The sequence below is a fragment of the Caretta caretta genome, chromosome 1 (assembly GCF_965140235.1).
Source record: "Caretta caretta isolate rCarCar2 chromosome 1, rCarCar1.hap1, whole genome shotgun sequence".
Lineage (NCBI taxonomy): Eukaryota > Metazoa > Chordata > Testudines > Cheloniidae > Caretta > Caretta caretta.
Genome location: NC_134206.1, coordinates 177,930,325 through 178,074,503, shown reverse-complemented (window position 1 = coordinate 178,074,503; position 144,179 = coordinate 177,930,325). Strand labels below are relative to the sequence as shown.

At 41.4% G+C, this 144,179-nt stretch overlaps 3 protein-coding genes across 5 annotated transcripts; 2 read left to right on the top strand and 1 right to left on the bottom strand.

The window, feature by feature from the left end:
• Nucleotides 1-24,601: 24,601 nt before the first annotated feature.
• On the bottom strand, nt 24,602-67,225 carry LIPI (lipase I). The gene is made up of 10 exons (XM_075124417.1): nt 67,030-67,225; nt 59,936-60,312; nt 57,878-57,986; nt 54,776-54,877; nt 51,494-51,583; nt 43,029-43,196; nt 41,298-41,393; nt 39,206-39,317; nt 37,246-37,419; nt 24,602-24,962 (listed from the first exon to the last, which is right to left on the bottom strand). The coding sequence occupies exons 1-10, from the start codon at nt 67,223-67,225 to the stop codon at nt 24,875-24,877; spliced, it is 1,512 nt and encodes a 503-aa protein (XP_074980518.1). The 3' UTR covers nt 24,602-24,874.
• On the top strand, nt 67,101-78,758 carry RBM11 (RNA binding motif protein 11). Of its 2 annotated transcripts, XM_048868622.2 has the most exons (6): nt 67,168-67,325; nt 69,117-69,485; nt 71,268-71,430; nt 73,841-73,919; nt 76,190-76,283; nt 78,174-78,758. In XM_048868622.2, the coding sequence occupies exons 2-6, from the start codon at nt 69,483-69,485 to the stop codon at nt 78,504-78,506; spliced, it is 672 nt and encodes a 223-aa protein (XP_048724579.1). In that variant the 5' UTR covers nt 67,168-67,325; nt 69,117-69,482; the 3' UTR covers nt 78,507-78,758. The 2 variants fall into 2 exon arrangements, with proteins under 2 accessions (XP_048724572.1, XP_048724579.1); XM_048868615.2 differs by lacking the exon at nt 69,117-69,485 and having other exon boundaries at nt 67,101-67,325.
• A 10,206-nt stretch (nt 78,759-88,964) lies between these two features.
• On the top strand, nt 88,965-143,817 carry LOC125644532 (multidrug resistance-associated protein 1). Of its 2 annotated transcripts, XM_048868595.2 has the most exons (28): nt 88,965-89,182; nt 93,104-93,165; nt 99,396-99,537; nt 101,193-101,350; nt 106,045-106,222; nt 107,635-107,889; nt 111,101-111,166; nt 112,529-112,666; nt 116,244-116,390; nt 117,849-117,933; nt 118,062-118,128; nt 118,884-119,010; nt 121,047-121,223; nt 122,406-122,573; nt 124,197-124,383; nt 127,242-127,314; nt 127,852-127,912; nt 129,104-129,323; nt 129,897-130,051; nt 132,617-132,772; nt 134,707-134,906; nt 135,543-135,669; nt 137,694-137,795; nt 139,275-139,418; nt 140,459-140,617; nt 141,451-141,617; nt 142,712-142,906; nt 143,410-143,817. In XM_048868595.2, exons 1-28 carry the CDS (start codon nt 89,117-89,119, stop codon nt 143,534-143,536), a joined length of 3,909 nt encoding a protein of 1,302 aa, XP_048724552.2. In that variant the 5' UTR covers nt 88,965-89,116; the 3' UTR covers nt 143,537-143,817. The 2 variants fall into 2 exon arrangements, with proteins under 2 accessions (XP_048724552.2, XP_048724560.2); XM_048868603.2 differs by lacking the exon at nt 112,529-112,666.
• The last annotated feature ends 362 nt before the right edge of the window (nt 143,818-144,179 follow it).

Genomic DNA, 144,179 nt, shown 5'->3' with positions numbered 1-144,179 from the left:
GCACATTCTCACAGAGATGTGCTAGGGTGTCTAAAATAAGAATGTTATATTGCCTCCCTTTTAGTATGCCAAGCCAGGCCAACACAAAAAATGGCTCAGCAGGATCTGCTGGGAACTTGGCAGAGAGCAACAGCTTCCTGTAAAGTGCAGGGTGGAGAGTCAAGTTTCCCACACTGCACCACAAACCAGGGCTAGAGCAGAAACAGCTGGGGAAGACACTAGGAACCTGCGATATGGCTTGACTCAGGTCTGAACACTGGAGTGTGGACACTGGAACCCTGCGTTGGGGCCCAGGTCCAGAAATTCTAAATCTAGGGTTGGTATGCAGTGTAGATGCTGAAGCTCTGGGCTTGTACACCCAGGGTCTGGAGACTTCATACCTACTAACCCTGGCCTTACATTGCAGTGCAGACATACCCTAAGTGAACAGGCTTTTCAGTGCCTGGTGTATGCTAAATGAATTTGTAGAGAAGTGGTGAAGAGTGATTCAAATGTGGAAAGCTTTAAAACAATTAGGTAAAATTTTAAATTTGTAGCAATGATTTTGAAATGGAGCTTGGCAAAAGTCAACTGATTTTAGTTTAGCAAAACCTATCCCAAGGGTGGTTTGAATTTGGGTTCCAATTTACCTAAACCACCAAAGTTCAGGGGTGCCTACAGTTGGATAAAATTGTTTTGATTTTGTCTATCAATGCATTGAAATGTATCAGTACATCTGCAGTGAGAAATTAGTATTCAATAAGTTACAAACCCAGTATGATCTAGTTTAGGGACTCCAATTTCAGCTCATTGGCAATATGTTGTATTTTAAGGTTTTTGCAGACTTTACTGCATTTTTTCTACTTTCATTTGATGTGTTTACACTTTTCATTACAATTCCAAATCTGCAGAGTATCAAACTTAGTTTATTATCCTTCAGGTACTGGGAAAAATAAATCGTATATTTGCAAAGATACACTTTCAAGCCAGCATTGAAAGTGCCTGCTTAAAATGACCTATGAATACATTTTTTGAAAAAATATCGGCAAGCCCTTGTCTCATAATTATTTGTGCTACATACTCATAAGAGGTGTATTTAACATGCACACCAGCATTTTTAGGATCTACAGTTTCATCCTGCTCTTAGTAACAGAGGCAGGTGCTATCATGCCCTTTATCTTGTACTATAAGTTGAGCAATGTGAGTCCAAACCCAGAAGCTCAATTTACAAGATATGTGTTGGTAGACAACCTTATGCCAGAGATCAAGAATGAATCTGTAAGGGTGAAAGGGTTATATCCCTTCTCAGTAAAATTTCCATTAATATCTATGGCAATTATGTAGACATCTGGAGAGGAAAACAGATTCACTGAAGAAATAACAGCCATGACAGTAATGAATTAATGTCATTGCTTATTAATACAGAGTTTATAACTACTTAATGGCACAATAGACTACAATAAATCCATTATAAGCAATTATGTCCATAATATACATGTTTACATGGCATTTTAAGAGATGCACAGAGCAACTATTATGAATTCATGTGCTGTAAAGGTGATTTTTATAAAGCAGAGCAGTCAGTCATTTCTATAAATCTGATAAATTTCAGGCAAATAAAGTCAGAAACACAGCAACAGACTTTTAAGTAGAACATTTATTAGGTAAATTAGTGGAATATTTTTGGTATATTGGAATTTGGTATAATAGTGATATTTGTCATAGTAAAAGTATTTTAATACTAGAGCTATGTGCACACTGATTAAGGCTAAGATTTAATCATGGGTATTTTTGGTAAAAGTCATGGACAGGTCACAGGCAATAAATAAAAATTCACAACCTGTGACCTGTCCATGACTTTTACCAAAAATACCCATGACTAAATCTCTCCTTCTGGACCCCCACTGCTCTAAGGGGGTCCTGCTCCAGTGCTGGGGATTGACTGTCAGAGCCACCCCAGAACCACTGCTTGGGCGCTCCCCAGAGCCAGCCGCACCGGATACTGCGGACGTCATGGAGGTCGCAGAAAGTCACGGAATCAGTGATTTCCATTACCTCCATGAGAGAATCACAGCCTTAACACTGATTAGTTGTTTTATCCATTAGTATTTTTTCAACAACTCCACATCAGAGTCAGCACTAAGTGATTTTGAGAGAGCCTGCAAAATAACTTTTTCTTGTCCTCTTCCCCCCTCTTCCTGTCTACCATGATTACATATTTTAGGATCTGGAGAAGGCTAGTAAGAGGATTATTTGGCATACACCTGAAACTTTAACTCACTTTACATAAAGTTGGGTAGTTGTGTGGGGGCCATTAAGTTTCTTCCGCTGCCCCCCTCAATGCACACAAACTTTGTGCTGCAGGAAAAGTGGATCCCTCTGCTTGTGGTTATTTGCAACATTTAGAAGAGTTTTGCAGGGAACAATTATTCAAATAACCCTCCTAGCAGCCCTGAAAACCCCAGTTGATATGTGCATTTGGTGAGTTTTAGGACTGTACACAGTTAATTGTCACAACAATCCTGTGAAGTAAATAAATATTACTAGCCCATTAACTGACTTGGAAACCGGAGCACAGAGATTTGGGGAAAACATTTCAGTTAAGTCATCTCTTAATAACAACAGCATAAATCTGCAGTTGCCCATTGACATCAGTGAAGTGCTCTACATTTATGCTGCTGTAACAGCTTGTGGAATTTGTCCCACTGACTTATTCCACAGACTGGGGAAAATGGCAACCTCTGTGCCTCAGTTTCCCTTTTGTAAAATGGCTCAGGCTCAGCAGATGTATGTCTGAGCCTTGAAGTTTGGATCCAGATTCAAACTCTGCAAGTGTCTGGAGGAATGCCAGTTTGGGCACAGCACAGTGATAAGCCTGAGACAGGAAGCCACATGTTGATTTACTCAAGGTTGGTCTGGTTCAGATATGAGATACCAATCTGGACCCTTCCCAAGTAATTATGGAAGTATGGGTCATTGCTCCGTAGTTAGAGTTGTGTTCCATTTTGCACCCAAACCAGGAAGCCAGACTCTGTTATGTATAAAAGAGATACAAAATATCTCCCTACTCTTCCCACCCCAAAAAGTTATACGAGATAATCCTTGAGCAGAGAATGAATTTTCTGAAAATTTACAAGTAAATCCATTAATTACTTTTTGAATACAGTTAAAAATGGTTCAATTAAGAAATTCACCATCTATCTCTTTCTTCTCTCTCCCAAATGATCATAGTAATAGAGACTCATCAAACTTCCCATATAATTAAAATTCATTAAAATTTTGTATATAGGCTACAGTTGAAGAAGTTATGTTGTAACTAAGCTAAGTTAGTAATGACTGATGTATCTAATTGTTACAAATATATAGGCTACAGACAGGGTCAAGTCAGCAGTACAGTGGATCCTAAATATGTATATTGTGGCATCAGAATTAACTTCATCAGTCACCACCCATCCTCTACAGTTAATTTGCATGTGACAATTCTATTTGTTGTAATGAGTCAGTTGTATGGGGGAGACTGGACATGTGTCAAAAGTTCTCACTTTTAGATTATTTGGTGCAACTATCTCTGCTTCTTAAAGGTATCATGGCTACATACTAGTTTGGGAATCAGTGATTGCAAGGCTCCCAATGGGGCTGATGCCTCAGATCCACTGCACATTGAGGCAGAAGCTGAGTGCAGAGATATTGGGAATCAGGCACTGAGCCTTGTTTTCACACAGCTGCAGTGTCTGTAACACAGCCTGCTAAAACAATACGTCAACTGCAAATTAACGGCCAGAGGGACAAATATGAAGAAAAAGTCTGTGTCTTTAAAAATTAGCTTAATCTAATCTGGAATTACAACCACTAAATTGCCTTACAAGATTTTCTCTCTCATCAACAGAAGTTGGTCCAATATGATATTACCTCACCCACCTTGTCTTTTTAATTATAATAGTTCAGAAAAAGGCAGGACTAAGATTTTTGGGGTTTCTTAATTACACATGTGCACACCGTAACATGTTTGTATACTTTTTAAATATAACCTTAACTCTGAATTTCCTAGTTCATAATGCTGACATTGTGAAAGCCAAGACTATAACAGGGTTCAAAAAAAAACTTGATACATTCATGGAGAACTGGTCCATCAATGGCTATTAGCCAGGATGGGCATGGATGGTGCCCCTAGACTCTGTTTGCCAGAAGCTGGGAATGAGCAACAGGGAATGGGTCACTTGATGATTAACTGTTCATTCCCTCTGGGGCACCTGGTATTGTCAGGTACGGAAGATAGGATACTGGGCAAGATGGACCTTTGGTCTGGCCCATTATGGCCATTCTTATGTTATTATGCTTGATTCTGGGGTAATTACAATATCCCTGTAATGTTGTTTACCTGTAAGTTACCAATATGTACTCTGAACCTTAACTCCATCTTAACACATTTTTGTTTTTGAATAATATTTATTTACATAACATACCCCAAAGAGAAAATCTGATATGAGAATTAATGTTTATCAAATATCCTGACATGAGAAGGTACTATGCAAATGAAAAGTATTGTCATTTTTCTATTTGTAGATACTTAACATTCACATGGTACTGGAAAGGACAGAAGAGCAATGTCGCACTACTATGAAAAGATTCATATTTTAGATCTTCTATTATGTTAATAGGAGAAACTGGGCTGCCCTTGATTGTAAAGCAGCATCTCTGATGTGACATCAATACTTTGAGTTCTTAATATACAAGATATTTTGATGGGCTGTGATATCTTTAATTCATAATTGTTTACTAAAATGCTTCAGTATTTAGGATGTCAAACTCATGCTAGTCATGCTACACATAGCCCTGATTCTGCTCCCATGAAGACAATAACTAAACTCCCATTGACTCCAGTGGTACAGGATCAGGCTTGATAACAGCAAAAGAAAAGCACACTCATATAGAAAAATTCAAAGACTGTTGTGTAATTTATTAAATATTGCTTAATGTTTCTTAAGGGAAACCATATTGGCTGGGTCCTTAGAAGTGCCGAACACCCACAACTCCGAATCAATGGGAATTCGGCCCTCAATACCTTTGAAGATCTGGGCCTCAGTACCTTGCAGCACTGGGCCATATGAACTCTGATACAAAGTCCAGGGAATATTCCATAGACTGCAACAAACTTTAGATAAGGTCTTCTGCAGCAGAAGCTGGAAAAGAACTTTAAGAAATCACAGCAAGGAGACTAACCTCGCTATTTTTTCTAGTAGTTGTGCTGTAACCAAGTTGAAAAGAAATTCACATATCCATCTGGATAAAATATATAATTCATTAACACCTTATCTAGTGGATGAAACTTGCAAATTTAAAACCTTTCTTCTTGTGACAAACTGGAATCATATTTTATTCGTAGTGTGAATTGATGTTTCCCATCCTTTGCACTAATTGGTGGGAAATGTATAATTTACACTTCAAAGAGTCACTACAAATTAGTAGTGTACTGTGTGAAAGTCTACGATTATATCATTAAAGTCTAAAAGACCCTTGCTCGTTAAAATGAGAGATTTCTAAGAATTTAAATTTAAAACACAAAAGCCACATTTATATTTGCGTACATCTGTGGAAAGTGTCAGGTTTCATTAGGATATTATTTTGCATAGCAGTTCAACATGTTTTTTGTTTTTCAGACTTATTTGTTCTGTGCTGAGCACCCATTAACAGAAGCTTAACATGAAATGATTTGAAAAATAATAATAATCTTAAGCAAAAAATAAGTCAATTATGAACCAGGCACAATGGCTCAGCTACAGCCCTTCACAGACAATCCCTTCCTGCCCTATATTTATATGTTATTATATGCAGTGATTTAAACATCTGGGTGCTGTCATACTTATCAAACAAAATCCTGTAGCCCTTGGTCATACAACATTCCTATTGACTTAATTGAGAACTTCCTTGCATCAGGACTGCACTACCAGAGCCATCAGAATATGAACCAAACATGTAATACATAATGGTTTAATCTACGTCTGAAACTCCAAATATTGTATGAAGCAATGGCACAGACATTGTTTTTTCTTTCCAGATACACATTTTACAGAGAAAAGAAAAAATCTTCCCTTGATGAATGTATTTGGAATGCTAACATGCTATAAAAATACTACCATTGATTGTTTGACTCTCAGCAGTTAAATCTTTGTCAGAACTCAAAGCCAGATTGTTGCTATATACTACACTTACGTCTTGTGATATACTAGCCTTGACATTAGTGCATTGATTCATTATGCTAGTAGATAAACATTTCTCACAGGCTATAGATGCCTTGAATTTAGAGAACTGTATATCACCTGGATAGCTACTATCTTTCTCTGCTTGGAAGTACTAAGAAAAAAGAGCTTTTAGAAGTTGCATGATCTACCAGCTACCTAGCAAGAAGAGGGAGGCTGAATATATCCTTGTGAAATTACCAGACAAAACTCACAAGTAAGGCTATTTGCTGGAAAATAAACAATGACATATATAGTGGGGAAACAAGTAGTGAGGCAATTTTGATCCTTGTTACATCAGTGTAACTTTATTGACTTAGCAATTTTATTTGGCTATTAAACCTATACTCTTCCTTTCTTATACTTATAAGCATTTTAATGATAGTCTTCTTGCTATTACAACAACATTTAACTACCTGAGATAGTCAATAAACAACTATCCTTCTAATCCAGTGCTGCTGAATTAATTGATATCACTTTCTTTTCTGATGTGGAAATACCCATGAGCCTGATGCCCCTCCCATTTACACGAGTGTAAATCAGAAATAACTCTGCTGAAGTCCATGGAGTTACATCACTGAAAGAAGAGAACTGAGCTCCAGGTTATTATTTCCACTACACAATTCATAAAATACAACTGCATATTAATTACATGAGTTAGTGATTACAAATCAGCTCATACTATAGCTGTAAGAACAAAGGTGGGGTGGGGGGGGCAGACTGTTGAGTTTGTCTGTCCTAGTAGTTCTCTTATAGCAAAGGCCTTTTATTCTGGAGGCAGCACTTTCTTACCTTTCCTCTGCCAGGTGCAACAAGATTGTGGGCTCTGGCCCCCCAATTCCAGCACGTGTCTTTCTGCTACCATGTGCGGTGCTTCCACACATGCACACGTTTCTCAAAAAGAGTCTTGCTCCAAAGCACTCTCCTCTGAAAACATTTATCTCCCCCACAAATACACTGTAAATGCCCCCTAGACCAGGGAGGATAATTTTTTCCCTTGCAGACTTCCTGTGTGAAATATCCTGGATGCCTGACGATCCCATGCAACATTACTCTGTCAGATATGCTCCCCCAAAACTTACAGCTTCCTACATTAGGCTTCCTCTCACTGAGAGCCAGCCATGTATTCTATACATAATAATTCCAAAAGCCAAACTCTTGTGTATTATAGCTCCTTTGTACCACTCATCTGGCATGAACAGGCTATTATCTGTCCACAAATTCCTAGTACAGAATTCCTGTGCTAGAAGTGAAGGCTCTGCCAGGCTTCATCTCTGGCCATCCTCATTTTCTGTATAGAGGGCATGTCAGGGGATAGAAGGGGCATGTTGGGTGGCAAGGCAGAGAAAATTTCCTCTGTACCAATCACCCAGTGATGCAGGGTCTGTTAAGGATCCTACAACAGTAATGGCAGCTCTAAGGAACAGGGAGCCATAACTACGTTTGTGAGTCCCTCTAACTCCCACTCTGCCACACCAAGTGGACCTCTGGCTCAGGAAAGAATCTATCAATTGCTAGTCAAGCTTGAATCCATTCTACTTTTTTGAAACTTCACTCATTTTCCATCAAGGATAAATTCTGTAGTTCTTACTTCATCAAAAGTCCCACTGAAGTCAATTCTTCCTATTCTGAGGAATTCTTCAAGGCAAATGCATGCAGCTATCTTTCCCACCTTCTCCAAAAAACAGTCCACACACCTCGCATAATTGATCCTCACCCTGGAGTTTGTTTCTGTTAACAAATGACCAGTAAAAGAGTGTTGTATGTAAGACACAGGGGTAATTTTCCTGCTCTACTAAGCACTAGTGAGGCCCCAGTTGGAGTACTGTGTCCAATTCTGGGCACCACACTTTAGGAAAGATGTGGACATATTGGAAAGAGTCCAGAGGAGAGATACAAAAATGATAAAAGGTTTATAAAACCTGACCTATGAGTAAAGGTTAAAAAAACTAGACATGTTTAGCCTTGAAAAAAGAAGACTTTATGGATCACAGTGTTGTTCTTAGAATTTTTTAGGTTCCTAACAAGTTAGGCACTCTTGATGCTGAGCATTGCAACACTTACATCCCTTTATGGGTCCAGGTCAGAGAGACTAATTGGCTTTCCCAAGGTCCCACAGGAAGCCTGTGACAAAATAGAGACTAGAGCCCAGATCTTCTCATTAGTAGGCCAGTGACCTACCCACTGGACCATCCATCCTCCTATGGAAGACTCCTTCCCTATTTATGTACTGTCATGAATGAAACTACAAACAACACAAAATAAACCCAAAGGTTAGGTTCAGCCACTTAGATACACATTGTGACCACTCCCTTTGCGTGCAGAGGGTATCTGGGACAGGGTCAGCCTTAGGGGTAGCCCACATAGGTAGCTGAATTTTCAGAGGTGGCTGTGCCCAACCACTCCCACCCCTATCCATACCCGATCTGGAAGCCGCAGCATTCCTTCCAGCCAGGGAACAGCAGCAGTTGTGAAGAATAGGGCTGCCTCACCAACATGATTTTGAGTTGGACTCACCCTCCCTACCAGCCAGGACAACCTTCAGGGAGGAGGCTTGGATCTATTTAAGACAGTAAATATCTAGCTGCAGCCCTGCTAAGGGGAGTCCCTCCTCTGCAGCACCATTTCCCCTCTCCTGTTGAAAGAATTCCTTGATGGCCCAGGTATCATGCAGTCTAGAGAACCAGAGCCTGAGGAGATGCACAAGGTCCACAGGAGAATACCCTGAAAATGAATAAAATTTTAAACTATATTAGCTTTTCCATGGCCTTCCTCTGTGCTGTGAAGCCAACTACCCCATTTGAGGAGGTTCAGGGGCAGCCACCAGCAAAGGAAATTCTGGCTGCCTGGTACCATCAGAGTTATCCAGGAGCCAGAGGGAGGGTGAGTGGCCTACATGTGGTGCAGAGATACAGGTCCTCTTCATGGATGGCCCTCGCCTCCTAGAGATTCTCTTGATTCTTCCCCTGTTTTGGGAGAAGAGAACAATTTGGGGGGAACTCCACATGGGGAACCTTGCTGAGTTTTCCTCTCTCCCAGCCCATTTGCAGCGTTTTCCAGAGGAAGAAGTGATCACTCCCATGGTTAGGTATTTTTCCTTTGCTCCCAAATTCTGAACTCTTCTTCAGCTCTGCAGCATTCTTGATCATCCATTTCCCTGGTCTCTGGCCTAAACAATCTTTGATTAAAACATGTGAATTCTACTAGCTGTAATAAGATCACATAAACTCAAAGAATCAAATGCATTATCGCTGCTTTGAACTTGCCTGGTTAAATTATTCTTGTTCATAAAATGTGCTGCTTATGAATTCTTAATGCAAGTGGCTGTAATCAGAGCTAACCACCACTTGCACTGATAATTTTACCACTTCAACTTCAGGAAACCTCATTATAATGATCAGTCTCTTGGAATTTGTTTTATATTTCCTAATCCTTTTGTTTTTTTTTTACATGGCACACACCTTTAGAAAGATAAAAAGGGCTCTCATTTCAAAGAATTTTTATTTCACTTCCCTCCCCGCCCCCCAAAAATTAAAATCCCCCTAATGCATCTCCGATAACTGAAGAATGAAAATTGTGAGCTTTATTTTAAAGTTAAAAAAAAATCTGCTGTGGAGAAATTCAGCTCAGGAAGGTTAAAAAATAAGAATGACTGTTAATACCTTTGTGTATTGATTTTTTCAAAAGAAATTGTATTCTACAGCAGTTAGATAAGACCCTTTTCTATGCTTCTTTATGGAGACAAAACTTCAGTTCATTTTAATGGAACTTTTCTCAGGGCAAAGTATGCTTCAGATGCTGAGATCTTTGGCCTACCCAGGCAAAAATACAGGATACTTGCCAGTTGGGCAGAGTCCGGTTGGGGATATGATGATTTGAGAGGATGCTGGCTGTGGAGGAGGAAATATATACTAGAGAGGAAGCAGGTCTGCTGTGGCCTGTGCTAGTAGCATAGCATCCTGGCCTGCAAGAAGAAGTCTGCACCCTGCACAGTGGGGAGGTAGAATAGCTAGCAAACTTTACAAATCACAAATATCTGCAAGATAAATCAAATGACATAATTCTCAGATCTTAGCTGGGGATGACTTACTGTTCCCATGGCAGCATCGCTCCCTTAAGAATCTAGTCATACTCTTCATGGGACTCATGCAGCTGTGCACTACCTCTCCTGTTGCAGGGCAAGGGACGTGGAAACCAGGGAGGAAAATTAATACTCTTTCCAGCAGCATGAATGCCAAAAGAGATTTTGCAATAGAAATACCCCCACATAGAACCACTGTGCTCTGGATTCCCACCGGCACATCCTTTCTGACCCATGAAGTTCCTGTAGTGGGTTTAGCAAGGCTCTATTTGTTATGGTTGCAAATGAAACAGTAAACAAGTGGATAAATGTAACTGATGAGTCCACAGAGAATCTGAGAGCTGTGAAGTGCCCCATTTACCTTAGTTAGGTACTAATCCAGATGCCCACTGTGATCGTTTCAATGTTAGCCCTGTAAATCTATTCATTTCTCATGTAGGGAAGGAAAGGGAGGGTCACAGACGTGCACAGTCTACACAACTGACATCTCGTTTTGGTGCCACAAGTGGGTGGCAGTGGGGAGATACCAACGCTTATTATTTTCCCCAATAAAGACACAGCCTAGCCCCAGCAGCCCAGCACAGACCATGGGTATGTTCAGCCCGCACTGCCACAACTCAAGGGGGAGAGCCACAACTCAAGGAACCAAGTGTCATGCTTCTTCCTGTGTTGAACATTTTGAACTGTGAGTGGCATTCATTCTGGCCTTACTGGAGCTTATATTGTGGGCAGAGCTTGGAAGAGCCTGTCAGCAGAGCTTGCCCCCTTTTTCCCCCCAAATCTGACCCCTGCCTAAAATAGACCGACAGATTATAGAATACAGTTTACTCAACTACGTCTAAATTATCTCTGAAGTACTGAAAACAGTAAATCCTTTTTTCATCAGTGAACTAAACAGATGAGACTTTGAAGACTTGCACGGAGCAGATCCTAACTGTCACAAGATGACTTGTTCAGTCCAATTTTTGTTACCTTAATACACTTTACAGATGAGGCACTCATGCTACAAATTTGCAAAGACGCTATTATGCTCATGATAGAACATTTCACAACATAAGCACATAATGTAGATAATTACTGGCTCACTTACTCTTTTTTGCTTCTCTACCATTTTAATTCCATTTTTTCAAAATTGCTACAGAAAAAAAGCTATGGAATAAAAGCTATAGAGAGAACAAAATGTAAGTGTCATCCTTAACAAGTTAAAAGATATTAACAGTACTTTTGAAAATATTCTCTGGAGTGATTACAATGTGAAAGCATACTGGAAAAATTAATAAAGAACTGTCGAATAAACACATAATAGGCATTAAAAACATAAGCTTTTCAATTATGCAAGCCTATAATTAGTAGAGAGCTAAATAATAAACACTAATGAAGCCAGAACATTCTGAGAGGAAATAACAAAATAAATATTAAAACAGGGAAACCAAATAAATACTCAGCCATCTGCATGCTGAAAAATATCATGAATTCAAAGAGTGATGTGCACAACTAGATACCTGAAAGATTACTTATCTCAGATTAGAAAAACTCTGAGTCCCTCTGACTGTGAAGAAATTCATTGTACAAACATTTCATGGTGAACAGGGCACTCCACAAAAGAAACAGCATCTGGGACAAATGTGGGCAAGAACATTCCATGCACACAGATAGCCAGTTGTTTAAAATTAAAAGTCTAGTTTAGCTCACTGCCTTGGTATAATCTGAACATTTTAAATAGCGAGTGTCTGTCTAAGACTACATCTACACTATGGACTTTACAGCGGCGTAGCTGTCCTGCCTCAGCTGCGCTGCTATAAGGTCTCCTCTGTAGCTGTTCTATGACAGTGGAAGAGATGTCTCCCGCTGGCATAATTAAACCACCCCCAATGAGTGGCGATAGATAGGTCAGCAGGAGAAGCTCTTCCATCGCTATAGCCAGAGGTGAAAGTAAGCCGGTACGCCCCGGTACGGCATATCGGTAAGAGCAGGTGCGCCATACCAGGACCAGCTTTCAGAGAGGGCAATTTAAAGCCCTGTGGTAGTGGTGGTGGGGCTCTGGTGGGGATTTAAAGGGCCCCGGAGCTCTAGCCGCTGCTACCCCCAACGGGGCCCTTTAAATCCCGGCCTGAGCCCTGCTGCCCGAGCCCCGGGGTAGCAGTGGTGGGGCTTAGGCGGGGATATAAAGGGCCCCAGAGCTCCAGCCCCCGCTACCCTCCTGGGGCCCTTTAAATCCCCGCCTGAGCCCTGCTGCCCAAGCCCTAGGGTAGCGGCGGCGGGGCTCCGGAGGGGATTTAAAGGGCCAAGGCGGTAGCGGCGGCTGGATCCCCGAGCCCTTTAAATCCCTGCCTGAGCCTTGCTGTCCGAGCCCTGGGGGAGATGTGTGGGGGCTCTGGTGGGGATTTAAAGAGCCCCGGAGCTCCAGCCACTGCTACTGCCCCGGCCCTTTAAATCCCTGCTGGAGCCCTTCTGCCAAAGCCCTGGGGTAGTGGTGGTGGGGCTCCAGCGGGCATTTAAAGGGCCGGGGCGGTAGCGGCGGCTGGAGCCCCAGGGCCCTTTAAATCCCCGATGGAGCCCAGCCACCGCTACCCCAGGGCTCAGGCAGCAGGGCTCAGGCGGGGAATTAAAAGGCTTGGAGCTCCGGCAGCCGCTACCACAGTGGAGCCCCAGGCCCTTTAAAGCTCTGCCAGAGCCCAGAGCCCTGGGGTAGCGGTGGCAGCTGGGAGCCCCCAGGGCTCCTCAGTGATTTAAAGGGCCCGGGGCTCCGCTGCGGTAGCAGCAGCTGGAGCCCTGGGCCCTTTAAATTGCCTCCAAACCCCGGGGCTCCCAGCAGCCTCTGCAGCTGGTAGCTCAGGGATGATTTAAAGGGCCCCGGGCTCCCAGCCGCCACTACCGCAGCTGGAGCCCTGGCCCTTTAAATCAAGATTTAAAGGGCCTGGGGTATAAGGTCCTGCCTCTTCCGGTTGAGGCCATGCCCCTGCCCAGGACTCCAGCATACCGATAAGTCCTCTAACTTACTTTCACCCCTGGCTATAGCGCTCTCCGCACTGGTACCTTTGTCGATGAAACTTATATCAGTCAAGAGGGTGTTATTTTCACACCCCTGGCCAACAAAAGTTTTGCCAACAAAAGTGCTAATGTAGGCAAAGCCAAAGAGAGGGATCTGCAACTTACATTTGTCTTAGACGCACTTTGTTGAGAGTCTTGTTCACCATGACATGCCTGTTTGCTAACACACATATACATGACAAATGTTTATCATGAACCTTTGATGAACCAATCTTCCACCCACTCATCTGTCATCCCCAGATTTTATTCTAACATTTCAAATCTCTGATTCAAACAACTATCATTTAAAAAATAAAAGTCACTTGTCACAGGAATGTTTCCTTCCTTTCCCTCAGATGTGGAATTCTCTTCTGCATTATTCCCACCAAGTTAAGGCCTCAGTCCTGCACCCAGTAAGGGAGATAGTTAAGGCAACTTTTTGCAATATATTTGGGAAACCATATTGTATTAAGCGCGTGAATGGTTTATGTACTAATGGGGGCCACTCCATAGGGTGGAGGATTATCACAGTTCTTCCAGGAAGTGAAAATAGTAAGAGATGATTAAGACAAATCATTCAGGTTATAACACCACCGGAGAGGTACTGCTTTCCGGGAAGGCATGCATATTCTGTTTCAAACTGGATTCTCCAGAGACCAACAGACAAAGAAAAGACTTTTGGATAAACAGCCCAAGCTTAAACTGACTCAAGACCTTTGTTCTGATTTGTGATGTAAAGACTGATATGAACTTGTAGCCGCAGAGAAAACCTAGTTGCAGGGTTTGAAGGATTGACGCCTAGCAGAGCCCTATGCTGGAGCTGGGAGTGAGCTCTGGTAAGCTTTTCCACACGTGTTGGTTCTTTTACTGATTTTATAGGATTTCTCTGTAATGTTTTACCTTAAGATTAAATGTGTTTGCTTAGCCACACCTGTGTAGTAATTTGTAACTGCTGGCAACACACTGTTCATAGCCTTTGGAGAGAAAGCAAAGCACAGGTGCTGGCCTTTTTGACAGATTGGTTTCCTGGCGATATGATATGATATCTCCTGGTGTAGATCAGGGAGCTCTGCAGCCTTAAAAACCCAGTCAGCAGGGAGTGAGACATAGATTCCTGCCCAGGAGAGGTGACAACTGGGAACCAGAAACCTGTAAGTGGGTGTCTTCAAGGGACCACAGAGAGGGGAATACAGGTGCAGTTACCCCCCATCTGTGACAGGTAATGTCTACACTATCATTGGGCAAATTAATGCAGCACAACTGCAGTGAAGCCATGGTAGGCTGGGCTAGGCTTGCCAGCCCAGGACCCCTGGTACGGACTAGCTCATGCCTCCACCTATGTTCCCTCAGCTTTGCTGCTTTTGTTGCTTGAGTTAGCTTTAATCTAACTAGTTGAGTGTAGACATGGCCTAAGTCAATGGCAAAACTTCCATTGTTTTTCACAGTGCAGGATCAGGCCCTAGAATGGGTAATACTCAGTCCTGGATCTGTCAGGTTTTAGATCCTGCACAGAAGACAGAAGTCTGACTTTTAAAAAGCACGTGGGGGGAAGAGTGAACTTCTGTATGTCTGATTATTTAGTAAAAAGTCCTTCACCAATTTCATCCAGTCCCAGCATGAGGGCCCTCAAGGGACTATTTTTGCTCTTGCAGAATTAGCTAGCCAAGCCACAGAGGGAATGCAAATTCACAAAACTGCAGTGATGGCATTAGCAATATTGACAACATGGAAGAAAACAAGGCAGAGGTAAACATGAACTTCTTTGGTTTTGAACACCAAATAAAAGGGGGCACTGAGAGCCCAGTCCTGAGAACTGCTGATCACCTTCTGGGTAGTGCTGTTGTGTGCCTTCACCTCCCACTGATATTAACAGTGGGAGCCAACAGAGCTCAGTTCCACCCAGCACCTTGCAGGATCATGCCCTAAATGCTTGTGTTACCATAAATGGAAAAGAAATATTCTTTTCAATTTCAAGCATCTACATGGAACACTATTAAAAGGTATTGGACAATGTCACCTTAAACATTGGAAACATTATGAAAAATTAGGGGTGCTTGGCATAAAAAGTTAGTCATTGTAAAGAGGAGTATATTGCTCCTTTATCTACATCAGCATGAAATACAGTAGTTTTAAAGGACTATTTGACTCGTCTCTCCCTTCTGAAAATAAAAAGGGTAGACAAATTATGATAAAAATGTAATCAACTGAGAGATCTAAACAAATCAATAATGTATTTTTAAACACTTTGCATGCTGATATTCAACCTCCAATGGGTGAGTGATCAATATCCTACTGTGTATTGTTTAAGGAAGCATAAATGAAATGTTTCTTTGTGTTTATAACTACTTCTTGAAAAGATGCAGATTTAATATCATTAATCATTATTTCTTTGCTATTAAAAAAATCTTCAGTATAGTTACAGAAAAAGGCAAATGTGATACTATACAATATTAATCAGTATAAATTATGCATAACTCACTTTGAATTACCTATATAAGTTATTATTGTCCTTTGCTTTTGGGAATAAAGGAATTATAACATTAGGAGCTATCATGCAAAGGTTAAAAACATACAATCAATCTACAGGAAACCAGAAAAGTTTAGGTTAATGAAATCTATGAGGAAAAGAGTCATATTAATTAGCAGGTTCACAGGATTCGTCACAGCTATATTTTAGAAATGCCAAGATTAATGCTGTAGGCAAAAACAGTCTTCATGTAAAGAATCACTCCAAGATTATCTTTTACAGTCTTGTATCCTTTTTCTAATAATATGTATGCTGTGAAGCACAGCTGCTTTCTGAAAATCTTTCATGAACCAGAAATTGCATATAATGTTTATGGTCTTGTAGATAAATGAGCTTTATTTTTATAATGGATTGAGTTTTCCAAATGTCATTAACTTTGCTGTCTGGGTTTGTAAGTGTTTATAGATTTTTTTTTTTTTTTCCCCCTCATTGGTTTTGGATTTGACTTTGATATTGACATAATCTTTCTTTCTGTGAATGTAGTAATGATCCAAAGCCACACGTAGTCAGTGGGAGTCTTTCCATTGATTTAAATGGGCTTTGGATCAAGCCCTTAGTGTTTGTGAATGGTACTGTATATAACAACTTTAGAATGAAATTCTCTGGCTCTCCACAGAACAAGTATAGTATGGGGATTGTCAGCATTAGCTTCCTCAGACCCCACACTACCAAAGTCCTTCAGTTCTGACCTGGAAGAAATATTTCAGTACATGGTGTAACATGTACAGTCTAGTTTCCATTCCCATTTGATCCTTGGCCTCTGGAAGGCTGCCAACAAGATTAGTACCTATTGGAATTTTTTTAATGGATACTTTTGACTGGGAACTTAAGTAATAAAGACCACCAGACTCTTTTCACATAGGCTACTGAATGGCTGTGTGATGCCCCGCAACTCTTAATCACTAGTAACGTAGTACAAATTTGATCCAGTGATATACTTGTTATCTCTCAATTTATTACATTTATTAAAACTAAAATGCAGTTTTCAAATGAAAAAGCATAACAGTGCCAGCAAGGAGCAATGGAGTCGGATTCAGAAGACCACAGGAAGGATATTTTTACAGTATTCGGGCCAGATCCCCAGCTGCTGTAAATTGGCATAGCTCTATAGTCTTTAATAGGACTATACAAAATTACACTGGCTGAAAATCTGGCCCTATGTGTTCATTATTATTTCTGTTCAAAATATGGTTCTAGTTTCACAAATGACTGTAAATATGCTATCTTTCTCACTCCTTGAGTGATTTCAAAGAAAGACCTAGGAATTTAGTGACTGAACAGTTTTCTGGCACTTTTTAATCATTCAAAAAGAAAGTTTAAAAAATGGGAGCAACTAGCACAGTTTTTATTTACTTGTGTGCATAAAGAATCAAGGCTAGCCTCAGTACCCCTTACAATAGGTAATTGTACCCAGCAGGAGACTGAAGCTTTTATTGGGTCAGTATGTCAATCTGAGTTTACTGCCTCCGGTACAACCTAGTTCAGATGTCTGGTAATGGAAGGAAAAGGAGACAGATCTCAGTCAGGAGGAGTCAAATTGTTTATGGAAAATATCCAGATTAGTTCGTATTTGTCTCTTCAGTGATGGAGACCTGCCAGTATCTCACATGTTTCTGCCAGTGAGAGCATTGGGAATGGATTCTCACAGAAACATTCAAAACATAACACCCTTTAAATACAATATCTATGTAAAATGCCACAGCCCCCCTAGAACCACAAGTACAAGTCTTGTACAAGGTTCACTCAGCTCTCTACACTTCTGAGGAAAATCATCTGGATAGTAAAAAATTTACTATCAAGAGATTCTTTTAGATAAGAACTTAAAAACTGAAGTCTCATCTGCTCTGCTTATACAATAAAGACCGCATGCCACATTTCATAAGGGTAAGTGTTTGCCCTTGTATCCCAGCTAAAGACACAGAATGCTCCCCACTGATGAGCCGTATGCCATGGTAAGGTTAGCTGTCAGCCTTTACCCAAGAGTTGCCTAAAGGAAGGAATCTAGAGACTAGATTCATACCTCTGACATAACTGAACTTGGCACAGGGACCAGTGTGAGGGAGGATTGGCAAAGCCTATATGCTTCTTCTGTATGCTGGGTTATTTGTTTCTCATCTGGAAACAACATGGGTTTGTGTAGCATGCTGAAGTCTGAGACACTAACTTTTGTGATGGTTTTGAGCATTAAGGTTCAAATTCTGCAAAAAAAACATGTGCTGTACTGATTTTGGGATGGATTATGCACATATTTAAGTACAGATACATGCTTAACCTTAAAATGTGTCTAAATTCTATGGACTTTAAATACACAAGTGTTTTCCTGCATCTGGACCTATAAACCCAGTTAAATGGAGATGGGCTTCATCAAACCACAGGTCTGGATCCAACTTTGAATCTTTTTAGGGATCAAAACCAAAATCTCAAATCTGAGAGTTATACTTCAGATCAACAGGCAAACTTTAGGAGAGTTTGGGGTGCTGAGATCAGGCATTCCAATGTAAGCCATTCTGAGATAAGTTTGCAGCCTCAAACCTAGATCTGAATGAACCTATGGCCTACTGTACCACAGGAATTTCCTTTGGTATAGCTACATGTCTTGGGGGGATGAAAAATCCAAGTGACATAGCTGTACCAAACTAAGCCCTGGTGTAGACCAGCACTAGGTTGACGGAAGAATTCTTCTGTTAACCATCTACCATCTCTTGGGGAGGTGGATTACTCCCGTTGGCATAGGTAGTGTCTACACTGAAGACCCACAGTGTTTTAAGTATAGACAAGCCCAAATCTGATGTCTCATACTTTCCTTGCTTACACTGGTTTTACATTAGTACAACTCCATTGTCTTCAGTGGAGTTATTCCTGATTTACACAGGTTTAACTGAAATAAGAAGACTCCTGTGTTTTGGTTCACATACATCTGTTAACTTTTTTTGGCTGCCTGATTCTCTGACTTTTTCCTTAGGATGCATAGGCAGCCAAACCCAGACATTCCCTCATGACTCAGACACACCTTCCCTAACTACACAACCCCATTATAAAAAATAATTCAACTGTCCCTATTACAAGGTCCTCCTAAGGCCACATGAAGCAGAAATTATGAACAGATGTATGGAATGTTTTCCTTCCAAAAAATTCAGTAATTCTGCAAGGTGAATTAGGGTACAGTATTAACAGACCCCCCATCCAGTTATATTACTGCTCTGTACAAAGTGAAAATATGTAAAATGGATTCATCCTAAACTAAATTCAATAAATTCACATTAATGGTATCAAAACCTAAATATGACAATGACTCGGTAACCAGTGCTATTCAACTCTAAAATCACTTCATCCTCAGTCCCAATTTCATAATGCTCCCTGAATCACTTCTACCAGGAATTACATAATATTTGGACTGCATTGTTTCAAAATCCTATAGAATCTAATTTACTAAAGATTTTGGGCTCTAAACAGAGTATATAGACTTAGTATATAGTCTTTAGTTACACCCTTCCTGGGATTTGGCTTTATTGGTAACCTAACTAATGACACCACAACATAAATTTCCACCTAAGTTTTCTTCAAGCTTTTTCCATCTATTTCCAAATCTTTTCCTGCAGGATCTTTTTGTCCAAGACTCTATTTCTCTCAGCTTCTGAGAGAGGTTCCAATTCCTCCATTTACGTACTGGTTGGAGTTAAATGAATCATCATCCATAACTCCACAATTACATCACACTACAGACCACTTTGGATCTCTTACAGGGGTGAGTCCATCTCAAAGAATTTAAGAACCTCAAACATTTTGGGCCAGTTCCTCAGCTGGTATAAACTGGTTCCACAGATGTCCAAGCAGCTATACAGATTTATATCAGCTGAGGATCTATCCCTTTGAGTTCAGTTAAACTCAAGTCTTGGGGAAAAGGTTTGGGTGATGAGCAGTTCTTACATCATAAGAATGAGCTTGCACTTCCCCAATACTGATAGCTGTTGATACAGCTGTGGATAAATATTGTGCCAGTGTTTACTTTTGATGGAAGATGCTTAGACATCACAGTGATGGGTGACATTATAAAAACACAAATAGATAGGCAGAGAGATGGGATCAACAAAAAAGATTTAGGTGTTACAAGGCTAAGCATCACAATGCCTAGCTTTTAGGTGCCTGGAAAAAATCATATGAACAATACTGTGATCCTCAAAGCATGAGTTAGGCACCTATGCTCTCTACACAATGCATGGGGAGAGATAGGCCTTAGAACACAATCAGCCAAAGCCAGCACACTAGGCAGACAGCCAGCTGCCTAACTTAGCCAATGGGAGATGCTCTCTTTATGGCTCAGTGACTGTTCCATTGTGAATAAATACTTTAATAGTCCTGGGAGGGAGGAGGTGGGGGAGAGAGAGAGAATGACTGTAGTCCAGTGGCTAGGTCAACCAGCCAGGTGGGAGATCATGGATCCAGTTCCCCTGCTCCCATCATTCTTTTATTATTTATCCACAGTGGAACAACTTTTGCAGGAGAGATTGAGGGAGCTCTACATTAGAATATCCCCATAGCCTCCTGTGCAAATATCCTCACACCCTCACAAAGAAGGGTGAATTGAACTTACATCTCCCACATCTCAGGAGTTTGCTCTAACACTGGGCTAAAAGTTATAATGTGGGCATCACCAACACCTTTTCTTCCAGCCAGATTTTGAATGGGATCCGATCCAGTAGGTGTGCTCAAAGGCCACCTACCAGATCAGGCCCCACACACAAGTGAGGTGGATAAGCACCTATCTTCCCCTAGTTTGTGAATTGCCCCAGGGCATAGGCAGAAAATGGGTACCTGGGCATCTAGAGGGAGGCAGCAGCATGCATGCCCCAGGGTCTAAACCTTAGGCATCTAGGGAACTTTTACAACAGAAAGTTAGTCACTGAGTTACGTCCATACAGTATGAGGTAGCAGCTAAGCAGGAGTATCTTGGATCACAGTGGCACAACACAAAGGGACTTAGGTGGCTACATTGTTTCATGGATTGCACCATGACTTGTTGAGGATCTCATTACTCACAAGTGGTGGAGCCATAAATACATTATATACAGGTCTTTCCAAACAAAAGGCAACAGCAACAAAAAAACTTTACAGCTGTCTGCAACAGATCTCATATGGTTTGTTTTCATCCTAATTTTAGTTTTCTTGTGCATTCTCCCCTTTGCAGTACATTGGTTACTATAGGAAAGATTATGGGATGGCTATGGGTGCAACTTACTTGTAGACATATGGTCAATTTATACTACAGTACTGATAGTTCACAAATCATGGTACACATTTGAGTTTAATATGACAGCTTTCATGGCTACATATTTTATATGGAATACATATGGAAACACTTTCGTCAGAGGAATCTATAAGAGGAATACAGCACTGTGTGCTTACTCCTCTGGTAATGCTTTTTTAGCTCTTAACTCAGCTGAAACTAACCTATAGGCTCTCTGCAACATTAAGCTTTTATTGTGAGAACATCTCCCATAAAGGTGATCACCATTTAAACAGAGCAAGTACACTTTACACTTAAGACCAAGACGTACTATCAGATTCTGAAAAACATCTTTGCCTTTCATTTGGGGGGGGGGGGCGGGAACTAACAGGTGAACTAAGGTATTTCCCTCACTCACCTTGTAGCCAATTTTAATCTTTTCTGTGTACAACAAAAAAAGTAAAAATGTTACAAAGCAAACAATTTCATCCACTGAAGATCAAGTAGTGCAAGAAATAATTAAGCTTGTTTAGTCAGTCTTGTATTTGATGTAGTTGCTTTTCCATGGTGATTTGTTAGTGGCACATGAAACCCCAATGAGAGAAATTATTTGAAGGCACGTTTTTCCTTGTTGTTTTGTTTACAATTTATGTGAAAAGGCTGCCCTCTTCTGACAACAGTTTTAATTCTTCTAAAATTTATTTTGTTAGTACTACCACAACCACTAACCTTTTCTCTTTCAACCTTTCTGTACAGCTTATTGGCAATATATGTACAGGCATTTTGCCTATGCACATATTCAAGACTTTACAAGAAACAGAGAAAAGATAAGGTAATTAAGCAAGAGTGTGGCTACGGTACTCTGAGTTGGAAATGAGAGAACAGTGAGTAATTTATATGTGACTATGCAGATCACAGAAACATAATTGGTCCAGTCAAATCATTAAACACAATATAATCACCAAGCCACCCCTCTGAGACATCACCTAAGTAGGCTCTGGAGAGTTGCCATTTGGGGGTCAGGCAGGATATTGGTCTATCTACATATTTCCATCATGGTACTGCTCCTCAAATGTACACTATTTTCTAGTTTTCAAAGATACACAGTACAAGCTAGACACCAGTTCCTGCAATTAATTCCTCATATTGAGTCCACCTGCATGGAAGTCATGGCCCGATAGGGTTCTAGGAGCTGAATTTGACCCTGAAACAGTTAATGCTTTCTCTTTAAAGCATAAAGTTGCAGTTACTGGTTCTCTTACATCATATGTAAGTTTATACGTTGGATCAAATCACACATTCCTTACTCACATGAGCAATCCCACTGCAATCATTGGGACTACTTCTTAGTGAAGAGAGCAGCTATTGGCACTATAATTTCTTTTCTCTTAAAGAAGTGTATCTCTATTTCAATATCTCCAGAATTGTGAGGGCAATTGGTGTTCCTCTAAACGAGCTGCCATTTTACATATACTTATCAGAAGGCAGTCCAATCTGATAATATAGCTTAAAACACAGGAAGTGTCTCATTTTTTTTAAATGCATGAGATAGGCAGTAGACTTTCAAAGTTGTAAGTTATACTGCAATTTTAAAAAATTGGTTATCAGTGGTTTAACTCATGCATTTAAATGCTCACCTGCTTTTCTTATGTCTGAACCTATGGCTATCAAAAAGAGGTCTTATGTGATTGTTAATTATTCTGTCATAATTAACACCCCTCCTAAAAGTAACCTATGACCCTATTCTTAAAATACCTAGGCTGCAAGAGAAGAGATGTTTCTAAATGGGCTTACTTTTCCTTGAAAATCAAACCCCCCTTCAGCCTTTTTTAACCTATCTAATTGCATTTGAATTTAGGCCCAATCCTACAAACACATATGCTTAAATTTTACTCAGGTGAGTAGTCCCATTGATAAGAACATAAGAATGGCCATAGTGGGTCAGACCAATGGTCCACCCAGCCCAGTATTCTGTCTTCTGACAGTGGCCAAAGTCAGGTGCTTCAGAGGCAATGAACAGAACAGGCAATTCTCAAGTGATCCATCGCCTGTCATCCACTCCCAGATTCTGTCAGTCAGAGGCTAGGGACACCTGGAGCATGGGGTTGCATCCCTGACCATCTTCGCTACTAGCCATTAATGGACCTGTCCTCCATGAACTTATCTAATTATTTTTTGAACTTGTTATATTTTTGGCCTTCACCACATCCCCTGGCAATGAGTGAGATAGTTCATGTGTGCAAAGTTACTCACATGTCTGTGTGAAAATTGTTCTTAAACTAGCATACTTCAAGACACTGTTAAATAATAGTGATATAACTATTAGAATATCTTCAGTATATTTAATCTTTCCTTTACTGACTCCATTCCCTAGTCAATTTAGAATGGGTTTCTCCCTATATTTTCATCATGATATTTTTTTGAAATGTTATAGTTAGGAGAAAACATGGATTCAGCTAAATCAGATTATATTTGGATTAATTTCATTGAAATTAATTGACATCAGAAATTGAGTTGCAATAAACTGTCATATTTATCAATTTTCTCCTCCTGTGAATTAGTAAGTGCTAAACATAAACACTGCATTAAACCTCCCAAACCACTTAGCATATGGCTAAAACACAATGTGAAGTACATACTACAAGTAAGTGCTAATTAGGTCCCTTTGGCATTACTGCAATATATTGCCTCATTAAAGATCCTAAATTCACTCTTGGAACAGATCTGTTTTCTGATGGTTAGACTCTTCCATTACTGTTAAAACATAACTATAAGCAAAATAGAAGTTATGTTTTAAGATCAAGTGAATAAAAATATTTCATTACAATATTTCTAAATTTAATCTAATGTCTTTCAAGCACTCTGCAAAACTGGAGCTACACAATAATAGAAAAGGCAGCAGTTATACATAGGCATTCAGTGAGCATTACGTGCATGGGTACAACAGATTTCTAGACAGACTGCTGTGTATGTGCAGAGTTCTATACCTATTTCATACCACCTAGCAGTAAAATCTGGTAATTGTAGACACCATTCCTAATGCCACACAATTTCTCTGTAAGTATATTCAAAGCTTCATAGATTCCAAGACTCTGTGATCATCCAGTCTGACTTTCTGTATAACACAAGCCATAAGCAGACATTCCAATGTCTTCAAACCTGCATGCCAATCTCTTGTCCATTCCCATTAATAGACAAACACTTAAAGATTTGTAATACTAGTCACCTACAGAAGACACTGGAGATCAGAGAATTGCTTTAAACAGCAAATTTACATATATTTGCACAAATATCAACTATTCTGGTTTCCAAAAATAGAAGCATCACATAACAAAATAAACACAAATTATTTATTCAGTGAATATAATAGTCCATAATTGCTGTATACTTGGTTTGTATATAATCAGTGTAGCATATTAAATTCAGAGATAATTATGTCTTAATATGAAAAATTATAAAAAAATTACATTTATATTACATGACAACTAATTTGCCATGATCAGCACAGATAGTTATATTTAATTCAGAGTACTCCTGGAGTATTCTTGCTACTTACAAACAATGGCTAATAGATCATTGTATGTGTTCTGCCATCATACATATGTTTTCAAAATTTGACTGAACTGGTTGTTGAACTTCACTCTACAATACCCAAAGGAAGCAATGAAGATTATCATTCCGACTTCAGAAACTGAGCCTGTTTCGACTCATTTCCCTCCTCACTGCAGGCCTTCGTCCTAAGAAAGAATTAAACGTGATATTGTCTACAGAAGAAAGCAAGTTAGCAGAGGCTCTCTTTACTTGTTCCTCTCTTGGCATGGAATAGGCTTGAAGGTTGTTTCGATGTTTTCCAGAAGTACAAAATCATATCTGCACATCTGCAGCCTGCATAAATAGACAAGGAGAGAGAACACGCTCTCAGTATAAAATAATTTTCTATTTTTAATTCACATTCAAAATACTGTAGTATATGAATGATTAAGTTGGTGGCATTTAGCACTTTTAAGAAAATATGCTCAGGACAAGGGGATAAGTCTTTTTGTCTCTGTTTAGTCCTTGTTCCTTGGGTAATAAGCTGGGTAGTGCTATAGGGAAGGAGTAAGAATGTCCTGCCAGTCTGACCAATAAAGATAGGCGTTGTCATTCAGCCTGGGGTGGATTTAGTCTTCGTTCAAACTATCCTCTTGGAATGACTGGCTCTGGTACAGAATAGCCAATTCCTAGGAAACAATTAGGGTTGAATATTTTGTTGTTCCCCTGCCCACAGAGGTACAAAGATATCTTTCTAGCTGGGGCTGGTTAGCAGATATGTGTGATGTAATCCTTCCTTACCATTCTCCTAAGGAAGGGATGTGGCTGTTATAAGTGAATGGAGCAATGCAAAACCAAGTCGTCCCATTTCCTCCTTTTTCTTGTTGCAATGGCTGCCTATTGGAGAAGGTTTTATGTAGATGGTGGTGGGTCAATTTGGCACATCAACATTAAGAAGTCAAAATTCTTACAATATTGTAGTACCAGATTCTGCCTTGCCCCAGCATGGGTGTGCAATACGGTAAGGAGGGCATAAGAACCCTCTCGCTATGTGAGACCCACATAAGAGCCATGGAGGAGCACACAGTGCCCCACAAAGGTCGGAAAGAGGCCATGGCCCTGCCCCTCATGCATGAGTAAGCAGAGCTGGATAGAAGGGACTGGATGTGTGTGGGGTAAAACTATCCCACAAAGGAGTGTTACAGCAGCATCTATATACTGGTGCTCCCTTTGGGGCAGTGTGGCTATGCACTGCCCTCTATGCCATTTAGGCAAAGCTGTGAATTAATCAATCCAGTCCCATAGTAGGATGGGTTTTAGGGGATGACATGGAGAAGAGGAAAAAAATGGGAAAAGATGTACAGCCTCTTTGGTTATTTCATTATTTATAAGTGGGGTTTTCAAGTCAGCTATAGCTCCACCTATCTGAGTAAAGGGACAGTGGTTTACCATATGTTGTACAGAACAGCAAGCTTGGGCCCTACTCAATCTTCCCTAGGGAAGACAAATGAATAGAGTTTATAGATATAGTGGTTCCCTCTGATTTTGCCTAACCTCCTATGAGCTGTGTTCTGCAGAATTTCACCCAGTAGTTTCTACATCAAAGCCATAACTTCTAGGTGAGCTAAAGCATATCTTTTTAATAATGCTTTAATTTTCTGTGGAACAGGAGAGAAGCAATTCCTGCATATTACTGCTGGAGCCTTGAGCATTTTTTCATCTAGAGCTCCTCACAAGAGACCTTCAAAGAACTCATGGAACAGCTTCCAGGCCAAGCTGCAACAACAAATCATTATGTACATCTATATCAAGGTTTACTTTGTACACCTCTACCCCGATATAACGTGGTCCTCTGGAGCCAAAAAATCTTACCGCATTATAGGTGGAACCACGTTATATCAAACTTGCTATGGAGGGCTGGGTAGCAAAGGCCATGCCTCCCCAAACAGCCTGGGCCCACCCCCATCCGACCCCCCACCTACTTCCTGCCCCCAACTGACCCCTCAGAACTCCCAACCCTCCCTGTCCCCTGACCACCCCACGAGATCCTCTGCCCCTTATCCAACCCCCAGCCCAGGCCCCTTACACCCCACTCAGAGCAGCGTGTCAGAGCCAGATATGCTGCCGCCATAGGCGCCAACTCCATGGGTGCTCCAGGGCTGGAGCACCCATGGAGAAAAATTGGTGGGTGCAGAGCACCCACCAGCAGCTCCCCGACCCAGCTCACCTCTGCTCCAGCTCTGCCTCCTCCCCCAAGTGTGCCATTGCCATTCTGCTTCTCCCTCTCCCTCCAAGGCTTGCCGCAAATCAGCTGTTTGGCATGGCAAGCCTGGGAGGGAGCGGGGAGAAGCAGAGCAGCGGTGCGCTTGGGGGAGGAGGCGGAGCTGAGCTGGTGAGCGGTTGCTTTGCCTTCCCCCCCCGCCCCCCGTTACTTGCTGCGGACCTCCCCCCACACCCCTCCCTGTCCCAGCTCACCACCGCTCCGCCTCCTCCCCTGAACTTGCTGCTGCTCCGCTTCTCCCTCCCAGGCTTGTGCAAGCCTGGGAGTGAGGGGGGAAGAGGGGAAATGCTTTACCACATTATCTCTGAATTTGCATTCTAGCGGATCGCATTATATTGGGGTAGATGTGTATATGCCTTGTAATCATATAGTGCTGTAATTTTAATGTACCTGAAGATAGTAGGTACCAGCACAGAGTAGTACAATACTGGACCAAATGCTGAATTAAGAGAAATGTGTGAATATAGGCATTTCTTCCAATGTGACCTGCCATTCCATCAGTGGAATTTTTACCTCCTAAAGATATTTCTTATCCATGGGAGAGAAAACAGTACACAGACAACACTGCAAGCTTCATTTTGGAGTTTGATCTCTTCACCAGAGAGATCAGGTGAAGAGTCCTGAAAATTGGGTGTGGCCCCAGGGGACACCCAGGTTCATACACCATCTGTGTGGATCAGTCCAGGTGACAACTGTCCCATCTATGATATATCCTGGACTACAACTGTCTGCTATTAGCATAGCACCATAGGTCTCCCCCTGCACCTGTGCCCTTTTCTTAATCTAATCTTTTGCTGTATGAACATTTCAGACCTTTCTGATTATGGCATATTTATGTAATTATAATTATGTCTAACTACATGAAGTGAATGTGTAGTCACTCTAATTAGAGGTATTTTCGGAATTACCATGAGCAATTATGTAATTACAGCAAATAAAGGCATCATAAAATCTGTATTAAAATTATTTTGAAATTTCAGACTCGGACTTTAAGGCCAGAACGGACCGTCGTGATCTTCTAGTCTGACCTGAACGTTGCAGAACACAGAACCTTGCCCATCCACTCCTGTAATAAACTCATAAACTCTAGCTGAGTTATTGAAATCCTCAAAGCATGATTTAAAGACTTCAAGTTACAGAGAATCCACCATTTACTCTAGTTTAATCCTGCAAGTGAACCTTGCCCCATGCTGCAGTGGAAGGCAAAACCCCCCCAGGGCCTCTGCCAATCTGACCCAGGGGAAAATTCCTTCCCAAGCCCAAATAGGACAATCAGTTAGACCCTGAGCATGTCAGCAAGACCCACCAGCCAGATAAGTCATTGGGAAAGAAGTCATTGCAGTAACTCAGAGCCCTCTCCATCCAGTGTCCCATCTCTGGCCATGGGACATTTGCTACAAGCAGTTGCAGATGGGCAACATGCCATTGTAGGCAGTCTTGTCATGCTATCTCCTCCATAAATGTATCAAACTCAGTATCAACACCAGTTAGATTTTTGCCCCCACTGCTCCCCTTGGAAGGCTGTTCCAGAACTTTACTGCTCTGATGGTTAAAATCCTTCATCCAATTTCAAGCCTAAACTTGTTGATGGCCACTTTATATCCATTTGTTCTTCTGTTCACATCGGCGCATAGCTTAAATAACTCCTCTCCCTCCCTGCTATTTATCCATCTCTATTTATAGAGAGCAATCATATCTCCTCTCAGTCTGTTTGGTTAGGCTAAAAAAGTCATGCTCCTTGAGTCTCCTCCCATAAAGTAGGTTTTCCATTCCTCTGATCATCCTCGTTGCCCTTCTCTGCATCTGTTCCAGTGTGAATTAATATTTCTTAAACATGGGAGACCAGAACTGCACACAGTATTCCAGATGAGGTCTCACCAGTTCCTTGTATAATGGTAATAACTTCCTTACCTCTACTGGACATACTTCACCTGATGCAGCATACGATTGAATTGGCTTTTTTTCATGGCCACATAGCACTGGCAGCTCATAGTCATCCTGTGATTGACCCAAACACCCAGGTCTTTCTCCTCGTCTGTGGCTTCCAACTGATACACCCCAGCTTATAGTGAAAATTCTTGTTGTTAGTCCCCAATTGCATGACCTTGCACTATTAAATTTCATCCCATTTCTATTACTCTAGTTTTCAATGTCATTCAGATCTTCTATGATATTCCATTCTTCCTCTGTATTGGCAATACCTCCAACTTTGTGCTATTCGCAAATTTTATTAGCACACTCCCAATTTTTGTGCCAAGGTCATGAACGAATAATAAGGTTGATTCCAAGATCAGTCCCTAAGGAATGTCCCTAGTAACCTTCCTCGGGCCTGACAGTTCACCTTTCAATATGACACAGTGTAGTCTCCCCTTTAACCAGTTCCTTATCCACCTTTCAATTCTCATATTAATCCCCATCTTCTCCAATTTAACTAATTTCCCCAGTGTGGAAGTTATTGAAATCCAAGTAAATAAGATCTACTGCATTTTCTTTGTCTTAAAAAAAATCAGTTGTCTTCTCAAAGAAAGAGCTCAGGTTGGCCTGGCAAGATCTACCTTCTGTAAAACCATGTTGTATTTTATCCCAGTTACCTCTATGTCCTTAACTAGTCTCACTTTCAAAATTTGTTCTAAGACCTTGCATACAACTGAGGTCAAACTAACTAGACTGTAGCTTCCTGGATCACTTTTTTTCCCCCTTTCTTAAAAATAGGTAGTATATTAGCAATTCTTCAATCATAGGTATGACCCCCAAGTTTATGGATTCATTAAAAATCTTTGCTATTGGCTTTGCAATATCATGTGCCAGTTGCTTTAATATTCTAGGATATAAATTATCTGGGGTCCTGCAGTTTGGTTCCATTGAGCTGTTTGAGTTTGACTTCCACCTTTTGATGTGGTAATTTCTACTTCCATACCCTCATTTCCATTAGCCACTCTGCTAAACTTCTGATTACCCTTATTAAAAACTGAGGCAAAATACTTGTTTAGGTGTTGGGCCATTCCTAGATTATCTTTAATCTCCATCCATCCTCAGTGCTTAGCAGTACCACTTCTTTCCTTGTTTTCTTTTTATTTATATGGCTAACGAACCTTTTACTGTTAGTTTTAATTTCCTATGCAAGGTCCAGCTCTGCTTGGTTTTTGACAGGTCTCACTTTTACCCTACACTTAGTGACCTCCAAAAGATCGCTTTCCTTGCTAATCCATCCGATGCTCCATTTCTTGTAGGCTTTCTGCTTTTTCTAAATAACCAGTCTGAGACGCTTGCTTATCTGGTTTGGTCTTCAACCCTTCCCTATGAATATTTTTCCCTTCCTTGGGATGTAGGCTTCAGATATGTTCAGTCACAGTTGCAGAAATTAATTCCAAGCATCCTTCATATTCAGATCCTTGGTTTCTTCAGTCTAGTCCACTTCCCTAACTAATTCCCTTATTTTTAAAAAAAAGTTTGCCCTTTTGAAATCAAGGACCCTCATTTCAGACCTATTTTTCTTTATCCTTCTATTTAGTTTAAATGGAATTAGCTCATGATCTCTCAAACTAACGTTCTCCTCTATAACCAGTTATTCAATGAGGTCTGGCTACTTACCAATCCTAAATCTAAAATGGCATCACCTCTTTTTGGTTCAGTGACTATTTGGTGAAGAAAGCTGTCAGCTATCACAGCCAGGCATACATGGGCCCTACCATTATTAGTAGAACTTATCCTCCAATCTATATCTGGGAAATTAAAGTCTCCCATAATCACACAATTCCCAGTAGTATTTATTTCATTAAAAATATTAAAGAGGTCTCTATCCATACCCAAATTGTATTCTGGGGGTCTGTAGCATACCCCAAGCACTATCCCAGTGGGACCTCTTTCTTCCCCAACGTGATTTTGACCCAAACAGACTGCATTTTATCCATTACATCACTTCTAATTTCTTTAGTCTACCTCATCATTAATATATAATGCTACTCCATCACCTTTACCTTTATTTCTGTCTTTCCTGACCTGCACATACCCTTCAATATCTGTGTTCCAGTCAAGACAACAATTCCATCATGTTTCTGTTATCTCTATAATACCTAGTTTCACATCCTGCACCAGTATTTCTAGTTCCTTCATTTTGTTACTCAGATACCTTGCATTGGTATACAAACATCTTAGTAGTTTCTGCTTGGTTTCACCCAGCTTCCTTGTCTGATTAGGTACAATAATTCTACTGCCAGTAATACCAATGACACTATCTTTCCTCTTGATGTCCATTCTCTTACCATCTGTCATTCCTTTCTCCATTGCTCTATCCTCTTACTTGATTTTTCCTCCTACTCAATATTAAAATCAGGCATTGAGATTACATGAATATCTCCTAACCATCTTCCCCAAATTCCTAGTTTAAAGCTCTTTGAATCATTTGTGCCAGCCTCCATCCCAGAATTCTATTTCCATCCCTACTCAGGTGGAATCCATCCCATGAGAACAGTCCTCTGTTTGTGAATGCCTCCCAGTGGTTGAACATCCCAAAGTCCTCCTTATAGCACCACTGCCTGCATCATCTGTTGATCATCATAATCTTGTCTCACCTCAGTTCTTCTCTTCTAGGGACAAGCAGAACCCCACTGACAATTATCTGAACCTTCATTTATTTTAAGCATCTTCCCCAACCTGGCACAGTCTCCCTTGATGCGTTCCAGCAAGAAGCTAGCAGTATCATTTTGTCCTTCATATGTGAACATCAGTGGATTCTTTCCTGCTCCCAATAGGATCCTCTCCAGCCTCAGGCCCACATGCTGTACCTTAACTCCTGGCAGACAGTACACTCTTCTGTTCTCTGGATCAGCTCTGGTGACAGGCCTGTCCATTTTTGGAAGAGAGTCCACAATCACATAGACCTGCTTCTTTCTTGTGATGGTGCAGTGCACCAGCCTTCCTCCTTCTGTTCTTTCTGTTTTTTGTTCTCACTTGCAATCTTATGCGCGTCATTCTCTATCCTTCTGGGTCTCCAAACTGGCTATCTCCACTGTCTCTTCCCCTCTTCCTGTATGACTAGCCCCTCTTCTCTTCTTCCTTACCCTCCTACTTCTGTTACTGCCTGCTGCACCCCTTCATTTCCCAATTCAGCAAACCTGTTCCTCTGCTCTATTTCACCTTCAGTAGCAGGTGTTCTCCTCTGCCTGGTTCTGATAGTCACATGCTTCCACTGACCACTTTCCTCATCCAGCAGTCTACCCCAACAGTTCTCCAGTCCATCTTACATCTATAAGTCTTGAGTTTTCCCTTCAGCCTTCTCTCTCCTTCCCTCTATCATGTGCTCAAATCACCTTCGAAGCTCAAACATAGTTTCTACCTGCATCTCCAAACCTCGACTCTTCTCTTCCGTCAACCCTATCAGGCAGCACTTCATACAAAGCACCTTTCAGGTGCTCACTCCAGGATAATGTACATCTCACAGGCTCCACATCCAGTCATTTTAATTGCCTCTTCCATTCCTTAGGTCACTACCACTGCTGCCTCTGTCACTGTGATAGCCATCACACCTAAGCCCCTGTCAAGGGGAAAAAACACTCCACAAATTAAGACAACCATACTCACTCCCACAAACTCCCCTTACAAACTCTCACCCAAACTCCTCTGTTTTCAGCTCTGTTTGCTGGCTATTGTGCTGCAGCTTCTGCACCGCTGACTGATTGCCTTAATAAGCCCAATAATCAGTGCTCCCCTGTGGGCTAAGGCTCTGCTTCTCTTACAGCACACTGCCTCCTGTCAGTCTCTGCAAACAGCAAACAAACCAGCAAGCAAACAAGCTCTCAAGAACTCACTCATGGCTTCTAAGGAACAGGGACTTGCTTCCCTTCCCTTCCAACAGTTCTCCCCTCAAACTCCTCTGTTTTCAACTCTGATTGCTGGTTCCTGTGTCCCCGGCTGGCTGCTTGGCTGCCATTATAGCCCACCTAATCACGGCTCTACTGTGATCCAAGACTCTGCTTCTCTCACAGCACGCTGCCCCCTACCAGCCTCTGCAACCTGAAAACAGAAAAGAAATCAGCAAAGAAGCCGCAAGCTATCTCTGAAGAACTCATTCACCCACTGTCCCTAAGGAACAGGGGCTTGCCTCCCTTCTCCTTCAACAGAGCTCAATTCAGACTCTCTTGTTTTCAGCTGTTTGCTGGCTCCTGTACTGCTCCTCCGTTTGGTTTGTTTTTTTGTTTTGTTTACATTGTACTTAAAAACACAACATATTTTTGGAGGGTGAGGAAGGAGATGATATAATTCTTTCACTGCCAAGCTATATGCATCTGAAAACAGGACAGTATTGAATCCTAACATTAAAATAATAGACCATGTGCAACTCATAGTAAAATTAATGGGAGTTCCAAGCATGAACAAGAACATAAGAATGACGATACTGGGTCAGACCAATCACCCATTTAGCTAGTATTCCTGTCTTCTGATAGTGGCCAGTTCAGGGACCAGAATGAATGGGAATGAAAGGAATGGGCAATTTGTCCAATGATCCCTCTCCTGTAGTCCAGCCCCAGCTTCTGGCAGTCCACAAATAAGAACACAAGGCAAGACTGAGATTGGGCAGTCTATTTATGGCCTGCCTACTCTACCAGATTAAGCAATAATTTAAAAAAAAACTTGGATGCTGATAAACCTTATGAAATGGTTCTCGTTTTATGATTGTTGGATAGAAAAGTATTTACAACATTAATTTAGGTCTTAGAGTCTCTCTCACTGTAAATGCTTTTAAGTAAAATCATTCTAGCTCAGGGGTGGGCAAACTACGGCCCGCGGGCCGGATCCGGCCCCTCGGGTCTTTGGATCTGGCCTGCTGGATTGCCATCCCCGTAGCGCCGCGGGCACTGCACTGTGCCGGGAAGCGGCCAGCACCTCGTTCCTGCAGCCCAGGGCGCAGGGGAGGCAGAAGGCTCTGCGGGCTGCTCTTTCCGAGTGGGTACCTCCCCCGAAGTTCCCATTGGCCAGGAACGGGGAACCACGGCCAATGGGAGCTTTGTGGGTGGTACCCACAGGCAAGAGCAGCCCACGGAGCCCTCTGCCTCCCCTCCCCTCAGGGGCCGCAGGGACGTGGTACTGGCCGCTTCCTGGAGCAGCGTGGGGCCGGGGCCAGGGCAGGCAGGCAGGAAGGGAGCCTGCTCTGGCCCTGGTGCATGCCGCTGCAACCCCGGAGCTGCTCCAGGTAAGCGGCACCGGACTGGAGCCCGCATCCCAAACCCTTCCATCACCCCAACCCCCTGCTGCACCCCACATCCTTCCTGCACCCCAACCCCCTGCTGCACCCCTCCTGTACCCCAACCCCCTGCGCTAAGCCCCCTGCTGCACCGCACCCCTCCTGCTCCCAAACCCCCTTCCCTGAGCCCCCTCAAACACCCCACACCACTCCTCTGCCCCAACCCCTTGCCCGGAACCCCTTCCTGCACCCCACACTCCCTCCCACAACCCAACCCCCTGCCCCAGCCCTACGTTCATGGCCCTGCAAGCAATTTCCCCACCCAGATGTGGCCCTTGGGCCAAAAAGTTTGCCCACCCCTATTCTAGCTCTATTGAGAGTAGAGTCCCTACATACGTCATCATACTAATTAGGGCTGGTCTACACAGTTTTTGTACGGATTTAATTATTTCAGTTAGAACTATTTTGGTAAAAAAAACCACCTATCAGTACAATCTCATGTGTGGATACAGTTAGTTATGCTGCTATAAGAGTGCCTCATACCTGTATAGTTTATCCCCTAAATTTATGGGAGTACGCTGTACCAGTATAAGCACCTTTCTACCAATATAACTATGTCCACTTTAGAGAGTTGTACACCTTTAGCTATACTGGTTTCAAACAGGTATAGCTGAAGTGGTACAAAAGCTTTGTAGACAGTTCTTTAGAAACAGAGCCACTGGAAATCCATAAAGAAATTAAGAATTATTTTGCCCATCCCCTCTCTCTCCTCCTCCTCAAAATCTCACTAAATGAAATCTTAATTGGAAATTTCATGGGACAGCCAGCACCTCAAAACATTTTTTCTTGTCTATTTCTTTGCTTACATGCTTCACATTTTGTCTTGCTACCTGTGCACAGGAAATGACTCTCATCTTCAATACCCATTATTCTTTTTATATGGTGCAAGATATTGTTTGACATATTTTATTTCCCCGAAGCTGCTGATGAAATAGAAAGTTGCGTTATTTGATATAGTCGTGGTACTAGTTTGTTGCAGGAGGCAGCATAGTTTAGTACTGAAAAAATTGTCTAGGAGTCGGAATTCTGAGTTCTAGGGTAAAATTTTCGAAAGTGCCTAGATGACTTAGGAGCCTAAGGGCTTGTCTACATTGCAAATTACTGAGTGGCGAGGCAAGGTATCAATCTATATTGCACCATTTTGCTGCATAGTAACATTCCATGTGGCCCCTGCTACAGTGCATTAAAAATCCCAGATTACATCTCATTTCTCAGTATACACTGTCCCTAGAAGAGCAGCGAGGGTATTCTGCTTTGGGTGGCTGGAGAGCTTTGGTGCACCCAGAGACAGCAAGCCCACTGACATACTCTTTTAAGGAGTGCAGCTTACAACTCCTCACACAGGCAGTCAGCTCTACTGGGGATAAAGAGTGGCTTGGCCCTCTGTGCATACCATGCATCTGCAGAATACTAGCAATTCTGGTCCCCACTAGAGCCTCCATATGCTGTTGTGATACCATACCAGGCTCCAAAAGCCCCAGAGCCAGCCATGGGAGAATTCCCCCAGTACGCTAATTGGGTTACGCTGCCACAAACTGCCCCACAAGATCCACTCTGTGGGCATGCTAGGGGCTGGAGAAGGGCCATAGTGCTGTGTCTTAGAGTGGTTCAGGACAGCCAGCGCTACCCGCAGGCAGCATAGGTATGCTGTTACACCCAGGGTTCAGCCCTCAGAGCAGCACAGAATTGGAAGGGTACAAAGGGGGCTTAAAGCTATCTTTGTCCCTACTTTTCGTGGGCTGCAAGGTTTGTTTTGTGCCTATAAGGGTATGTCTATGCTGCAATTAGACAACCATGCTGGCCCAGACCAGCTACTAGGGCTCATGGGACTCAAGCCAAGGTGTTGTTTAATTGCGGTGTATATGTATGGGGTTGGGCTGCAGCCCAAGCTTTGGAATCCTCCCACCTCCCAGGGTCCTAGAGCTTGGGCACACCACAATTAAACAGCCCCTTAGCCTGAGCTCCACGAGCCCAAATCAACTGGCACAGGCCAACCACAGATGTCTAATTGCAGTGTAGACATACCCTGTGAGGCACAGAACAAAAACAGCACAGCGTAATTTGCCATGGGATTCCAAGTAAATTAGCAAGGTTCTGACTTCTTAGCTGTATGTTATTTAGGACTGTTATTAATTCATAATAGTCTACTTTTGTCAGTGACTCATAATTCCAATGGTATATATTTTCCATTCAGTACTCATTCTGTTAGAGTCAGAACTCATATTAGATTTTGTTTGAAATTCTGCCTTTGCTGCACTTGGCATTTGTGTGCAGAATACATTAAAATGCAAAAATGTTGCTACATTAAATGCAGGATAAATTGTGAAGTAAAATTCTCCTACCAACATTGTAGTGAATGGTTTGTTCTCACAAGACGGAAAGGCAAAGTTTAAATGTTATGGTGTCTGTACAGTTATCTGTGGAGCTTTTAAGAATGGCTACTGGGATACTGTCAACTTTATGAACTGATTAATACATTAATAGTTAAAGGAGCTTAGGAAATGACATTTAAGCATTAAAACTGAAATCATACATACTTACCAGTGTCAGTAAGCATAGCATACATGTTTTGCTCTTGTACTGTAGAATCCTAACAGGGGCAAACCCTATTTGCTTACTCACACATGGAGATACATTGAAATCAACAGGTTTGTTCTGTACGTGCATGTGAGAAAATCTATATACAGAACTGCTGAGGATAGAAAAATGCTGAAATAATGTTTTAAAATGTCTGTTACAGAAGAGGGTTGAATCTTGCAAACTTTAGAAATGCAGGTCATACTCACTCACAGGAGTGGTCCCTCTGAACTAATTGTGCTGCTTGCATAAGGATGGCAGTATCCTGCCAAAGTAAGCAGCATGTACACAGAACTTGAATATACAATGGATGTATGCTTAACACATGGAGTGTGTACTTAATATTTATGCACAAATCAACTGTTTCACAGGATGAATTATGTCTTAGACAAGGATATAATTTGTTGTGACAACAATATGCTTGTATTTAGGACTATGCATTATACACAAATTTCCACAAGCAGCACAATAAATATTTTTCCAGAAACACCTCAAACAATCTAATCTTCAAGTATCCTTTTTATTAACCATCCACTTACCTTGCTGGATTTGTAATAGATCTTAGCCTCATTCGGAGAATCCTGAGCTTATATCTTGGGCCAATTAGAGTCCTTGTAGAATAAGTCAAGGAAATTCTTGATATTTTGTCAAAATCCTCATAAAATCCAACAAAGATACTGGCTTGTCTATACTGCTGAAATGTAGTAGCTTCACTAGAGAGAAAGTATAATACATTGTTGTCTGAGTCAGATCCACTGTTATTAAAAAAATAATCTTGGTAAGATGTCTTGACTTGTGGTTAAGTTCAGAACTGGGAGTCTGGAGATCTGAATCCAGATTCCCTGGTACATGTATCTACTTTACACCACATTACATGTGTAAACTGGCTCTTACCCTGCTGTAACTGACCAGGGACCACCACCCCAGTGTAAAGGAGGATTCTCCTGTGGGACAGAGCTAGCATAGGGATCAGAAAAAGAGGTATGGCCAGAGGAGATATGACCGAGATGTCACTGTCCCATGCTGATCCCTGGCTGAGTTATCAGTTATCAGTGAGTCAGTTTTCATTGGTGTACATTAGAGCATCCCTTAGGCTGCTTTAACCTAGTCCATGGTCATCAACCCTGCACAGAGGTGCAATAGGATCTTTAACCCACCTTTTAATATGCACACACCCTTAATACTCTATGCACTGTACAGAGCAGCCAAAGCCAGAATCTGGCCCCTAGATTTTATTCTGCCTCTGCCTCTGCTAAAGACTTCTGCAAGACATTTGGCAACTCTTTTAGGGACTAAATTTCAAAACCAGGTATGTGCAATTACACTTGCAATAAAACATATCCCATGGTGTACCTACTATGTATAGACAACTTCTACAGCTGAGCATACAAACTGTAAAATTACATACACAAAATGGCTAATTACATGTCTCACTTGCCATTAGGTGTACAATTATAAATTTATGTATGTTATCATGGCAATTGTGCACACAAATTAGGTACATATTAGTACATTTTTGTGTATGCTCTGTGATTCTGAACAGCAGGATCATAATTTCTGTGCTTCTGTTTCCTCCCCTTCAAAATGGAGAATATAATAATTATTTACCTACCTAGAGAGATTAAAGTAATTAATGTTTATAAAGTTCATTGCAATTTTTGGATGAGAAAACACTATATAAGTGTCAGACATAAGATATGTAAATATAAGTCACTTATATAGGACATAATTCTGAGCTCACACTAGCTTTTCCACTGAATGCATCCGATGAAGTGAGCTGTAGCTCACGAAAGCTTATGCTCAAATAAATTTGTTAGTCTCTAAGGTGCCACAAGTACTCCTTTTCTTTTTACTAGTTTTATGAGTGTCACTCCACTGACTTCAACAACGTTACTCCCAGTTTACACCTATGTAGATAGCAGGAGAAAAAAGCCTATATACACATATTACATGAAAATGTCTTCAGGTTCCAACAAATCTATGAAAGCCAAGACAAATCTGAGCTGCTGATACCTTAATTCAGCACTGTTGTTGCATGTATAATGGTAAATACTCTTTAAGAACATTTTTTACTTTCAATAATAAACAGCTTGCTATTGAACTGACTGCTACAAACAGTTTACTCAGTAACTTTTTAATGTAACTGGTAAGCAGTCACTGCCTCAATGTGTTAATTCACCATTCTGGGACTATTTTGACTCTATATGATAGTGGCATCCATTTTTATTTTAGATCTGTCAGTGAAAGGGACCATGATAAGTTTCTAGACATAGTATGGCTTTTCATTTTTATCTGAAAACAGAACAAACCTCAAATGATCCTCTACTACATAAGACTGTCCTATATTTACCCAACTCAGCACTTGCATTAACAGAACTTTTAATGGTTTTCTTCTTCTTCTTCTTCTTTTTTAAATCTATCCCAGTAGATTCTGCTGCAAGGTAAGGCAACTTTAGATAAATAAAAGATACAAAACCTGTTGAGTAAAATATGACTTACCTATTCATTTTTGATTCTGTTGTGTTTCCAGCATTGTCTGTTATTTTAATTCTAATGAAACCTCTCCTAATGCTTTTGTTCCAAGTAATAAAATCCACAAAGTAGTAATACACTGCAAAATAGAAACAGAAAATAATAATATTCAAAGATTGAACTTAACATCATGAATATAATTCCTGTTCTCTCCCTATTAAAAATACTCATTGGATGAGGATGATGACTCATTATCTCTCTCTGGGTTACTAGTTCAAATCAGAGCTAGAGGCTATTAATTAAAGTAGTTTCCATATGATGGCTATTCGGAGTTATGTGAATAGAGCCAGTGGCTTCCCTCAGTTCTTAGAAGGAAATGGTCCTGTCACTGGACTGGTCACCTCCTAAGCACCCCCTCGGGCCCAAAGGTTGTTTTCCATCTCTGTTTCTCTTTCCCCTCTTCTGAACCCCTTATGAACTTTACCCAGTCTTTTTTGTGGCTAATCCCACTCTCCTTTTGGGGCCTGTTTACTAACAAAAACATTCCAACAACAGTCTTCAGAACCCCACGAATAAAACCATTCACCACTACCCAAAAGTTCATACTCTGTTCTGGCTCTTTCACCATATTTGGAGCTCTTCCTCTATCTCAGTCTGTTTCCTCATCAGTCTGCCACTTGCAGTCTTTCCTACTAGGAGCTCAGCCTTCTAGCTTTGACTTCCTTCTCCTGCCAGCGTCTCTGCTGCAAGCGTCTGAGGGAGGTGGCAGCATATATACTGCTGTCCTACTGAGAGCTCCTCTGGGTCTGTGGTGAGACAGGGGCGCTCTGCCCCACTCTATACCACAGGGCTCCTGATTCCAGACCCTTAGTGTCCTGGGTTTTCCCCATCCAACTACTAACATCCTGGGACTCCTTCCTCTCTTCTGGCTTTGACCACAACCTGCTCCTTTTCTAGTTCCAGTGTCCCTGCAACAGGGTTTTCTGGCCTCCTCTAGGCCTAAAGGGCCAGGATACCTCATTACAGATGCACATCACAAAACAACCAGCACTACTGGTATTAAGAGTTTGATCCTGTATTCCATTGCTCAGCCAAAACTCTGTTCACTTCAATGGGAGCTCTGCCTGACAAAGGAATGAGAGGCCAGACTCTAACTGCCATCTTTGTTGGCAGCCTCCAGAGAGAGTGAATGAGAATGTTGTAAAGCAACCATGTCACCTCTGGAAGTAAAACTTCCAGAAAATAGTTGAGGTATATTGCCAGAATGTTGGAGGAAATTGGACTGCATTGTTGCTGCCAGTGCAGTACCTGTTGTGTGGATAATCAGAGGAAAAGAAACTATTTGGGGCTGTTATACTTTTTTTAAGCACTAAATTCAATTAAAACTGTTTTGTTTACTTTGTTTTTTTAATATTCTTTGCTCAAAAAACAAGTCTCACTTTATATAAATGTTTTAAGTTTGTTTTCCCTATGTGTGTCTTAAGTTTTTAGTTTGATTGATCTCTTTTGTTTATTTCGTAGTCTCTCTTGGTTATTTGTTTCCTCAGTAACCCGTTTCCTTTTCAAATTCCTAGGGATTACCATAGGCTTCACTCAGTAATTACTCTGCTCTCCTGACTGATTTATTGGTCTAATTTCTCTGTTGGTTCTTGCTTATTAGTACTTTACTGTGCCCAGTTATGTCAGGGCTTCTTGTTCCGCTACATGTGTTTTGCTTATTACTGTATATGTACAGTACAGCCATGTTTCCTTCCTTTCCCACCCAAGCAAGTTCTATCACCCAGCCTCTCCTCTCTAACTAACTAGCCTAGCTCTCTGGCTCCCCTTTCCCTCCTGACAGTCCATCTTTCCCCATTATCCAGTGCAGCCGCATTTCTTTCTCTTTCCTGTTCAGCTCACTCATTGTTTACTATTCTGGCCAGATCATCCCTCTCCTTTCCCCATTCTATATACTGACACTTAACTGATGGTTTAGATTCTTTTTATTATAGTATTTTACAAGTCATATAGTAACAATGTTCAAAAATTTAATCAAGAACATGTCATCTTTTCTGGATCAGTTAATAATCAGTGACAAGTTTGGTAAGTGTAAAAAAGTAATGCATGGTCAGTCACTTACTGCAGAACGGTTCTTGGCCTGAGGTATCAAAATAAGCCTTTGTCTCGAGAGGGTCTTTTTGGATTAAATAGTTTTTCCATTTATCAGCAAAATAACCTGAAATCCAAATTTTATAAATTCAACATTACATTATTAAGCAAAATAGCAACAAATACAAAAGAGAAAATTACTGAAGGTTATACATTTTATCTTAATTTTTCAGTGCATTAACTGGGAAAGAAAACTGATTTGGAAAACATAGAAATCATCCAACCAGTCCAACAGATAATATATATCCTTTCAGTCTTCGGTAGGCCACTTAACATACTTCTCCTGCTATACTAAGATCATAAGAATTGTCATTCTGGATTAAAGCAGGGGACCATCTTGCTAGTATCTTATTCCAAAAGTGGCCATTGCCAACTACTTCAGAGGAAGATGTAAGAAACCTCCTACTGAACAACTAAGGAAAAGTTCCATAGGTAAAGTTTCTTCCTATTCTTCCCATAAATGATCAATTAGCTTATCACTGAATTATAAGGGTTGATATGCTTCCTAAGAATGTTGGGGTTTTTATCCTGTGTAATGTATTTGTGGATATTTTATTTTATAAATGTTTAATCCACTCTGAATCCTACTAAACTCTTGGACTCAATGTAAAAAGTATTTCCATTTTACCCATTTTTTAATTTTTTGCCAGTTAGTCTCATTGATTGTCTCCTTATTCTTGTGCTATGAAAGAGGGTACATGGGCATTCCTGATTTAACTTCTTTACCATTCATTATTTTGCATATTTCCATCATGCCCCTCTTATTCATCTCCTCTCTAAATGAAACTGTCCCAATCTTTTCAATCTCTCCCTAACCTTAAATTTCTACATGATTCTAATTATTTTTGTTGCCTGCCTCTGTTTTGGACTAGAAAGCCCAGTGAAGACAGTTTATATGGATTTAACCCCTGCAATGAATTTAGAGGCCTTTAAAAAAGCAGTCATAGCATTAAAACTTTAGATTATTTTTAGATGCTAGGTAGTTCTGCAAGCAACCCTCTTCGAAAGATCCTAGCTCACGAAAGCTCATGCTCAAATAAAATATCATGCACATTGTAGGGAGAGTGGTCACTTTGGATGAGCTATTACCAGCAGGATAGTGAGTTTGTGTGTGTGTGTTTTTGGAGGGGGGTGATGGGGTGAGAGAACCTGGATTTGTGCAGGAAATGGCCCACCTTGATTATCACATTGTGTAGAGAGTTGTCACTTTGGATGGGCTATTACCAGCAGGAGAGTGAGTTTGTGTGTGGGGGGGTGGAGGGTGAGAAAACCTGGATTTGTGCTGGAAATGGCCCAACTTGATGATCACTTTAGATAAGCTATTACCAGCAGGACAGTGGGGTGGGAGGAGGTATTGTTTTATGATCTCTGTGTGTATATAAAGTCTGCTGCAGTTTCCACGGTATGCATCCGATGAAGTGAGCTGTAGCTCACGAAAGCTCATGCTCAAATAAATTGGTTAGTCTCTAAGGTGCCACAAGTACTCCTTTTCTTTTTGCGAATACAGACTAACACGGCTGTTACTCTGAAACAGATCCTTTCAATGTCTCCAGTAATATTTACAGCAGGCTGCAATATGGAGACAAAGTCTAAGATACCTGAGAAACAACTATTTTCAATTAAGAGACTGCTATGAAAAAGTCACCAATACATTATTTGGCCCTTCCAGCTGAAAAAACAGACACCACCATGTAACTCTTACCCAGTACTGGACAAGGCATTGGTTGAAAAGCTTCACAGTTGGCACATTTTCCATTCTTATAATCCAAGTATGAATCACAAGGGTATGTTGTTATGTTGCAACTCCCTCTCAGGGATGACAGGAACAATAAAACAGATCTCTGATGGTCACATTTAACAAACTGAGATCCTTTAATTAAAAAAGAAAAATTAAATATGCAAGGAATATACACTGAATTATCTATTCCTAAAGAGAAACAATATTAGACACACAACAAAATAATCCCATTTCAGTTCTTTCTAATGACTACATTATTCCCTACTGCTCAGGGTTTTGCCTTTTTTTAAACAGTCAGAGGGAGAAGATTGACTTATGGTTTATTTGGCTACTAGCTTTCAAAGGTGAGGAATGGATTTATACCTATCCAAAAATAAAAGATGAGGAATTAAGGAGGAGCGAGAGTATACAATTGCTGAACAAGGGGGCAATGTACATAGAAACATAGAAAAAGTATTGTAGAGAGCCCTCTTGCAAAATTTACAGAGTTATTTCCAAGTCAAATTGTCAGGGAGAAAGCTCAGGGAGAAAGACCTTCTGGGAGCATCTCCTCATCAAGATTTCCCCCATGCTGTTCTTCTGGGGGGCTGTAGGGAGCCAGGGTGGCTTCCCTCCGAAGCAGAGGGTAAAGAGCCACCCTCTCAGCCTGAGTGGGCGGGGCCAGACCAAGCTTACGCCAATCCCCGGAAGGGAAGGGGTGGGACAGAAGTACAAAGGGCGGGGCCCTTTGTCCAGTGAAGAGAGCACCAGGGAGGGAGACAGACACAGGCTGCTGGCTGCTCCCTCGCAATCCTGCTGCCGACCCAGGGGAGGCCCTGGGCCAGGAGGAACCTGACCGGGAGGAAGGCCTGTAGCGTCCAGGACTGCCAGCCGCTGAGTACCCGGAGGACCTGGAGGGACCAGGCTGTAACCCGGGCCAGTGTGAGACCGACACAGAGGGGGAGCTGGAGCTGCCAGCAGCTGAATACCTGGACGAGCTGGAGGGACCAGAGAGGCCCGATTGAGAGACCGGGTAGGAAGTAGTCCAGGGGCAGAACTGCACCAGGGGGTGGGTGTATTTGGTCAGCGGAGCGCGGATGGCCCCCCACTGACCCAGCGGCGGGACCTTCGCCTCCCGCCACTGTCAGGGCCCTGGGCTGGAACGCAGTGGAGTTGGGTGGGCCTGCGTTCCCCTACCCCGGCCAACTTGCCTTGGGTAGCAGAATCGCACGCTACAGACTCGTGCCAGCGCTCCCCTGCCTAAGGGGCATGCTGCAGGGCTTGAGGGGCGCGCTACGGACTCCGGCCAGCACACCTTTTCTGCTAATTCCCTAGCGCCCAAAAGGTGTGACTAAGGCCTGCCTGTGGGACCCTAGTTCTCCATCGCCCCCTAGCGTCTCGGAGGACCGATTGAAACTTGTCACAAGTGGTGGAGAATGCGGGCAGTGATCCCTATCCCTGCAGCAAGGGGTTAGCGCGAGGGGGCCTCTGAAGCTCCCCTACTGGAAAGATGGAGCTGGAAAGGCTTATCAAGTTCCTGGCTGAGAGCCAGCAACAGCAGCAGCACCAACTCGTACAGCAGCTGGGTGCCCACCAGCAGCAGTTACTTCAAACCCTGGGGGCCCAGCACCTGACCAATGGGCGACCCTCCTCGCCCATACCTGATGGGGCTGGCCCAGAAGGCTTACCGTGGGCTCCCAGATGATGAGGCCCGCATTTATGCTCGAGTGAAAACGGCTATCTCGGATGCCTTCAACATTACCCCTGAGACTTTTCGGCCCAGGTTTCGGGAAAAGGTCTACCCACCGGGCGCCAGACCCCAAGCCATGGCCCAGGAATTGAAGGACGCAGGTAGCCAATGGCTACAACCCGAGCGTCGAACAGCAGCTGAGGTGACTGAACAGGTCATCCTCAAACAATTTGTGTACATCCACCCGACTCAGGAGAGGGCTTGGGTGTTGCGGCACCGGCCACAAAGTCTGAGCACAGCCGTCGGGCTTATGGAGGACTTTCTCGAGGCAGAGGCCCTGATAGGACCGGCCGCCTGCCCCCCAAACCCTGAACCCAATGCACAGAAACTTGAAAGGAGGGGGGCCCACCTCCCAAACCAACGCACCCCACCATACCTGACGACCACATGGCGGCAGGACCGATTTTCCCCAACGCCCCGAGTCCTCACCGCGCTCCGCCCCTAGATGCTTAACCCGACCACCTGGCCCCAGCCAAGTCTGCAGCCCCACCGGTGCACCCACGCGGCCGGGGCGCCCAGAGGTAGGACCTTGCTTTCGATGTGGCAAGTACGGTCATCTGCAATGGGGCTGTCCTGCGATGGACTGCAACTTTGGCCTGGTGTGCACCGGGGAGCGACGGGCCCGTCCGCCCTCTGTGGCCAAACTGACAGCTCCCATGGAAGTCGCCGGGATCCACGTGGTTGGTCTAGTTGATTCGGGCTGTGGGCAGACCCTTGTCCACCAGGAGCTCTTCTCGGACACCGAGCGGACCATTGGGGAAGTACGGATTCAGTGCATCCACGGAGACGTAAAATCATACCCCACAGTTCAGGTCCCCATCACAGTGAATGGAGCAACTCAGTTAATGAACGTGGCAGTGGCATCATCCCTCGCCTATCCAGTGATTCTGGGCCACGACTGGCCAGACTTCATAGAGGTGCTCCAACCCCTACCCACCAAAGAGGTGTTCAAGGGAGCTCCGCCTGAGAGGAAGACAGGACCCGACTCGAGGTCCGACCCAGGAGCTGACCAAGGTCCCACCCCCGGGCAGGATGGCCTGGCAATGGCTGGTCCCCCTCCTGACCTGGTGGACTTTAGTCGAGATCAAAGGGAGGACCCTACGCTCCGGTTTGTCTATGAGCAGCTGGCCCGGGTGGATGGTGAGGTCGTGGAGGCGCGGCGCACCACCCAATGGCCTAGGCTTGAACTCAACCACGAGCGGCTCTACCACCTTGACCGAGACCCCCAGACCCAAGAGGTCCGGACCCAACTCGTGGTCCCCCGCATTCATTGTTGGGCTGTCCTGAAGCTTGCACATGACATCCTGGCTGCAGGCCATTTAGGGCAGGAAAAAACTGTGGCCAGGGTCCTGGCCAGGTTCTTCTGGCCCGGCGTCCACCGTGAGGTGAAGGATTACTGTGTGTCGTGCCTGGACTGCCAACATGCAGCCCCAGCAGGGGTACAGAAGGACCCCCTGGTCCCTTTACCAGTCGTAGGTGTACCATTTGAGCGGGTAGCAATGGACCTGGTCGGGCCTTTTCCAAAATGTAAGGCAGGCCATCAATACATCCTTGTCCTAATGGACTATGCCACCCGCTTCCCCAAGGCCGTCCCCTTAAGAAGTATCACCGCCCGCACTATCGCTGCGGAGCTTGTGAAGATCTTCGCAAGGGTGGGCCTCCCACGGGAGATACTCACTGATCAAGGGACCAACTTCACTTCTAAGCTGGTCCGTCAGGTATGTGCCATATTGGGGATTAAGAAATTGCAGACCTTGGTCTACCATCCCCAGACTGACGGACTGGTTGAACGGTTTATCTGGTTAACTGGTTAACCAGACCCTGAAGGGAATGTTGCGGCGTTTCCCCACCCAGGACCTCCGCCAGTGGGACCAGCTGCTCCCTCCTTTACTACTGGCAATTTGAGAAGTCCCACAGGCGTCCACGAAGTTCTCCCCATTTGAGCTTCTCTATGGGCGGCGACCCCGCGGGGTGTTGGACCTCTTGAAGGAGACTTGGGAACACAACCCGTCCGCAACACAGGGTCTCTTAAAATACGTCTTACAACTGCAGGGGCGGCTGGTGCGGGTGGGCGAGCTCGCGAGGGAGAACTTAAACACAGTCCAAAGAGCCCAGGAGCAGCACTACAATCGGGGTGCCCAGGCTCGATCATTTGTGTCAGGGGACCAAATACTCCTGCTCCCCTTGGAGGAATCAAGCTTTTTGCCCACTGGCAGGGTCCGTATGAGGTCCTCTGCCGGGTAGGGCCTGTCACCTACGAAATTTGGCAACCTGGTCGCTATAAGGAAAAACAGATTTATCATGTAAACCTCTTAAAACCCTGGCAGGATTGGGAAGGACTCCTAGTTGCCCCGTACCTCCCCAAACCAGACTTGGGGCCCCAACCGCCCAAGGAGTCGGATAATGGTGAGCCCCAGCTAGCAGAGACACTCACAGTCGAGCAGCAAGAACAGGCACTCTGCTTAGTAAGGGCATTCCCCAAGACTTTCACCACGAAACCCAGGCGGACTATGCTCACCTTCCATGTGATCCAGACTGAACCCAGGGTGGTGGCCCAAGAGACAACCCGGCCATTGCCTAGGCGAATGCGGGAGGCTGTAGAGGAGAAAGTCCAGGCGATGTTGGATCTGGGTGTGATTGAGCGCTCCCAGAGCGAGTGGCGGAGTCCTGTCGTCCTCGTACCAAAGCCGGATGGGAGCCGGCGGTTTTGCATTGACTTCTGAAGGGTAAACGCCATTTCAAAATTTGACGCCTATCCGATGCCCCGAGTCAATGAGCTCCTTGACCAGCTCAGAGAGGCCTGTTATATCACCACTTTAGATCTCACCAAGGGGTACTGGCAGATCCCCTTGGATCCCAGGTCCAAGGAGAAGACCACGTTTGCCACCCCTTCAGGGTTGTACCATTTCACCCGGATGCCTTTCGGCCTCCATGGGGCCCCGGCAACCTTCCAGCGTTTGTTGCAACCACACACGAAGTACGTTGCGGCCTACCTGGACAATATGGTCATCTATGGCAATAACTGGGAGGAACATCTTAACCAAGTCGTGTTAGTCCTCCGGGACCTCCGCGCAGCCAGGTTTACGGCCAATCCAAAAAAATGTCGAATTGGGTGGGAGGAAACCACTTACCTGGGGTACACCTTGGGCCGGGGACGGACCCGCCCCCTCATCAGGAAAGTCCAAGCACTCCAGGAATATCCGGCGCCGACCACAAAGAGGCAGGTGCGTCAATTCTTGGGCTTAGCTGGTTATTACCGGCGGTTTGTACCCCACTTCGCAAGCGTTACAGCCCCGCTAACGGAGCTCCTGACCAAGCACAGCCCCCGCCGGGTGCATTGGTCCGATGAGTGCGAGACGGCCTTTCGAACTATCAAAGAGCGGCTGTGTAGCGATCCAGTAGTCTTCAGCCCTGACTTCCATCGTGACTTCATCGTTCAGATTGATGCCTCAGGTGTAGGCCTTGGGGCAGTCCTCTCACAGGAGGTGGACGGGGAGGAACACCCTATTGTTTACCTCAGTCGGAAGCTGTTCCCCAGAGAACGGAACTACTCCATCGTGGAGAAGGAGGCCCTAGCAGTTAAGTGGGCAGTCGATGCTCTCTGCTACTACATCCTCGGTGCCCCCTTTATACTGGTTACAGACCACGCACCTCTGAAGTGGCTTAATAAGATGAAGGACAATAATCCCAGGCTGATGCGGTGGTATCTAGCTCTGCAGCCCTATGCCTTCACGATTCACCATCGGGCGGAACGAGACAATGCCAATGCGGATTTCCTATCCCTCCTCGGAGAGGGTGAAGACGCCAGCTCCGAAGGTCGGGAGCTGGATTTGAGGGGTGGGGTATGTAGGGAGCCAGGGTGGCTTCCCTCCGAAGCAGAGGGTAAAGAGCCACCCTCTCAGCCTGAGTGGGCGGAGCCAGACCAAGTTTATACCAATCCCTGGAAGGGGAGGGGTGGGACAGAAGTACAAAGGGCAGGGCCCTTTGCCCAGTGAGAAGAGCATCAGGGAGGGAGACAGACACAGGCTGCTGGCTGCTCCCTCCAGACCCTGCTGCCGACCCAGGGGAGGCCCTGGGCCAGGAGGAACCTGACCGGGAGGAAGGCCTGTGGCGACCAGAACTGCCAGCCGCTGAGTACCCGGAGGACCTGGAGGGGCCCGGCTGTAACCAGGGCCAGCGTGAGCCCGACACAGAGGGGGAGCTGGAGCTGCCAGCAGCTGAATATCTGGACGAGCTGGAGGGACCAGAGAGGCCTGCTTGAGAGACCGGGTAGGAAGTAGTCCAGGGGCAGAACTGCACCGGGGGGTGGGTGTATTTGGTCAGCGGGCGTGGATGGTTCCCTGCTGACCCAGTGGCGGGACCTTCGCCTCCCGCCACTGTCAGGGCCCTGGGCTGGAACGCAGTGGAGTTGGGTGGGCCTGCGTTCCCCTACCCCGGCCAACTTGCCTTGGGTAGCAGAATCGCACGCTACAAACCCGTATCAGCGCTCCCCTGCCCGAGGGGCGCGCTACAGACTCGTGCCGGCATACCTTTTCTGCTAATTCCCCAGCGCCCGAAAGGTGTGACTAAGGCCTGCCCGTGGGACCCTAGCTCTCCATCGCCCCCTAGCGGCTCGGTGGACCAATTGAAACTTGTCACAGGGGCAAAATTCCTCTCTCCCCAAAAACTAGGCTGTAGGACTTTTCCATAACACTGCAGATGCCTGGGAATCCTAAGGGATTCTCAAGCATCCAGAGCCATCCACACAGGGCCCACCACAGCAGTTCTGGCCCCTTGTGGTTCCACATGGCCCTTGGCAGTGGGGCTCTGCTGTAGCCATCCTACCAGGAACTCTTCCTGGTCACAGCTGCCCAACAGACATCCCTCTTAATGGGCAGTCCCCACTGCAGAAGGGGTCTGTGGAAAGGCAATACAGCTGCAGCGTGTAATACTATATCACCTTTTCAATGTAAACTCCTTGAGAGAAGGATGTTGTACAACTGCTGGACCCCCAGCCTCTCATTCCTCCCCTGTCATGACTACATATACATATACAAAGATAGCAAGCATCTTACACACACGTATATATGGTAAGTAATAAGATACAGAAGGTATTTTGGTCTGAGAAGCCTCTTCTATCTGCTCACAGAGAGCTTTTTCGTCAAACTCTAGGTAGCAGTGTGCATGGACTAATTCTCATTCATCCAATAGCAGAGTGGGAAAGAAAAAGAATACACTGGGCTCAGCCATCCGAACAGTTCTATACATGTGTAACCCTTCTGCCCGTCAGAGTTGGCAGCAACAAGGGCCGGGTTCAGTATCTAGGGGATCCATTCCAATAACAAAATGCAAACCGGCTTGAGCCCCCACCCAGTGACCTGGGACAAATATATACCACCCCCGCTGGGCGCCTCCAAGAGGCAATACTTCCCCTCTCGCAAGCACATAGTCTGAGTGTAGCAAAAAGCCTTTTAATAACAGAGGGAAACAATGTGGCATTATGTTGGGGAAACACCACCAACAGGATTCATAACACAACCCATGAGCAAAAAAACCCCACCCCAAGCAAATTGGGGCATGCCCCTTTCCCTTTGATTCTTGAGTCCAGCAACCCCAAATCACCCAAAGTCCCAAAAGTCCAATGACCCAAAAGTCTCTGTCCCTGGTCAGGGCAGCCCCAGAGTTCGAAAGTTTATCTGCGGAGCTTTACCTCCCAACCTGGGTGGAGATGGGACGGGGGTAAGAGGCACCTTACATGATCTGAAGCTGACTGCCCCACAGCTCCATAGGCATTCGCTTCGCTCCGCTCCACCAGCCGCCCCACAAACTCCTTCGCTCAGCTCCGCTCCGCTCCGTGGCCCACAAGCAGCTCCCGCCGTCCCACAAACTGCTCCACCAGCCGGTCCACAAACTGCTCCGTGTCCCACCAGTAGCTCCCGCCGTCCTACGAACTGCTCCACCAGCCTGTCCACAAGGCACTCCAGCCATCCCACAAACTGCTCCACAATATATCTTCAGGCTCCCCCACTACTTAACACAACACTCAGTGATTTCAGCTCTTAGTCAGTTCAGCTCTTTGGTGAATTCAGCTTGTAGTAGGGGAGCCTCAGTGCTGGTGCACTATTAGCCCAAAGTGAGCTTAGCAGCCTGTAACTAGACTCCTAATGGAATCAAAATTAGCTCTGATATTCTACAGTGGAGAGTGGAGGAAGTGCAATTAGCATGTAAGGCCCACACCAAGGGGCCCATACCACCAAGTATTAATACTTGTCCCCAACCTCTCTCAATTCACAGAGTTTTAAAACCTATGACCCTTGCCTAGCGAGTGCTACTTAGTTGATGGTGAGTCCCTCCATCATAACAAAAGGCCAAGTACAGTTCCAAGCACAGTTCCCATAATCAGGGTAATAACAATTTATTCTTCCTGCCCCAATAACAGAGACACTGGGGATCTCACAGCAGCCAAAGTGACCATTTGGGCAGCTATGGCCTCATTCTAGGCGGGGTGGGTGTGCCTATGCAAATGAGATCGGCCCCTGAAGTTCTTTTCCCCAACTTGCCACACCTCACCACCAGATGTCAGGATGGAGCTCATCCTGACACTGCTTACACATGCAAACCCCCCTGAGTTCAGTTTTGCCTTACCAAACCTTAGTTGAGTAACTGTATACATCTTCTGCCATGCTCTTTTCTGAATTAAGATGAACATATCTTTATTTACCACTAAACGGTGTTTGTGGACAGCCAGGCTGATCTTCTCCTCCATTTGGATAGAAATCAATATTTCCTAACGGTTTCCTGTAGCCGAAAACTAAAGTAAAAACATCTGAGGTAATAAAGTACATCAATGGATTTTTCAAATTATAATTTATAATTGCACAATAATGTTTAATAAGGCTTCAAGGTAAATAAAAGTTTCTGGAGCTTATTTTCCTATTGTTCTGTACATACCTCTCCTATTGAGATAAACTGAATATGTTCCGCAAAAACAAGGAGGAGTCCTTGTGTCACCTAAGAGACTAACAAATTTATTTGGGCATGAGCTTTAAATAACACTAATAAATAACCACAAAAGCTTATGCCCAAATAAATTTGTTAGTTTCTAAGGTGCCACAAGGACTCCTCCTTGGTTTTGCTGATACAGACTAACACGGCTACCCCTCTGAATATGTTCCTTTTTTCTAGTTGCACTCTTTTTTTTTCTTCTAATCATGTTATTTTCTCTAAAAACAAAAGTAATGATATGCAAAAATCAGTGGGCTATATTCTAATCAGATATTTGCACAGTACTCCTGTGGTAAATAACGGAGGGTGTAGCTCCCTTTTATGGACATCCAGCCAGCCAGTTAGCTATAAAATCCCTGTTAGTAGCTATTCTCTACTTGCTTTACCTGTAAAGAGTTAAAAAAAAGTCCATAGGTAAAAGGAAGAGAGTGGGCACCTGACCAAAATAGCCAATGGGAAGGCTAGAACTTCTTAAAATTGGGAAAAAATTTCCCCTTTGTCTGTCTGTGGTTGTTCTCTGAAGAGAGGGGACAGAGCAGAGACAGGGCTGGAGCTATGCTGTAAAAAGCTGCGGGCCAGGTATGAAAATCACCAGATCATACCTAAAAACTACTCATTTGAAACCCCAGATATGTAAGTAGATCAGAAAATGTCCAGGAAGATGTGATTAGGTTTATCTCTTTTATTTCTTTATGGCTTGTGGACTCTTTTGTGCTAACCCCAGGTGCTTTTATTTTGCTTGTAACCTTTAAACTGGACCTCAAGAGAGCTATCTTGATGCTTAATCCTTCTAATTGTTTTTTTTTAATCTAGCAAAAAGCCTAAATTCCAAGTGTATTTTCTTTCTTTTTTGTTTTTAATAAAATTTACCTTTTTTTAAAGAACAGGATTGGATTTTTGTGTCCTAACAGGTTTGTGCATATGTTGTTTAATTAGTTGGTGGCAATGGCTGATTTCCTTTGTTTTCTTTCTCATCTCTTCCCTGGAGGGGAGGGGGGGCGAAAGGGCTTGAGAGTACTCCACAGGAAGGAATTCCCAAGTGCTCCTTCCCTGGGTTCCAAAAAGGGTTTTGTTTGCAGTTGGGTGGTAGCAGCATCTACCCATCCAAGATCAGAGAGAAGCTGTAACCTTGAGAGTTTAACACAAGCCCGGACTGGTCAGTATTAATTTTTAGAATCCTTGCGGGCCCCCATCTTCTGCACTCGAAGTACCAGACTGGGGAATCAGCCTTGACAACTCCCATTGACACCAATGAGATTGCCATGCATGGAATAAAAGAAGACTAGAGCCCTATGTTTACGTAGTGTTGTGGCTCAGATTTAATTGCACAAAGGTCAGGAAATTCAGAGCTCTGGTTCGCCTCAGCAATCAAAATTCTGCACCCATGTTAGTTTAATTAGGGTTTTTCATTCTATGCTCACAACACTGAGCCCTGAGATAAACTAGCAGACTACAATACAATGTAGCAGAATGGAAAGGAACTGCTTTCCAGTCTTCCTATCCCCCCCAAAGACTCTCACTGATTTTAGTGGGCTTTGGATTAGATCCATATACCTTAAACATACATATATACAGTAAAACCGCAGAGTTATGAACACCAGAGTTCTGAACTGACTGGTCAACCACACACTTCATTTGAAATTGAAAGTACACAATCAGGCAGCGGCAGAGTCAAAAAAAAAAAAAAGTTAAAAGTAAACTACTAAAAATATGAAGGGAAAGTTGGTTTTCTTCTGCATAGTAAGGTTTCGAAGCTGTATTAACTCAATGTTCAGTTATAAACTTTTGAAAGAACAACCATAACATTTTCTTCAGATTTACAAACATTTCAGAGTTACAAACAACCTCCATTCCTGAGGTGTTCATAACGCTAAGGTTCTACTATACTTATTCATTTTACTGCATATGAGCTTTGTTTACAACATCAAGGTGTTTTAAAGATTAATGTTTTAATATGCCTTAATATGTAAGTCAATACATTAATGTTAACTGTTAATATTATTATTGAGAGACCTTATTGTGATACATATGACCAAAGCACAGAGATGCAAGATTTTCTGTGCTTTTAAAAATCATCAGAACTAATTATTCTTTGGCAGACTTATGGTGCTGTGGGAATCCTAACTGACTTTCTTGATTTTTGTATAATAAAAATCTTGATTTCAGCATTACACTAATGTGGTTCTGCTCAGGATTCTCAATAATGGCTCTAAATCCATCCTCAGTTAAAGTCCATCCTCCACAGAAGTCAAAAGGAGTGGTAGTTGCCTATCTGACAGAAGAATTTGGTCCTGTGGTATTAAAGTGTTCACAATTCTCGTATGTGTATGGACATGATGTGAGTATTGTACAAATTATCTTAATGCTTAACTAAGAGAACCTACAAAGAACACAGTGTGAATTGACCCATTACATTTACACATATTTTGATATCCTGGGGAGACTGCATGAATTCTTCTTCCTTCAAAGTGCATTTACTGGAACAATATAGACATAAATTACTGGAAAATAGTCTACTTCTCAGTGTCCCATGAACAAAAGGAGAGTTGTGTGGGAGGGAATCAACCTACACCTTTGTTGATTTTTTAAATTAAAAAAGTCCTGATACTAATTAGTTTTGGATCTAGAGCTGAAACCCTTAGGTCGCTCAAAATAGTCCAATTGATGACAACCAAACCCTTCATATAAGAACAGAAGGATTGGGCCCTTCATCTCTAAATATCATTAGTAAAAGGCCATATTCCATTTTCAGTTTGAACAGGCACATAGGGACTTATTTAATGCCACTGAAGTCAATGGAAAGACTCCCATTGAGTACAATGGGATCAGACCCTTCGATAGCAACAACTCAGAACTGCTCCTGTTTATCAGTATGAACCAGAACAACATTACTTAGATGCTCCTAATTGACTTTCTCCCCTCCTCTTTCCTACTCCTGCATTCCAGGTTGTATATTTCCTCCTAAACTCAAACAGGAAAGTATAAGCTATGTCATTACCATCCATATCAGTATGAATGACATCAACAAACTGTGCATCTGTATGATCCAATCTCTCACTTGGTGGTTTCCCACTGAATAAAGGGCCAGCTGGGTCAAGACCTGAAAGAAAAGAAGGATCATGTGGGCATTATTTTTCTAGGGCTCTATTTCAATAATAATTTTTAATCTAATTTTTTCTCAAATGTGGCCACCATGGCTGCATGCGGCCACCAGAGGCTTTTTGTGTGGCCACAGCCTCCTGGGTGGTGATGCGGGGGTGCGGGGAAGCGGTGTTAATAAATCTACAAATATCACTTTTCATAGAAACAGACTTACTTACTAGCAAGTCTAAAAAATAAGGCAATCAAAAAAACAAAAGAAACAACAACAACAACAAAAGACAAGAATATGCAAAGTACATTATTTGTTTCTATTCTGTTTGGGTCCAGTAAAAAATAAGACAACTGTACATTATTATTACTGAGTATGCAATAAAAACTTACATAAATAAATTACAATGATTTGGATGTGTATATGTCCATATTTATCTGTTTTTCCTTAAGTTAATTAAATATTTTAGGAAAAATTGTCAGAGTGGCCACCAGCAAGAGTTGGTGTGTTGGATCATATTAAAGAAGTTCTGTATTAAAATCACAAATGAATTTGATTCCCCATAGTTTAAATTCCAGGGTATTACTAATTAAGAGGTCTCTTGGTTTTTGGTACTGTTTCTCTCCCTCTATGTGTGAAACTTGCAAGCTGCTAATTGCGTTAGTACATTCTAAGACAGAGTCTGTTCTCAAAGCAATTCACACAGAGAGAGACTCAGAGCAATACTCTGTAACAACAGAAACAGCACCCAGAGACTCCCCGCCCTTTTGTTGTACTAACAATTGTGATTAAAATAGAGACAGAGGATGTATGTGGATGGATGCTTGGTGTGGATAATAACTGAATGATCAGGGAGGTGCCAGCCTAAGAATCCAGTGTCCATCGGCTGAAGAAGGTGTCAAGTGGAAATACCCAGAGGACCCCCCCGGAGGGCAGACTGGAATCCACCCAACAGCCTCAAGAATGGGAGAACCAAAGAACAAGATAACATCTAGCAGCACGGAGCCGTCAGGAATGTGCTATCTGCTGATTGATTCACCAACAGCATGATGAAGCAATTCCCATAGACTGGCATAGGAAGGAATTCCTATAAAAATGGACTCTAGAAAGTGAGAACTTTGAGTCTCCAGTTCTGCCACTACACTTCAGGAGCATCGGATGTGCATCTGACACGGACTCGGCTCCACTCTCGTGTACAGGCTACCTGGCCAGTACTCTGTCACGAGCAACTTCTAGGCTGGTAACTATAACCCCTATGCAGAACTGGTATGAATGAATGAATGAATGAAAATATAGTTAAGTAAGGAATAAGTAACAATACAACAGTGTGAGTTTTATATATATTTCTTTTTATTATTCTATTTACAATAAATGTGGCATTTTGCCTTGTCCCTTTAATAAGATCCTGCTGGTTTTTATTTTATGGGTATAACAGGTGGTATAACAGGCTGCACTCTGAGACCTCAAAAAATTTCTTGTGAGATCCCGCCAACACCCATGTTTGAATAGATGCCTTGACAATCTACTTTAACACATAGTTCATGCACAAAGACTCATCCCTTTCTGGGTTTGTCTATATTAATAAATTAACAATGCAGTTCAAGCCTTCACTCCAGACTTAGTATCTCCTAGGGTTCCTACTACAGGGCTGCTCAGTCCACATCCTAGATTCTCTCCACCCAAAGAGCCACTCCCACCTCACTTTTATCTAGGGGAGTAACAAGCCACCGACACCAGTGGTTCTCAAACTAGGGCCGCTGCTTGTTCAGGGAAAGTCCCTGGTGGGCTGGGCCGGATTTGTTTACCTGCCGCGTCCGCAGGTTCAGCCAATCGCAGCTCCCACTGGCCGCAGTTCGCCGCTCCAGGCCAATGGGGGCTGCGGGAAACTGCGCAAGCCGAGGGATGTGCTGGCCGCCCTTTCCGCAGCCCCCATTGGACTGGAGTGGCAAACCGCGGACAGTAGGAGCCGCGATCTGCCGAACCTGCAGATGCAGCAGGTAAACAAACCGGTCCGGCCTGCCAGCAGCTTTCCCTGAACAAGTGGAGGCCCTAGTTTGGGAACCACTGATCTACACCATGGTTCTGAGTCAGTAGAACCACTTTATTCTTTCCCAACAGAAACAATGTCTGCTAAGTGAGTGGGGTATTTCAGGCAAAAAATTCCAGACAGTGACACCAAAAGCACATGGTATAACATTTGCAGTGGTCCTGGTTCCAAACGAGCCATGCCCCATTTATAGGTTTGTATTGAAATTATCTGAAATTTGTGGTTAAACAGTTTTAGCGCAAAACCAGGTGAAACTAGTCAGGTTTTGACTGAGTTTTCATTTGAAATTTAGTATTTGTGAATCTGAAATTCAGAGAATGACAGGTGTGAACACCCAAAGATCAAAACAGAAGAAGCTAGTTTCTTGAAACTTGGTGAATTAAATGGCTTAGCTTTGTTCATCTCTGCCACAAATCCCTCAAATGTAGGGTCTCCATGCTGTATTTTTATGCACCCATATTCCACTGATATTAACATGCATCCAAACCTCCCACTGAAGTCAACAGGAATTCTGAAATACATACAATGCTTGATCAGGCCCTAAGGCCTAAAATTAGGTTTGTAAATCCATATTTAAGCTCCTCTAAAGCAAGTGGCCTGATCTGCGAGGGTGCTAGGCACTTGCAACTCCCATTTAGGATTCTAACTTTAGTCCGGTAGGTTTGAACATTTTGGTCACAATTTTTTTTTCCCCAAAGTGACTTAAATCCTAGGCTGAATTTTTGTAGTGGATTAAAAAAAAAATTTAACATATTTCTAAATACTGTTTATGCTACTGTTATATTGGGTCAAATTAATCTCTGGATTTACATCAAGGATGCATTTGATCCATTGTCTTACTAAATAATTTAATCGTGACGTATGTGTTGATTTTTCAACGCTGGCACCCATATGGTATGCAGCTAACTCAGACAATGATGGAAGATAAACTAGAATGGGGGTGGCAGATTTAAAAGTCTTACCTGTAATTCTGCCAAGTTTACCGTTATACATCTCTCCAACAAATCCAGCTATATGAGCCCCAAGGCTAACTCCAATCATATAAATAGAGTCAAGAGAAGCTCCAACTGCCTGTCAGTAAAAAAAAAAAAAAAAAAAAAAAAAGGCGTGATTATGGGTTATACAAATGTTAACCATAAGGTTTACAATATGGTTAGCTGAATAGACTTCAGTAAACTAAGTTTTACTATTTACTTTTCCTTAAAACTTTAGGGGGGGGTTCTGACTTTTAAAAATGATGGATTTTAAGTGTCTTTTTTATTAACTAGTTATACTGTACAGTAGTTATAAAAATGTAAGAAGGAGGCTGGTAACCTTTCTTCCAGGCTATCTCATTGATTTATTTTTGAAGAAGAGACAGAGTGTTATCAGATTCTCTAGAAAGGTGAACTCCTAAAACCGTCAGCTAAAAGCAACCCTAACCCCATCCCAATACAATTAAAAAAATACTACTAAGAAGCTCTGATATCACATGGCCAGTTCAGCAAGGCTACATCTGTAGGAACTCCTGAGAGGAGGCAATGCTTACCACATTCAGTAGGTGACTTTAAAAAAAAAAAAAAAAAAAGCTATTCCAGGACTCAGAGGCAATACCAGCAGATCTAGAGCCTGCAAGGCCATGGGATTGAGAACTTCTCTCAATCAGTCCTAGAGGTATGATATATTATTCCTGGTCTGGAGGTGAATTAACAACTAAATGGCTGCATAACAATCATTTTGTCAATATGACGTTTGGAGTCCTGGGCCTTAACATCTTTACCCCTACTTTTTATCCCCCTTGTGAACATTTTACTGTAACACAAGTTGTAGCAGAGCAAGATCTGCTCAGTGCATGTGGTGCAGCCACTGTTCCACTAGGTAGCCTACTTGCTTCCTGGTTTCAGAGTGGCAGCCGTGTTAGTCTGTATCAGCAAAAAGAACGAGGAGGACTTGTGGCACCTTAGAGACAAACAAATTTATTTGAGCATTAGCTTTCGTGGGCTAAACCCCACTTCATCGGAAGCAGTAGGAATCCCTGCATCAGGGATCTGGGATTATGCAATATGTAGTCCTGTCTACCCCAGTATGGGACTGTGCCTACATTCTTATAATTATTTTAGTCTTATGTCAGTTTTCCACCATATTTTTGTAAATTAGCTAGTGCAACCCAATCAGCATTAGCTGATCCCAGAGGCCATGTGGTGTGCCATATCTTCTGTCCTCTCTTCTTACCACAACCCACTTTTTTTCTCTGTTAACATTTGTGCAGATATTTTCTTGTTACAGAATCTTCAAACTTTCTGAGAATGCTCAGGATGGGAAGTGATGGGGATGGAAGAATTTCAGACAATAACATTGATAATTGAATAAATGAGACTTTAAATTATTTTGGTCCATTTAATTAAGTACTGATCCAAAACCTAGTGAAATACATCGGTGGGTCTTTCCACTAACTTTGTGGGCTCTGGCTCAGACTTTTATTCATCAACAATTGTTTTAGCTGCTCCTGTTAGCACTGGGAGGTATATAAAATATTTTGTACAATGGAGAACTGTTTTTAACTGCCTTGTATCAATGATTTCTGATAAACATTCCATATAAGTAATATTCATAAGTGGGCTTTCTTTGAACCTCATTTAGTACTTAAAGGAGTACCTGATGCAACAATTTTTAGCAATGTAATGGTCTAGAGTTTTGCATATCCTTCACATGACCTTTCTCCTCTGAGATAGCAGCTCTTTGCTTAATGCAGATGAAACTCCTTGCTGACAAAGTGATTCAAATATAACCTCAGTTCCATTGAAATAAAGTGCCCAAACCCCTTTTGACGTCAGTGGGAGCAGATGTGAGAACAAAGATATGTAAGTGATGCAGTGATAACTTCATGCAGTCACTAATGTAAGCATTTTGGTACAGACATTTCAAAGTATGGTATTTATTGTGTTCTTTCTGAGACCACTATATTTTGAACACTTTTTTTTTTACTACCCAAAGCTATGCTATTTTAAATAATTCACCTCCAGGGTAAATGTCTACCTTACCAACATCTGGTCAATGTATTTCTTCAAGATTTCTGCAACTCCTCTGCTGTTGTGGACAGCATTAGGATAAATTATAGTTGTAGCACCCCTGTTCCAATCTACTATAATGAGGTTAACGTCCTCTAAAGACAGCAGAAGTTCTTTTATGTCATTCAGCCATATTGGTGTAGAGCCTGTTAGTCTGAAGCCATGGACTACAAAGACAGTTTTCTTGGTCACATCCAGATATGTAGATGCTGTTGTATTATATTCACTGAGACTCTCGGAACAGTTTTGGTTTGTCCTTGTGTACAAGAGCAGTTTCACTTTTAGATCTGTCCCAGCTAAAGCATTGTGTATGCTAAGATCTGTGAACTCTTCACATTTTTGTTCTGTATCTGAAAAATATAAAAATGTTAGACAATTGTTTGATCAGTTAGACTCTGTAAAAGGCCATTCGTCTACACTCTTTCTTTCTCTAATTGTCCACAAAGGGTGAAGTACTTCCATTTATTCTAGCATTTTGAATAACTTATTTCCTCCCCAACAAACACAAACTAGTTGGTTTAGCACCTTCACTTTGTCCTCAGCTTTGCTGGGTTCACTGAACTCATCTAAAGCCTATGCTTATTCCAACTCTGTGACACAAACCTGGGGCCAGATCCCCAACTATCGTAAATCAACACAGCTACATGGACTTCAAAGCTGATTTACCCAACTGAAGGTTAGGCCCCCAATATTTTTACAAACCTTCCTCGGTTTTTCCTGTCATATGCCTCTTTATATAAAACAAAGTATAAAAATACAAACTGTCAATTTCTTTTGGAAAGTTGAAGTAGGAAGAGGAATAGTAACTACTCTGTTCCTAAATGGTAGTTTTTCTTGTAAGCTTATTTAAACTAAGTTTACTGAGGATTCTATAAATAGGCAAAAAAATAAATGGGAATCTGGCAGAGATTGGAGGAAGTGGTTGCAGCACTTTCACATTTCTCTGGAACCAAGTGGCATTACAGAGAAAGTGGACCTGGTTAAATCACCCACACAGCTACACATGGCAGGTCCAGAGGCCCTGGATATCCACAGTGCATTGCGGTGGAAGCATGAAGAGGATTACAAACTAGCTGACAAAGGTTTGGTTTTTTTAAAATCAAGAATACTGTGATCCACATAAGAATGTCACTTGAAAAGGTCCTTTATATTGTTTTAATCAAGAAACCAACTGACAGGTGAGATCGCTGAACACTATGTTCCAAATCTACATAACCAAGATAAATCGTGTGAATTTCAACAATTAACAGATGGAATAATTAGAGGTCAAATTATTTGTGGAATCATTGATAACCAGGCAAAAGCAAGGTTACTGCAAGAAATAGACTCGACGTTGCAAAGAATAGTGGATATATGCAGGGTTAGTGAAAACCAAAATAAGGTGACAGAGCAGGATACAAAAAGTCCTGAGTCTTCCTGCTCTATCATCTGGAAAGGCACAATATTTCTCCTGCTCATTCATGCAGTCACCTCATTAGAAATTATTGTAACCATAATTATTACATATTTGGAATTTCTGACTTTTAAAATTCAATACCAATTTTTTTCTGAATAAAAGTGTTAAATGTTTTATTTTAGTTTTAAGTAATTTGCAGTTATTATTTAACAGGTTACATCTTTGTGGACTAATATGACTCACTAAATCAGATAACTAATAAAAGAAGACTCGTCTGGCTATAATCTTTAATAGACTTGTATACAGTGAATCTTAGTAAAGTGAGGAACTCTGAAATTCAAGAACAGTTCAGATTCAGATGCAATTAATTTGATCTTTATACTAACAACATCAAAAGGTCCTATTTCAATGTCTTACATTGGCAAGATCCTGAAAAGTTATCATCTGTCAAATTTAATTTCTGGTTTTCAAATCATGTCAATGTTAGGTAAGGTGAGAAAACTAAAACATAAATTCTCTCTCACACATGCCACTCACACACCCACAACTACACGTTGGAGACAGTTTCAGTAAAAAAAAAAAATTATTTAGACATCTAATTGCATTTTAAATCTTCAGATTCACAGCTAAACTGTACAACATTTTTCCTCAGTGTACTATGAAACAGCTGTTCTTCCTCTAGAAAATCCAAAATGGATATCACTATCTTACAATTAGATAAGATTATTATTATTATCATGTATTTCTCAAACCTGTATAGTGAATTACAATGAGATATGTTAAATATTGAAATGTTCCTTGATATTAATGGGACTATTTTGATTTCTACACATGAAGCTCAATTCTCTCACTTACATCAGTGTAAATCAGGAATAAGTCCATTCAAGTCAATGGAATTACATGGGCATGAAACCAATGTAAGTGAGATCAGATTCAGATCAATGGAAACACAAAAGCCTATCCTGTTGGATTCAGAGTAACAGCCCTGTTAGTCTGTCTTCGCAAAAAGAAAAGGAGTACTTGTGGCACCTTAGAGACTAACCAATTTATTTGAGCATAAGCTTTCGTGAGCTACAGCTCACTTCATCGGATGCATACTGTGGAGATATCAAAGATGAGTGAAACCTATTCGCTGAAAAGTATGCTACATATGAGTTAAACGTATCTCAGATGTTTACTTTCAAGTATGAAATGAGTACAAAAGGTGTTCACTGAAAAGTAAATACAGGAAAAAGGACAATGCATCTGCTTTCTACACTTCTGCATACTTTATATTGTGGAATAGATGAAAACTCAAATGGATTTGAAATGTTTAGAAATAATTTGAGACCGTTCAGCAGTAAATTATTAAGCAAACTGGAAGCTTTGCAAATTTGATTTCACACATTTTTGAGGCAACATTTATTGGTTTCAGGTTTCAGAGTGGTAGCCATGTTAGTCTGTATCACCAAAAACAATGGGGAGTCCTCATGGCACCTTAGAGATTAACAGTTTTATTTGGGCATAAGCTTTTGTGGGGTAAAACCCATTTCATCAGATGCATGGAGTGAAAAATACAGTAAGCGGTATATATATACAGCACATGAAAAGATGGGAGTTGCATTACCAAGTGGGGGGTCAGTGCTAACGAGGCCAATTCAATTCAGGTGGAAGTGGCCTATTCTCAACAGTTGACAAGAAGGAGTGAATATCAAGAGAGGGAAAATTACTTTTGTAGTGCTAATGAGGGCAATGCAACGTATAACTAACAGTTGTATAACTAACATGTTTGTATAACTAACATTGCTTTTTATACACCCTCATGAGAATATTCAAATATGCTCTTTTGTCAGATGCAAAAATTATAAATATCAGCTGGGCAGTTGTAGTTATTCCAGAAAATATATATAATTTCACCCTTTTCCATTTAAATTTGTAAAATTTCTTTTATATTTGTCTTCACTTAATGGCTTTTGAGGCTAGGACAGAGAGAACCAACAAAAACACACATTTTGATTGGAAGGGCTTTAATAAACAAATGACAGTGTACATAAAAATAACTAATTCATACATTTGTAAAATATACTTTGAAATTCTTTATACCTAGTAAATTAATGCTGAATAATTTCAGATTATGCTTAAAACTATTTTGCAAAAACTATTTTACAGTTCTCATACACTTCCACAATACAAAGTGCACATACTTCTGTTTGTGTACAAAAATGCAGGAGATAAAGTATCATGTTTTTTCTTTATTTACCTTACACTGAAAACCTTTGTGCTACTTTCAAATCAGTCAAGTTCACCTGACTAATTGTTTGTTACATTAATCGTGATTCAGAAGGTTTAATCTACATGTCATTTTGCAGTTAGAAAAGTTAGTCTGCTTTGCCTGGAAAAAGTCAAGAGGAACTTTTCGTGGCTCTCTTACCTGATCTCACCCAGCACGTCAAAAGGATGAATAGAAACAGCTTCAACATATGGAAATGGTGAAAAGCAACATGTAACATCCACAACTGAATGGAGAAGATTTTAGTATTTCCTTATAGTGTGCTAGCTTTCACTATGATCTGACAATTAAACGTCACTGATAAAACAGGTGTGGTGAAGAGAAGGAAGTTACTTTGCAAAGGGCAAAAACCAATGTTTAAGCTTTTGCAATGCATGACTCCTCCTATTTACTCACTTAAATTGGTGATGCATATTCCATTCCTTCAGAGTTATTTTTGTGTTTTTTTCTAATCATCAGTTGCCTTTCCTTCTCTCTCCTTGGGAACTACTGGACTAACATGGGTCTATACCTTGTGAGTAGTTGATGTGGTACGTTACTGGTGGCTATGCCAGATATGTGGAATTTAGGGAGGAGTGGAAGTAATTGTACATTACTTTGCTTGCCCTCTCTGCTCAGATGAAATGCCAAGGAAGACAGACTATGTGGTTGTTTTTGATCGTCTGTTATACATCTGGTGGTCTGCAGAGTGTGGAAATAGAAGATGCTGAGATGGGCAAAAGCAACTTGCAGCAAAAACACATTTTGGCTATAAAATTGTTCCTCTGTAAGGACTAGAAAGAAAGCCATTGCATTCTTAGGGATTGATTTGACTTTGTGATTTTCCTAAGGATTCTCCCTCTAATCTTAACTCACAGAGGGAGTGGGGAATATTTTATAGAGGACAGAACTAGTAGTCAGAACTCTTGACTTGTATTTCTGATTCCATCGCTGGTTTGCTGTGTTATTGAGAGTAGGGTGACCAGACAGCAAGCGTGAAAAATTGGGATGGGGTGCGGGGTAATAGGAGCCTATATAAAACAAAGCCGCAAATGTTGGGATGGTCCCCATAAAATCGGGGCATCTGGTCACCCTAATTGAGAGTCACTCATATCACTTAACTTCAATGTGTGCCAGCTTCCCCATGTGTAAAACAGAATAATACTTACACCCTCACAGAGGTGTTGTGAGACTTAGTCAATTATGACCTCATTACCCTTCCCAGTTGGAAAACCCACAGGAGTAGAAAAAGGCAGAGTAAATCTGAGTGATGTTTTCCTTGCAAAGATTCCTTCACAATTGTTCCATTGGATAGAACAAGATATGGGGCCCATTCCTCATGGACTAGCGAGAGACCAAGAGTATCTGGGCTGGCTTTGTGTTCCTCTACTGTGTTAGGGGGTGTTTTGAGTCCGAGGCCAGCAGTATCATGTGGTGGAGATACTCTGGACTGTGTTGCCCAACAGCGAGAGTCAGTACTGCTTGCAGCTGTATTGCCCGATGGTGAGTCAGTAGACAGGGTAGGAAAACCCAGGCCCTCCCTACTCCAGCGGGTTCCAGCTCAGGGCCCAGTGAAACAATATGTCAAAGTATGCAGCCTAGGAGGGTGGGCACCTGCTCCCTGGGCCACTTCCTACCCTGGCATCAGTTCTTTTGCTGGCGTGACTGGGTCATTTCTGAGCTCCCCTTGGAGACCTCATTGGGCCCCGACTGGTTTTTGAATGTTATAATTCTTGACGTCTGAGAACCAGTCGGAGAACACTTCAATCTCTTTGGTCACTTGATTACAGACCTAAAAGTGGCACTTCTTCAACAAAAAAACTTCAAAAACAGACTCCAACGAGAGACTGCTGAATTGGAATTAATTTGCAAACTGGATACAATTAACTTTGGCTTGAATAAAGACTGGGAGTGGATGGGTCCTTACACAAAGTAAAACTATTTCTCCATGTCCCGTCCCCCCCCCACTGTTCCTCAGATGTTCTTGTCAACTACTGGAAATGGCCCACCTTGATTATCACGACAAAAGGTTACCCCCCTAACCTCCCCGCTCTCCTGCTGGTAATAGCTCACCTTAAGTGATCACTCTGGTTACAGTGTGTATGGTAACACCCATTGTTTCATGTTCTCTGTGTATATAAATCTCCCCACTGTATTTTCCACTGAATGCATCCGATGAAGTGAGCTGTTGCTCACGAAAGCTCATGCTCAAATAAATTTGTTAGTCTCTAAGGTGCCACAAGTATTCCTGTTCTTTTTATAATATCTAGTTGAGCCACATGATGGCAAGTCAAGCACAGGCTTTGTTTTTCATTTTCAGGGGGTGCTTACACCCCGAGAGGTCCCACTGGGAGCACGGGGCTGCAGTACCAAGGCCACCAAGTAAACGACAACTAATGCAACTTGGTGACAAGCGTATTCAAAAGTAACAAGTCTCTGGGCACCACTTGCTTCCTTTCGTGGAGCTGAGCCTGTGATTTCCCCACGGGGACCCCTTCTGCAGCAGGAAGAGGGGGGGGAGGTGGTCTCAGGCTGCCTGTCGCCCACAGTTTGGGTTGGCTTGGGTTGGCCAGTTTGGGTTGGCTGCCTTCCTGGAAGAGTAAAGGAGTACTTGTGGCACCTTAGATACTAACCACTTTATTTGAGCACAAGCTTTCGTGAGCTACAGCTCACTTCATCGGATGCATACTGTGGAAACTTCAGAAGACATTATATACACAGAGACCATGAAACAATACCTCCTCCCATCCCACTCTCCTGTTGGTAATAGCTTATCTAAAGTGATCACTGTCCTTACAATATGTATGATAATCAAGGTGGGCCATTTCCAGCACAAATCCAGGGTTTAACAAGAATGTCTGGGGGGAGCGGGGTAGGAAAAAACAAGGGGAAATAGGCTACCTTGCATAATGACTTAGCCACTCCCAGTCTCTATTTAAGCCTGAGTTAATTGTCTCCAATCTGCAAATGAATTCCAGTTCAGCAGTTTCTCCCTGGAGTCTGGATTTGAAGTTTCGCTGTTGTAAGATAGCGACTTTCATGTCTGTAATCGCGTGACCAGAGAGATTGACGTGCTCTCCGACTGGTTTATGAATGTTATGCATCAACTTCCTGGAAGAGGACACACAACACGATCTGGTCTCCAGCACAATCCTAGCGGCCTCTTGGCCTCGCTGGGCCCAGGCTGCAGCGCTGCTCGGGGACCGCGCACGGCAGCGGGGAGGGCAGCGCCAGGCCCCGGGGTCGGGGCCTTTGCGCAGGCGCTGAGCGGGCGGGGCGGTTGCCCTTGAGGCGAGATGGGGGAGAGGCTGCGACTGTGTCTCCAGTTGGTTCCCTGCCACCTCAGGAGGCGGGGTTGGAAACTGCGAAGCTCCGCCCCTGCCCGCGCGAGGGTTGCTAGGACGCCGAGCCCGAAAACGCAACGTTCTGGCGGCCGCCAGGCGCGGCACTCGTCTCCTAGCAACTGCGGTAAAGCACTCCCGCCTGCCTGTCGTGCTACTGAGGCGGGTGGCCGGTGCTTTACGGACGGTCGTGCGTGTTCACTCCGTCTTCCCCCCGCCCCGTGCGAGCGCTGATGGAGTGTTGGCGTTGACTGACTGACGCCCTGCTGGGCCGCCATGTCCGCGCCGGGGCGGGCGGGGGAGCCGGACCGGACCCTGTTCGTAGGGAACCTGGAGAGCCGCGTGCGGGAGGAGATTCTCTACGAGCTCTTCCTGCAGGTGCCGGCCGGGGGCGTGGCCTGGCAAGGGGGCGGGCAAGTGGAATGAGTGGGCAGGTGGGGGCGGGGCCTGGGAAGGGGGTGGGGTCAAAGAGGTGGAATGAGCGGTGGGACTTGGTAGGAGCAAGGCCTGTGGAATGCGGGGCCTGGGCGGATCCAGGGAGGCAGACTGGGAGATCATGGCCCCAGGGGCGGGGTCTGTGGAAGGTGGGGGCGGGGCTTGGTGGGAGCGAGGCGGGTGGAATGTGGGGGCCGGGCCCCGGGGGCGGGGCTTATCCTGGGGAGGTGGGAGGTGGGCTTGGTGGAATGGAAGGGCCCCTGGCTGGGGCAGGTTGGGGTGTCTCTGTGATGGGCGGTGGGGGGCTGCAGTCAGTACCGGAGCTGCCCCTCGTGTTGCCTGGCGTTGCCGGGCTCCCACTGGCGTCCAGCGGAGCAGGCTGAAGAAGTCACTCCCCCCTGTACAGGGTCCGTGTCCTGTTCTGTCCCCCAAGCTGGGGTTGAGGGTGCTGGCTCCCTTAGCTCTCCACTCTGTGTCTATGAGGAGGGTGGCCAAGCCGTCCCGTTGTCTAGTCTGGTATTCTCAGCCTCCAACGTTCAAAAATTGTAAATCTGGCCCCCAAATCACGTGACCTTAATAAACTTTTTGTTTTTTTATTTGCTTTCTGGGTTTTGATTCATTTGGGTCATGTTTTCCAGCATTTCTCTGTACCAGAAAAGATTAGAAAGGTACAAAAACACAAAAGGTTAAGAGAAAGCTAAGATTCTCATGTAATCACCTGCCTTCAGAAACTGGGGCATTAAGAAGACCTACTATTGCAAGACACATTGAATTTGTAAGAGTTGGTAACAGTAGTCCTTTGGTTGCTTCTGGGTCCTTGGACACACTTAGGCTACCCCGATTTGTAGGAACTAGTACAGGGAGGAGAGGCATGTGATCCATTGCCAGTGAGAAGCATGATGTCTAAATTTTCTCTCTCAAATGTTTTTGGTGCTTATGTATGCAAATTCCTGCCGGTTACCTTTTAAATGTTGAGGTAGGGATCAGTTTCTGCTATCTGTGTGTGTGAGTGCGTGCACATGTGTGTAGTGTTCACATCAGAAATTCACTGTCATCAGGGTTCCCCTCACTGACAATAAACAAAGGCCAATTATAGAAGAAAGCATCAAGGCCTAGACTTTTTTTTACTTTAGGAGGTTCGACCCTTTGTTATTGCCTCTGCCACTTCATAATCCTTGAATTAGCTTTTTCCAGAGATGGGGGTGAAAAAAGCATCCATCTCATCTCCCCTTAGCAGCCATTCTGGTTCTTGCTCCCTACATTTAAACCATGTTGTACTACTCATGCTCCCTGGTGAGACAGTCCATCATGCTGTCCCAGTGAAATAAAAATAGGATGAAACTCCCAACATGCAGTCCTTCACCCTGAAATGAATCTTGTATATGAGCTACCCTGATCAGCTGATCCTGGCTAACAGTGTATTCCTATTAGCTGTAGCTTCCATCATACACCTCCTCAGGAGTCCAAGCAGGTCTTTCCTTCTTCCTTATTCTCCTTTCTTCCCCCATACATGCTCCTTTACTCTTATTTTTATTGTGGCCGGATGTGCTCCACAGAACACTCCAAAAACACTCTGAAGGCTTTAGTTCCTAAACCTTTTTTCCTGTATCATAGTGTTTTCTCTTACCACATTAAATAGAAAGAACAGCTATAAAATTGATTCTCTTTTCGTTTTTATAACTATTCGTTTATGTAACTTTGCTCAGCACAAAATTATTTTTTATTTATAAACAGGAAGATCTACGTATAAAAGACTGATCATCAGAGCACATGGTTTGTTACTACTAGTTCTTGAAGAACCAGATCATCTGCATTAGACAAATCCTGAGCAGCAGACTGGATACCTGTAGGAAACTTGCAGATTAGGAAAAAAAAATTGCTTCGAGATTCAAACAACTCTGGAAAAAATAAAGCAGAGTTGAAAAAGTTGGTGGATGATTTGCCATTACTTTGAAATGTGCTTTCCTTTAAAAACCAAATACTTCAAGATGTTTGATCATGCAAGATCACCTTTCTGAAGACTCCCTGCACAGGATAGCGTGAACTGAACCTTCTGCCTATCTTGATCATCATTCTGCAGCGATAGAATTAGAAAAAAAAATGGTACATTATTTTTGTTCCTTCATATTTACCTTCATCTTTTGTATTCTCCATTTTCTTCTGAAAAAAAATCTTTTTTTTTTTTACTTTATTTTCAGAAAGAAGTGTGTGCAGTCATCTTATTTAATCTAGTCCCAATTCATAGATAGCTGGCAACAATGCCTTGCTATCAGAGTACATTAATCCAGAATCCCTAATGTCCTTAATGAGGATCCTTAATGTCTTCAGTGTGATAATATGGAGTGGATAACATGACTGTCAGCTCAGCACCATGAATCAAAAGGATCAGTTCCCTAGACAGACAAATTCTGATTTTGCGTTTTGCTAATGATCATCTAAAATGCTGAGTAGTACATTAAGTAGAAATACAGAAAACCGAAGATTGATTTTATTTTCCTTTGTGCTCTAGTGTTCTCCATTTAACCTGTGCATATACGTGGCAATATAAGCCTCTGGCAGTTTGTGCAGGAACAGCAAGTTAACAATTGCTGAAAAGCCAGGCACACAGCATGCTACCTGGCCTAAAGTAGTACATGATTTTGATGGGTTTTTTGGCTCTTATCTGAAACTTCATTTCATCATCAGTACTTCCAACAAGCAAGCCACTCATTTAAGACCAAAAGTCTAGTGGCTGTACAACAATAATTTGGACATCCAGTTAGTTGCTTCATGACCCCACCTAGTGAACTGAACAGAAATTTTACCAATCCAAGAGAGCAGTGGAATTACGTATGTGTCCCTGCTACAAATGAGCCAACTGTAGTGTGACCACTCTTAAGCATTCCTGGTTTGTGGTAGGAGGGCTCCTCTTGCCATTTCCTCTCATTCTGCCAAATCACATTTTAGAAGTGAAGCATATCTGAGGAGGAAAAGCTGATTCAGTGACTAAAATACTAGTTCATTCTTCTCTTTTGTACTGAAGGCCAATTGTCTTGGATGCTGTATTATGAAAACTACTTATTTGAAGTGCAATAATCAGCATTTCTTGAAGTATGATCACTTTGAACTTGGTTCTTCTAAAAAAAAATGCTTACCCGCTACTGAAACAAATGGCACAGAGGTGGATCCCTTCTCTATGGAGACATGTGGGCCTCATGCTTAATAAGCTACAGTGTATCCCTAATGGTTGTCAGTGTCCCTGGTTTTTCTTTGTTACATATTTGTGATGACAGGTAGGCAATGTTCCAGTGAAAACTGATTTTTTTTGGTATTGTTTTAATTACAGATAACAGTGGAGCCACATACCCAAGTTTGCTATTCCTACCACAGTCTTTTTTTTTTTTTTTAAGTAGCTGATTGCAACTGAATAATGCTACTTGTTACCTGAACTTATGCAAGCTCCAACATGGATGGGTACCTAGTTATATGTAGCTGGTATTACTCACTATTTGAATTGCACTAGCAGCACCCAAATGTTTCTATTTGGATTGTGCAAGCTGGTGTTTCTGCCACAAATAATTTATAATTTAAAAAGATAGAGAAAGTGTGAGTGGGGTGATCAGGACCAGTGATAAGCACACATCAATTAGATGTTTTGTTACCTTCAAACAGGTGCACAGCTGACCTTTACTTGCAAGAGCCCCAGGTCTGGAGCTGTATGGATGCAGTCAGTAAAAAATGATGTGCATAGTTGGAATGATGTAGGGAATCTTAAATAGCACATGCTTGCATTTTGTTTAGGTCTGACCATTAATAAATATTCATGAATGAAATAAAAATTCAAAACAGAATTAAAAGCTAATCTCTACTAAGGATTTATGAGAAAATAATGTAAGTTTCTTGCAGGCTGGACCATTAACCAATGTGACAATATGTAAAGACAAAGAAGGAAAACCCAAGTCTTTTGGATTTGTCTGCTTTAAACACACAGAATCAGTGCCTTATGCTATAGCTCTGCTGAATGGAATCCGTTTATATGGAAGACCAATTAAAGTACAGTATCGATTTGGTAGGTTTAGTAATTCCCAAACTATTGAATTAACAACTTTAGTTTTCCTTTAATGTGAAATTCTAGCTCTGCTCTGTCATTGCAGAATGGATTTAGTAGCTGTGCGACATGCAAATTCTTGATTTGCTGTAGTCTTTTTGAGAAGTGGGTTACAAGTGAACAAAGCACAATCTGTTCTCTTAGGAAGAAATTGTCTGTATTCATATAGCGTTTTTGAGATAAAATATTTGTGTTTTTAAGTTTAGTAAGGAAGGAAGGCCGGGGATTCAGAACATAACTTGTAAGGTATCAGAGAGGACAACACGATGGCAAAAAATTCTGATCACACCAATGTAAATCTGGAGACAGTAGAATCACCCTGAATTTGCACCAGAGTAACTGAAAGCAGAACTTGGCTGAGAATGTTTACAGTAGAGTATTTAATCATGTTTGCATGCCAAGTTTTTTTCTGAGGCAAAAAAGGGATATGTGGACTGTTTGCATGTGCTTGTTTTTACTTTTTTTTTTTTTTTTTAGATGGAAAATAATGTGATTAAAAGGGTACTATCAAATTGGGTTCAAATTTTAATTCTGTGTTTAAGAAAATAAAACTCAAACTTTTGTAAAACTTGTGACTAGTAGATTCCACTAACATGTCTGAAAAGAATTTCAGTTTAAACATTTACAAAACAAATATTGACGTATTAGCCCGGGCATCCTGTTGACACTACAGCATATACTGTTCCTTACCATTAGTGAAGTTGCACCATTGGTGTGTTACAGCTATGAAGTTTACTAATGTAGATACAGTCTTTGCTGGTCATTTAATCATACAGAATATAAAAGTATTTTACACAGTAAAATCATTTATTACTTAATTCTGTCAGATATAATTCATTGTGAATGGAAAGTCAGTCTATCATAAATGGTAGAAAATAAACTTGACTTTCAAATTGACAAATTTAATAATTTGGAGGGAGAATGCAGTAAGATACATAGGTAACTGCTTTCAAAATAGAAAATGATAATTTCCTTTTAATATCACAGTGAAATATAACTATATACGTGATATATAATTATAATGTGTTATTAATTTTCTTTATATCTCAATAATGGCCTGCCAGCCTAACCAGCAAGAAAAGTGTGCTGAAGTACTGTACTAGATGTACTAGGTGTGATTTCTCCTTCCTGCCCTCTTCCCATATTTTTTCATCGGTGCATGGGTACTTGGATTGGTCCCAATGAAGTTTGCCATTGACTTCTGTGAGATCAGGATTTGATTTCCATATCCCCTCAGTCTCAGTCCGAGAACTACCCCAATGATGAGTTAAGAATGACATTTCAGATTGTACTTTTTTAAGATGAAAAGAACACTTTCCAGCAGTTTATTTCAAAAAATAATCAATCCATTAAAATTTGTTACAGAGAATGTTCTGCATATGTTATATTTCTTTCTAGAAAACTCAAAATCTGTCACTGAGTCATCTTCTGAGTGAGTCACCAAAAAGAAACAACCAACACAGTCCACTTTAAGAGCAGAATGTCCAGGCTCTTTAGTACTAGAGTAAAACTATTCTGAAAGCTGTGGTGAAGTTGACTGTAAATTAAACAAAATATTTGTTTAGCCCCACAAAGAGCACAGGAAAGAGAAAATAAACATTTGGCAAAAAGAAAGTGAAATATTAGTTAGAGAAATCTAATTTTCAAGCTCTTGTACCAAGAGTATTTACAAAAAGTGAAGAGAAGAAAAAGTGAATCTTACTTGTTGAAAGTGTGTCCCTTTAAGTCAAATCCTTAATATTATTTAAACATTTTGGGATTATGTAAATATACTATGGTAATAATTTATGTTGTGTACTAAATAAAAGCTATAGGATTTCTAGTCTGTTGAAACTAATGGGATAAAAAAAATTTTACATTCAAAATAGGAGTCCTAGATCAAAAGAGTTCTGTTGGCATAAGTTAACATTTTCAAAAAGTGCCTGAGTGCTTTAGGAGCTTAAGTCCCATTGACTTTCAATGAGATTTAGGCTTCTAAGTGCCTACATCTCTTTTGAAAAGGGACTTAAGCTCCTGAGTCTCTTAGCCACTTTTGAAAAACTTACCCATGAGTTAAGAAAATACCTTCTACAACAAAGTGGGCCAGGTTCTGCTTTCAGTTAAACCACTGTTAAATCAGAAGTAACTCCACTGTAATAAGTGGGGTCACATGAATATTCCGCTAATGTTTTCATGCGGTCACAATCAGGCTCTGGAACTTTAACCTGCTGTAGAATGGTGTCTTACATCTACAAGTGCTTGGTATAAAAAAATATACCCAACTTTGTGTCTCCCACAACTGATTTAGGACAGTTTATTTATTTTTAACCAGTTAAGGTAATAATCTTCATATGAAACAGAATAAATGTTACCATTTTTATTTTGTTTACAGGGAGTTCCCACTCACCAGAGTTAAACAGCCCTAGTCAAGGTTCTGAGAACTGGGTTGACATATATTCACCAACATATAGGTAATGGAGAAGATCTGTAAAAATATCATTGCAAAGTGTTCAAGATATTGCATTATTTTAATTAAAATTTTATTTAACACTTAATTGAAATCTGCCTAGTGGGATAATACAATCAGTGGGTGAGAAGAAGGAGTTGAATTAGCTTTCACCAAAAAACCCCCCACATGTATTTTTAAAGTACTGAGGGCTCAATCCTACTTACATTGTAGTATGTGGAAACAGCAGTAGGCCTTTATAGAAGTAAAGCAAGAGACACTTTAATACCCAGGATCATTTTATAAGTATTTCAAGGAAACAAATACCTAATAGAATAAATTTCACCCTGTAAAATGATGGTCATAATATATTATTTTTGGCCCCACACATACAGTATATGTTGCTGTGCCTGGGATTGATGGTACATGGAATTCTCAGTCTCTCTGATTCTGTGCCAGACCCTGAATGGTTCTACAGTAGAATCTCAGAGTTATGTATACCAGAGTTACGAACTGACCAGCCAACCACACATCTCATTTGGAACTGGAAGTACACAATCAGGCAGCATCAGAAACAACAACAAATACAGTACAGTACTGTAAAAAGAAAAGGAGTACTTGTGGCACCTTAGAGACTAACCAATTTATTTGAGCATGAGCTTTCGTGAGCTACAGCTCACTTCGAAAGCTCATGCTCAAATAAATTGGTTAGTCTCTAAGGTGCCACAAGTACTCCTTTTCTTTTTGCGAATACAGACTAACACGGCTGTTCCTCTGAAACAGTACAGTACTGTGTTAAACGTAAACTACTAAAAAAAAAAAAAAAAAGAACCATTTTTATTCTGCATAGTAAAGCTGTATTAAGTCAATGTTCAGTTGTAAACTTTTGAAAGAACAACCATAATCTTTTGTTCTGAGTTACAAACATTTCAAAGTTACAAAGAGCCTCCATTCCAAGGTGTTTGTTAACTCTGAGGTTCTACTGTATTATATTAGGGGTGGGGGCCTTTTGGTATGAAACATCTGGTATTTTAAAAGTTGTAATCCATACTAGAATCTGAGATCAGTATGTATATACCACATATATAAACAGTTGTAGTGTATTTTGACTCCATTCCTGCTAGCTAGTCAAGCTGTTGGGGACCATGTTACCTCTGCCTAGTCGCAGGTCAGCAAGCTTGGTTTTTAGATCACTGTGGTTGGGCCTGGATCCTATTACTTTAAACATTTGGGTGTTTAGAATGGATACTATGTCAATCCAAAATAACCAGACAGAATGAATTTTACATGCCTTGTTTCTTTCACAAGAAAGTATAAATGTAAAATTATTTCAGAGCATTTTTCCCCCCACAAAAAAAACCTCTAGAACAGAGGTGGGCAAACTATGGCCCGCGGGTCACATCTGGCCCACGGGACCATGCTGGCCCGGGAGGCTAGTCCCTGGACCCTCCCGTGCTGTTCCCACAGCCATGCCGCCACGTGGGCAGCGGGGCTGCAAGTTCCTGCCGCTCTGAGCGGTATGCTAAGGGGGTGGCGCGTGCGGGCTGGTGGGAGGATGGGTAGGGAGTCCTGGGGGGCAGTCAGGGGACTGGGAGCAGGGGGCGGTTGGATGGGGTGGAAGTTCTGGGGTGGTCTGGGGACGGGGAACAGGGGGGTTGGATAGGGCGTGGGAGTCCCGGGGGACCTGTCGGGGCAGGGAGCAGGGGGTGTTGGATAAGGGGTGGGATCCCGGGGGGGGGGGAGGGGGGAGTAGTACCCAATGTGGCCCTCGGGCCAAAAAGTTTGCCCATCCCTGCTCTAGAACTACATTTTTTAGAAAAAAGCAATTAGTGATAATGGAAATAATTTTAAAACCCCATCAAGTTTGTGTACATGTACAAATGACATAAGAATATAAAAACAAATCATCATAGTGGAGCTTACCTCTGAAAATGCAGCCTAGATATTCAACACTTTTGTTTAAAACTCTGGCAGAACTGTTAAGGGAAATTAAGCTCTCAGGGCTTGATCCAATGTCCTTTAGAGTCTATGTAAGTCTTTCCATGGACTTCAGTTGACTTTGAGAACAGGCCTTCAGGAACAGTCCTTTGCTGAATCCTCTCTTCTAGTTCCTTTAGTTGACACAATTTTGTCATGGAGCTTCAGCTGTTAAAAGCTGAATAAACTCCTGTTTTAACATATCATCCATCTAGTTGGCTGCATGTGATATCCCCAAAATTCAGATAATTGATTTTTTTTTTTAAAAAGGAATCTTTGATAAGAGTCGTCTTCACGTATTTATGATTGTTTTCACAGGAATCAAGAGCCTTATGGCAGTCCTCCATTTCCCATTACTCCTTTTCCAATGAACAATAGTTTATCTCAGGAATATTCAGTCTTTCAAAAGATGGTAAGTTTTCTTAAATGTTACAAATATGGTTAATAGTTGATCCTTCCATTAAAGCAAAATGACTTGTGTGAAATGAAAGACAACAGAATTCATGTATTAAAGAGTATAGTTTCTGAATTTCTAGTCACCATGTCCAAATAACAGAGGTATATCTGGATGGTAGTTACAAATTCTTAGCATACCAGGGAGTATAAAAATTGGATATTTTGTTTTCTGACATGGTGCTTGTGTAACACATTAAAATGGAAGCCTGATCAGAATTTGAGTGCCTGGCTACCAGTCCAAAATTTTAATCCTGCTCTGACATTGGCTCTCTCAAATTGAGGGAGCCCCATTCTTCTGAAAAATAAGGTTGCTTATTTTGCTGCCTGGATATGGATTTTAGTGCCCAACTTTAGGCAGCAAACATTGTGGGCTGGATTCTGTGTTGCCCTGTGGTCCAATTAGGCTGCCAATATTAAAGACAGTGGATCTGCTAAACTAGGGAATACTTCTCCTGTCTCATCTGGAGAAGCACTAGGTGTGCTGAAAGTATAGCTAGGAGAGTGTGGATGAAACATCACTGCAGTCCAGCTGTCACAACTGCCCCAGGCATAAACTGGAGATGCCCTAACTTAGTCAAAGGCCAAAGTTAGAATTTGGGAAGGCACAAAGGTGACATAAAACCAGTTTTCTGCCCCAAGCCCTTTCCCCCAGCATGTGCATGCACGCACACACACACACACTTATAATTTGTATTGCCATCCCTGTTCCTGCTTATCTAGAACAGAGAATCTGACGCATTGGGTCTAACATTTTCTTTAATTTTCCTGTCTGTAAAATGGAGATATTAAAGTATCCTACAAAGGTATAGAACTACTTAATATTTTTGTAGCTCTTTGAAGATGGAAAAGCATGATATAAGGTAATAACTTATAGTTGTAAAATGGTGCTAACATTTTCATTATAAATGCAGTGATGCATGCAAAATTAAGATTTGTCTTGTTAGAACTTAGTCTAATATGCAGGGCTATCAATTTATTGCAGTTAACTCAAGCAATTAACACAAAACAAATTAACTAGATAAAAAGTAGTCACGATTAATCACAGTTTTAATCATACTGTTAAACAGCAGAATACCAATTTAAATTTATTATAAATGGTTTTGGATATTTTTCTACATTTTCAAATATACTGATTTCATTTACAACACAGAATTGAAAGGGTATGGTGCTCACTATATATTATTTTTTATTACAAAATTTGCACTGTAAAAAAGAAAAATAGCATTTTTCAGTTCATCTCATACGAGTACTATAGTTTAATCTCTTTATCATGAAAGTGCAACTTACAAATGTAGAATTTTTACATAAATGCATGCAAAACCAAAATAAGGTAAAACTGTAGAGCCTACAAGTCCACTCAGTCCTACTTCTTGTTCAGCCTATCGCTAAGACAAACAAGTTTGTTTACATTTATGGGAGATAATGCTGCCTGCTTCTTATTTACAATGTCACCTAAAAGTGAGACCAGGCATTTACATGGCATTGTTGTAGCCAGTGTTGCAAGGTATTTACATGCCAGATATGCTAAACATTAGTATGCCCCTTAATGCAATCTACAATTTGAAGCATGGTCTTTTTTTAACCTTTTTTACAGTGAAAATATATGTAATCAAAACTAATAATATAACGTGAACACTGTGCACTTTGTATTCTGTGTAGTAATTGAAATCAATATATTTGAAAATGGAAAAACAACAAATATTTATAATAAATTTAAATTGGTATTCTATTGTTTAACAGTGCAATTAAAACTGATTAATTGTAACTGTTTTTTTAATCTCTCAATTAATTGTGATTTTTTAGTCCTTTGACAGCCCTACTAATAACTGAGTTTTTGTTTTTTCAGATGAGCCATTTTTTAACACAGCAGTATGCTGTTTACAGTCCAATGGAACAGCAGCTTCCTTACTATCAGATGACTCCACCACCATCTTCAGTTTTGCCCATGCCACCCTATATGAATCCTGTTGAGGATTTTAAAGCTGGGCAAAGCTCTTTTGAGTGGGTTCCTCCACAGCTGAGCGACTGTGAATCATACCTGGCAAATGAAAATGCTTGTAAAAGAAAAAGAGAGCAGCAAACTAGTGATAGTGACAGTAGCATGGAAAATGACAGAAAAAAACAAAGAGAACATGGCCAAAAATACCGGAAGTGTAAAGTCAAGAAAAAAAGGCACTAATACTGTGTGACTGAGTTCAGTTTTTTTTTAATTGCACTTTTATTTGTTCTTTTTATTTGAGAGTGAGCGTCTCTCATTTTTGCACTTTACAAAAATGGATTCACAAGATTCATGACTATTATTTTTGAAATGTAGTATGTATAAAGTATCCTGACATTGCAGTTAACATATTTGGAGGAAGAAATCCTTCTAAAAAAGGTATAGGAAAAGTATTGTAAAAGTTGAACTTTTCCTAATAAAGGACAAAAGCACTTTTGTTTCCCTTATTTTTTCATGAAGCAATGACACCTATTATTCCACTAATACATGAAGTTTTCAACTTTAGTCAGCCAAGAGTATTACAGATGTGAGTTGGAGTAAGAAATCTGCAGGGTAGCTTTACAAGAATTGTTCAAGCTGAGCAGTATTAAAGATTCAGGATTTCATATCCTAGCTCTATTTTGGACTAAGGCAGGGATCAGACAAGTATAAATGATCAGCACATCCCTCGGGCCACGCCGCTTCCTGCAGCCCCCTTTGGCCTGGAATGGCAAACCGCGGCCAGTGGGAGCTGCAGTTGGCCAAACCTGCAGACACTGCAGGTAAACAAACAGTCCCGGCCCGCGAGCGGATTTCCCTGATCGGCCGCCTGTCAAAGGTTGCTGATCCCTGGGCTAAAGTATCAAAAACGGTAACAGATTTTTTCAGGTGTCAGAATCTGCTTTGACTTAATTTTCCTACCAAGGGTATATTTTCAGCTGGGCTAAGATCTGGCCTTCCATAGTTATTGGTACTGTTAAGATTTGCGAAATAATTTGGGGCGGAAATCTGAGTCATTTCACTTGTAGCTATGTGATTTGTGCCCATGGTTACTTATATGTACTAATAATTAAGATTATATGCACATTTTGTGGGTGTGATTTGCACCCACAAAAAAGATGTCACCCTTCCATAAATTTATCTTTCTGTATATTATTTGCTTGCTTTAAAATCAGGAATGCAAGCTTTGTGTCAGTGGTCAAAAGGTCACCTACGTGTTGTTATTGCCTCTGTGAGTAGCTTTTAATCTTTTACTGGAATGCTAATTTCTAACCCAACAGCAAGACAAGTGAATTACTACAGAAATTGTATGAAAAGAAGACAACTATTCCACTATTTAACAAAGGGAAAACATCACTGTCACAAAACTGTGAAAAATCAGAATAATGCAAGAAGAAATAATTTTCCTATTTTTCACTGCCTTGCTTATATTTGCAACAAAGTATAACTCATTACAGTAACAAAGAGAAATGTACAGTGCTGTGGTTTTGTGCAAGAAAAGGGCAACAGAAATAATACTATAATCCTATTGAGTGGAAAGGATGACTTTGTTTTGAAATTTTTCTGTTACAAAAAGTTTAGGCTCAATGTAGACTGTTAATATTTCTATTACTATTAGTTTTTTTTTAATCTTCTCTTTTTAATTGACCCAGTTCATTTAGATGTAAATATCACTTTGGATTGTTTGTGAAGCAAATAGTGTAACATTTTATTAATGCAAAGAAACCATTTTCAACTTGATTAGAATTGATTATTTCTAGTACCCAAATTGAATGAGATGGAAAGAGTAAACAGTATAGATGAAGAGAAAATTGAGAGTTGTAAATATTTCTATTTTATCATATATCACCGGTAAGTAAACTTGTTTTTTAAGGATGCTACCTGTAACCTGCCAATGTCCGTTTAACCAGAACTACCAGATATGCTACTGCCAGACAAGATAGACCCAATGGAAAATTAATACAACTATTCTGTGTCCTTGAGCTGTGTATGCTACACAATCTGCATTTAGGATTGTTAGAATCAATGAAGTAGGGAAAAGAATTCTGTTTGAGAACTGTTTGAGTCAGTGCATTATATGTATTGTAAAGCAGAAAATTTCCATTATATCTTATTTAGTATACACATAAGGAAAACAATGCATCCAGCACAAAACACTGTGTGCAAAGTATAACTTCACTTATCTTGGTTAAGTGGAGAGAACATTACTTAAGATTAAACAGTTCTGTCTTGAGTCATAATTCATAGACTGGAAAAATTCCTACTCCAAAAATTATCTTGGTTTACATTTAAGTTTACTCAATTATGTTTCTCATCAACACAATTACTAAAAATCTAGGAAGTCACTAGTTAAGGAAACATGAACCATCTATGCATATTTATAGGTATAGGGGCCTGATTTTCATTTATACCAAGACCTGTTTACATAACTCTGGGAATGTTACTGGACCTTAAAAGGACCTTAAAGGGAGTATAAATGTAACTTACACCCACTTTGGCCTTTCTGCATTGTCAGGATGGGATAAAAGGGCCTTAGTGTAACTGAGAATCATGCCCATAAATCTTTACATTTTCAAACTTTTAAAAGTGGAATGGGATAGGAGAGTGGGGGGGGGGGCATGGAAGGATGGGTCTAAAGGGAGATCCAATGAGGTAGGGGAACATGCAGGGGATTAAGGGCAGAGCTTGGAGCTGAAGTAGGGCACGACTTGGATCAGATTCCAGTTATCCATATCTGTGAAGATTCCAGTTATCCATATCTGTGAAGACCAAGATCGTGGACAGCTTTATTTTATTTTCAGGTGGTTCCAAAAATGGAATTGCAATCAGCTAATGCATTGGGCCTGGGTAACTTCAGTCTCCCGAGACTGCAATACTACCAGCTAGTGACCATTATTACTCAGCTTGTTCATTTGTGTGCAAGCTAGCATGCTGTTATTGTTACTTGTTTGCAGAGAGCCAATAGCATGCAAACATTTTGAAGAGCTTTATGAGATAAAACTATTCTCAAGTCTCATAAGGCCAACTTTGTCCCCACCTTCAGCCCCTCGGGTTTTAAACCACATACTGCTCATAAGATCAGAAAGTTGGGCCCAAGGTCTCTGTATCAAAGCCCTTTCTGTCATTTTAGAGCAGCCTATGCTATGTGACAGGTGACAGCAGGCAGCAAAGTAAAGGGTTCCAGCATGGAGGAATACATTATTACTTATTTTAGTGTCGAGCCTAATAGCTCCAGTTATGGATTAGGATCCCATTGTGCTAGGTGTTGTACAAACAGAACAAAAGATGGTCCTTTACCCAAAGAGCCTACAATCTAAGTATAAGACAAGAGAATACACATGGGGGAGTCCAGACGGGGAGTAAAAGGAGAAAATATTGCACAGCATGACCGGCAGTGGTCTCAGCACTCCAACATTGTCAAGTTTTTTGTAGCAAAGGAGAGCTCTAGGGAGGAATCGGAAGTGGGACAAGGAGGTTGGTTTGCCAATGTTTATGGGGAGCTTCTCCTAAGCACAAGGGGCAGCATGAGAGAAAGCATAAAGGTACATGTTAGAAAATTTAACAAGTGAGCAGCATAGGCTGGCATCATGGGCTGACTGGAGGTGTGATTGTCATCTTGATAGTGAATGAGAGATGATAGGGTGGGGAAAGTGAAGACAAGCAGCTTGTTTGATGTGATACAAAAGGGGGAGCCAGTGGAGGGATTCAAAGAGAGGGGTGACATGATCAAAGTGACAGGCTAGGAAAATGATCTTTGCAGCAGCAGCAGTCTGAATGGACATGAGTAGGGCAAGTTGTATTTGTCAAGGCCAGTGAAAATGCACCAGTGATCAAGACGGGAGATGAAGAAAGCTTGAACAAGTGATTTAGCTGTGTGGATGAATGGTAGTATCTTAGGGTATGTCTACACTACGAAATTAGGTCGAATTTATAGAAGTCGGTTTTTTAGAAATCGGTTTTATATATTCGAGTGTGTGTGTCCCCACAGAAAATGCTCTAAGTGCATTAAGTGCATTAACTCGGCGGAGCGCTTCCACAGTACCGAGGCTAGAGTCGACTTCCGGAGCGTTGCACTGTGGGTAGCTATCCCACAGTTCCCGCAGTCTCCGCTGCCCATTGGAATTCTGGGTTGAGATCCCAATGCCTGATGGGGCTAAAACATTGTCGCGGGTGGTTCTGGGTACATATCGTCAGCCCCCCGCTCCCTCCCTCCCCCCGTGAAAGCAAGGGCAGACAATCATTTCGCGCCTTTTTTCCTGAGTTACCTGTGCAGACGCCATACCACGGCAAGCATGGAGCCCGCTCAGGTAACCGTCACCCTATGTCTCCTGGGTGCTGGCAGACGCGGTACGGCATTGCTACACAGTAGCAGCAACCCCTTGCCTTGTGGCAGCAGACGGTACAGTACGACTGGTAGCCGTCATCGTCATGTCTGAGGTGCTCCTGGTTGCCTCTGTGAGGTCGATCAGGAGCGCCTGGGCAGACATGGGTGCAGGGACTAAATTTGGAGTGACTTGAGCAGGTCATTCTCTTTAGTCCTGCAGTCAGTCCTATTGAACCGTCTTATGGTGAGCGGGCAGGCGATACGGACTGCTAGCAGTCGTACTGTACCATCTTCTGCCGAGCAGCCATGAGATGTGGATGGCATGCAGTCCTTCTGCACCGTCTGCTGCCAGCCAAAGATGTAAAAGATAGATGGAGTGGATCAAAACAAGAAATAGACCAGATTTGTTTTGTACTCATTTGCTTCCCCCCCTCCCCTGTCTAGGGGACTCATTCTTCTAGATCACACTGCAGTCACTCACAGAGAAGGTGCAGCGAGGTAAATCTAGCCATGTATCAATCAGAGGCCAGGCTAACCTTCTTGTTCCAATAAGGACAATAACTTAGGTGCACCATTTCTTATTGGAACCCTCCGTGAAGTCCTGCCTGAAATACTCCTTGATGTAAAGCCACCCCCTTTGTTGATTTTAGCTCCCTGAAGCCAACCCTGTAAGCGCCCCTCCCAGCGTCAGAGCAATGGCAAACAATCGGGCATCTGAGAGTGCTGTCCAGAGCAGTCACAATGGAGCACTCTGATGGGGCTAAAACATTGTCGCGGGTGCTTCTGGGTACGTGTCGTCAGGCCCCCGCTCCCTCCCTCCCCCCGTGAAAGCAAGGGCAGACAATCATTTCGCGCCTTTTTTCCTGAGTTACCTGTGCAGACGCCATACCACGGCAAGCAAGGAGCCCGCTCAGGTAACCGTCACCCTATGTCTCCTGGGTGCTGGCAGACGCGGTACGGCTTTGCTGCACAGTAGCAGCAACCCATTGCCTTCTGGCAGCAGACGGTGCAATACGATTGGTAGTCGTCCTCGTCGTGTCCGAGGTGCTCCTGGCCACGTCGGCTGGGAGCGCCTGGGCAGACATGGGCGCAGGGACTACATTTGGAGTGACTTGACCAGGTCATTCTCTTTAGTCCTGCAGTCAGTCCTATTGAACCGTCTTATGGTGAGCAGGCAGGCGATACGGACTGCTAGCAGTCGTACTGTACCATCTTATGCCAGGCAGGCAAGAGATGAAGATGGCTAGCAGTCGTATTGTACCATCTTCTGCCGAGCAGCCATGAGATGTGGATGGCATGCAGTCCTGCACCGTCTGCTGCCAGCCAAAGATGTAAAAGATAGATGGAGTGGGTCAGAACAAGAAATAGACCAGATTTGTTTTGTACTCATTTGCCTCCTCCCCTGTCTAGATCACACTGCAGTCACTCACAGAGAAGGTGCAGCGAGGTAAATCTAGCCATGTATCAATCAGAGGCCAGGCTAACCTTCTTGTTCCAATAACAACGATAACTTAGGTGCACCATTTCTTATTGGAACCCTCCGTGCAGTCCTGCCTGAAATACTCCTTGATGTAAAGCCACCCCCTTTGTTGATTTTAGCTCCCTGAAGCCAACCCTGTAAGCCGTGTCGTCAGTCGCCCCTCCCTCCATCAGAGCAACGGCAGACAATCGTTCCGCGCCTTTTTTCTGTGCGGACGCCATACCAAGGCAAGCATGGAGGCCGCTCAGCTCACTTTGGCAATTAGGAGCACATTAACCACCACACGCATTATCCAGCAGTATATGCAGCACCAGAACATGGCAACGCGATACCGGGCGAGGAGGCGACGTCAGCGCGGTCCCGTGAGTGATCAGGACATGGACACAGATTTCTCTGAAAGCATGGGCCCTGCCAATGCATGCATCATGGTGCTAATGGGGCAGGTTCATGCTGTGGAACGCCGATTCTGGGCTCGGGAAACAAGCACAGACTGGTGGGACCGCATAGTGTTGCAGGTCTGGGATGATTCCCAGTGGCTGCGAAACTTTCGCATGCGTAGGGGCACTTTCATGGAACTTTGTGACTTGCTTTCCCCTGCCCTGAAGCGCATGAATACCAAGATGAGAGCAGCCCTCACAGTTGAGAAGCGAGTGGCGATAGCCCTGTGGAAGCTTGCAACGCCAGACAGCTACCGGTCAGTTGGGAATCAATTTGGAGTGGGCAAATCTACTGTGGGGGCTGCTGTGATGCAAGTAGCCCACGCAATCAAAGATCTGCTGATATCAAGGGTAGTGACCCTGGGAAATGTGCAGGTCATAGTGGATGGCTTTGCTGCAATGGGATTCCCTAACTGTGGTGGGGCTATAGACGGAACCCATATCCCTATCTTGGCACCGGAGCACCAAGCCGCCGAGTACATAAACCGCAAGGGGTACTTTTCGATAGTGCTGCAAGCTCTGGTGGATCACAAGGGACGTTTCACCAACATCAACGTGGGATGGCCGGGAAAGGTGCATGATGCTCGCATCTTCAGGAACTCTGGTCTGTTTCAAAAGCTGCAGGAAGGGACTTTATTCCCAGACCAGAAAATAACTGTTGGGGATGTTGAAATGCCTATATGTATCCTTGGGGACCCAGCCTACCCCTTAATGCCATGGCTCATGAAGCCATACACAGGCAGCCTGGACAGTAGTCAGGAGCTGTTCAACTACAGGCTGAGCAAGTGCAGAATGGTGGTAGAATGTGCATTTGGACGTTTAAAGGCGCGCTGGCGCAGTTTACTGACTCGCTTAGACCTCAGCGAAACCAATATTCCCACTGTTATTACTGCTTGCTGTGTGCTCCACAATATCTGTGAGAGTAAGGGGGAGACGTTTATGGCGGGGTGGGAGGTTGAGGCAAATCGCCTGGCTGCTGGTTACGCGCAGCCAGACACCAGGGCGGTTAGAAGAGCACAGGAGGGCGCGGTACGCATCAGAGAAGCTTTGAAAACCAGTTTCATGACTGGCCAGGCTACGGTGTGAAAGTTCTGTTTGTTTCTCCTTGATGAAACCCCCCGCCCCTTGGTTCACTCTACTTCCCTGTAAGCTAACCACCCTCCCCTCCTCCCTTTAATCATTGCTTGCAGAGGCAATAAAGTCATTGCTGCTTCACAGTCATGCATTCGTTATTCATTCATCACACAAATAGGGGGATGACTACCAAGGTAGCCCAGGAGGGGTGGTGGAGGAGAGAAGGAAAATGCCACACAGCACTTTAAGCACAGCACTTTAAAAGTTTACAACTTTAAAATTTATTGAATGACAGCCTTCTTTTTTTTGGGCAATCCTCTGTGGTGGAGTGGCTGGTTGGCCGGAGGCCCCCCCACGGCGTTCTTGGGCGTCTGGGTGTGGAGGCTATGGAACTTGGGGAGGAGGGCGGTTGGTTACAGAGGGGCAGCAGTGGCAGTCTGTGCTCCAGCTGCCTTTGCTGCAGCTCAACCATACACTGGAGCATACTGGTTTGGTCCTGCAGCAGCCTCAGCATTGAATCCTGCCTCCTCTCATCACGCTGCCGCCACCTTTGAGCTTCAGCCCTGTCTTCAGCCCGCCACTTACTCTCTTCAGCCCTCCACCTCTCCTCCCGGTCATTTTGTGCTTTCCTGCACTCTGACATTATTTGCCTCCACGCATTCATCTGTGCTCTATCAGTGTGGGAGGACAGCATGAGCTCGGAGAACATTTCATCGCGAGTGCGTTTTTTTTTCTTTCTAAGCTTCACTAGCCTCTGGGAAGGAGAAGATCCTGTGATCATTGAAACACATGCAGCTGGTGGAGAAAAAAAAAGGGACAGCGGTATTTAAAAAGACACATTTTATAAAACAGTCGCTACAGTCTTTCAGGGTAAACCTTGCTGTTAACATTACATACATAGCACATGTGCTTTCGTTACAAGGTCGCATTATGCCTCCTCCCACCGCGTGACTACCCCCTCAACCTTCTCCCCTCCCTGTGGCTAACAGCGGGGAACATTTCTGTTTAGCCACAGGCAAACAGCCCAGCAGGAATGGGCTCCTCTGAGTGTCCCCTGAAGAAAAGCACTCATGCTTATACCAGGTGACCATGAATTATATCTCACTCTCCTGAGGATAACACAGAGAGATAAAGAACGGATTTTGGTTGAATGCCAGCAAACATACACTGCAATGCTTTGTTCTACAGTGATTCCCGAGTACGTGTTACTGGCCTGGAGTGGTAAAGTGTCCTACCATGAAGGACGAAATAAGGCTGCCCTCCCCAGAAACCTTTTGCAAAGGCTTTAGGACTACATCTAGGAGAACCGCAAATGCCAGGGCAAAGTAATCCTTTCACATGCTTGCTTTTAAACCATGTATAGCATTTTAAAAGGTACACTCACCAGAGGTCCCTTCTCCGCCTGCTGGGTCCAGGAGGCAGCCTTGGGTGGGTTCGGGGGGTACTGGCTCCAGGTCTAGGGTGAGAAACAGTTCCTGGCGGTCGGGAAAACCGGTTTCTCCACTTGCTTGCTGTGAGCTATCTACAACCTCCTCCTCATCATCATCTTCTTCGTCCCCAAAACCTACTTCCGTATTCCCTCCATCTCCATTGAAGGAGTCAAACAACACGGCTGGGGTAGTGGTGGCTGAACCCCCTAAAATGGCATGCAGCTCATCATAGAAGCGGCATGTTTGGGGCTCTGACCCAGAGCGGCTGTTCGCCTCTCTGGTTTTCTGGTAGGCTTGCCTCAGCTCCTTCAGTTTCACGCGGCACTGCTTCGGGTCCCTGTTATGGCCTCTGTCCTTCATGCCCTGGGAGATTTTCAGAAAGGTTTTGGCATTTCGAAAACTGGAACGGAGTTCTGATAGCACGGATTCCTCTCCCCAAACAGCGATCAGATCCCGTACCTCCCGTTCGGTCCATGCTGGAGCTCTTTTGCGATTCTGGGACTCCATCATGGTCACCTGTGCTGATGAGCTCTGCATGGTCACCTGCAGCTTGCCACGCTGGCCAAACAGGAAATGAGATTCAAAAGTTCGCGGTTCTTTTCCTGTCTACCTGGCCAGTGCATCTGAGTTGAGAGCGCTGTCCAGAGCGGTCAGAATGGAGCACTCTGGGATAGCTCCCGGAGGCCAATACCATCGAATTGTGTCCACAGTACCCCAAATTCGAGCCGGCAACGTCGATTTAAGCGCTAATCCACTTGTCAGGGGTGGAGTAAGGAAATCGATTTTAAGAGCCCTTTAAGTCGAAATAAAGGGCTTCATTGTGTGGACGGGTGCAGGTTTAAATCAATTTAACGCTGCTAAATTCGACCTAAAGTCCTAGTGTAGACCAGGGCTTAGATGTTTTACATGTGGCAGGGGTGTGAGGATCTAGAGCGAGGTCCCAGTTGAAAATGACACCCAGGTTACAGGTCTGAGTAACTGACAGGATGGTGGTGTTGGCTACAGTAATTGAGAAAGAAGATGGGGGAAGGCTTGACAGAAAAAGTAATACTCTGTTTCAGCTATGCTGAGCTTGAGCTGAACACTAAGCATCCCCAAGGAGATATGAGAGACAAGCTGAGATTTTAGTTTGGATAGAAGAAGACAGCCTGGAGTAGAGAGGTAGATCTGTTCGTTTTCAGCACGCTGCTGGTAGTGGAATTTATGTTTGCTGATTAGATTACCCAAAGATAAGGGGACCAAGGAGCGTCCCTGGTGAATCTCTCCCTGCCCCCCAAAAATGTAGAGGGAGAATGGGGAGGATCCTCCAAAGCACACGCTGAAGGAGCCATTAGAGGTATTACAGGCCTACTTCTGCCCCCTTCCCAACCTTGAGTAGTAAGTCCCTGTGAGACTGGGGAATAAGATACTAGTCCACACAAAAAAGCAGGGGGTCAGAATTAGGCCCTGGGAAAGCCTGAAGGGCGAACATGAGCAGGAGGAAACCCTGCCCTGGCGGTCAGCTGCGACCCCGGCCCCAGCCTAACCTGTGTCCCACAGCGTCCAATAAAAAACCCTTCTCTTTAACGCAACCGGAGAGCCCTGCTCTTCGAGCCGGGACCGCTACCTCGAAAAGCCTCCAGGGGGGATGTTAGCCCCTAACCCCTGTCTGTGCTCGCCCCCGCGCAGTCAGCCGGCACGCGGCTCTGGGCAGAGGCACCCGCTGCTAAGGCGCAGCGCTCCCATTCCCTCCAAGGGGCTCTGGCCTCTGCCTCTAAGCCCCGGGGACGCAGGACCAGGCGGGGGTTGCTTCCCCCCCCCGACCCGACCCTGCCGTCGCTTGCGGGCAGAGTGCGGCGACGGCCTTGCGCCTGGGCTGGGGCCAAGACGCGGAGGTGGGTGGTGCCTACGGGCCAGCTCCTCCCAGGCTCCCCGAGCTGCCCTCGGCACTGGGTGCCCCTTGGCTGTCACTCAGCCAAGCCCTGGCGGCGGCTGCTACCGCCCTGCCCCGCATCCAGAGCCACCCCGAGCGGCTGCGGAGCCCCTGACGGCAGGCGCCCCGCGGGGCTGCAGGACGCGCTCGGATCATGCCGGCCGCCCTGCGCGGGCGAGGGGGCGGCTCCTACGAGCTCCTCCCTCCGCTCAGCCAGAAGGTAACCCGGCCCCGCTGGGTTGGAGAGGGGTCCCGGCCGCAGCCGCCGGGCGCGACTGGCGGGGCGGTTCCGTGGAGAGCCCGGCTGGGGACTGAGCCCCGCTCTGCCCGTGCAGCCCGGCAGGGATGGGGCGTGGCAGCGGGCAGGGGCGCTTGTGCTAGGGCCGCCTGGCCCGTGCTGGGCCCCCTCCGGTCGCTCCCCCGCCAGCCGTGTACAGCGCACAGACCCGCCGCTCCCGCTGCCTGCACCAGGTCTGTGCCTGGCCCAGGCTAAAGTCACCTAATGGCTGGCTTGGTGGGGCTCGGTCCAGCGGTTTCCCCGGAGCAGTTCCATGCGATCACTGCTGGGGGCAGGATCCCGGGCTTCTTGGTCCCCTTGTTTTTTAATGGAAACCTGGTCGTTATATGAGGCAAAACCAGGGAGGGGCAGTGCGCGGAAGTAAAAAGGTCCTAATCAAGAGTTAAAGGATTTGGGGGGAGGAAGGTGATTGCGGGATAGGGGCAGTCTTCTGAGGGCTCTTTAAAATGTGGCGTTAGGTAAATATACCGTCTTGGAAATAGGGGTCAGGACTGCGTCAGGTCCCAGTGAGTCTCGCATCCCCTTTCTTCTGGCCGTTGTTTATCCGAGGTATCTTGCACATCTCGCTCCCTTCACTCGGATAACTCCAAGTGAGTCTCACATCACCTTTCTTTGGGAGGCCTTGTAACATCCCTCCCCAGTTTACACCCCTGCCCCCTAAAAAAAAAAAAAAAACATGCTAGGAACCTTGCACTTCCTGCTTCCTCCACTTTGGTAAATCTTTCCTGCTATCACTCTTTTTAGGATTCTCCCTGTCCTATGCATTTTCTTTCCTCTCCTTTGCATTCTCTTTTGTGCCTCCCTCAGGCTAGTATTAGAATAAGTAAAATTCCATGAACAGAATGTAAACTGATTTCAGAGTAAGAGAAACCAACAAGAGGACGCTTTGTTTCTGTGCTTATCTTTCCCTTCCCATTCCTTTTCTGTGTTGTCTGTATAATTGTAAGCCTTTTCGCCAGAGATGGTCTCTCACTACATATTTGAACAGTGCCTAACACAATGGGACCTGAGTTGATATTTTAATATGAAAAAAAAACAAACCCAGCAGTTTATGCTCTTAGATTAGAATTACAGTATCAGGGCCTGAGTGGTACACATGTAAAAGGATTTGCAGGCTGTAGTTTGGATCAAAGTGAGAGACTGGTGTGAAATTAATGCATGTGTTTATGGCCTAAAAAACATATTATAATACATTACAATAATTTAAATTAAATTAAAAAAATAAGCAATACCTGTTGGCTGCCAAATTGTAAAGAAAACCAAACCATTGGCATGATGTAAGTCACTGGATAAGCACCTGCAACCAGAGTTTGTGAAGCTAACCAGCTTTTGACAGCAGTTGCTTTTTTATTTTCAGGGGCAAAGAGTACATTTTCCTTATTTCACTTTAATCAACCTGTTAAGTTCAATGACTAGTTCACGTAAAAAGTTAAGAAACCAACTGGGAAAATGGAAGGCCTGTTTTCCTCTTCCAGTCTTTGAATAAAAACTAAATGCATGAGGATGAGATCTAGTGGTTCTAAAATCTTGAAGGATGTGGTCAGTTCAATTCACTGACTACAGATACTACTTTGTTTGATTGTTTAAGAAATCATTTAGTTTTAAATGGCAAGCATGTGTTGATAAACTGTGATAAACTTTTTTCTTATTTATCCAGCACAGTTAAGGTAATTTTATTTAACAATTGAAACATTTTAAATGGTGCATTTTTGTGCATTTCTGATTAAATTTGAATTTCCAGCTTGACACAAGTCACATACGGAAAAAAAATTAACATCATCCAGTAAAAAAAAAAAGGCATCACTCACCAGTTTATCAAATAATAAATGAAAGATTTAAGAATCTAAATAATAAATTAAATGATATAATTGCTCAGATAAATGTGTATAGATATAGTGTGTCCTCCTGGTTAACAAAAAGAAGCTCCAAATTTAGTGTAAAGGCTATATTTAGTTGCAAATCAACATGTTTTAATGGTTAATGAGAAGCAACCTTTCTTTAGGAAAATAACTAAAAAATACCAATGCAAAACAAGATTAAAATCAGTTATTTAAATGAAGATTTCTTTCTTGCTGATTTAAATTATGATTAAAATCTATGATTTAAGTCAATCTACCTTGATGATGACACTGTATCATTAGTGTTATGGTAACATCTGCACTCAAAATATGTCCTGTATCCTTAGTAAAAAGTGCTGTTGCCTCTGGATAAAATATTTTTAGAAATTTTCAATTGAGCAATGATTTTCTTGATTGGACTGCAACTTTGGAGACTCAGTCAACCCCATTAAGGGTCTGTATATACTACAAATTAAAAATTAGCAAAGAAACATTTTCTTAATCATCAACATCATCATCAGAAAGTGCCTTCACTTCAGATTTCCCTCTCCTCATTCTCCAAATTGGAAAATTTCCCTAATTTTAAAAATTCAAAACAAGTCATAGGACTTAAAAGGTATCTTGTTGCTCAGTCACCATATCACTTGGCTCATTGAAGAGCACCTCCATGAGCTAGGAATGGGAAACCAGTCTATGTAACAAGATGGTAAAGCTGTATAATAAAACTGAACAAAAATCAGATTTTTTAATAACTAGCAGTGAAAGTAATACCAAATATTATTATAACTGCAAAAATAGTGATTCCCATTGTTTTGAGGCTTTAATACAGTGAAAAATACTAAAATAGGAAAATGTGCTTCTAAAAGCAGAAAGATTGTCAGGGGAACTCTGGAACAGGTGTAATATCTAAAAGTACTTTTAGATTGATTAGATTTTAGATTAATGCTTTTAAATAGGGTCAGTGTCAGGAAGTGAAAATGTGAGTGACTAGTCTGAGACAGTGCTGTAAACTTGTCCCAACATACACCCTTCGAATTAATGGGGAGGCAAGGGATGAACATCCATTCACAGATTTTAATCATAATTTAAATCAGCAAGAAAGAAATCTTCATTTAAGTAACTGATTTTAATCTTGTTTTGCATTGGTATTTTTTAGTTATTTTCCTAAAGAAAGGTTGTTTCCTCATTGGTTGGTAACCATTAAAACATGTTGATTTGCAACTAAATATAGCCTTTACACTAAATTTGGAGCTTCTTTTTGTTAACCAGGAGGACACACTATATCTGTACACATTTATCTGAGCAATTATATCATTTAATTTATTTCTAGTTAGATTCTTAAATATTTCATTTATTATTTGATAAACTGGTGAGTAATGCCTTTTTTTTACTAGATGATGTTTAATTTATTTTCCCCTGATAGTTCAGTTGGCCACATAGTAAGGCAACAATTTTTAGTTTTAGAAATTTTAAGGTAGTTTTACTTATTTTAGGCCTGATTCACTGTTGCTGTAGCTGTTTACATCAGTGCAAAGTGGGTAAAAAACCACTACCAGATCAATGTAAAATGGTAGCATTTTACATCCACTTTCCACTGGAGATGAGTTGTGCCCATTGAATCAAGTAGCCTTAAACCTCTCTCTCATTCCATGTGTCTTCTGTGTTAAAGAGAGAAGGGAGATAGTTGTGGCCCTTGATCATGATGAGGAGAAAATCATAGCAGTAAATTCTAGTATTTAGGTCTAGGTTTTCTGTGTTACCTAGAAAATATAGGTTATGTCACTGGAATATTAAATATGAAGAAAATTTATTTTTAGTTACAACTTTGTGTACTAGACTTGGAGTTTACTATCTGAGATATATAAATTTAACTCACATTAACATTGATCCAGGGGAGAATGGATCTCTTAATGCTTAAGTTTCTAAGGAAAAATGTGAAGTACAGATTCATTTTCCTCTGCCTTTCAAATAACATGAATTGTGTTTGGTTTATTTTTATTAATAGAAATGCAGTCCTGAAGAAAATGCTTCCTTCTTCAGTAAGATAACATATTCCTGGTATAGCAGGTGAGAATTAAAGTTATTTATTAGTGCTTATGCTCAGTTGGTTTAGGCACAAGTCATACATGCATTCCATCCCTTTATGCAACCTTGCATTTTAATCCAGAATGAGTGTGCTATTAAAACAGTGTTCTAAAGCCACAGTTTGCAATTCCTACAAGTCACTTCTTAACAGTTACTTCCTAATGTACTGGTCCTGTAGTTGTAGGCACATACTAATGTTTTAGATTGCCTGATTCTTACTAATAACAAACAGATAATGTTTAGCACTTTAATTAACAATTATAAAATGCTCTAAGTCAGTGGGAGCTATGCACAAGATCCCCTTCATTAGAAAATACACATGTATGTTTCCCAGTGTTGTGTGTGGTAATACAATTACCAGAGTAAATATTTTGGTGTGACCTACAGAAAATTAGTCAAGTAACCTGTTGATCAGTTATGACTAATTTTCTGTGTATTCTTCTTTAATGTATGTTCTCTCCTTCCCTCCAAGTCATGTCATTTAAACAAGTGATTAAAAACCCCTCTCCTCCTTAGGTATAGCATACCTTCGTATGAACAGAAAGCTCAGCTACTTCAGGTTGGACTGCCTATTGTCATTTAACATTCTGTAGGATATTTCAAGCAATTTCACGTTTTGTCTCCTGACCATTACTCATTATTAGCACTTCTTCTACATCACGTGCTTAGTCTGGAAATACTGTCAGTCAAAATAAACAGTGAGGCACGTAAGTGTATAGTGTAAGCCTATAGTCCTGAGAAAGAGAAATATTATTAAAGTCAGTTTACAAGTAACAGCTGTTTTTTGCTTTGTTCTACATTACTATTGTAATATTCTTAAACTTTAGTATCTGATTCTTTTTTTACTTAGCCTAATTTTCAAACTTTCACATTATATGGTGAAAACCTAACTCCATTAAAGTTAGAGTTTTGTCATTGATTTCAGTGGACCCAGGATTTAATCCATGGTCTTGAATACAGTAGTGTTGCAAGTTAAAGTTTCCAGTTCTCGCACAATTTGCATAAAATTTAGAACTCATCACTTTTATTACAGACATTGACTTATGAATATTAAGGTCACAACTTTCTTCAAAAATAGAAAGGTTCAAATTTTGTTTAAGGTTTTGATTTTCTTGTCTGTCTGTGCAAAACTTGGTGATGGAAAAGGTTATCCATGTGCTCTGTATACACGCATATATACTATAATCTCCTTGAGGGAGCTCCTTAGGATTTCTGTAACATAAATACTACACAACTTGTTGCAATCAATATTATTTAAACTTAAGTGTCCTTATTGGAGAGCTCTAAAAGACTTATTTAAAATGTTGTTTTATTAGATAACGTTCTAAATAAATCATGTATTACTCTCCAGTAAAGTGTAGTTGCAGCCTTCTTGGTCCCAGGATATTAGAGAGACAAGGTGGGCATAGATGACTTGTGCCTCCCCATACTGGTGGGGCACAATCTAAAGGGGAGGACACATGACCGCCCCACATGTCTCCTCTGCCCAGTGACTTCCCACCCTGCGCCCAGTCCAGGGCTGACACAGTCTCCCCCGCACCAGGTTACCTGCGGGGGGAAGCTCTGTCCTTCTCTCCCTACATCTCCCCACCAGCATATTCATCTGCTCTCTCTGGCAGCCAGGTGGGGAGTGGGACGGAACCATTTCTGCCAGAGAGAGCCTGGCTGGGAGGCAGTGGCAGCCTACACCTTGCCCTGACTCTGCTGCCAGGGACAGGAGCCGAACATGCCGGGAAGTACAGGGGGGGTTCTGGCTCACTCGGCCCCTGTCCCTGGCAGCAGAGCCTAGGTGGGGGGCAGCCCGCTGTCACCCCAGCTGCCAGGGACCATCCGAGCAAGCTGGAGCCCCCTCTCCACCCCTGGCATGTTTCCAGCTCACTTGGCCCTGCTCCTGCTGAAGCCCCAAGCCCCGGCAGGTGTGCCCTGTGGGGCTGAAGACCCAACATCCCTCTCCTCACTGGGCAGAAGCCCCTACCCCACCACTCCACTGCAAAGCAGAGTTCCAGAGCTTCCCCTTTCCCTCCTCGCCCCCCCGCCTCCACCCCCCGGGCCTGGTAGGTGGAGAATGGGATGAGGGGGCGTGGAGGTCTCCGAAAGCCGCACTTTAACTGTAAAAGAACTGCATGCGGCTCGTGAGCCACAGTTGGGCCACCCCGTAATAAGCCATAAATCCAGCGTGTCTGATCAGTCCATTATTTTTTGTGCCTAGCAGAGTAATGAATTTAAGCTCCCAGGCTCATCTTTTGAAAGTGTTGTGGAGCTTTCCTTTAAGGATGGGAACTGAGAGGTCAAATGTCGCTTTGTGAAAAGTAAAAAGAAAAGGAGTACTTGTGGCACCTTAGAGACTAACCAATTTATTTGAGCATAAGCTTTCGTGAGCTACAGCTCACTTCATCGCGAAAGCTTATGCTCAAATAAATTGGTTAGTCTCTAAGGTGCCACAAGTACTCCTTTTCTTTTTGCGAATACAGACTAACACGGCTGTTACTCTGAAATTTGTGAAAAGTGTTCATCCAGAGGTGGTGATTTTGTCTTTTATCATTTTCCTGTGTTAGTTCATTTGAGAGTGTAGTGATTGTCTGGTTTCACCCACATAGTTGTTGTTGGGGCATTTAGTGCGCTGGATGAGGTACACTGCATGTTGTGATAGGGATGTATAGGATCCCGGGATCTTGAAAGGGGTGTTATTGGGGGTGTTGATCATTGTAGCAGTGGAGCTATGTCTGTAGGTTTTGCATCTGCTGTTCTGGCAACATCTGGTGCTGCTTTGAGTTGGTGTGTCCTGGTCTGTGGGGAGTTTGCTTTTGACGATGAGCTTGAGTTGGGGGTTTATCTGAAAGCCAGAAGTGGGGGCATTCAGGAAAGATTTCTTTCAGGATGGGATCCCCATCAAGTATGGGTTGTAGTTGTTTGATGATAGACAATCTGGGTTCCAGTGTGGGGTGATATGTGATGACTAGGGGTGTGTAATCTGAGGGAGTTTTATTTCTGTATTGAAGCAGGTTCTTTCAGGGTATTTGGGTGGCCTGTTCCATGATGCGATCTACTCCTCTGGTGCAGTGTCCTTGTTTGGCAGAGGCGATTTTAAGTGTGTTAAGGTGTATATCAGTAACTTTCTCGTGTGAGCATATTCTGTTGTTATACCAATAAATTAAAACCAGCAGGATCTTATTAAAGGGAAAAAGGCAAAATACCACATTTATTGTGAATACAGAAAGAATCATAGTAAGCAGTTAGTTATAGCTATAACATTCCATTCAATCTCATATTTATTCACACATTCATTCATACAAACACACACACAGGTTCTGCAAGGTTGTTATCATAGTTACCAGCCTTAGAGTTGCTCATGCCAAGCCACTGGCCAGGTGGCCTGGACATGAGGAGGGGCAGGGCCTTGTCAGATGTTCATCTGATGCTCCTGGAAGTTGGTTTGCAGAATCAGACCCCAAAGTTCTCACTTTTTAGAATCTATTTTTATAGGAATTTCTTCCTATGCCAGTCTATGGGAATTGCTTCATCATGCTGTTGCTGAATCAATCAGCAGATAGCACATTCCTGACAGCTCCGTGCTGCTAGATGTTATCTTGTTCTTTGACAGGTTTCAGAGTAACAGCGGTGTTAGTCTGTATTCGCAAAAAGAAAAGGAGTACTTGTGCACCTTAGAGACTAACCAATTTATTTGAGCATAAGCTTTCGTGAGCTACAGCTTACTTTGGTTCTCCCATTCTTGAGGCTGTTGGGTGGATTCCAGTCTGCCCTCCGGGGGTCCTCTGGTTATTTCCACTTGACGCCTTCTTCAGCCGATGGACACTGGATTCTTAGGCTGGCACCTCCCTGATCATTCAGTTATTATCCACACCACACATCCATCCACATACATATCTCTATTTTAATCACAATTGTTAATACAACAAAAGGGCGGGGAGTCTCTGGATGCTATTTCTGTTGTTAGAGTATTGCTTTGAGTCTCTCTCTCTGTGAATTGCTTTGAGAACAGACTCTGTCTTAGAATGTACTAACGCAATTAGCAGCTTGCAAGTTTCACACATAGAGGGAGAAAAACAGTACCAAAAACCAAGAGACCTCTTAATTAGTAATACCCTGGAATTTAAGCTATGGGGAATCAAACTCATTTGTGATTTTAATACAGAACTTCTTTAATATGATCCAACACTGTGGTGTCTGAGTGCCTGGCTGTAGATAACAAATTTATTGGTGTGTTTGGGGTGATTACTGGATCTATGAAGGTGGGTGTGATGGTCTGTGGGTTTCTTTTATATGATTATCTGAATGGTTCCATTGTTTAAGATGATGATGGTGAACAGGAAGTTGATTCTAGTGTGAGAGTGTTCCAGAGAGTGTGGAAAGCTATAAGGGAGTTTAAGCTGTTTGTCTGTATCTGTTCCACCTTGCAATTTTGCTGTGATGCTAGGAGTTCCTTTCCCAGACCTGAAGAAGAGCTCTGTGTGGCTCGAAAGCTTGTCTCTGACTAACAGAAGTTGGTCCAATAAAAGATAATGCCTCACCCACCTTGTCTCTCCAGTAAAGGACACTTAGGGATTAAGTAATATTAGGCTTCTGCAGTCTGAACTGGGAAATCTCAAACTGATTATTATATAACTAACTCATAACATTTCATCATGCTTCCAGAATGAGATTAAGGCAATCTGGGGCTTTAGGCACAACCCACATTGGGCCCTTCAGTGGACTCCTCTGTCTTTTGGGGGAGCACCAGGATTCAGAATTGAGACCAGTGGGGCAGTTCACTGCTCGTAGAGGTATTGTTTCAGGTTCTCCCCTGAGTCAGACAGGTACCATTATACTCAGGTCACATTTTAAAATTTTCTTTGAATCCCTGAGGTCTAGAACCCTTTTTTTTTTTTTGTAAAATGAATGGTGAAATTCTGATCTTACCACCTGACTCCAGGGGTTGGGACTCTAAGCAATGACTTAGAGTATGTATGCCTTAATCTTGCCATGTTGGGACCCCAGTAGACCTATACAGTGACATCTGGTTGTTTCATATCTGTTGCTTTCCAAACTTTTGGAACTTTCTTAAAAAATTAATTGACTTTGACATCAGCATTAATTTTTGCAGATTTGGTTGCTCTGCCCCCTCCCAAAACCTACAGGTTCCTTTCATACTCCCAAAACCTACAGGTTCCTTTCATTGTTCTTGGGGGGGGGGGGGGGGATTCCTGTGGGTTCAGAATGATTATGACCATTATTTACATCCATTTTAGCTCTTCTGTTTCTAACAGCAAAGGGTATAATATGGCCCCAAATTTAAACAACTCAAGATCTATTGTAAGCTTATTGTAGACTTATACTAAAACCCAGTTTCTGTTTGTCCCTGCGTACCCTGGTTAAGGATGAGTCACAGTAGGGTGGAATCCTATTATAAAGAAAAACAGACTCCAATGTGAAACTGCAGAACTGGAATTAATTTGCAAACTGGACACCATCAAATTAGGCCTGAATAAAGACTAGGAGTGGTTGGGTCATTACAAAACCTAATTTTTCCCTGTACTAATTTCCCCCTACTGTTACTCACACCTTCTTGTCAACTGTTTGAAATGGGCCACTCTCATTACCACTACAAAAGTGATTTTTCCTCCCTTGGTATCCTACTGTTAATGGAATTGTCTCGTTAGACTGACCTCCCACTTGGTAAGGCAACTCCCATATTTTCATGTGCTGTGTATTTATACCTGCTATTGTATTTTCCACTCTATGCATCTGATGAAGTGGGTTCTAGCCCACGAAAGCTTATACCCAAATAAATTTGTTAGTCTCTAAGGTGCCACAAGGACTCCACATTGTATTTTCTGTGTAGATTATCATAATAAATGGACAGTCACTAACCAGATTTGCTGTTGAAATAACTAGAAATTTTTATTCTCCTTAACTTCATAACTACAGGTGAATGCTGAAGTGCAGGTTTTCCTCATTGAGGGTGTTCAGGTCTGGGGATTTTGGATTGGGCCCTTGTTTACTATAACTATAGTTTCAGTATAGTCAAGTTGACTGTAGGTGGGTTCCACAATTTTGCCTTTTATATTATACATTATTTATTATTGTGAATGTAGAGCTCATTTATAAGTATTATATTATGTGTATAAAGCTTCTCAGTTAGGATTCCTGTTTGATTTGGCTGCTTTGTGTTTCTTGTAATAGTTCACTTATTAAAGTATGTATTTTCCTTTCAGAATAATAACTTTAGGCTACAAGAAACCATTGGAAAGAGAGGACCTGTTTGAACTGAATGAAAGTGACTCTCCATATACTGTATGTCCCAACTTTGAAAAGCATTGGAGGAAGGAACTCTTAAAGGCAACAAAAGGATTAAAGGTAACGGTGATAGCAATAAGTAACATCACTAACCCTTACCTTTTTCTAAATTTATATTAGGCATCCCGAAAAATCCTTGTCAAAACTTAATTAAATTCTTGCAATGATTTATATCAAATATCTTCACAAGCACGCCATAGATTTCCATATAGTCTGCCCTCCCTTGATGGGTGCACTAGTTCAGAATACCAGACAAAAGTGCTTCAGTGTATATGTTTAGCTCCCATTAGCAATGGTAAAGAGTCTTGCTCTAAGCCAGTGATTTTCAACCTGTGGTCTGCGGGTCCCTGGAGGTCCGCAGACTGTGTCAAAGGGGTCCGGGAAAGATGACTATGAAAATAAAATGTTTCAGCTCCCAGAAAAGGCATTCTGTTGTTCTGATCAATCAAAAGTATGTGAATACCCCCACCAACAGATCGAAGCCCGGAAGTGGTGTCCTAGTGAAAAAGTTTTTCCTAATATCCAACCTAAACCTCCCCCACTGCAACTTGAGACCATTGCTCCTTGTCCTGTCCTCTTCCACCACTGAGAATAGTCTAGAACCATCCTCTCTGGAACCACCTCTCAGGTAGTTGAAAGCAGCTATCAAATCCCCCCTCATTCTTCTCTTCTGCAGACTAAACAATCCCAGTTCCCTCAGCCTCTCCTCATAAGTCATGTGTTCCAGACCCCTAATCATTTTTGTTGCCCTTCGCTGGACTCTTTCCAATTTACCCACATCCTTCTTGTAGTGTGGGGCCCAAAACTGGACACAGTACTCCAGATGAGGCCTCACCAATGTCGAATAGAGGGGGATGATCACGTCCCTCGATCTGCTCGCTATGCCCCTACTTATACATCCCAAAATGCCATTGGCCTTCTTGGCAACAAGGGCACACTGCTGACTCATATCCAGCTTCTCGTCCACTGTCACCCCTAGGTCCTTTTCCGCAGAACTGCTGCCTAGCCATTCGGTCCCTAGTCTGTAGCTGTGCATTGGGTTCTTCCGTCCTAAGTGCAGGACCCTGCACTTATCCTTATTGAACCTCATCAGATTTCTTTTGGCCCAATCCTCCAATTTGTCTAAGTCCCTCTGTATCCTATCCCTGCCCTCCAGCGTGTCTACCACTCCTCCCAGTTTAGTATCATCCGCAAATTTGCTGAGAGTGCAATCCACACCATCCTCCAGATCATTTATGAAGATATTGAACAACACCAGCCCCAGGACCGACCCCTGGGGCACTCCACTTGACACCGGCTGCCAACTAGACATGGAGCCATTGATCACTACCCGTTGAGCCCGACAATCTAGCCAACTTTCTACCCACCTTATAGTGCATTCATCCAGCCCATACTTCTTTAACTTGCTGACAAGAATACTGTGTGAGACCGTGTCAAAAGCTTTGCTGAAGTCAAGATACAATACATCCACTGCTTTCCCTTCATCCACAGAACCAGTAATCTCATCATAGAAGGCGATTAGATTAGTCAGACATGACCTTCCCTTGGTGAATCCATGCTGACTGTTCCTGATCACTTTCCTCTCATGCAAGTGCTTCAGGATTGATTCCTTGAGGACCTGCTCCATGATTTTTCCGGGGACTGAAATGTTCTCTCTGCATTTTTGTGTTAAAATCTTTGTCTTTATTGTGTGTGTCTCTTTTGTAAATTGACAGGCTCCTTGTGACAAAGGGGTGATATCAGAGAAAGCAAGTTTCCAGAAACCATCTCTGCTTTGCCCTCTGTGGCAAACGTTTAGATTTTTATTGATTAAAGTTGCCATTCTGAAAGTTGCAGCTGATATTCTGGCCTTCATGAGTCCACAGATAATGAAGTAAGTTTTTTTTTTTTTTTTTAATGTACTCCATTTTTTGTTCAGGACAGCAATAATAATAAAGCTAAACAATTCCCAATATCAAGAAATTTAGTTCTGCTAACACAACTTTTCAGTGGCTAGGTTTATTAGAGCAAAGGTCTCTGTAACTTAAAATTATCCACATATTACATATTTTTATAAGATTTTTGAGGGATTAACAAACTTCCTCTAAGGATGTTTTAATGCCAGTTTGTGACCAACATAAACAAAAGATACTTCTGATATTTACAGACTGAGAAGTTAGGTCATTAAGAAATGAGTCTCTGACTGAATTCCACTCAGCCCATGTCCTAGCAGATTGCACGCAGCCGTTCACATGAAGTTATTGAAATGCAAATATTGATAGTCACAGTTTGACAGTTCTAGTTTGAATTTGTAATTTCCTTCATGCATTTTTTCTTAAATATTTGGCTGATTGTTTATTACATCTGTAGATCTAAATAGCATTCTATCAATACTACCAATTAGGGAGCTCCTTCCTGCCTTGCATTGATATAATATCATAGTACAGGAGCTAATAAGGCAAAGAAAATGTGGATTAGTTATGAATTATGAACCCTATTGATAGCAGAGATGCATTTCTCTCTTTGCAGTGTTACATGGCTAATATGATGTTGCTATTGATATTGAAATATCAGATGTTGTTACTATATTAAAGAAAACAATGAAATATTTAAAAGTGTGTGTGTTGGGGGGGAAGCCTGAGTTACAAAAGCTAAAAAAAATAATAAAAAATCACGGTGCAAATTATCCCTTTCCACACAACGGGGGAAGGAAGAAAGTAAGGAAATGCAAATACACTCAAAGTGGTTCATCTACTGAGAGGTGGGGCAAATGTTTCCCTTTCCTAGAAACACAAGGTAGAAACCACCAGAAAAGAGAGTTGGCTCATGGAGTTATCCAAATTTTCCCCTGAACTCAGGCCTGTCAACCTGTATCTCTGAAGCATTATTGTATTACAGAAAACTAGTACATGTCTTATTAAAAAATGCAGAGGATTGTGGGGAGGAAGAGGAAATGAAGGAAACCTTTTAGTCACCAAAGTATGTTTTAAAAATGTACATCCGGTACGTAGCAGCTTCACGCATCATGTGTCAAAAGGAGGCTCATGAGTCTTTCCTCAAACAAATCAGACGTCAAGAATTAGAACATTCAAAAACCAAAAAGAAAAGGAGTACTTGTGGCACCTTAGAGACTAACCAATTTATTTGAGCATGAGCTTTCGTGAGCTACAGCTCACTTCATCGATGTTCCGATGAAGTGAGCTGTAGCTCACGAAAGCTCATGCTCAAATAAATTGGTTAGTCTCTAAGGTGCCACAAGTACTCCTTTTCTTTTTGCGAATACAGACTAACACGGCTGTTACTCTGAAACCATTCAAAAACCAGTTGGAGAACACTTCAGTCTCTCTGGTCACGCGATTACAGACCTAAAAGTGGCAATTCTTCAACAAAAAAACTTCAAAAACAGACTCCAATGAGAGACTGCTGAATTGGAATTAATTTGCAAACAATTAACTTAGGCTTGAATAAAGAGTGGGAGTGGATGGGTCATTACACAAAGTAAAACTATTTCCCCATGTTTATTCCACACCGCACCCCGCTGTTCCTCAGACGTTCTTGTCAACTACTGGAAATGGCCCACCTTGATTATCACTACAAAAGGTTACCCCACCCCCCACCCCCGCTCTCCTGCTGACAAGAGCTCACCTTACCTGATCACTCTCCGTACAGTGTGTATGGTAACACCCTTTGTTTCACGTTCTCTGTGTATATTAATCTCCCCACTGTATTTTCCACTGCATGCATCCAATGAAGTGAGCTGTAGCTCACGAAAGTTTATGCTCAAATAAATTTGTTAGTCTCTAAGGTGCCACAAGTACTCCTTTTCTTTTTGAGGATACAGACTAACACGGCTGCTACTCTGAAACCTGTCATAAGGTTTTGACTCTGAAGTATATTTCAGGTCAGCTGTGTAAATGACTTATGACTTAATCAGAGCAGATACAATTACTCCATAAACAGTACTTTACTCCTTAGCATGATTAAGTGTTCCCTAATAATGTATTTGCTCAAGCTAAGGAATCATATTTTTAAAATTTCATAATTCAGGTTACATACCAAGTTGTGGTATGAAGTCATTGGAACTTTTTTTTAAAAATGCTTGAAGTGAAAATGCTGTGACCATCATGGAACTGCTATGTAATGATCTAAGAATACAGATATGTAGCAATTTTATGAATGCTGTATGTGACCTGGGCAGTGAGGTAAAGTTACTGTGTAACTAGTATGGATTTATTTGAATTTCCTTAAATGTCAGAATTGATTTAACTTACATTGGAGGTAGTGGAATGTTTATTATATGCTTAAAATGTTAAAATTCAGCGTGGTCTGTGCATGAAGGCAACACAATGGCTGTCCAGACAAGAACATCCAGGCACTTGAAAGACAATGAGGCAAAATGTTACCCTCAATGATCCTGTGTCCTCTTTACAACAAACTGCAAACCAGTTACAAAGTCCTTCTCTGGAGAGGAAGTGAGAGTTAATTGTCAGGTGCTGCCCAAGGGGAGAGAGGCTGACAGTGACAGAGACTTTGAGGAGGAATCTGAAAGAGTTGGATCTTTCCCCATATCCATGGAGTGCTAAGCTTTAGGGACAGACAGGCAAGAGTGTAGACTGGCTTTTTTTTTTTATGATTACATTTCAGAGAAAAATCTATTGTTCTAATGAATAATACTCCACTTTAAAAAAGCTGTCTGGTTGCAACTGTCATTATTCTTGGAAGGAACAGAATTGTAGGGTCTGGACGTACATCAGACCTACTGAGTCAATCTAGGGTGGCCATGTGTCTGGCTTTCGACCAGAAAGTCTAGTAGAAAAGGGAACCTGACAGTGTCTGGTCACATCTACTGACTGGACACCCAAAGTCCAGTTATTGCAGGAGGGGGAGGTGGGGTGTCACTGGGTCATTGCCCGCGCCAGCCCTTACTCAGCTGCGGCGGCCCCCTATCTGCATCAGGCAGCTGCAGCTCCCAGCCCTGGCTTCACAGGCGAGTCCCTCCTGACCCGGGTGGTGGGGGGGTGGGAGGGGAAAAGCACCGAGTGACTGGGGGAGGGGAAAAGAGGAGTGGGGGTGGGACATCAGGGGAAAAGGTGGGGCAGGAGCTTGGGGGAAGAGGCGGGGTGAGGGAGGTTCTGACACTCCTGCTGGAGTGTTCAGTTTCTAAATATTATCAAGGTGGCAATCCTAAGGTAATCATGGTTGATACACAAGGGACTGCAGCACAGTGCCTGGTCTGAGAGTGGGAGAATTGTGTGGCTCATCCTAAGAGGCAGGCAACTACTAGGGACTTGAGAGGGAGTGTATTTAGAGGAGGATCAGAGGGGCAGTTAGCCCAGGAACTGTGACAAATGCAAAGCCCATCTGTGCAATCTGTGTTTAAGAATTTCAAAATTTAGAATCTGAATCAAGAACTAAAAACAAATGAAATGCAAAGCTAATTGAAGGCTGATTCTCAGACTAACTCAAAAAGTACATATTAAGTGTTAGCTTAAATTCAGAGTCAAAACTCTGAATTTCCAGGTTTTTGTTGCTTCGATGTAGATTTTTCTCGTTTGCTGGAGCAGCTTGAACAAAAAAGAAAAACCTACGTCTCAGCCACAAAAGCATGGAAGTTCAGTGAAATTATAATAACTACAATTCAGGTTTAATTGAAGACTGAAAATGACTCTGCCAAGGGAGAGGAGGAAGTGATTTTTATCAATAAAGGGAAGGTGGTTAACACGGTTGTTCACCTGGTTGGTTGTCAGAGAATTTATGAACATAAGTGATTGTGTTAACCTTTAGACTGTTGCGGCTGTCACCCTCAGCTATGGAACAATTTTTGCTAAAAATAAACCTTGCTGAGACCTACATCTGCAATTGTCTGAAAGGAAATGTTAGAATGACACTGTCAACTACTCTACATTGTTTATTACACTCACTTGTTAGTAAAAAGAAAAGGAGTACTTGTGGCACCTTAGAGACTAACCAATTTATTTGAGCATGAGCTTTCGTGAGCTACAGCTCACTTCATCGGATGCATCCGATGAAGTGAGCTGTAGCTCACGAAAGCTCATGCTCAAATAAATTGGTTAGTCTCTAAGGTGCCACAAGTACTCCTTTTCTTTTTGCGAATACAGACTAACACGGCTGTTACTCTGTCACTTGTTAGTAGTAGTCTATTTTCAGGCTAGTAACAAAACTTAATTTTAACTTCTGATATTTTTTTTTACTCTTTTCATTTGGCAAATACTGATTTTTTTTATTCTATATTTCTAACAAAAAATGGTAGACTTTTTTTAACCACCCTGTATTTGTGCTTCATTACCAGTGAAATCAGCAGCAACGTCCCCCTCTGTGGCATTTGAGAATTGTTTCAAAGGCAGCAAAGCAGCACACAGATGAATACTCTCTCTTGCCTCCCCTCCCCACATTTTGAATATCTTGGTTCTCCACTGTCTTGCACGTTTTAGACTCATTTTGGCCTGTGCAAAGTGGATGTAATAACTACACAGATTGTAAATGTATCCGTTTTACTGAAACCGTTTGCCAGATGCATATTGTTGATTAATGCACAGATTTTAAAACTTTGTATGCCTTCATTTGCAGGGAAATGATAACTTTGTATGAAAATCACTCTGATTTACGCTGGAAGGGATACAGCTATGCCATTGCTCTTCTTGTCGTGGTTGTCTTGCAGACACTTGTCCATCAGTTATACCAGCGTTTCAATATGCTCACCTCTGTCAAAATTAAGACTGCTGCTGTTGGCCTGATATACAGAAAGGTAACTGCTTCTTCTAACATTACCCGCTAATCTCCAAAAAGGGCAAATGTCTCCCTTTTGAAAGACAAAAGAAGTGCTACAAAACCAAAGATGTTGTAGATTGATGAAAATATTAATAAAGGTGCCTGAACTATAACTGTAGCACTAGCAACAGCTGAAGTTAAAATTGCATGTTTCCATTCTCGGAGTCCCATCTTACAACTAAATGGGGGAAGCTCTGCATCAGTGCAGAATCCGTGGAGATATAGGGGTCTGCTAGGGTAGGGCAAGTTGCTGGATTGGGAGCTACCCCCTTTTTCACTTGCTTACTGTTCTCTGAAACTCACTTTTTCTTTTTTTTTTAAACTGGAAAGTTTCCAGCCTTGGTCTGTGTGTAAAGGTGGAGGGCTGTGTGTGTGTGTGTGTGTAAGTTTGAACAAAAATGATTCATCCATTTTTGAGCAAAAAGAAGGCTGAATTCCCCTCCATCCCTAGCCTTTTTAAAAAATAAAAACTACTTATGCAACCTTTCCTTGAATTGCTCTAGCATTGAAGTGGTGGGAGCAGAAAGTTGAAATTTTGGCCAGGAAATCTCCTCTCTAGGGGAGAAAAGTTGAGATCTTCAGCATTTCAGTGAAAATTGGATTTGATTTGGCACAGCAGTGCTACTCTGAAAGTTGCAGTATGCACAATAGTTTAGGAACGGTTGTGTTTTTTTAAAAGTAACTTTCACCTGATGTTTTAGATGAACTCTGTAAATGTGTGCATAGCTAATACATGTAGTAGGCCCTGTCTCATTCAGCGCAAGGAAGCTTAGGTGCTAATAAAGCTCAAGAACTTTTCTGGAGAGAGAGAAGGTATCTCTATAGCTGGTCTATGTTGAGTTTGTGAGCTACAAAGTATTTACTGTACTGTAGTGCACAGCAAATGAGGCAAAGATGCTTTCTTTTTTCCCCTTTTAAATTTACTGTGTAATGAATGAGGCAGGACTGTGCATGGGTTGCTACGCAGTGCATCTTATACTTACTGTGCACAATCTGAAGGATGCAAGGGCTGAAACAATTCACTGTATCTATTTAATGTGTCCAAAAGACAACCTCCTCTTTCAGGAGACTCAAACTAGCCTCAAACATTAGGTGAGATTCTGTGCTGCACTCCTAAGACAGCCTGTAACTGTCTTCCTTGGTTTCTGCACTGGGGGGTATTCTCTCTTGGCCTCATATACAAGGGCCTTGTAAAACCCCACTCTGGCCCCTTTAGCTCATATGCGGGGGCCAAAGCGGTGCGGGGAATCTCATCCATTGAGTGCAATTTAGCTGTTACTTTATTATGGCTAAGACAGGTCTTTGAAAACACCTTTAAAATAAAGTACATATTTAAGAAAGGTAGTTCATTTTGTAACCGTACGCTTTGGTTTCTTGCTATTGTTGCAGGCTTTAAGCATAGCTAATTCTTCACGGAGAAAATATACAACTGGTGACATTGTTAACTTGATGTCAGCAGATGCTCAACAACTTATGGAACTGACTGTAAACCTCAACCTTCTATGGTCAGCACCTTTTCAGATCCTGATGGCTATAGTCTTTCTCTGGCAAGAACTGGGCCCATCAGTGCTAGCAGGTGTTGCAGTGCTCGTCTTGGTTATACCTATAAATGCTTTTGTTGCTGCAAAAGTGAAACGGCTGAGGGTAAGAAATCTAAATGTTAATGCTGGAAACAATTGTGGTGTTACAATGAAGAGCTGATTTTTAAAGAAGAACGTAAAACTAATGTAGGCACAAAATAACCAGATTCCTTTGTTGGAGGGGGAGCTTTTGGTATATCATCTATCAATATTTAGATCACTAAACTTTATCTATAAACAAAAAACAATAAACTGAAGAGATTTTGTGTATCTGTAGAAGTGTTATAGGCCATAATCCTACAAACACTTATGCATGTGCTTAACTTTACACACAAGTCATCCTGTTCAACTCACTGTTAGCAAATTTCTGGCAATAGTTAGGATTTCTGGTTTTAGGACAAAACTGACTAACATACCAACAAAATAGTAAGGTGTGTTTTCAGGGGCTTGTTATTAAATAAAATGGAAGTCAAAAATCCAAAGGTCCAAATCCTACAACTGCTGCACCCATGTGGAGTACTAAATAGGGTGATCAGATGTCCCGATTTTATAGGGATAGTCCCAATATTCAGGGCTTTGTCTTATATAGGCACCTATTTCCCCCCACCCTTTTTCCTGATTTTTCACACTTGCTATCTAGTCCCCGAAGCGCTATTGAGTCAGCAACTGATTTGGGCCTATATCTTTTCCCTGTTCACAGTTTTCGTTTGGGGGTGAAGAAGGAAAAGAAAATAGGAGAGGTAGCCCATACGTTTTTGGGTGTTAATCCCCAGGAGCAGAGGATGTTGACATAGGTGTTACATGGCTTCCCTTCTGTCAGTAAAGAGCAGGTCTTAAAAAAAAAAATCATATGCCTAAAGATAAACACCACAAACCAGACACTCTGCTTACAGTGTGAAATACTGACCAGAAGAGTTAGTCACAGAAGTGAGTGTGCCAGTAATTCAATACATTTAAATTAATAATACACGTTTGATTTAGGCCCTAAATCTAGGTTTAATTAACAAAAAAGCTTTTACAAACCTTTCCATGATTACTATAATTAATTTAAGTGGGGGTTGGGAAGTGGAATAAGTGACCTTCCTCAGCAGAGATGAAATGATCTGGCCATGATCTGTAGTAAAAGGTGCAGGAGGTAATTCTGGGAAAAGATATCTTTGTGAGGATCCTCTCAGAGATTTCACTTTCATGCTCTGACTCACACCATCCCATTGAGGTGTGTGTGTGTGTGGGGGGGCAGATTAGCCCCCCAATACTCAGAAAAGGCTGCACGACCCACTCTGAAACCTGCCTCCACAACCCCTCTGTCTGGCTCCCTGATACCACAGCTCCATTGGCACCCTTTTATCATGGACTTCCCTTGGCCACAGCTGCCCATGATCCACAGAAAGAATAAAAACAGCCCAAACTATTATCTTTTCCAAGGAAACTTTACAGGGCTATAAGGGAAGCTATTTGTATTCCCCAGCATACCCTGTTTCTAGCTGCTTATGCAGTGAGGGCCATGGACCTGTGGAGAGGTCTGGTCTATGTGTCTGTGAAAACAGTGCCACAGCTGACCTCCACCAGGAGGAAGGGGAGGGCAGATTTTTACACAGAAATTCCCCTCACCATACAGATCTTGTCAGTGATGTGAAGGGAGAAGGAGAAAAGTGAGGGCCAGTGCAGTGATCTTGGCCACTGTTTGCAACCCAAAGTGTTCTGCCTAAGTATCCTAATAACCAGAGTGTGAAAGGTGTTAAGTGAAACTGACTAGCATGTTTTCATTGTGCAAATTGAGTGAAATGCACAAATTAAATCTAGCATAAGTAGTAAGAAGAGAGGATTTTTTTTAAAAATTCAGGTTTTAGTCATCAAAGATGTTGTCAGTAACAGAGGAAAGGAATTTCTTTTTCAAAATATGCTCTTTAACCTAAGTATTCCTTCACATCTCACAAATCAGACTGGGCCAAATTCTGTTTGCTTTTGTCACAGAAATAGTTTCAGCAGTTTTTTGGGACTACTTACATGTGGTAGGTGAGCAGGATTTGACTCCTTGTGAGTGGCTATTAAAGTCAATTTGCAAATGGTTACTACTCCATGGAAAAATATAATGAATAATCTATTCAAGATTTTAAGGAATCAACATCACAATTTTTTTTATAAATCATAATTTAGATGTTTAAGCATTGTTAAGATTAATCTATTTTGTAATTCTAGAACACTGAGAACTGAAACTCTAATTAGGAAGCTTTTAATTAGAATCTAAGAAATGCAGTTATTACTGTAATCATGCTGCAGGAAGTATTACAAAAAAATCAAGATTATATTTTTTAAAGAAAAAGTGCTATTAGAGAGGACATACCAATCCTTTTATCATATGATGATAAAATGATATACATGTCAGATACCAAATGTGAAGTACATTTGACAATGTAACGTGTACAGTACAAGAATTTTTTTTCCAAGAGAGTCAATAATAGAGTACAGAGTAACAGCCGTGTTAGTCTGTATTCGCAAAAAGAAAAGGAGTACTTGTGGCACCTTAGAGACTAACCAATTTATTTGAGCATAAGCTTTCGTGAGCTACAGCTCACTTCATCGGATGCTTACTGTGGAAAGTGTAGATGATCTTTTTATACACACAAAGCATGAAAAAATACCTCCCCCCACCCCACTCTCCTGCTGGTAATAGCTTATCTAAAGTGACCACTCTCCTTACAATGCATATGATAATCAAGGTGGGCCATTTCCAGCACAAATCCAGGTAGACTGCTGAAATTCAGAGAGACTGCTGAATTGGAATTCACTTGCAAATTGGATACAATTAACTTAGGCTTGAATAGAGACTGGGAGTGGCTAAGTTATTATGCAAGGTAACCTATTTCCCCTCGTTTTTTCCTACCCCTCCCCCCCATCAGACATTCTTGTTTAACCCTGGATTTGTGCTGGAAATGGCCCACCTTGATTATCATACACATTGTAAGGAGAGTGGTTACTTTAGATAAGCTATTACCAGCAGGAGAGTGGGGTGGGGGGAGGTATTTTTTCATGCTTTGTGTGTATAAAAAGATCATCTACACTTTCCACAGTATGCATCCGATGAAGTGAGCTGTAGCTCACGAAAGCTTATGCTCAAATAAATTGGTTAGTCTCTAAGGTGCGACAAGTACTCCTTTTCTTTTTGCGAATAATAGAGTAGTAGCTGTGTTCACTGTCTGAAGTACACAAAATATGTTTGAATCTCTGATATTTTTTAAAAAATTGTAAGCATTGCTCTCTCTTTTTTAAACTAGAAAAGCCAAATGAAGAATACAGATCAGCGAGTGAAACTACTAAATGAAATCTTGCATGGAATAAAGGTAATACCAGCAGCTAATGAGTTTCATTGCTCTCCCTAATAAAGATGAACGACTATGTTATTCAGAAAACTAGGGTTTTGTCACTGAACCTTTCGACTGATAATGTAGGAAAGAAGAATTTAGGGGAAAATATATTCTGTTATATAACTACTTAAAGTGGATTTTTAAAGCATTATTAAAATAAGAGATGTGATTATAAAATATAGATTACCCATGATATTTTGATCATGTTCTCTTGTTTTATTTTTTAATCAGCACAGATAGTTTGTCATTAGATGGTTGGAAATCTTCACTAAACTTCACTTTTCTTGAAGAACAAAATTGAGTTTTTCAAATTTGTTCTTGTTTCTGAAAATCTATTTGTCATTTATGCTTCTTCAATTTTTAAATATTGAAGTAGCCAGTACTTCAAATTATTCACAGTTCATTCTGCATTTTTCTGAAGTTTTGTGGATTTCTAACCACAGACATTGGTGCTGCTATAAAATGTATATAATACTTTCTTTAAGATGTTGCTTCTTGGTTGCAAGTAAGATAGAGAATATTTTTATCATGAAAGTGCTAGTATGATGGACTGGTAGCTATTTGCCAATACAAAGCTTGAAACCTCTCCTTCCTTGGACATTTTGTGTTCTTTTCATTCATAATACCACCTTATGTAGTATCTTTCATGTAGATGGATCCTAAGAGTTTCTTTCCAGATTCTATGGGCATACTTGCTTCAATTAAACTACTCACATAGCTAAAGGGTTAGGCCCTACTTGTATATGTAAATTCTTCTGTCTGGTGTTCTGGACAATAGTAAAGGATGTTTTAGGAGTCCTTAGGAGTCCTTTGGCCACACTTTAAATTTACTTCCTTATCAGATAACAGTATTGTCTGGACACACCACCTGGAGATGATCAGTCTTACATGCTGTGCACTAGAAAAATGACATAAGCGTGTAGCTTACCAAGCTGATTTTTTCCCACATCAGAAAGTGATAGAAGAGGGTTACAATGAAGTCAGATGGTGGCACCTCTGTGAATAAATTTAATAAACTAAAATGTACATGGGGTGAATGCTGATAGTAGTAATCTGGAATAATAAGTAATCCACCAAAACAGGAGCACAGTGAAATGTATAGAGCTCAAGGTGACTACACTATAGCATTCTTCATAACAAATCTCATTTTGGGTTATATTGGGTCTTGCTGGGACAATATTTCATTTGTAGAAGCTATCCACTGGAAAATGCAAGTGTTGGATATTTACAGTTTTGTATTGTTCAACATTTGCAGATACATTTTTGGAATTTAAACTCATTTTAACAATCACTGCTGTTGATTTACTAAGATGAAATTTTCTGTTTATTTGTACTTAGATTCTTAAACTTTATGCATGGGAACCTTCATATCAGAAGAAGGTTGTGGAAATACGAGAACATGAAATAGATGTTCTGAAGTCATCTGGGTACCTGACAACTTTCTCCATGCTAACTTTAACCTGTATCCCTTTTATGGTGCGTTACTTAACAATATCCATTTTTGTAGCTAGCTATCACTCTCACCAGAGTATCTGAGAGCCTCACAACCATTAATGAATTTATCACCACAATATCTCTGTGAGGTCTGGAAGTATTATTATAATACCCGTTTTACATAGGGGAATTGAGGCATAGAGAGATTGTGACTTTTCCAAGGTCATACAGGAAATCTGTGGCAGAGCCAGGAATGAAATCAAGATCTCTTCAGTCCAGTCCAGTGTCTTAATCCAAAGACCCTCCTTCTGTAATGTAAACAGTCACACATTCTTTTTTTAATAGCATTGATTCTTGTTGATATCCCCATTAAGCATCTAAGACAAGTTTTTGCTTTTTTTCCATGCTCAGATTTTTAAAAGGAAACAAGATTGGGGTGGAGGTGGGGAAAGAGGTACACATTCTAGTTCTTCTGAGAAGAATAACTTTCTGTGGGTGAAAAAAGATACCTTACATCGGAGTGAGATAGAGACAACTTAAGCCTGGCTGTGCTGGATAATATACTTGAGAAGGACAGAAGCTAAATTCCCTCCGACACACTCCTTGACGTTGATAGCATCTGTTAGAGGTTCCCCCATCAAACTCCCTACATAGCAAATAAAGCTTCTCGCAGTTATTCATAAAAGTCACAATCTGTTTAGTACGCTTCCACACCTACTGATAGCATAGCTATATTCAGAAGTCAGATAGGAATTTTTCTTTTCCCTCCTCTGAAGCCACATAACTAGGGCCCTACCAAATTCACGGTCCATTTTGGTCAATTTCACAGTGATAGGGTTTTAAAAAATGTAAATTTAATAATTTCAGCTATTTAAGTCTGAAATTTCAGTGTTGTAATTGTAGGGGTCCTCACCCAAAAGAGGAGTTGTGGGAGGGAAGGGTTCCGCAAGATTATTGTAGGGGTTATTGCCACCCTTACGTCTGCACTGTCTTCAGAGCTGGGCGGCTGGAGAGCAGCGGCTCTTGGCCAGATGCCCAGCTCTGAAAGCAGAGCCACTGCCAGTAGCAGCACAGAAGTAAGGATGACATAGTACAACACTTTTACTTCTGCGCTGCTGCCTGCAGAGCTGGGACCTCAATCAGCAGCTGCCACTCTCTGGCTGTCCAGCTCTGAAGGCAGCAGTGCAGAAGTAAGGGTGGCCTGGTATGGTTTTGTCACCCTTACTTCTGCGCTGCTGCTGGCAGGGCGCTGCCTTCAGAGCTGGGCACCTGGTAAACAGCCGCTGCTCTCGAGCCACCCAGCTCTGAAGGCAGTGCAGACATAAGGGTGGCAATACCACAAACTCCTAAAATAACCTTGTGACACCCACTCCGTTTTCAGTCAGGACCATCAATTTGAGAAACTCTGGTGTCCCATGTGAAATCTGTATCGTATACAGTAAAAACACACAGAAGACCAGATTTCACAGGGGGAGACTAGATTTCATGGTCCGCGACACATTTTTCATGGCCATGAATTTGGTAAGGCTCTACACATAACAAGCAATTGCTATAGTAAAGTACCAAAAACAACATAAGTGAACACATTTATTTCTGCAGCACACCTGATCTTCTGAGCTAAAGCCTACATCTGCTGGAAAATTGGGGGACCATGTGTTAGTAGATTGAATTCATAACTGGGAGTCAGAAACTCATGGGTTAATTCCAGTTTACTGTATGGATTTAGGCCAATCTTTTAACTCTTCTCTGCTAGTTTTTTCATTTGTAAAAGTGGGATACTGATGTTTATTTGTGTATTATAAATCACAACCATGTTATGATGCATGATTTGTAAAGTACTAAATAATAATTGCAGAAGTGCAGCTGTTACTGCATAATACATTTGTGCATTTACCTCAGTAACATATTTCATCCCTTCCTAAATTCCTGCAGAAGAAAGAAAATGATACAATTTAATTATATAAGTAAACACTGTTGAAAAATCATGTGGTCATATGGTGACCAGCTCTGTTATCATTATGCCTTTCTGCTTTTTAAAGTTTGGAAGATGCTTTTAATCCTTGTTTTTAGCAACCTCCTCTCTCTTCCCTTCCCTTCCTCTCTGCCACTCCCCTCCCTGCCACTGAACTGTAAGGTTCTGAATTTTAAGAAACTAAAACTGTTCAAAAAAGAATAACAAGACTTCTAGCCAACTTCATCCCAACTCCGTTTCAGTGGAGTTACACTAGGAATTCATTTGGCCCTTCAGACTTAATCACTTCAATAAATAGGAGAAAGTATGGGCCAGATCCTCACCTGGATAAGTCCTGTTTTGTCAAACTAAAGTAGAGAAGTTTCAGAGTAGGAGCTGTGTTAGTCTGTATTCGCAAAAAGAAAAGGAGGACTTGTGGCACCTTAGAGACTAACCAATTTATTTGAGCATAAGCTTTCGTGAGCTACAGCTACAGCTCATAAAAGTTTATGCTCAAATAAATTTGTTAGTCTCAAGATGCCAAAAGTCCTCCTTTTTTTTTTTAAAGTAGAGAAGTATCTTTTTCTCCTTTTTATCATCTTTAACAAAACATAAGCCTTTAAAATATATCCATTCTGTGTGAAATGCCTAGGTTAGTTAACTTGATTTTCAGAGCACCCGTGTAAAACGTACATGTCCAAATTCTTTGTTGCTTTATATCTGGCTGCAGCTTCGTTGACTTCAGTTGCTTTGTCCATTTACAGCTGCTGAGAATTTGACCTTTATTAGAATGTCACATGTTTTTAGGAATAGTAAAACCTAGGTGATCCTTCATGACCTTCTAGTAAGGCTGAAACCAGAGCTGGTTGGGAATTTGTCGACTTAAATCTTTTTCTTCAGAAAATGCCGATTCATTGAAACAAAACCTGTTCATGGGAGAGGGACAGTTTTGACACTTCTTGTGGAAAAAAATTGGAAAAATTTCAGAGTTGCCAGTTTCCCATTTTGACATTTTTGAAACAAAAAAGTCCTTTTCTTTAGTTCAAAATGACTTTTTTCATTTTGAAATGCAAGCTAATTATAGTAAATAAAATTTAAAAATGAAAATCGTCAAAATTGACACACAGTGTTTCATGTGCGCTGAATGGAATGTTTCCTCACACTGTCAGTCCATAAATATGTGAGATGGACTTTTTGTCCCAATTCAGGACCAAAAATCTGTTTCCTGCCCCATTCTAACGGAAACACCTTCATTTGTTTATGTCAGTAAGCATGCAATTGCTTGTTAAAATGACAGTGCCAATATACTGTGGAAAAAGCAGACTGTGGGGATACAAGTGCCAAACAACAAATGGAGACTATTGAGATCTTCAAATAGACTGAAATCCAATGGGAATATTATGTGTGTACAAACTTAAGTATGAAATGGAATTTTATACCACAAGATATAAGAGCTTGTATTTAGTCTAAAGACAGAAGTATGTTCGTTTTAATGCATGAATAGTAGCACAGTTTGTGTTTCAGTTTGCATTAAGCTGTAGTCAACATCCAGCTCTTAATTGCTACCATCATATTTTTGTAGCAGGAATCATTGAAAAGTAAAACTAAGCAGGATGAGAAAAGTAATGAAAAAATAATCACCCCCTCCCCTCCTTTTTTTTTTTAAAGGTCTCATTGGCTACGTTTGGAGTGTATTTTCTGCTGGATCAAGAGAATGTCCTAACTGCAACTAAAGTTTTTACATCTATTTCTTTGTTTAATATTTTGCGACTGCCTTTGTTTGATTTGCCAACAGTGATCTCTGCCGTAGCCCAGGTAAAATCTAAATCAAATGCAAATAGGTGTCAAAAAAGGATGACATTTATGGCCCTTTATTAATCTCCAGGGTGTCATGTGGTTTAATCTATTTTAAGATTAAGGTTAAGCCACCTGATTATTTCTAGTTTTATTTTGTTGAAACTTTCATGTCTTTGAGGGGTGGGAGAGGCACTGGTATTGGAGGGAGTATATTATCTTTTGAAGTATGTTAACATATTATAAGGAATGACCAGCAGGTGGCATGAGTACTGTTCCTGTTTCTACTTGTGCTCTATCTACTGTTTCTATATGTATTTCAGTTTCTTGTAAAGAAAGTAGAAAGGCCATTGTCAGCAGATGCCCTCTCCATCCTGCTGTCAGACATGGGCAAAAACTATGCTGAATCAGAACTCAACCCTTCCTGGGGTTTGGTTTTATTAACCCAGAAATTAGCAGTAGTATAACAAAATTGAGCTAAGTCTCCCCAAGCGTGGCTGCTGCCTTAGGACTGCTCAGTTTATATGCTAAATGTTCCCTCTCTCTTCCAGAGAGCTAATCCACAAACAACCTGTCTCAGACTTTGTCTCCACTGACACACAGATGTTTTTTAAACAGCAAGATAACTAACGAGTGTGGAAACAAGTCACTCGTAGTGTTTGCCACAAGGTAGCTAGCAGGTCAGCATTGTACCCCAATGTGGTTGACTTTGCTTCATTTACCTTAAATAAAACTAAAGTGCATTGTCTCCACTATGTTTTTCCAGTAGAATAATAGCTAAAGCACCCTTTTTTTGTCAGTGAAGACATAACCTTCATGAGTCAGCAGAGCCTACTTCCCACTGGGACACGATTATCAATGCTGTCCAACAGGGTGTGGTGTTTCAAGTGAATACTGCTGTCCGCCTAAATCAGTGGTCTCCAAACTTTTCAGGGTTGCGCCCCTCCTTGACCCTGTCCGTGCTCCTGCCAGAGCCGGGGCTGGGAGTGGGGCTGCAGCTTGGGAGGGGGAACATAGACAGGGGTAAGGGGTCTGAGGCTGGGGCCGCAGCTGAGATGGGGCTGGGAATGGAGCCCTGGCTGGGGTCCAAGGCTGGGGAGAGGGCTGGAGCTGCAGCCAGGAGCTGAGGCTGGGCATGGGGCCAAGACTCGGAGTGGGGCTGGAGCAGATATGGGGGCATAGCGGAGCTGGGTGGCTCTCCCGCTCCGCTCCCTGTGGGGGCTGGCCCAGGTCCCGGCCCAGGTCCCACACTGCCTCCTGGAATGTTCCTCTGTGCCTCCCTACAGGGTGCGCCCCACAGTTTCGGGACCACTGGCCTAAAACTTCAGCTACCTTTATGAATGTACATAAGGAAAACATTTTCTGTTCATTGCCCATCTCAGAATAAATGAATAGACATGCTTGTTTCTTGGTGTAATCTAGAATATATGAAGTATTGCTTAAAAACCCAAATAGCATAAAAGTTTGTGCATTCTACAGACAAAGGTTTCTCTGGGTCGTTTAGAGGATTTTCTGTATTCTGAAGACCTTGACCCTCAAGACATCAACACAAACTACAGTGGAAGTAAGCAGGGTTTTGTTGTTGTTTCTGTTGTTGTTATTCAATGTCTGCAGAAACAAATTGATTAACCAGCAATATCAGCTGAGGGGCTGCCTCTGTAACTTATTGTTGATTTCTCTTTATTGCAACAGATCATGCTGTGGGATTTATTGGTGCTTCTTTCCGATGGGAGAAGACTGGACCTTCAATCTTAAATAAGTAAGAATCAAGGTTTGTGAAGTAACTTTGAACAAGAATCTGTACAGGCATCACATTCTGCTAGGCGGAGTTTACATAGATCATGACATAACCGTCCACCTAGTGCAAGGTGCAGCACATTGTGATGTCCCAGAACAGCGAGGTGGGAGACTGACTCCCCAGACCACAGTATCCCTCCGGATCTCCCCACTACTCAGGGAATGGAATAAACCCGTAACAGCGCATGCTTCCTGAGGTGCTGGCACTGCTATGTGACCAGAGCCGTCTTCTCCTACCGCATTGCTACTCATGATGCAGGTAGCCAGAACAGAGACATGAAGGCACAAGATGGCCCAGTACCTCCGCACAGCTGCACAAGCTGGACCACTGAGCCCCCTGAAAGCATTTGTGAAAATAGCTACAAATCAAACAGGGTGTTTTTGTTTTCCTTTCGGAACTTACATGGTCTCTTACTGTTGTTAATCTTGTACTGTGTGGTGGCTTCCTACTGCACTGTTGCCCTGATTCTGCAATTGATAGCGTATGGTGAATTTTTAACATGCAGAGAGACACTACAGTCTCCTTAAGTCCATAGCTTTTCAGGGTTCTAGAGTATGCTCTAGTCACAGGTATCCAAACTGAAATATTCACCTCCCCAGTCACAGTGGAGTAGGCTGTATTTTTGCCGTTTAGTGTCCACTAAAGAGGATTCTTCTCTGTACACAGTACAGTGTTTATAGAGGATTACTGTTGTTTGTCTTCCTAAATGTTTCCAGTTTGAACATGAAGATCCCAGAAGGCTCTTTAGTTGCTGTGGTGGGGCAGGTTGGATCTGGAAAGTCATCTCTCCTTTCTGCTATTCTTGGAGAAATGAACAAGTTTGAAGGAACAGTCCAGAGAAAAGTAAAGTTGATTTTGTTTCTTGTATCCACAGTTATATTATTACAATATGACTGTTTTATAGAGGATGGTTTATTTGTGAATATAATAAAATATATTGACAATGGAAGCATTTCTTTTAGTATGCTGACCATTGGATTCTTTGAAAAAATGGCTTGGTGGCATTCATGTTACTTGTCAAGTTAACTGATTCGCAGCCACCTACACTAAAACTAATATGATTTAGTTTTCATAAACCTATAATTATTTATATTTATAATTATTTATTGCAAAAATCCTTAGGATTAAGGTCATGCATCAAGCCTACACATCCTACAGTGGCTGGTTTAGACGAGTGATACAACCGTAACTCATTTGGAGCAGTGATATAGTTTTGCAGGAGATAGTCAGCCATTTCACAATGGCTTACACATAGAAAGGAGAGAAAACATTTAAATGGGGGAAAGTGAGTTGTGGACAGAGATGGAAAGAAGTTCATTCTGCCCCTCTCAATGATAACAGCTCCCTTGGCATAAACTCTTTCTGTGGTTGAACAGAGTGAGGAAATTGTCCAAGTGCCCATCACAATAAAATAGAATTTAAAGAGGCTTATATTAGGCTAAAACAGCTAAGCAGAAAGATAACCTCTCAACATAGCCCACACTAATAATACTACTTATCATACCAAACACTGTAAATAAATTAACCAATCACCATAATACTGATAAATGCAGAGTTGTCAAGTAACTCCTGAGTTTGAGTCACTTTGGAGTAAGATTAGAATTTGTTAGTCCCTTTCTTCCATTCCTATGTAAATCCGCTAGACCATATTGCCTTTCACTGATGTTTAAATAAAGAGGGGTCTGAAGTCTCTTGCTAATTTACAGCAAGCGAATCAATTTAGTACATTTTAGTGGAAATAAAAAGCAACAACAACAAAAGTGAGGGGGAGCCTCTTTAGGACGGGGAACTATATAGAGCAGGGATTGGCAGCCTTTGGCACGTGCCCGTCAGGGAAATCCGCTGGCTGGCCGGGACGGTTTATTTACCTGCAGCGTCCGCAGGTTTGGCCTATTGCAGCTCCCACTGACTGCGGTTCGCCATTCCAGGCCAATGGGGGCTGCAGGAAGTGGCGTGGGCTGAGGGATGTGGGGGCTGCTGCTTCCCGCAGCCCCCTTTGGCCTGGAACGGTGAACCGCTGCCAGTGAGAGCTGCAATCGGCCGAACCTGCAGATGCGGCAGGTAAACAAACCAGCCTGGCCCGTCAGCGGATTTCCCTGATGAGCCGCGTGCCAAAGGTTGCCGATTCCTGATATAGAGTAAGCTACTGAAGAGTTAGTATGGATTCATTGGGTGGAGGATGATGTCAATGAATCTCATCATATTTCTTAATAAAATTAATAGATTTTCATAGATTTATGCATTTAAGTCAGAAGGATCCACTATGATCATATAGTCAGGAGCTCTTAAAATCATCACTCCTGTCCCATAAAACCATGTTAGTTTCTAGTGTTGACATTTTTATCTAGCTGGATCATCAGTGGTACATAAAGGCAGTGTGTAACTAACCACAGGAGTTTCCAGAATTAAGCAGTACTTCACCTTGTTATTCTAATTGAGCAATGCTTCAAAACTGGCTTTACATTAAAAACCGCAAATTAAACCAAAATATAATCTTCCTATATTTGCCATGTACTAACTACAGGTCCAGTTTTGCTACCTTTAAGTGCACTGAGTAATACCTTAGGATGCAAGAAGTCCTATTGCTCTCAATGAGGCTACTCAATGAGTAAAATTTTACTCAATTCGTGTAAGGGTGACAGAGTATAGTGTGCACATGCCCTCATAACATGCACAGGATTTCAGCCAATATCTTCAACAGCTTGGTTTGGAACATTTGACTTTTTAGAATTCTAACAGTTTGACTATGCTAATGTTTTAGAAGTAATAACCAATGACTTTACTTTGAAATATAATTTGAACAGCAGATGTTCTTAAAATGCTATCTTACCACATGTAGAACTGTCCAAATGAGAGTGTTGCCTTTTCTCTTTATTTAGGGTTCAGTGGCTTATGTTTCCCAGCAGGCCTGGATGCAGAATTCCATTTTGCAAGAAAATATTCTCTTTGGCTCAGATCTGAACAGGCCATATTATGAGAGGGTTTTGGAAGCCTGCGCTCTACTACCAGATTTGGAGCAGTTACCAAATAGGGATCAAACGGAGATTGGAGAAAGGGTGAGAACTTGAAAAATCACATGCAGTCACTCAGCTGAGCTGTAGTTCACAATGTCTTCCAAATGCATTTAGTTTGCTAAGGCTATGTCTACACTACATTGCCTTCAGCAAAATTTATGTCACTTAGTGGGGTGAATATTCCACTCCCCTGAGTGACATAAATTACGCCAGCATAAGCACTAGTGTGCACAGCGCTATGGCGGCAGGAGAGCTTCTCCTGCCAACATAACTACTGCCACATGTTGAGGGTGGATTAATTGTGTTAACGGAGAGCTCTCTCCCGTCAGCATAGAGAGACTACATGAGAGATCTTACAGCTGTGCCACTGCAACCTCTCCAGTGTAGACGTAGTTTAATTGACATTAAACATGAAAAATACTAGAAAGACCTAACTCTGCCCCAAATGAAATCAGTGGGAACAGAGTTAGGCCAATGCTGGTTGCTTCTGAAAACCCCCCTCCCTTGTCCATAATATTGCTCTCCCCTCTCTACCCCTTTTCCCAGCTTGTGCGCAAACACGCGGATACTTCGCCTATCACAAATCACTCTTGTTTTTTCAGAGGTTACGTATGTTTGTCACAAAGGAGATATACTGTATAAAATACATCCATATCCTTTTCTAGTCCTAAGCTTGGGAGTTTGCTAGAGCTCCTGTATGGAAGTTAGTGAGAGAACCAGAATGGAAAAGTTTAATTGTAAACTCTTTCAAATAAAGCTAAGTGGACATTTGTAAAACTCTAAGGGGATTTATAGCCACTTCCAAAGAGTTCCTCTTTTGAAGTAAAGCTGTGTCCCTACTTTCATGCTCTATGGTTGACTTACAACAGCAGTTTTAAGCTGTAAACAATTACTTTTAACCCTATAACCTTCAAGAAGAATGGAAAATAAATTATATACATATATTAAAACTACCACAAATATGTTTCATATGTGGTATCTCCTCTTGCAGTGATTTACACAGTCTATTTTCACTTAGTGGTATAGTGTAACTGATAGGAGCTAGACATGCTGCTTGAGAATGACAGTATCTTCCGTCCGATGATGTGAGCTGTAGCTCACGAAAGCTTATGCTCAAATAAATTTGTTAGTCTCTAAGGTGCCACAAGTACTCCTTTTCTTTTTTAGTAAATCATGTGTATCTCTTTTGACTGGTTTGATCTAATAATGCTTTTATTTTCCTAGGGAGTGAATATAAGTGTGGGACAGAAGCAGAGAGTGAGTCTAGCTAGAGCTGTTTACAGCAATGCTGACCTATATCTTCTGGATGACCCCTTGTCTGCTGTAGATGTACATGTTGGAAAGCATCTTTTTGAGAAGCTGATTGGGCCCTCAGGGCTCTTAAAAAACAAGGTAAATAAATCAGTCTTCACATAGTACAACAGGCAAATTGAAAATCTTGAATCGTGTCTGAGTGGGCTTGTTATATATGGTAAAAAGAGGGAGCACCTTGTTAAATAAGAAGCCCTGCTGATTATACTATTTGAATCATATCAAGCAGTCTTATGAACACAGACACAATTAACACTTAACCTGGGCTGACCTGGAAGTCTGAAAGGGTACAACTACACTGCAATAAAAAACCTGTGGCACCGAGTTTCAGCATCCAGGGCAACTGACTCAGGCTCGCGGGCCTCAGGGATAAAAAGCACAGTGTAGAAGTTTGGGCTGGGGCTGGAGCCCAGGCTCTGAGCCCCATCTTCCTTGTGCGGTTTCAGAGCTTGGCCTCCAGCCTGAGCCCGAATGTCTTCACTGCACTTTTTAGCCCCTTGAGCCCGAGTCAGCTGACCGGCCAAAGAGGGTCTTTTATTGCAGTACAGATGTACCCATACAGTCTCAGAGAGTCATATAATATTTGGGCTTCCAACTTGGCCCTTGCTCGTTAGTTGACAGAGATTTTAAGAGTGCCGTGGATTCTATCTGTGAGGAGGGAGGAAGGGCCTTGTGGTCACCATTGATCCTTCACCTGGCTGAAAGGGGGGCTGAAGGTTCACAGGTTCTAAGGCCAGAAGGACCCACTGTGATCATCTAGTTATCCTGCATCAGACACAGGCCATAGAACTTCCCCAAAATTCCTATTTGAATTACAACATATCTTTTAAAAAAACTGCTCATGATGGAGAATCCACCACAACCCTTGGGAAGTTGTTCCAATGGTTAGTTATACCACAACCTGTCCCCATTAAAAACTTGCACCTTATTTCCAGTTTGAATTTGTCTAGATTCAATTTCCAAATGTACTTGATAGGAAGGTGCATCCAATGTTAGTGGCAAAAAGGTTTTCTGGTGACCAAAGGAATCCCTGAGGAAGAGTGGGCAGGGGATGGAGTTTTCTCATCTAAAATTTGTTAAAGATTCAAATATCTTGGTGAAAAGTAACTTTCCACAATATTACTGATTTATGCAGATTATTTACTGCTAGCTGATGTCTATGGAATTCATGGATTGGTGGAAGTGGAGATGTTCCTCTTTTTACTTCCCTCTTAACCTTCTCTTCTTCACCTGCTTTATTGGTAATAAACACCTGAAAAAGGAGGTTCCAGTACTGAAAACACTAGTAGTGACAGATGCCTAAACAAGATGAACAGGGCTGCTATCAACATAGATATGGTACTAGGTTGTATTTAGAGGGACTCTTACCAAGAAACTCGAGCTTTCATGATCTTCTGTTATCATTAAAAATGAGCACTTCCCTAATTCTAAAGTATTTTTATTTGTAAGGCTGATACAACATGCCTTAAGAACCATGTGTGCAACAGCAGTATAATAATGTGTACTTTGATCATTACTTAGTTTATTGTAATATGTAACAATGGTAACAATTTCTTCAAATCTATTTGGTTGCTTTAAAGAAGGAGCTAGATAAATTCCTAAGACAATTCCATATGCAACTCTCCTTTTTTAAAAACTCCCTTGTACTGTTAGTATACACTTCATTTTCATATGGTAAAAAATAAAACGTTTTGTGTTTTTCAGACGCGTATTTTAGTGACCCATAACCTGACACTCCTGCCTCAGACAGACGTTATAATTGTAATGGAAGATGGCAGGATAGCGCACATGGGGACCTACCAAGAGCTGCTCTCAGAAAGAGCTAACTTTGCTGAGCTCCTTCAAGTCTTCAGTGCAGAAAATAAAAGTGAAGAAACACCTCAAATGAAAAGTGAGCACATATAGTATTTTTTAATATACCATGTTTTCCGAAAACCTAGTTTTACCTTTCTACATCAATTGCTAAGAAAATATTTTTCCTTTAGGGGATTGAATAGCACAAGGATTTGGTAAAAGAAGCTTTCACCTTTCTATCACTTGTTTGAATTCAGGCAGGTCTAGATACTGAGATTCCAAGTTATAAACTGGAATAAAATTCAGGCACTATTGGAATAATAAGTCATTGACTTCAGGCACCTAAAGGCCCTCCTGTGACCAGGCCCTGTGTGAATATAAGTAATTCCTGGAACAGGAAACTGCCACATAGTTCCATGATTTTTCTGCCTATGCTTTTTTGTCCTGTTAACTCCTAATTGACTTTAGTCAAAGATTCATTTTGGTGTATCTGACACTTCAATAATTCTGACTTTTATAGTCATTTTTAGTTATTACAGTAATACCTGTTGGTACATCACCAATCTACATGGTGTTACATTAGAAACTCCCCTCCATTTCCATAAGTTTGTGGAACATGTTATGGAGAAGTATGGCATAGGAATTGTCAACCTGAGAGCATTTCTCTTCCTCTCACAAATATACAAAGAAAGTGTCCTGCACTTTTCAGAGGGATGTTTAGGCTTAACATTTTATCTAGCTGACAACTCTTTCAGTGTTGCTGGGAAACATTTCACATGGAAAGTTTCTGAATTTATTGTTTGTTTGTTTTTTTTAATGTATTGCTCTAGTGCTGAGAAACAAACAATTCCTTGTTTTGTATCTCCTATTTCTGTATAGTAGTAAAAGATTTAAGGGTGGCAATATTGCAACAGAAAAGCCTCAAAAACAGACTCCAAGGAGAAACTACTGAGCTTGCATTAATATGCAAACTAGATACCATTAACTTGGGTTTGAATAGAGACTGGGAGTGGCTGGGTCATTACACATATTGAATCTATTTCCCCATGTTAAGTATCCTCACACCTCCTTGTCAACTGTCTAAATGGGCCATCTTGATTATCACTACAAAAGTTTTTTTCTCCTGCTGATAATAGCTCATCACAGTTTGTATGGCAACTTCCACCTTCTCTGTATGTGTGTGTATATATATATATCTGTATCTATATCTTCTTACTATATGTTCCATTCTATGCATCCGATGAAGTGGGCTGTAGCCCACGAAAGCTTATGCTAACATGGCTGCTACTCTGAAACTAGTTAAACAATGTATTCTCAGATTGCAAATGATGCTGCTACTGTGTAAATTGACATGTTTTTTGGTTAGCAAGGCCTCTATGGGTAATCATATATTTATGAAAAATAGTGGGATGGAAGCAAATCAGTTTTTGCATAATGAAATAGGCCAGATTCAACAGAGAGATTATTGCCAAACTTCAAAGGGGACACTCCTGACAACTGTAAGTAAAGCTAATTAACACACAAACTTTAAAAAACAGCTACTATATATTACAGAGATAGAATATACAAATAGATATACAGACATATTACAGATATATATATATATATTATATCTGTCTGTGTGTGTGTGTGTGTATATATGTGTGTGTGTGTGTGTGTATGTATATATATATATATATATATATATATATACACACACACCCCCTAGAGGTTTGCCAAGTAGGCAGGCCTCACTTTACCAGTTTCCAGTAACTGTTGCGGTCTTGGTGTCAGTCTGTTTCCCTCTAACTGTGTCTCCCCCTGCTTGAAGGAATGTGTCGTTTTTCATCCAGTTCAGTCATGTGTTCCCAAGTTTGACCTTTTTTGACAAACTAGTCCAGTTGACTTAGTGGGGGGCGGGAGGTAGGACATCAAAGTGAATGGCTCTTGCATCGTCTCTTAAGAGTTGGTAGAAAGGTAACTTTCTAATGCCATTGTTCTGCTTCCTGCTTGTTTTCCCTGCAGCCTGCTTGTGAATGATATGTGATCTGCTGTTATATTTCATTAATATTGTATGGTCTGTTAGATTGTTATGTCATTTTCTGTCATGATTACAAGGGGTCAACAGCACATATGCAGGAAAATGGACAATAGCTTCAGATAGTCCCATACAGTGATACTTAAAGGACAATGCAGGTGTTATTTGCTTTCAAATTTTACCTCTGACCATGCTGAGTTGAACAGACCGGTTAGCAGCTACAGGACAGGGGATCCACCCAACTTTGGCGTGGATAAAAGGACAGTCCCTGAAGAACTGAGGGGAGAGGCAATCTGCCGGGGACCAGACTGAATCCCAGGCCTCAGAGGTTAGGGTGTCTGGGTTAAGATAGTCCTACTTATGCCTTTAGGTAAGATAGATATATGTGTAGACCATCTGTTGTGTTAAAACCCCATTTCTCTGTTTATGCTTTGTTCCTACTATTGGGCTTAAACAATACTTCTGTTTTGAAAAGGCTATTCGGAGTCACTGTATTCACCTACTGGTCACAGGGATCCTGAAGTGCACAAGGCTTGTAGGTAGTTGAACACAGCTGGGTCTGCTGAGTAACTAGGGTTAGTACACAGGGGTGTTGTACCCTGGGAACCTATTCTGAAAGTGGAAGAATTGCAGGATTGCATTCTTTGAGACGTGAAGGTACGGGTCTGTCACCTGAAAAGGTTCACTCAGGCTAAAGAGGGGGTCAAAAGTGCAGCTGGCCCTGAACTCTGATACTGCTATTAATTTAAACCAACATATTCATACAGTAAACATCCCAATAACCAGGTCAGTATACAGTATTCATACATAGTTATAGAGCAGCCCCACTTCCACTTCACCTACATTCTCTCCTTTTTATTCCTCGCTTCTTAATTATTGCAGCTGTCTGAACAAACTATAAAGACTCGAAAAAAGTATTTTCCATTTTTTCACTATAGTGTCTTCTTTAAAGAAAGAGAGTCAAAAAGGCAATACTCTGCCTCAAAAAGAGCTCCAGGGGCAGAAAAACAGGTGAGTACTGAAAGCAAGTAGTACACAGCCAGGATCCGATTTGGGGAGGGTAATTGATGTGATACTAGAACTAGTCCAGCCTTAGGGAGTGCACAGTGCAAGATTTGGGTGCAAATCTGGGCTAGGGGAGGGGCTTCTTGCATCATCTCCATCTGTTCATAAGCAACATAAGAATATGGCTTTGTTTTTTCTTTGCACTCATGCTGCTCTCTCACATTGGTTTGGTTTGCTTTTTTGTGTACATCAGATTGCCTCTATATTCTGTTTGATAGCTGAGTAAATTCCTATTTGCAAGTTTGTAAAGCACTGTGTGCACTTAGGACACTGCATCAATCGTGGTTATTGTGTCTGGATACGCTAACATTTTAATGATAAAAAGGAAGGGCTTGGAAATACGCTGTGGCATTTTCAAGGAAGAGGAATTCACAGACCTTTAAGTTCACTGTTTTTTGTTCAAGATTAATTCTGTGTATGTGTTTTTCTTGATGTTTAACTTCATATTTACGATTAAAATACATTTAAAATTGTTATTTTTAGTTCTTCCTTTGAACAAACCAAAGCATTCTCAATGAAGAAAGAAAATGTTGCTACTGGCAGTGTAAGCATTAGCTAAATTACCTTTGTAGTTTTCTATATACATGTAATGTATTAAAGTAATTATAGGCAGGGCTGGTAGCGCCACTGATTAAGATTTCCTGACATTGCCCATTATAAGACTCAGTTTTCAGTTATTGGTAGCTTTGCCAAACATTAACCATTTGGGCTGAAATTTTCCATACTAGGTGCCTGCCTCAAGGTGAATATTTTGGGAAAAATTCAGCCAAATAGTTCAGCTGTTTCTGAGCTCAGCGCTAAAGAAAAACATGTTTTGCCTGTGTTAAAAATAATTCTGGTGACCCCTTCTTTGAAAAGTTCTAATGCCTCCATGTTTTGGAGCCAGGGCTTGAAATTTGGCAAGAGGGTGGCCTTTGTGTCAGGGATTTGTTTTTTGCGATCACTGTGAAAATCTGCCCATATTTGGTCAAGTTATAAGCCTCTGAAAATCATGTTAAGTAGTCTGGAAAATCAGGTCTGAGATGTCTCAAATTAGGCACAGAAAACGATTGGATGCTTTTGAGCTGAATCTTACTGTGCCTCAACTTTCAGTCTGTAAAATGGAGATGATGCCCTGAGTGTCATCAAAATTAATTAATAAATATTTGTGTAGTACTCAGATACTGTAATGACAAGCATTATAGGAAAGACCATGAGAAAAATTCATAATTCTGTATTCAGAGCAGGGTTTGAATAGCATGAAGTAAATAAGGTCAACAGCACACATTGTTTAGTGAAGCGAAAACTAATAATGAATAATTGCTTATTAAGTAAGCATCATCGATCCTGTGCACCTGAATGAGACTAGGGTCCTATTGAAAAGAGTAGTATGTGATCATGTAATTAATTATTGTACTATGATGCATTTGAAGAAAGGGGGCAAGTTATAGGTGATTAAGCAACCTTTATTCTGGCATTTCCTAACATTTTTAGGCTTGAGTTTGTAATCTTAATGTTCTTTTTAATGTTGTGTGTAGCATATATTAAAAGTATCCCACCCTGTACAGCTGACAAATTTGTATTATAAGGGGGAAAATAGATTTTTGGAGATCCAAAATATGACTGCATGTGATTAAATTATTAGATTTCATTATTTATATGAATGTCTGAAGAAATTAGTATATTCAGTTCATTTACTGTAATTTGTCTTTCACGGTGACATTTTTAGTAACTCCTGTGCTTTTCTTGTATTTAGATGTCAATGTCAGTTATTTTGAAATACCTGCAAGCGTTTGGATGGCTATGGGTGTGGCTAACCCTAGCAGCTTACTTGGGACAAAATGCAGTAGCCGTAGGACAAAATCTGTGGCTTAGCACCTGGTCAGCAGAAGAAGAAAAAAATAAGGATCACACAGAGTGGAAACACTTAAGAAACAACAAACTGGGTATCTATGGGCTTTTGGGATTCATACAAGGTAAGCCTAAGCATACAAGACTTTATTTTCTCTGTATTTGCAAAGCTTAGTTGCCTGGGGTTCTTTTACATTCTGTTAAATCTGTAATGGAGACTGGAGATTGGGGTAATACAAAGACAAACTATATTGGTAATTCTGTAATCAGAGGTGTGTATAGCAGCAGAATAGAATCACTTCACATTTGGTCGAGGGGAGTGGCAGGGAGAAAGGATCAAGCTAGGGAGCTGTAAAGTGAAGGAATTATTGAAAAGGCAGATTAGACTAATTTGTAAAATGGCTGTCCTTGGAACTAAGTCAATGTTGTATGAACAAGTGCACATTTTAGCTAATGAGGTGTTACTATTTTCTGTGGGGTTAGATGTCAGTGTCCATGTCACAGCTAGTGTTAACAGGAATCATACGCACTTGCTAATGGTAGGCTAGACTTGCTTATGAAGGGGTAAGATGTGAACAGATGAATACGTAAAACAAAACTTTATAGTGGGCCTACCAGGCTGAAGTGTAATCCGTTTAGAAGAGGAAAAAAACCACCAGTCATTATTTTATTTATTTATGTATTCATTCATTCTTAAGGTCTTCTGGTCTGCTATGGTGCATATGTGCTTACTCGGGGATCCCTCTGTGCTTCTCGGACATTGCATAATCACATGTTAGCCAACGTGCTGCACCTTCCCCTCCAGTATTTTGAAACTAATCCAGTAGGTCAGATCATCAATAGATTCACAAAGGTAAAGGAAAAACATGTCCACATTTTTTAGAAAATGTACTGCAAAGAACTACAACTTTAATGCCATCTAATGCTTTTAAAAATCAAAGAGTAATACCAGATGCTAGACATCAGTTTCAGTATAGAAAGAAGCCTTCACAAATGCCACAGAATACTTTCCTGCAAAAACCACCAGTAGCTTTTATCAACTGAAGCCCTTTAATATTATTGCCCATGGTCACTGGGCGTGCATACCTCAGAGCACAGTCCTGCAAACTTGAGGTGTTAAGCTGAGTTGAGCTCAGTCTGGTTGTGACCGGTTACCCCCTTAGGATGCCATCTGATGTGCTGAGATACCACTGAGTCCGCCTGTTTTGCTAGCCTGGGCACCCCTTTTACCTGTCTTGCTGAGCCAGGCTATTAAGTCTCCTCCAGCACTCACACAGGCAGGGCCACACCCAACTGCAGAATGAAACAGACACTCAGATCAGTTCTGGGAAGGCTCATCTTAAGGCACTTGCCCCAGCACTCAGGTGTCCACCTCCCTTGGAGTGCAGACCCAAAGGTAAATTTTGAAATCCTCCTCCTCCCTCTGTGGAGGAAGGTATGCACAGCCTCTTATCCCCCCCTCAGTTATGAATTGCACAAACTGGGTTATATTATAAATGAGAAATAAGTTTATTAACTACAGAAGGTGGATTTTAAGTGAATATAAGAGATGACAGACAGAACAAAGCAGATTACTAAGAAAATAAAACAAAACACACAAGCTAAGCTTGTTTCACTAAAGAAATTGGTTACAAAGAGTAATTTCTCACCCTAGATATTGTTGTAGGCAGATTAGAGAAAGTCTTGAAAGGTAGCTACACTGGTCTGTAGCTTGAGACTTCAGATATTATTACCCACAAGCTAGATGCCCTTTCAGCTTAGGCTTAACCCTTCTCCCCCAAGTTTAGTTCTTGCTTCCAGGCATTTTTCAGTGTCTCTCTGGGTGCGGAGGCAGAGAAGAAACATGATGATGTCACTCCCCTGCCTTATATAGCTCTTGTGTATGGCGGGAACCCTTTGTCTCCAAGTGGAAGAACACTGGCATTACAAGGGGTGGGTCCAGTACCAGGTGACTCAGCCTCATGTCTCTGCAGGGCTGTGGCAACCATTACTCATAGGCTGTCTGGAGCATCCACAGAAACACTAAGCTCTTTCACAGTTCATTGTCTCTGCTAATGGCCCATTAGCCCTGTCTGGCTTTTCCATTGTTGTACCTGAAGGGCTGGTTGGGGGTGACACCCAAAGTAACACATTTTGAAATACAGATACATAGTTAATATTCCTAACTTCAGATACAGAAATGATACTGGCATACAAATTGGATAATCACATTCAGTAAATCATAACCTTTCCAATTATATCTTACATGCACCATCTGGCATAAAGTATATCTCAGTTATGTCATTCATATCATAAGCATATTTTCATAAAGAATATGAAGTGAAATGTCCCACTGATATTAAAAGATTATAATTTTTATATCTTGCTAATGCATTGCTACTTGATATAAAAGATTACAGACAAACTATGTTGAATGAACACTAAGGTGTGAAATTCAAGCTCTCAAAGTTAGGATCCCCCCCACCCCCACCCAATACCTCTTTCAATGCACAGAATGGACAGTGCTCAGGGAATGACCTTTCTTAACTTTTGAGTGCATGACTTTGCAACCTTAACATTTGTAATTTTTATTTTTTGTATATAACATCTTACGTTTTTTTTTAAAAACAAAAGAATTCTATTTCATATAACTATAATGCTGCCCGTTCCTCTCATAAACATAGTTTGAACCCACAAGCTTCAGCACTGCCCATATACATCTGCTACTTGAGCTAAAGGATGATGTGCAATTACTGGTAGGCTGCTATCTTCTGTGGACTGGACCCAAGGAGGATGCATATTGCACTGAAACAGACATCATAACCATGTACTTAGATTTGGTAGCTTCTTTCTGAGAGGCAGTGTGGCTAAGTAAATGAGACTTGGATCTGCCTTTTGAGAATCAGGGTTTTGCTCCCAGCTTTTATAACCTCTCAGTGGGTTATGAGGCCTTGATTAAGAATACAGATTATAAAAGGAACAGAAATAACAGGAGTGAATAGAAAAGTTGAGAGTTGAATTCATGGTTTCTGGTTCCCAGTCTTGTATGCCTTCTCTTGCCTAATAGTATTTTGAGAGGGGAAAGCAGCAATAGCTGCCACTATGAATTTGTCTGTGGCAGTTCAGTTTAGCGTGTTAAGCTTTAGAGCATACTCACCAACTATGGAACAGTCTGATATTTTAGCAACAAGCCTCTAACATCTACTGAACAAAGTTCAGATGGGAAAAGGGGAGTCATTGTATCTATTTGTAGTAATAGACAGACTACAATATGTTAAATTAGTCTGTCATATGTCACCAGAACTTTTCCCCCAACAATTTTTGCTGCAGTAAAAGGATTTGGGTTGTTGGAGTTCAGAGTCTAAGGACAGTTTCTTGAGAAATGTCTACAGTTTTAGTAAGGAGACATTAAAACTAATTTTTGTGTGTAATATCACAGGACATGTTTATCATTGATCTACGCTTCCATTACTATTTACGGACCTGGTTAAACTGTACACTAGATGTTATTGGAACCATTCTAGTAATCATGTCTGCTTCACCTCTCTTCATACTGGTAGTTATTCCCCTTGGATACCTGTATTTTATTATCCAAGTAAGTTGCTTAAATTTTTACAATAAGAGATATGTATTTTCCGTGTGAGAGAGAGAGAGACTAAAACAAAATCATCATTAAGCATTGTTTAAAACAATTGGGTGTAAATTTCAAATCTTGCCTGAAAAGTCAAAGTAGAAACCTAAGAAACTTATATTTTAGTATTCTGCCACCCAAATCTTTGCCTCCCTGCCCACACACACACTTTTTAAAGTTGACTCCTAAAAATATCCTCCGGCTTCTCTCAAGTATACAGAGTCGTCAAATACATTTTGACTGTTTCCTACAGTAATGCCCAGGGTGGATTTGATTTAAATCACTAGTCAGGAAGACTCGATTTAATCATGGATGTCTATATAAAAGTGCATTCTTGTTGGTTGTTACAACCTTAATACATATTCTTCACAACTCAGAGATAGATGAGACCCAAACTGGGTCTCTTTTATGGCCTGCTGCCATTATAGGTTTTCCCTCTAGTGAGAGAATGGTATAGTAGATCTCAAATCAATGAAGGCTCTATTCTGCCCCCAACAATCTTCTGTTCATTGATCTTTATGAAACTTTGCACATTTAGAGAGAGGTAAGGGACTAACTCTGTGTATACAAATTTGCAGAGGGACAATAGGGTTGAGGTCCGTTATTTCTCACATCTGTATATTTATTGATTTATTTTAAAACATTTTTGCTGTTAACAAGCATGTTATCTCTGGAGACACAAATACACAGTTTGAGAACTGCAAAACTAAGCATCTGTGATGGTATCTTCTAGACTTAGCCCTGAGTCCCATTGGGTAGATAGAAAGATTAATCTAAATAATCTATACAGAAGCCCCTGGAACCCATAAGATTGGGTCCCTAATCCATGAACTATTGGAACTCATTTACAAAACTTTTCTTAAACATTACATGAATATATTGTCTCATACTATAGAATTAGAATTTATAATCCCTATTCCACAATGAGATACATTATAGCTCAAAGATATCTTAATTAAAACGATCTTTAGATAGGTTTTTTCCTCAAAAAGCATTTTCAAGAAAAAACAATTTAAATTAAAAAAAACACGATTTTTTTTTAAATCCTTGATTTTTATCCACCATGGTAATGCCTGTATTTTTTAGTGACTTCCATTCTTTCCTGCCCATCTTTTTTTCTCTTGTAAGATATTATATTGTAGTCCCTCTAAGAAAACCAATAAAATTGTATGACAAAAGAATGGGCATGTGATATGGAAAGACAGAGAGTCAAAGCAAAAACTGAAGTAGGGTGTGTGCTACCCTGGGACAACACATGCAGATATTTGTAGCTTGCTTCAAGAAAATACATAGCACAGATATGAATTATAGCATTGAGGAACAGGAACTTAGAGAAATCCCTTAACTAAATTTCAACTGTCGTTTTAATGTGTCAGAAAAACTGTCCTTTGAAACATCGGCTTCCCTATCTCCGCTCCAGGCTCTGTTGATGTCAGACATGTTCATAATGTAGCATAATGTATATGCTAATAGATATAAATGAGGGAGCAGAGAGGCGATCAAGATTTGAGAATATACATAATTATACTGATGAAACTTAAGGTGGGGCCTTCATTTGAACATAAGTCAGGAAATTCCAGTGTAAAACTTAGTTCATCTCTTTAGAGGGTGTATGTTGCAACAGGAGTGGTGGCAATTTTGGAAATGACACTACTCTTACTGCTAGCCCTCCCAGTAGTTTACATGCCTGGTTATTACAATAAGGCACAGACATTGTCCACCCCTATGAATTAAAGAGAAATTTTTGAAAAGTTTTGTGCTAAAATTGTTTGACTTTTTTTATTATGATATGAAAATAATCCACAAATTGTACTTGAAGTTTCAAAGCTGTGTGAAACTTTTTTCCAACCCTTATAGTAACTTAGAATCTGCCTCTTTTGTATGTGTTGTTTCCTTAGCGATACTACATAGCTAGTTCACGACAAATCCGACGATTAGCTGGGGCATCACATTCTCCTGTGATCTCCCACTTCAGTGAAACTCTCTTAGGACTTTCTACAATCCGAGCATTTGGACACCAAGAAAGATTCATTAGACAAAACAAAGATGTGGTGAATGAGAACTTGGTTTGCTTTTACAACAATGTTATCTCAAACAGGTACTGTATTAACGATCTAGAATTTATAGAAGTTATGCACAGTGGGCCAAATCCTGATCCTGTTTAGATCAGTGGCTAAAATAATAAGCTTTGATGGGAGCAGGCTCGTTAAGAGATTAAAATAATCCTAAAATGTGTGTAAGCACTGTAACTTGTTCAGCACTCTTAGTACTGGCTTCCTGGTTTGTATCTAAGCAATAGGGTATGTCGTCCTCTGTGTGCAAGAATCCAATTAATTTATAGGAGATAGATATGCTTGCTCTGAGATGAGAATATTCTACAACAATGAAGTCTACTAACAGCTGCTGGAAGAGGAGAATTATAAACTGCCTTACTTATGGAGTTGCTGTCTATTTATATGGATTGGGGAGAAGTCTGGCCTAGCTGACAGCGCACTGGACTGTTCCAGCTCTGCCACTGGCCTATTGGGTAATCTTGGGCAAGTCACTTACCTGCTCTGTGCCTCAGTTTCCCCATCTGTAAAATGGAGATAATGATACTTACCTTCTTTGTAAAGCATGTTGATGAAAGGTGCTATAAGAGATAATTGTTGATATTTTACTATATCAATGTTCCATAATAAAATTTCTTTAGATAAATCCTTTTTTTTTTTTTCCCTGGCTACATTGACTACAGGTGGTTGGCTGTCAGGCTTGAGTTTTTAGGAAACCTGATGGTTTTCTTTGCTGCCTTGTTTGCAGTGCTGGCTGGAAATACAATTAATTCCTCTACAGTGGGTTTATCCATATCATATGCACTGAATGTAAGTGATGGTATAGTTTTGATGCTTCTAAAATATTTCATATGGAAGGCAAGAATGATTGGGGTAAAATTTAGTAGGCCAAATTCTGCACAGTTACATCTGTGCAATTTTTAATCTCATGGATGTAACTGAGCAGAATGTACTCTCGCTACTATGTGTTTTTCTTTGAATTTACTCTAATTGTGGAAGTTTATGTATTATTAACAATTCAAATATTGATAGGTTTAAATGCAACAACAAAATATTGGAATATTGAAACAGAATTGTAAATATTAAACTTACTAAAAGTAAGCCATGCAGTGTAGTATTTTGCTAGCTTGGAGAAGGGAAGTAGTCTAGTCAATTGCACTCGTGTTTTCAGATGCATACTTTCTAGTTCTGGTGCACTAGCATAATGCTGAAATATTTAGGTTGCCATCATTGCAAGGAAGAGGTTGGTTTAAAAATGAGTTTTGTATTGGTATTGAAGTATTTAATGGAAACATTTCTACTGGCCTATTTTATTAAAAAAGAAAAAAAAAGTAGCATAATTGGGACCACATTTGACAAGCATGTCCCTTTTAATAAGGAGGGCTAGACCTATGTTGATTAATGGCTAGAGAGACAATAAACCCTTATGATTTAAAGAGTTTTAAAAACCCACACATCCACAATATCTTGATAGTTTGGTCCTATCACCTGTGTACTTTCCCGCTCTCTCTCACTCATCCTGTGGTCTAAAATTAAGAATGTATGTTCTTTGGGGTAAAGTACCATAGACATATATCACTATACCCATGAAGATGATACTGGCTACCACAAGACTTTATACCTGCTAAGATCTGAATTCAGTGTTCTGTGATTTCCCTGCAACAGATTGCATCAGCACAGGAAAGGGTACGTCATTTCTTTTAAGCTTTAACACCAGAACACAGGCATCTTAACTGAAGGATCACAGCTCTGAACTCAGGTCTTTGCAGATAGGTATATTACAAACTAGCTTTCAATAATGTTAATTTTTTTTTGTACTTTTAATCTTATACACATTTGGTTAAATATGGGCTCTCAGTATAGATGTTTTTTTGTGGTTGTTTTTGTTTTTTGTTGTTTTTTTTGTTGTTAAGAAGCCTTTAGGTTCATCATTAAATATTCCTACCTCAGAACAACAATTTAACCTAGGATGGCTAGTTTATTAACCCATTGTGTCACTGACCAGTTTTGTTAAAGTTTAATTTCTAGTTCTGATCTATAATGTACAATGTCTTAGAACAGTTTAATATAGACCAATTTTGTACTGCTGTAACTGAGCAGCCATCACATGGTAACTGTGAGAATTGACGTATAAAATTAGTGTCCACTGCATTAACTTGCCAATACTGGACTAGGTAGCACTAGTACTTGCAAAAATAGCTTCTCAGTGCTTAAGGATAGAAGTGATTTGGCAGATACTCTGGACCTGATCCCTAGGTGCACTGCAGCTGCTTTTGTCTCGCTGCTAAGATACTTGTGTAAGCGGCTCAGGGAGGATTGTCCCAGTGTAAAGGGAATACTGCAACAGTATACATACAACACAGGCTCATAAACCTACACTTCCTCTTTCAGCCAGGGTAACACAGAAGGGGAGCTTGGTTACTGGGGAAAAGGTGATAGCCAGGGTGCCCTGTACCCTACACAGATCCTGACCTAGTTTTTCTAACACAGCAAATGGTGGAAGAAGTGCTCGGAGTAACACTGGGATAAATGCAGTGAAAGTGGAAGCTTAAAGCCAGCTTTGCATACCAACTCCTGACTTGTGCTCTGCATCTTCTGGAACTATCTAAGCAGCTGATATTGTGTTTTGATGCTGTTTTTTACTATCCATAATACATTTCTGAAATATATTATGCTGTTTACGAAGACCAAACAATTTTAATACATTCTGTGAAATGAATCATAGAAATGTAGGGTTGAAGGGGGCCTCAAGAAGACATTAAGTCCAGCCCACTATGCTGTGGCAGGACCAGGTAAACCTAGACCATCTCATGAATATATCTTATCTTTTTCAGATAACTCAAAGTCTGAATTTTTGGGTGCGTAAAGCATGTGAAATTGAAACTAATGGAGTTTCCATTGAAAGAGTTTGTGAATATGAAAAAATGGACAAAGAGGTGAGCATTTTAGAAGACTGAATATAAACTTAGTATTTGGATACTATTTCATATATGTGTATAAGCTAGTGGCTAACTGATAAAAAGAAAATAAATTGACTGACTAATACAAATGGCGTCTTATAATTAATAATATACGTACATTCTCAAAGTGTGATACATTCATGAGCTAATGTATTTGACTTTCTCTTCACACTAATGGTCAGAACAGTTTTGTATTTTTAATGTTGACCAATAAGTTTCTTGACATCAGACTTTGTGGTAGCTATTGTAGTTAGAAACAAACAAATAGAGATTTAAGATTTATTTTATGTAAGTCTCATCATGAACTACTATCTGAATTTGTCTGTGGGTATATCTATACTACAGTCACGGAGTGTGATGACAGCTCAGGTAGATGAACCTGAGACAGTTTAGCTAGCTAGCTTGGCTACTGGAGCAGTGAAGTCACAGCAGCATGGACTTCAGTGCAGGGTAGTTGCCAGAGTAATTACCCAAGGGGAGTTTGTACAGCCCATGAAGAAGCCATGCTGTCACGGCTTCACTGCTAATCCAGCTCTTTGGGTATGTCTACATGAGTTGCAATCACACCCGATGATGGAAATTCAGAAATATACAGTGGTGCAACGATACATGGTATGTTCCATTCACTACAGAGCATGAGATATCTGCCATCATCAAAACCTTTGCTACTAGGCTGATACAAAAGTTGCAAGGTAGGAGTGGATATTTGATGAATTACTGTAACTAGAATAATAGTTGCCTATCACAATTCTAGGCTGGAGTGTTCCCCTCTGCTTCCATGAGAGGAGAACAAACCTGCTGAGGAATAAGAAGGGCTGGCTTCACAGAATGTCCCTCTCCTCTCTGCTATCTAAGCTCCTCTATGGTGGCTTCAGTGGTTTGGGCTCCAGACTTCCAAGAGCCAGGGCAGTCATTCTCAAATACTGCTACTTCCCATAGTGGGCCAAATAAGCCGAAGTGATTCCTGACCTTAACTAGCATGGGTTCACTCCTGATACAGTCTGAACAGTGTGTCCTATGCATTTTTTTCAAAGTAAGTGGCATTGCAGACATGAATAAAGTTGTTAGAAAGGTGCAGGCTGTACTTGCTGAGAATAGTGAATGTATTACAAAGTATTAATAGCCAGGGCCTTGGAAGCCTGAGTCTCTTTCAAAACTCAGGCCTGTGAGTTGGTAGAATAATCAAGGTTGCTCTCTAAATGAATATGTGCAATCTTTGTCTGAGTCTGGTTACTGAGGAGGATCATGCAACGCCTCTGCATTTGGTGAAGTATTTTTAATTAAAAATCCTGATGTCCAAGAAGTTGTCTGACTTCTCAGTGCATTGGACTGAGTCTGAGTCATCATCATGTGTTTACTTGTATTTTTAAAACTATAAGTGGGTTGCATAAAGTATTCTAAGTGGCTTGTAAAAATGTAAAACAGTGCACTAAAACAATGTTAATTTAATTTCAGGCCCCCTGGATAATGTCTAAAAGGCCCCCGATGGGATGGCCCAGTAAAGGGATAATAGAGTTCATTAATTACCAAGCTCGGTATAGAACAGGTCTTGATTTGGCCCTACAGGATGTCTCCTTCCAAACGCACAGTAAAGAGAAGGTATTGTACATAATATGAAATAATCAAAAATAGTTTAATTGGCTCCTTAACTTTCTACATTCAATAGATTTCATGTATAAAAGCATAACTGAAGGAGTCCAAATTAGGATAATTCTTACTGGGTATGTAAATAATAAGCTATTAGAATTCGTGAAACTATTTTCTAAATGGTTGCGCAGCCAATGGGAAAAGTATATTTTAATCTAAGTTTTATTAATAGCAACATTAGATACAAGGGGACAGATGCTCATATGGTGTAAATTGATGTAGCTCAACTGACTTGAATACGACTCCTCTAATTTACAGAAGCCGAAGATCTGGACCAAGGCTTTTAAATGACAGACTTTAGTTTCAAGTTATAGTGTAGCTTGATTAGTAATGCCAATTAGAAACCAATCCTGTCAAGTGTTGAGTGCCTCACACGAAACTTATGCAGCCAATTTTTTGGTAAAATGACTTTTAATAATCTTTTGCTCTCCATTTTAGGTGCATGAAAACAAATGTTTTCCAGCCATTTATTTTTCTTTTTTGTCTTTTATGTATGGTAAATTATTACTTATGTTTTTAATGAGGGCAGTATTAACACAGATCCTTTTATTTCTTGTTTGAGCACCAACCATAGTTAGGTTAGTCTATCTCCAGAAACAGTATGAACAAAGTCATGGGCCAAAGGAACTACTCGTGTGGTGAGCCAGGGGGTCACAATCTGGCCCTAAATTTCTGTGCTGCTGCAATGCCAGCAGATGGGAATGTTAGCTTTTGAGTGGGTACCACAAAACACTTCTTTGGGAATTCCCTCCTACCCCAGAGAAAACTGGACAGTCAGGATCCTGATGATGATTCCCAACCAAAGCGTGAGAGAGTTAAGGAAAATCTGAGGTGGGATCTAAACCACTGAGCTATGGACAAAGGGGCAGTGTTCTTTTATAACTCATCATATCTATCTACAGTGTTTAAAGTCACTAAAAAGAAATTGAAGGCATTAGTTTACTAAACTCTCCATTATTAGTTTTTCTTTTAAAGCTAATATCTTGTTCCAGGTTGGAATTGTAGGAAGAACAGGAGCTGGTAAATCAACACTGACAAATTGCTTGTTTAGAATTATAGAGCGAGACGGAGGCAAAATAATTATAGATGGAATTGATATATCAACTATTGGACTACATGATCTACGTGGCAATCTTAACATTATTCCACAGGTAAAATCTGTTTCCGAATAGACACTTGTCTTTCATTCAAACATTAGCTATTGCATATCTGTGAAGAAATTCTAAATCCCAAAGGCTGAAACTGTAACTATAAGAAAGGCCCCATTTTGTACCAATTCACCAGAGGAAAGATAAATCAGGATATTATTACTGAAATTATGGCTAATATTGAAAACTCCAAAGTTACTCATTAACAGGTATACCCCAAGAAAAGAGAGCTTTGGATGTAATCAAATAATAATAATGGTCATATCGCAAAATCAAAAGTAGCCTTATAGTAGGTGATTTCAATTGAATATTAAATCCTTGTCATGTAAAAGCACAAAACCAGATTCTTAAGAGGTTTAAGTTCCTAAAGATGCAGATAGACACGTATTGGGATTTTCAATAGCACTTACCTGCTTTTGCCTATCTGCCTCTTTATGTGCCCAAATATCTTTAAAAAAACTGGCCCACAGTATCTACGGATATATTTATAGAAAGCTAGTAGATTTTTTTTAAAAAACAAACAATGTTCTTTGCTAACTGTACACATTCTTCTTTTTTAATACATATTTTTGAATATGTATTTTCATTTACCAAAGACATAGACTAGACCATTCTCTCCCTCCCCTTTAGGCTTTGTGGTGTTAAATAATTTGAGCATAGCTAGTTTTGCCTTTTCACTCAGATTTCAAATATTATAGTTTGCCTTTTAAAAAGTATTATTTCTAGAATACCTTCATTAAAATCCTAACATTCCTGTGAGTGTTTGTTGAAAAACATTGTTTTGTTTTTTTAAGATTTGTGATGCTACTGCTTAGATATTTTATATTATTTCTTAGGACCCCGTCTTGTTCTCTGGGACCCTTCAATCTAACTTGGATCCCTTTGGAAAATATTCTGATCATGAGCTGTGGGAGGCAGTGGAGTTGTGTGACTTAAAGAATTTTGTCCAGTCACTCCCAAAGAAACTCCTTCATGAGATTTCAGAAGGTGGTGAAAATCTCAGGTATAAAATTTTTAATATCTACTGGCTAGGGAGCTCTTCTGGTGTGCTAACTTGATTTTCCTTCAATACATTCTACATGACAGTATTCTAATATTTTTCCATGTCACAAAAGTGACTCCCTCATTCTAAATAGAATTACTCTTGTAAAGCAATTTGTGGGCACTTAGCTAAATAGTAACTGGGTGAAATTTTATGGCCATGTTACACAAGAGGTCAGACCAGATGATCTGATGGTCTTTTCTGGCCTTAAAATCTGTTATAGGTGTTTGAGAAATGAGCAAATAGTCCAAGGCAGGGAAAGGACTGCCACAAACAGAATAATTGAAATCAGAGAGAAAAGTAACAATATAAAAAGTAAGAAGAAAAAGAAAGGGAACAAAATATAACCAAGAGAACACTTATCGTTTGCGCTGTATTATATCTTCTATTATTTGCTTAGTGTAGTTAAGTAGCTGTTTAGTTTCTCTTTACAGTGCCTTGTTATTTCAAAGATATGCCAAGGAAGGTGACACTTTTTATAGGATAGAAAATTTCTGAGTGTAAGAGTCAGGCCATTGCAGTCTGCTAAAAATCTGAGAAATTTATATAAATGCTTGATAAGCTTTTAGCAGCAAAGTGGCAATCCAAAATTTAAAAAAGCAGAGCAGAAATGGAAAGTTAGTTAATAAATTGGAATGCATCTGCAAAAAATGGGACATGCCACTTCCAAAGATAGCATAAGAGTTTTTAAAACTCTCATCCTGAACCAACTCCCACCCTTGTAAAATACATAATTTAATAATCATCTGCTGTGTATCAGTCTCTTTCAAACTTACCCCATGTCCAAATTAGGACATGAATATAACACTGGGTATTAAGTTAATGTGGAAACTGGATGCAAATATGCATCCATCTGGAAAATGGAACCAGGGATGTGCTCTAAAATAGATTGTAAGCATCTGGTTTTGCTAACAATTGAAAAATTATCCTACTCATTGTTTTCTCTCTACAAAATAACCTGATCAAGGTATTATCTAGCATTTTTTGTGGGTGGGAACACAGCATTGCTTTCGCAAAGTTATTGAAATGACACCGTTTTCAAATGTGTTTAACAGTGTTGGGCAGAGGCAGCTTGTCTGTCTTGCCCGGGCTTTGCTACGGAAGACAAAAATTCTGATCTTAGATGAGGCAACAGCCTCTGTTGACATGGAAACCGATAACCTAGTGCAGTCCACCATCCGGAGGGAGTTTCACAACTGCACAGTATTAACTGTAGCCCACAGGTTGCATACTATCATGGATTCTGAAAGGTAAGTTTCAATATTGTTTTAAAAAACATGTGGTTTCATTTAGACATTGTCAAAGTTGGTAGGCATGAAAGCTGATCTGGCTTGACACTTTCCTCATATAATCTATGGTACCATGAAATACATATATATTTATATTAGTAGTAGTTACTGACAGTAAACAGACTGATATTTGTGCTACAATGTTTCTCCTATTCTAATTACTGAATTAATTTTTAACTCCATTTTATCCCCGTTGCAAACACAAGTTACTAGCAAGTCCATTTAATTTACCAGAGTAAGTTGATTGCACTCTAGAACTTAAGGTGACAAGGCAAACTTTCATTTTCTAAAAACTTTTTTTGTGCAGGAGTTCACAGCTTCATGAATCTCTGAGTTATCTACTGCAAAGAGATTTTCCCATATTAAAAGGAAATCTACCTAATCCACACCTTCATAGGGCTGGAAAGTATGGCTGAAAAAAATAGCTCAATTTTCCTCATCACCTTTTTGTTTCTGCATTGCAGAGTGCTTGTTCTGGGCTCTGGAAGAATTATAGAATTTGATACCCCACATAATTTATTACTTCAGCAAGGAGTTTTTTCGAAAATGGTCTCTGAGGCTGGGATAACACAAGATACAAATAACTCATGAACTTATTTTTGTGAAGACAAGAATGCTGGTTATTCTGAACTCCGAATGCAGGAAATGCTCTAGGGATGTGTGGTTAATTGTATCCTTGAAATTATAAAATGATCACACAGTTTAGGGGAATTGTGTAGTTTTAACACTACAAACTTCTTACATGTGGTAGGATAAAAGCTGATGGTTGCTACTGTTATGATCTGTATTGCACACTCTTCAACCTTCTTTAAAATATTTTATATACTTTTTCACTAGAACTACAAAATAATAAAGCTATGCTTTTCATAGCATACAGTGACTTTTGCTTTAATAAATGATCTGGAGACTACATAAATGCTTGTGAGCCACACTACTTAACACTCCAGAACCTTCAGCACTTGTTTTGGTTGAATCAGTTCGTATGTTTTAAATTATTTAGAAAATAATGCTGATTTAACCAGTATCCTCTGTTATAAATAATGAGCTAGTGAAAATTCATTTGAGAATTGTCATTTTATGAACATAAGGGGTTCAGTGCTGACTTTAATCTGTACATGAATATTTTTAAAATTCTTTAGGGGTATATTTGGTAGATATTTTTAAATGGCCTTTGAAAACACTAAAATAAATGACAAGTTAGACAATTAGTACTTATTTTTGTCCACCTAACTGA

What these genes read in the sequence shown, in the direction of transcription:
- RBM11 (XM_048868615.2), top strand. Translation starts at nt 67,224, where the DNA reads ATGTCCGCGCCGGGGCGGGCGGGGGAGCCGGACCGGACCCTGTTCGTA. An exon ending in ATATATTCACCAACATATAG is followed by an intron (nt 73,920 to 76,189) that starts GTAATGGAGAAG and finishes TTGTTTTCACAG; the next exon opens with GAATCAAGAGCCTTATGGCA. An exon ending in ATTCAGTCTTTCAAAAGATG is followed by an intron (nt 76,284 to 78,173) that starts GTAAGTTTTCTT and finishes TTGTTTTTTCAG; the next exon opens with ATGAGCCATTTTTTAACACA.
- LIPI (XM_075124417.1), bottom strand. Translation starts at nt 67,225, where the DNA reads ATGGCGGCCCAGCAGGGCGTCAGTCAGTCAACGCCAACACTCCATCAG. An exon ending in CGCCTGGCGGCCGCCAGAAC is followed by an intron (nt 60,313 to 67,029) that starts GTTGCGTTTTCG and finishes TATATTTTTCAG; the next exon opens with ATACAGAACAAAAATGTGAA. An exon ending in AATACATTGACCAGATGTTG is followed by an intron (nt 57,987 to 59,935) that starts GTAAGGTAGACA and finishes TTTTACTGACAG; the next exon opens with GCAGTTGGAGCTTCTCTTGA.
- LOC125644532 (XM_048868595.2), top strand. Translation starts at nt 89,117, where the DNA reads ATGCCGGCCGCCCTGCGCGGGCGAGGGGGCGGCTCCTACGAGCTCCTC. An exon ending in CAACACAAACTACAGTGGAA is followed by an intron (nt 117,934 to 118,061) that starts GTAAGCAGGGTT and finishes TTATTGCAACAG; the next exon opens with ATCATGCTGTGGGATTTATT. An exon ending in AAACGCACAGTAAAGAGAAG is followed by an intron (nt 139,419 to 140,458) that starts GTATTGTACATA and finishes ATCTTGTTCCAG; the next exon opens with GTTGGAATTGTAGGAAGAAC.